Raw genomic sequence first — 144,179 nt, 5'->3', positions numbered from 1 at the left:
GGAGGAAAGTCCTGCCTGTGTTCTGACATAGCCTTGCTCCAGGAAACCCACCTATCAGAACACGGAGAGTTGTAAACTGTGTCCGGACTGGGTGGGGAAAGAGTATCATGCTGCCAAATGTAAAACAAGTCACACTGTCCTCACCACTACCATTCCCCACTGTAAAGGGGGGGGTTGCACTACTCATCCAAAAAGGCTTGCCTATAAGAATACACAAAGGGGAGCACAACCCACACGGCCATTATATTCTATTTAAGGGCATGATCTATGATCTATAATCTATGACTGCTCTATGATCCTGGGCTCTATATACAGCCCCATCTCCACCAAGCAAGCTATTTAAGACTCTAAAAAAACATTTTATTACAGCACCCACATTCGAAGGTGATTCTAGGGGAAGATCACCCTCTACCCGTACCTTGATAAGTCAGACTGCTCATTGACCAGGAACTTGACAGAAAGAGGACTCATTCAGGACTTACATGCCAACTCTTCATTAAGTGACCCCTGAAGATTGTTCCACCTGACGGACAGAAGGTGAACACATATCTTTTGTGTGCATGGTACATGTTCAAGGATAGACTACTTTATGACATCTCACAACTGCAGAGGGTAACTGATGTAGATATAAATTTCCAACCTCAGATCACAATGAGATACAGATTTGGCTTGACCTAGAGCCACATATACTCCCTCCAAGGCAATGGAGGCTCAATTTGTTCCCCTACAGATTACCACATGAAAAACAAAAAAACACACAAGACACTGTGTACATACTTGGCTGATAATGATATTTTGGTCTCTTTCCCCTAAGTGTGTTTGGCAGTCGAGGGGGGAGCATGCAGAAGGGGTGAATTAATGAGAGACTGAGCCCTGACACAGGAAAGGTTGAAACATCAAAGAGATTTAGAGCTCTGAGTGTTAGATTTAACCCCCACCTATAAGGCGACACACACCAAGGCTGGCCTACAGTGGCTGTTATACACCAAATATGATCTTGATAGGCTACTCAACACAAAATCCGAAACTACAATCTTTAGGATTACATAATGTGAAAGAGGGGAAATTGTTGGCTATGCAGTTATGGCAATCCCTGCCATTTAAGATGCCAGGTTGTTGCTGCTCAAGCACCCTATCTGCATCCTCAATAGATTCATGGACTTTTTTGAATAATTATACTTAGCTGAGTGTTCCCAAACAAAGTTGGAGGAAGAGGCCTTCATTTTACTCTTCCATCTCCCAAAATTTACTCAGAACATGCACAGTCCCTAGACCATTACATAACAGAAGACGAAATGTTAGTGGGATAGAAGAGCTCCTATGTAACAAGGCTCCAGGAATAGATGGTTACCCCTCTGAATACTACAGAATCACTAAGCTCTTAGATGTTCCACAACTGTGTCAACAATTCTTGGGAATTGACAATGGTTCACACCCTCTACAAGACGAGAACAGGGCCAGGATCACTTTCATCCTGAAGTCTGGTAAGGGCCCCGTGGATTGTGCCAGGTACAGGCAAATTTCCTGACTGAATGTTGATATGAAGATATTGTCCAAGGTATTGGCCAACAAAGCACTATTACCATCCCAGGCTTAGTCCTGCATCATTCCTCTGCATCTCACTTATGAACTCTGCTCGGTGTCCTATGGGTGTTGAAAGATGATGCAGACACAAAAAGGTAGCACTTACACTAGATGCTTAGAAAGCCTTTGATAGCGTGGAATGGCCTTACCTATTCAAGTTTCTAGAGAGATAATGGGCTACATGGGAGGTTCCTCACCAGGCTCAGGTGGCTGAATGCAAACCAAAAGGAAATGGTGTGCTGCAATGGACACACCTCCTCTATGATTCAGATTCGTATAAACATAGAGATACCCACTATCCCCAATAATACTCATTCTGGTGCTTGAACTTTTTGCCATAGCCTGCAGGGAAAACAAGTGCATAGCAGGTGTAGTGACACCCAAGGATACCTCAAAGCATACCTTTACATTGACGACATATTAGTTAGACTGTCCATTAGAATACATCGTTTCATAGTTTATTCACAATCAAGTCACCGTTTTTTATATTTTATGTCAACAGAATTAATTAGGGAAAATGTGAGGCCCTCCTCCTACCTCAGGTCACAAACATTGCTTCGAACACCCTTTAAATGGCTAGAAACAAAGTTCAAGTACCCAGGGATATACTTCACGTACTAGAGGATAACATAGACCTGAAGAACCTATGCCATAAAACAGACATATCAAGATGATCTCTGCTCCATCTCTCTATGTGGGAAAAAGTTCAAGTCCTGAAAATGCATGTGATGTCTCGCCTAAACTACATATTTGGATTACTGGCACTGCAGATCCCATCCCGTATGACTGTATGATTCAAGAGCTGACTAAAATGATTAAAGCATTCCTATGGGAGGTGCCCAAGTCACATCGGGAACTGTAATATAAAAACATACCTGCATGCTTCTGTAGAGCGTGGATGTTCTGTGTATATGTGTTAGATTTGGGGGTCTCTAGTTGGCACAAGTAGGTACTTGTGACAAATAGGGACCCTGGCCTCTAGTCAGGGTAAGGGGTACACTCCTAAAATAACCCCTGCTCACCCCCTTGGTAGCTTGACATGAGCAGACAGGCTTATCTCAGAGGCAGTGTGTAAAGCATTTGTGACCACATACAGTAACTCAGTGACAACACTACAGATGAACACCACACAGTTGTATAATAAAAATAAGAATTCTTTATATAGATTTACCACAAGACCATAAACAACAAAAATACACAATACTATACTTAAGATGGTAGTTTTAGCTTAGTTCAGTTCAGTTCTTAAGATGCAACACTTTGCGTCAATGTACCTTACGATGTGTTGCGCTTCCACAACAAGCAAAGTTGCAGCGATAGAAAGTTCCGGTGCAAAGAAATAAAGACGTGAAGATCTTCCAGATGCACCACGCTTCTCCGATGATGCGAGAAGTCTCGATTCGATGCGTCAGTTGCAGCGGCAACACCCTTGCTCAGCGATGTGACGTCAACAGCTTCAGCTGCGACCCTCCTCTCCGACGTTTGTGAGAAGCTTCCACACGATGCGAAAACTACAGCAGCGACATCCTTGTTCAGAAATGCAACAGCAGCAGCTCCGACGGCGGCACCCTTCTCCGGGGATGCAAGCCACTTTCCTCGATGTGGTGCAATACGACAGCTATAGCGGCGACACCCTTGTTCAGAAATGCGACAGCAGCAGCAGTGATGGCGACACGCTTCCTCTTCGTTGCAAGACGCTTTTCTCGATGCGGTGCAATACGACAGCCACAGCAGTGACACACTTGTTCAGAAGTGCGACACCAGCAGCAGCGACAGCGACATGCTTCCTCTTCGTTACGAGATGCTTCTCTCGATGCGCTGCAATACGACAGCTCCAGCGACGGTGACACGCTTCTTCCTCATTGAGTCGCGCTTCCAGCTCCTTGCGACACGCAGTCCCTCAGAAGGCCCAAAACAGCAGCAGGCACTTCCAAGGAACTCTGGGGAGCTGGGGGTTTAAGTCTGTTGTCCCTGAGATTTCAGCAGGAGGCAAGCTCTTTTCCAAACCCTTGGAGATCCTTCACAAGTTGAAAGTAAAACACACAAAGTTATTTCTCCTCTCTTTGGCAGTCAGGCAACCACTGCAGGCCAATCCCTTAAGCAGCACTTCAGCATAGGAATAGTCCTTCCTCAGTTTCTTCAGGTTCCTCTCCTCAGCAGAAGTTTCTTCTTGTAGTCCAAAAGTGATCTAATTTCTTGGGATCAGGGTCCCAATATTTATACCCCAAAATCCTGTGTCCCCTGAAGGCAGAGGGTCCTTTGCCCAGTCCAAACCAGTTCTGAACCATTCTGTTTACAGGACTCCTTCTTTCCTTTAACAGTGCAGGGCAGAAACATCAGACGCCCCACAGGAGGTGGAGCCAGCATTGTGGAAGGAAAGGTCAGCCTTGGAGCACTTTGTTGACATGATTCCTTCTCTTCTTTCACTGTACAGGGCAGAGACATCAGACACACCACAGGAGGTGGAGCCAGCACTGTGGGTGGCAGGCACAGTCCTATTCAGGTCCCAGGTGCAACTCCTCCCTCCCATCTAGATGCAGATCTCTCTATTCACCACTGGGCGGACTCATTCTGTCATCTGGAATCGAATCCCCCAGCCCTGCCACTCAAACTCCAGACAAGGAATACACAACCTAGCAGAAGCAGGCTTGGCTAGTTAGGCAAGAAAATACCTACTTTCTAAAAGAGGTATTTTCAAACACAGAATGTTGAAACCAACTTTACTAAAAGATGTATTTTATTATTCTGAGTCCAGGCATTCTCAACTCGAATTTCTTCCATGTTCTCTAAGTCAGTTAGGATTATAAAATGTAATAATCTAACTGCCCATTCTGGCCTATGGAGAACAGGAAGCCTTGCAATAGTGAAACACGAAAATGGATGTAATTCACTATTAGGACATGCCACACACATCAGGGCTTGTCCTACCTTATACTTACGATGCACCCTGCCCTTGGGCCTACCATAGGGGTGTCTGATATGAAGAAAAGGGAAGGTTTTAGGGACTGGCAAGTGGGTGCAATTGCCCAGTCAGCATGACAGTACCAGACTGCACACAGGCTCTGCAATGGCAGACCTTAGACACATTTTACAAGGCTGCTTCTGTGGGTGGCACAACCAGTGCTGCAAGCCCACTAGCAGCATTAGGATTACCAGCCTTGGGCACTCCTGGTGCACTGTACTAGGGTCTGACAGGTAAACCAAACCAGCCAATCATGAAATCACTAATTTATCCATTAATTTATAATAGGGAGAGCATATGCACTTTAGCACTGATCAGCTGTGGTAAAGTGCCCATCGTCAGAAAATAGCCAACAACAGGTCCGAAAAAATATAGGAGGAAGGCAAAAAGTTCAAGGATGACCCTGCAAAAAGGGCCAAGTCCAACAATATGTATATGTGTACGCTTTGTATTTGCTTAAATGGTGTTCCACGATCTGGAGCTGTAACAATGAGTGTGAGGACGCTGGGAACATTTGTTCAGTTGCTGGAGTCCTTCCCATGCATCAGCAGATCTGGGTTGTGGGTGCCTGCATCGGAATAAACCAACATAAGAAACCTTACCTTGTGGAGTCTTCAATCTTTTACATCTTGGTGACAATAGGAACGACCCTGTACTCGACACTCACATGCCTCCCTGTGCTCCATGGCGTGCTGGGTGCTTCCATGCTCCTCAGACCACTTAAGGCCGTGCTTGAAGCTTCCATCGTGCTGGCCTGATTCTGCCTGGTAGTGACTCCTTGGGGCCATTGCCCTGCGGACTCTCACTACCAAATAACAAGCATTCACTAAGTGCCTCCCTGTCCCCCACCATCACATCACACTTTCGAGGCACCTTTGGTGCAATTACATGCGAACAACGTCCAGATTTGAGCATTGTCAAGCCGGCGGCCATCGTGGTTTGGGCTTCATGTTAAGGCCCTGACCTAACCGTCTCTGCCAATGTCTGCAGCTTCTGTTACGATCCCCCCATTCCGGACCCACAGGTTGGATCCAAGCCTGCCTGCACTCGCTGTGTCAGGGATACCTACATTTTATTGTGTTTTCTCCATTGGCCTGTCATCATGGCACACCTTTCTTTGTGACTTCCCTAATTTATTTTCTACTTTCAAGCCTGCACTTTTGGTGACAGGCTAACCACTAAATTCTATGGTGACACTTGATACACACTTACAGATACATACTATTATATTAAAAAGAAGAACTTTCTGTTCCTCCTTGTTTCAACTTTAAACTTAGTTGATTACTAAGATTTATTCTTTTTACATCATGGCTACCTATCAGCAATTTGTGCAGCCTCTTGCCTTCTTACCACATCCAGGAAACCCCAGGGTTACCTGGAGGCAATGGGTGCATATCTTTGAGAGTCATCTAGTGACCATTGATGTTGTCAATTTCTCACCCGCATGCAAAGTGGCAATTCTGTATGGTTGTCTAGGTCTTGCAGCGCAGCAAGTTTTTGAAAATTTGCCATCCATTGCTCCTCCTCAAGGAATTGCTGGTGATAGTGAGCACTGGAATGCTTACAAGGAGGGCTTGGATTGCAAGGAAAAACAATATGATGAAGAGCCAAGCATAATGCTGGAGAGGCATAACTTTTTCATGAGGAGGTAGCGTGCATCTGAAAGTGTTGATGAATATATTTCGGCGTTACGAGTTTTGGCATCCGCATGTGAATTTGAGGCACACACTGACATTTACATTCAGGATCAATTTACGTTTGCTTGTTTTTCCAAGAAGATTCAGGAAAGATTCTTAGTTGCAGGAAACAACACTTATGGAAACAATTTATATTGCTAAAAGTATTAAGCGCTCTATGGTCACATCGAGGGCACTTCTTAATAAACATGCTGTGAAAGTTTCTGGGCAGGGCAGGGAACTTGTCTAGACCTGTTAGGCAACCTTTTAGGAAGGGTTATACCTGTTGTTTCAGATGTGGTGCCAGGTTACATCTTAGTAATAATCCCAGTTGCCCTGTTTTGGGCAAGACATGCATGCTTTGCAAGAAAATGGGCCACTTCCAAGGTGTGCGAAGATCTGGAAGAAAATGTACGAGATTTAACAGCATTGAGATCACTGCTGCTGTTGATGTGTGTTCTGAGCAATTGCATGATGTGTTGTTGACTGTGGAATGCAATGCTGCTTTCAATACAAAGAAGGTGAAAAGACCTTCTTGTGATGGGTTGTTAGGAAGAATTGAGGTACCAGTCATGGCTGATTCTGACTCATGGATCACAATATTATCAGAACTCCTTGATAAGTGGAATGAAACTGTCACTTTAATTCAGACGGATGTGAATCCCAAAGCATTCGGCGAGTCAGACATAGACATGTTGAGATACTTCAAGTCCAGGGCGAGATGTTTGGGAAAATCTATTCATACCAAAGTTTACATTGCTTTCAAAGGACGTGGCATAATTAGATGGCATGATCTAGTGGGCAGGGGTTTGTACCTAGTTCTGAGTTCGGATCACCACAAAATTGTGGGAAAGGTACCTGAGGGCTAAGTTGAGTTAATTCGTCATGAAGAAGATGTTCAGGTGGGTTGTGTTGGGGTTGAGGAACACTCTTCAGACATCAGGAAGGTTCTAGACCATTTTCCGAGCTTGTTTGCTGAAAAACATGGAACAATCAAGGGTTTTCAGCATCAATCCGACTTAAGTGAAATGCTCGAGCATTTGGTGCGTCCCCTTCCCTTGAGTGCAAAAGATGAACTTAAGTCCGTTCTGAAATCCTTTTGTGATGAAGGTGTGATAGCACAGTGAGAGTCCTTGGAGTGGCTTTCTCCCATCATTGTATTGAGGAAAAAGACTGGGGAGGTCATGCTCTGTGCTGATTTGCGCTCTTTGAACATCCTGGTTGAATATCACCTCTTCTCAAAATTTAAGAATTTCTTGCTAGTTTGGAGGGTGCCAAATTCTTCTCTATTATCGACTTGCATTCAGCATACCACCAAATACCCCTGATTGTTGACTCACAGGAATTCCCCTCTTTTGTTGCTCCTTTTTGAGTTTACAAATATCTCAGATTGCCTTTTGGCCTGGCCTCCAAAGCCAGTGGCTTTCAAAACTTGATGGACACTCTTTTTGGGGACATCCTGTGGATCCAGGCCTATCAGGACGACCTTTTGGTGTTTGCTTCTGATTGGGAACACACATGAAGACTCTTTCTAATGTCTTGTTTGAATTGGACAAGGCGGTTATGACTATTAGGATGGAGTACAAAGCTACTAGACTATTTGGGCCAGACTGTATCCTCAAGGGATATCAAACTTAAATTATTCTTAATTAAAGCCATTAGTGATGCTGCATGTCTCAGTGATAAAGATGCTCTTCGATCCTTCTTAAGATGAGCAGAGTGCTACACATGATTTGTGAAAAAGTTATGCTGAAACTGTTGAGCCCTTATGTGTTTTGTTGCAGAAGGGTTCAAAGTTGGTTTGGTCTGACGACCTTTCTCAGACTTTTGAAAACGTTAACTAATTGTAGAAGAGCCTGTTTTACATTCTTTTCAGGATAACTGTAAATATCTGTAAATGCTTTCTTGTTGTGGATGCAAGTCTCACTGGATTGGGAGCAATCTTGGGACAGTTTGTTGCTGGGAAGGAACAAACCATAGCTTTTGCCCCCAGGATGCTTAGATCATCTGAGACACATTATAGTACCATTGAGCACGAAGCTCAGGCTTGTGTGTACGCGATTGACAAATTCAGGACTTACATCTGGACCGGGAGTTTGAGGTCTTTAACGACCACAAACCTCTTATGCATATACTGAGTGGAACTGAGTTAGTAAAGGTATCAGCTAGGCCTGTGAGGTTGTTGTTGAAACTGCAAGAGTTTCAGTTTTCTAATAAACACCTACCTGGAAGGAAAAAATTCAGGGCAGACTGCTTGTCACGTATAGCTTTGTCTGATGAGTGTGATGCTGTTGGATGCTGTTAAGGAGTGTGCTGTATCAGAACAATCATGGTTGGCGGCTTATAACGAGGATATCAATCTCAAGCAGGTCAAGGAGTTCATTGTAAAGGGATGGCCAGAGAGTAGAAAGGTATCACTCAAAATAAGAGCTTTTTCATTTGTGGCTTCTGAGTTATCTGTTATCAATAACATGGTAAGGCATCATGTCTTGTTCATCTCTCTAGAGAGTCTTAGAGGGGATATCATCAAGTCTGGGCATCAAGGCCACTTAGGTATATCAAAAACATGTCAACGTATTAAGTTGTATGATTGATGGCCTACCTTAGAAGCTCAGCTTAAGTTTAGATAGATTCATGTGCTGAATGTCTAGTGTCTGACAAAAGGTGGAAGTCGATGGATACTCCCCTTCACCCTGCCCCTTTCCCTGACAAACCATGGCACAAGGTTGGTTTGGATTTTTAAGGTCCTTATTATATTTTGCCCCGTAACATCAGGTTCCTCATTTTGTTGATTGATTATCATCCCAAATGATTATACCATATTTTTTGTGATGCACTCAGCACCGACAATACGATTAAGCTTTTGAAGAGAGTTTTTGCTACTGAAGGTTTGCCCTCTGTGATATGACAGACCATGGCACACACTTTGGGGCATTGTACAAGGAGTTAACTTCGCCGTAGCATCAATTTTATAAAGTTACAGCAGTTTTTTAATCACCGTATTTACAAGTTACGGCTAACCGCGGTTAGCGGCAGTTTTCCAGCGGAAACATGAATTTTTAAGATCTGTTAGCGGGACTTAATGAAAATGAGATGCAAGGTAGGCATTCCAGTGCAAAACTGCCGCTAACCCCACTTTGCGATATTTACAAGGAAATCCTTGTATAGTGCAAAACCCCCAAAACTGCCTCGAACTCCAGTTACAGGCAGTGTTTTAAGAACAGAAAATAGCTGGTCTTAAAATGGTGCAAACACTTGGGGCCTCATTTCAGAAGGTTTCAGTGCTGGACAGCGCTGCAAGAAATATTGATGTGCTGCCCTGCAACAAACAGGGCAGGAATGTGGTGGTCCTAGGCTCAAAGGCCTGGAATAAATTGCATCTGTATCTCCGCCAAATTTCTGTGGAAACAGCGTTCAGGAAGAACCTCAAAACATGGATTTATGGTATATCCGACACTCTATGTTAAAGCCTGATATGATCTAACACACATAGTTTTACCTCCAGCTAACGCATCCCTGTCTTATTGTGTAAGTCTTGTCAAAGCGCATAGATGCTCCTTGGAGTGAAAGCTGCGCTATATAAGATCCATTTACATTACATTACATTACATTACATGGGCACATTCCTGCCCTCAATTATGAAAAGTGTTGCATCGCTGCGACATAACAGCGTTTCAACACTTTTCACTACTCCCTTCTTGCGACACCATGGATGCGCTGTATTCACTGTACAGTGCTCCATGTCACAATTAATGACAGATACATCTGGAATCCTGATGTATCTGTCAGCGCTAAAGTCATGCACTGCTGCAGTTGTGTCAAAAGCATGACACAACTCCCACAATGCATAGGGCCAGCCGCTCCCTGTGGCACTACGTCACCCTTACGCCTGCCATGAGGCAAGCATAAGGTACTGAAATAGTGGCACTCTACAATTGTTGCAGGGAAATCTGATGGTTTTCCACTGCACCTATCCTATGAGGCATGGTTGTGTGGCAATGCCCACCCTGCATACCTGATGGAGGTATAATGTAGCAGAGGGCTTCACTAGGTCACTCAAATGCCTAGATGTGTCACTTCGCAAATACGGCATGGTGCAAGAATCACCCTGCAGGTACGCCAAGAAAATGATTCACTGGCGGGGTGAAACAGTCAGAATGGGCTCATGAATAGGCCCCGTGCTTTTTCCCCTCCATTGGCACAAAATAACTGCTTTGTGCCAACGCAGGCACCCTTGCACTATGGTGCAAGGATGACTGTGTTGCGTAGTTGATTGATGTTGTGGCTCCATCTCATCATGAGACATCTGCAGGTGGGGCTGGACTAGGGGAGGGCAGGAGTGAAGCAGTTGGCCTTCTTGGAGTGTTGTTTGCCTGGTCTTTACTTGAGAGGTGCCAGGGTGTCAGCGGAGTTGGAGATCCATTGGTGGAGGTTGCGAGCTGCGGTGTTGGTGTCTGTAAGCGTTGGCGGAGTAGGGGTGCTGAGGGAGTTGACACAAAATTATACGGTGTTATCCAGCTGTGACGGGGGGCAATGATGGAGATGGTGTACGATGGGCATGGTAAAGGCGTGATGTAGACAATGGTGGTCGGTACAGGAGAGTCCTTTGGTGTGGCTGTAGTTGAAGTTTCTGTCGGTGGAAAAGACTGGCTCTGGTATGTGTCATGCTATGTGGGTTGGTGCGGTGACTAGCTGCTTGAGTCAGATGTTGGTGAGGTTCCCCAGGAGGAGGGTGGTGTTCTCGTCACTGGGGTTGTCCAGCTGGAACTTGAGGTCTCCAAGGAGAATTTAGTCAGTGGATGGGAGAGCCTGGGGTGTGATGAGGTCTAAAATGGCATTGGTGAATGGGGGTGATGGCCCAGGAGGCCTGTAGATGAGGGTGCCATTGAGGGTGGTGTTGGGGTTGTTCCGGATCTGGAAGTGGAGGTGTTCCATGGTCACCTTCTGGTCATTAGAGTATGTGGTCAGTCGAAGTGTGCTTTTTCAATGGCAATGCCTCCTCCTGGCAGCTCGGGTGGTCTGTGCAGGTGAATTTGTAGCCGTTGTGGATAGTGAGGTCCGATCCGGAGCAGAGATTGGTCCAGGTTTTTGTGAATGAGGCGTTTTCTGAAGAGGTGGCATTGAGGAGGTCCCAGATTTCTGTTGCCTGTTTATGGAGGGACCACACATTGAGGAGGATGAAGTTGAGCCGCTCGGCTGTGCTGTTATTCGGCTGGGCGGCAGGAAGTGCTGGTGTGGTAGAAGGTGCATTTGCAGTTTCAACAGGTGCAGGATGCAAGAGAATTCTTCAGTGTTGATGGATGGCAGGCCGTGTGGCGTCCAGGGTTGCTGGCAAGGAGGGTGCTGCGTCGTATCAGTGGAGTGTCCAAGAGGAAGTGTCCTTGGTGCTGGGCGGGGTCCTTGGGCGGGCAGATGCAGACGTTTTGGCCTTTGGTGCACCAGTGGTATGCCTGCTGCACATGGCCGCACAGCGACTGCCATTTTGTAGTATTGTGGGGGTGGAATGGACAGCTGGGAGGCAGTAAATGCGAAAATGGACACTGGAGGGGACAGGGACGCAGGGAGTGGAGTGGGGTTTGTAGATATGGTTAAAAAAAATTCTTACCTCGAGGCCAGGACAGCATCTCCATGTTCCTGCTCTTCCAAATCGGGCAGCCAGGCTCCCTCCCCTAAGACAATCTCAATGCTGCAATATGGCATTCTGAATGTTCTTGAGCACCGTGACAAGGCATTCAGCCAGGGGCTGAATGGATGGGCATGTTCTCCATGCAGGCTGTAATGCAGCCTGCATTGCGAAAAGGGATGTGCACATGACTGCTTTGGGTGGCCTGAGTGGGCTCACCAAACAGTCATTGCACACTTGAGTAGGCATACCACTCTGCCCCTGCCCTGCTCCGAGAGTAGAGCAGCCCCACCCACCCTCCAGCCCACAAAGGAAACATAGCATGAGTACATCAGAAAGTCATCATCATGTTATGTTTCCTATTCTTGCACTGCCTGAAAGTAGTGGAGCAACGCTCTTCCGCCATAGCTGATGAGCCGCCACTGTGGGCCTGACTCGACCCCCGGGCCTCCTCCACTACGTGTACCACCTTCTCCTCACCTGGACATTGACACTGTGGTGCATTCTCTCCACTGCATTCTCTCCAAATCTGTGACTCAGCCAGCAGGAGCCTTAGCCAGGATTTCACAGGAATGGGTACAGCAGTCACTGCCAAGTCCTCTGGGGAACCTCCAGATGCAGGTGATGCAACAGGGCCCCCTCAGGTGTGAAGTTGCATCGCTCCCGCCACACACGTTTGGCGCAGCTCAGGGGCCTCACCCTCCACAGAGTCCGGCCTGTGAAGCAGAAAGGCACGGCCCACCATTGGTAATCGCCTCCGTGCACCCCGGTGTAGTGGTGGCGCATGGTATGCAATGCATACCTCCCTACTTTGGTGTGCAGGAGCGCCTCTACCATTCACAGCTCCAAGGGGCACCAGGCGGTCTTCTCACATATGTCAACAACGTGTCTCCATGCGACCTGGCAGACTACACCACCAGGTAAGGGCAATCGCTGATGCCACAATGTCTACCGCCACTGCCCAGCAACTCCACAGTACCTCCACATCCTACTCCAGGTCCCAGACGCAGGCCCAGCGAGGCCTCCAGGTCCTAGGGACTGCCGTGTTTTCAAGGTTTTGGATACCATGGTGTTGCAAGAAGTGCGCAGTGATTAGAGATGTATCACTGGTTTTGCCCTGCGATTCGCCTCTTTTCATGATTGTAGCCCTGAATTTCCTCTTCCTCTGGGACTCTGGCTGGTCATCCTGGCTGTTGGGGGGCTTGGGGAGGTTAGGGGGGTTGTTGGTCTGTGCTGAACTTGGCCCTGTCTGCTCCATTCAGCATTCCTTCAGTTTCCTAGTTTTCATGTAAGGTTGACTTATATGTTATGTTATGTTATGTTATGTTATGTTATATGTTGTCTTTATAGCGCACGGCTACTCAAAAAAGAGTGTCCCGGCGCTTTTATTAAAAACCTGTAGCAGAGTAACACAACACAGTGATATAAAAGCAAATCAACAGAAACAAAAAACAGGATAAGCAGCCTAAAGGGCAAAAAGCCAAGTTTTAAGGCGCTTCCTAAAGGTAAGCAGATTAGTGGCACCACGTAAAGCCAGAGGCAAAGTATTCCACAACTGTGGCGCTAGCAGCCTGAAGGAGCGGCCTCCAATACGAGCCCTTTTTACTCGCGGGACCACCGCAAGAAACAGAGATTCAGATCTTAGGGGTCGAGCCGGATGGTAGAAGGCGAGTCTCCTTTGGAGATACTTTGCTCCCACAGCATGAAGAGCCTTGTAGGCCAGGGCCAAGGCCTTGAAAACTATCCGCTTCCGGATAGGCAGCCAATGGAGCGACTGCAGAAGGCCAGCAGCACTGGCTCGCCTATTCAGGCCATAAATGGCCCTTGCGGCTTATAGGCTATTTTTGCCTCTAGAGACAAAGAAAGTCCAGTTGGACTGACTAAAGTGATTTTTTTTTTGCCTCCTATGGGCCTTTCGTCATTTTTTGGCCACTAACGTCAGAATTTATTTCGCCATTCGCTAGTGTTAGCAGCAATTTTCCACCTGGTTACCTGAAACTATCGTCATGTAGCCACGTATAGTAAATACATCACTAACAGGGCGATATTTTTAGGTGATAGGACGCGTTAAGAAGACTGCTGCTAACTAGTGTTTGCGTTAGTTAACGGCAGTTCTTGTACATATACCCCTTTATTGATCACAAAATGTGCAAATTTGTAGAAGCCAATGGTGTCAAACCTTTCAAAGTGGCCTTGTATTCCCCATCTTTCAATGGTTTGGTTGAGAGGGCAAATAGATTAGTGAAGGAAGGGATACATGCCAGGATGTGCAAAATGTGTTGATGCCAAAGTGTGGTCATATACGATGCACAACTGGTGTGCGACCTTTTACTCTTCTGAGGGGAAGGAAAGCACACATAGATTTATGTCCTGAATGGTTGCAGAATAGACATTGATTTGAGAGGGCTGTAGTGATGGTAAACGTGTTGCTTCCCAAGTGATGTAGAAGCAGCATGCCATGAAGGTGAGGTTGGATGCTGGCAAACGTTTTAAGAATGTAGATCTTGAAATAAATGATTGGTCCTTATCAAAAATCCTAAAAAGTATGCAAAGGTTTGTTGAGGTTTTCCTCTCCAGTACAAGTGACAAAGGTGAGCAAAGGGTCAGCACTTTTTGGGAACAAGGGATGGTGGAACACAAGGTCACCTGTGTGTCTTGCTGCCTCTCAAGCAATCTTTTTGAAGAAGTTGTCAAAATGGAAGGTTGAACAGTGTGATTGGTCCTGTTGGTTGCAGGATTCATCTTCAGATGCTTCAGTTCGTGTGAGCGAGGGTGGTTCTGGAGACATCACTTATTCACAGTTCGTCACTCCGCCGCTTGGTGATGACACCCTTCCTGTGACTAAGGCATTTGTTCAAGAGGTCAATGAGTCTTAGCCAAGTGTTGGTGTAGGTTGTCGTGAAAGGAAAATGCATTGTAGGTTTTATGACTATATTTTGGAGTAGATAGTTAACCCCTTTGCTGCTTCTGACAGCCAACAGCCATCACGCGCACTACCTCTGTAGTGCTGCGAACGTCCGTTGGCCGTCGCGGCCCCGCCCACTGCGCTAAACCACCACACCGCGCTGGAATTGCCACCACGGTTAAGCAGTTAAAAATTCAGTTGTACATCTAGTTGTGTCTTACAGCTGTTTGCAGATTTTGTCTTTATGCTTATTTGCATTTAATGTTTGCAAAAGGAGAGAGAAGTTGAAATAAGAGAGCATGCTTCTGCAGTGTGTGGATTCTCTGTGTATATGTGTCTGCGTATGCTTTGTATTTGCTTAAATAGTGGCCCATGGTCTGGAGCTGGATTGATGAGTGCACACAGAGGGAACTCTGGATCGTGGGTGTCTGCATCAGAATAAACCAACATAATAAACCTTACCTTGTGGAGTCTTCATACTTTTACAGGAACCATCATGGCGCCACAGAGAGTGACAGGCTGCAGCTGCCCTACATAGAGTCATACTGGTTAGCATTTCACTGAGATACAGATTTGGCTTGACCTAGAGCCACATATACTCCCTCCAAGGCAATGGAGGCTCAATGTGTTCCCCTACAGATTACCACATGAAAAACAAAAAAACACACAAGACACTGTGTACATACTTGGCTGATAATGATATTTTGGTCTCTTTCCCCTAAGTGTGTTTGGCAGTCGAGGGGGGAGCATGCAGAAGGGGTGAATTAATGAGAAACTGAGCCCTGACACAGGAAAGGTTGAAACATCAAAGAGATTTAGAGCTCTGAGTGTTAGATTTAACCCCCACCTATAAGGCGACACACACCAAGGCTGGCCTACAGTGGCTGTTATACACCAAATATGATCTTGATAGGCTACTCAACACAAAATCCGAAACTGCAATCTTTAGGATTACATAATGTGAAAGAGGGGAAATTGTTGGCTATGCAGTTATGGCAATCCCTGCCATTTAAGATGCCAGGTTGTTGCTGCTCAAGCACCCTATCTGCATCCTCAATAGATTCATGGACTTTTTTGAATAATTATACTTAGCTGAGTGTTCCCAAACAAAGTTGGAGGAAGAGGCCTTCATTTTACTCTTCCATCTCCCAAAATTTACTCAGAACATGCACAGTCCCTAGACCATTACATAACAGAAGACAAAATGTTAGTGGGATAGAAGAGCTCCTATGTAACAAGGCTCCAGGAATAGATGGTTACCCCTCTGAATACTACAGAATCACTAAGCTCTTAGATGTTCCACAACTGTGTCAACAATTCTTGGGAATTGACAATGGTTCACACCCTCTACAAGACGAGAACAGGGCCAGGATCACTTTCATCCTGAAGTCTGGTAAGGGCCCTGTGGATTGTGCCAGGTACAGGCAAATTTCCTTACTGAATGTTGATATGAAGATATTGTCCAAGGTATTGGCCAACAAAGCACTATTACCATCCCAGGCTTAGTCCTGCATCATTCCTCTGCATCTCACTTATGAACTCTGCTCGGTGTCCTATGGGAGTTGAAAGATGATGCAGACACAAAAAGGTAGCACTTACACTAGATGCTTAGAAAGCCTTTGATAGCGTGGAATGGCCTTACCTATTCAAGGTTCTAGAGAGATAATGGGCTACATGGGAGGTTCCTCACCAGGCTCAGGTGGCTGAATGCAAACCAAAAGGAAATGGTGTGCTGCAATGGACACACCTCCTCTATGATTCAGATTCGTATAAACATAGAGATACCCACTATCCCCAATAATATTCATTCTGGTGCTTGAACTTTTTGCCATAGCCTGCAGGGAAAACAAGTGCATAGCAGGTGTAGTGACACCCAAGGATACCTCAAAGCATACCTTTACATTGACGACATATTAGTTAGACTGTCCATTAGAATACATTGTTTCATAGTTTATTCACAATTAAGTCACCGTTTTTTATATTTTATGTCAACAGAATTAATTAGGGAAAATGTGAGGCCCTCCTCCTACCTCAGGTCACAAACATTGCTTCGAACACCCTTTAAATGGCTAGAAACAAAGTTCAAGTACCCAGGGATATACTTCACGTACTAGAGGATAACATAGACCTGAAGAACCTATGCCATAAAACAGACATATCAAGATGATCTCTGCTCCATCTCTCTATGTGGGAAAAAGTTCAAGTCCTGAAAATGCATGTGATGTCTCGCCTAAACTACATATTTGGATTACTAGCACTGCAGATCCCATCCCGTATGACTGTATGATTCAAGAGCTGACTAAAATGATTAAAGCATTCCTATGGGAGGTGCCCAAGTCACATCGGGAACTGTAATATAAAAACATACCTGCATGCTTCTGTAGAGCGTGGATGTTCTGTGTATATGTGTTAGATTTGGGGGTCTCTAGTTGGCACAAGTAGGTACTTGTGACAAATAGGGACCCTGGCCTCTAGTCAGGGTAAGGGGTACACTCCTAAAATAACCCCTGCTCACCCCCTTGGTAGCTTGACATGAGCAGACAGGCTTATCTCAGAGGCAGTGTGTAAAGCATTTGTGACCACTTACAGTAACTCAGTGACAACACTACAGATGAACACCACACAGTTGTATAATAAAAATAAGAATTCTTTATATAGATTTACCACAAGACCATAAACAACAAAAATACACAATACTATACTTAAGATGGTAGTTTTAGCTTAGTTCAGTTCAGTTCTTAAGATGCAACACTTTGCGTCAATGTACCTTACGATGTGTTGCGCTTCCACAACAAGCAAAGTTGCAGCGATAGAAAGTTCCGGTGCAAAGAAATAAAGACGTGAAGATCTTCCAGATGCACCACGCTTCTCCGATGATGCGAGAAGTCTCGATTCGATGCGTCAGTTGCAGCGGCAACACCCTTGCTCAGCGATGTGACGTCAACAGCTTCAGCTGCGACCCTCCTCTCCGACGTTTGTGAGAAGCTTCCACACTATGTGAAAACTACAGCAGCGACATCCTTGTTCAGAAATGCAACAGCAGCAGCTCCGACGGCGGCACCCTTCTCCGGGGATGCAAGCCACTTTCCTCGATGTGGTGCAATACGACAGCTATAGCGGCGACACCCTTGTTCAGAAATGCGACAGCAGCAGCAGTGATGGCGACACGCTTCCTCTTCGTTGCAAGACGCTTTTCTCGATGCGGTGCAATACGACAGCCACAGCAGTAACACCCTTGTTCAGAAGTGCGACACCAGCAGCAGCGACAGCGACATGCTTCCTCTTCGTTACGAGATGCTTCTCTCGATGCGCTGCAATACGACAGCTCCAGCGACGGTGACACGCTTCTTCCTCATTGAGTCGCGCTTCCAGCTCCTTGCGACACGCAGTCCCTCAGAAGGCCCAAAACAGCAGCAGGCACTTCCAAGGAACTCTGGGGAGCTGGGGGTTTAAGTCTGTTGTCCCTGAGATTTCAGCAGGAGGCAAGCTCTTTTCCAAACCCATGGAGATCCTTCACAAGTTGAAAGTAAAACACACAAAGTTATTTCTCCTCTCTTTGGCAGTCAGGCAACCACTGCAGGCCAATCCCTTAAGCAGCACTTCAGCATAGGAATAGTCCTTCCTCAGTTTCTTCAGGTTCCTCTCCTCAGCAGAAGTTTCTTCTTGTAGTCCAAAAGTGATCTAATTTCTTGGGATCAGGGTCCCAATATTTATACCCCAAAATCCTGTGTCCCCTGAAGGCAGAGGGTCCTTTGCCCAGTCCAAACCAGTTCTGAACCATTCTGTTTACAGGACTCCTTCTTTCCTTTAACAGTGCAGGGCAGAAACATCAGACGCCCCACAGGAGGTGGAGCCAGCATTGTGGAAGGAAAGGTCAGCCTTGGAGCACTTTGTTGACATGATTCCTTCTCTTCTTTCACTGTACAGGGCAGAGACATCAGACACACCACAGGAGGTGGAGCCAGCACTGTGGGTGGCAGGCACAGTCCTATTCAGGTCCCAGGTGCAACTCCTCCCTCCCATCTAGATGCAGATCTCTCTATTCACCACTGGGCGGACTCATTCTGTCATCTGGAATCGAATCCCCCAGCCCTGCCACTCAAACTCCAGACAAGGAATACACAACCTAGCAGAGGCAGGCTTGGCTAGTTAGGCAAGAAAATACCTACTTTCTAAAAGAGTTATTTTCAAACACAGAATGTTGAAACCAACTTTACTAAAAGATGTATTTTATTATTCTGAGTCCAGGCATTCTCAACTCGAATTTCTTCCATGTTCTCTAAGTCAGTTAGGATTATAAAATGTAATAATCTAACTGCCCATTCTGGCCTATGGAGAACAGGAAGCCTTGCAATAGTGAAACACGAAAATGGATGTAATTCACTATTAGGACATGCCACACACATCAGGGCTTGTCCTACCTTATACTTACGATGCACCCTGCCCTTGGGCCTACCATAGGGGTGTCTGATATGAAGAAAAGGGAAGGTTTTAGGGACTGGCAAGTGGGTGCAATTGCCCAGTCAGCATGACAGTACCAGACTGCACACAGGCTCTGCAATGGCAGACCTTAGACACATTTTACAAGGCTGCTTCTGTGGGTGGCACAACCAGTGCTGCAAGCCCACTAGCAGCATTAGGATTACCAGCCTTGGGCACTCCTGGTGCACTGTACTAGGGTCTGACAGGTAAACCAAACCAGCCAATCATGATATCACTAATTTATCCATTAATTTATAATAGGGAGAGCATATGCACTTTAGCACTGATCAGCTGTGGTAAAGTGCCCATCGTCATAAAATAGCCAACAACAGGTCCGAAAAAATATAGGAGGAAGGCAAAAAGTTCAAGGATGACCCTGCAAAAAGGGCCAAGTCCAACAATATGTATATGTGTACGCTTTGTATTTGCTTAAATGGTGTTCCACGATCTGGAGCTGTAACAATGAGTGTGAGGACGCTGGGAACATTTGTTCAGTTGCTGGAGTCCTTCCCATGCATCAGCAGATCTGGGTTGTGGGTGCCTGCATCGGAATAAACCAACATAAGAAACCTTACCTTGTGGAGTCTTCAATCTTTTACATCTTGGTGACAATAGGAACGACCCTGTACTCGACACTCACATGCCTCCCTGTGCTCCATGGCGTGCTGGGTGCTTCCATGCTCCTCAGACCACTTAAGGCCGTGCTTGAAGCTTCCATCGTGCTGGCCTGATTCTGCCTGGTAGTGACTCCTTGGGGCCATTGCCCTGCGGACTCTCACTACCAAATAACAAGCATTCACTAAGTGCCTCCCTGTCCCCCACCATCACATCACACTTTCGAGGCACCTTTGGTGCAATTACATGCGAACAACGTCCAGATTTGAGCATTGTCAAGCCGGCGGCCATCGTGGTTTGGGCTTCATGTTAAGGCCCTGACCTAACCGTCTCTGCCAATGTCTGCAGCTTCTGTTACGATCCCCCCATTCCGGACCCACAGGTAGGATCCAAGCCTGCCTGCACTCGTTGTGTCAGGGATACCTACATTTTATTGTGTTTTCTCCATTGGCCTGTCATCATGGCACACCTTTCTTTGTGACTTCCCTAATTTATTTTCTACTTTCAAGCCTGCACTTTTGGTGACAGGCTAACCACTAAATTCTATGGTGACACTTGATACACACTTACAGATACATACTATTATATTAAAAAGAAGAACTTTCTGTTCCTCCTTGTTTCAACTTTAAACTTAGTTGATTACTAAGATTTATTCTTTTTACATCATGGCTACCTATCAGCAATTTGTGCAGCCTCTCGCCTTCTTACCACATCCAGGAAACCCCAGGGTTACCTGGAGGCAATGGGTGCATATCTTTGAGAGTCATCTAGTGACCATTGATGTTGTCAATTTCTCACCCGCATGCAAAGTGGCAATTCTGTATGGTTGTCTAGGTCTTGCAGCGCAGCAAGTTTTTGAAAATTTGCCATCCATTGCTCCTCCTCAAGGAATTGCTGGTGATAGTGAGCACTGGAATGCTTACAAGGAGGGCTTGGATTGCAAGGAAAAACAATATGATGAAGAGCCAAGCATAATGCTGGAGAGGCATAACTTTTTCATGAGGAGGTAGCGTGCATCTGAAAGTGTTGATGAATATATTTCGGCGTTACGAGTTTTGGCATCCGCATGTGAATTTGAGGCACACACTGACATTTACATTCAGGATCAATTTACGTTTGCTTGTTTTTCCAAGAAGATTCAGGAAAGATTCTTAGTTGCAGGAAACAACACTTATGGAAACAATTTATATTGCTAAAAGTATTAAGCGCTCTATGGTCACATCGAGGGCACTTCTTAATAAACATGCTGTGAAAGTTTCTGGGCAGGGCAGGGAACTTGTCTAGACCTGTTAGGCAACCTTTTAGGAAGGGTTATACCTGTTGTTTCAGATGTGGTGCCAGGTTACATCTTAGTAATAATCCCAGTTGCCCTGTGTTGGGCAAGACATGCATGCTTTGCAAGAAAATGGGCCACTTCCAAGGTGTGCGAAGATCTGGAAGAAAATGTACGAGATTTAACAGCATTGAGATCACTGCTGCTGTTGATGTGCGTTCTGAGCAATTGCATGATGTGTTGTTGACTGTGGAATGCAATGCTGCTTTCGATACAAAGAAGGTGAAAAGAACTTCTTGTGATGTGTTGTTGGGAAGAATTGAGGTACCAGTCATGGCTGATTCTGACTCATGGATCACAATATTATCAGAACTCTTGTTCCTTGATAAGTGGAATGAAACTGTCACTTTAACTCAGACGAATGTGAATCCCAAAGCATTCGGCGAGTCAGACATAGACATGTTGAGATACTTCAAGTCCAGGGCGAGATGTTTGGGAAAATCTATTCATACCAAAGTTTACATTGCTTTCAAAGGACGTGGCATAATTAGATGGCATGATCTAGTGGGCAGGGGTTTGTACCTTGTTCTGAGTTCGGATCACCACAAAATTGTGGGAAAGGTACCTGAGGGCTAAGTTGAGTTAATTCGTCACGAAGAAGATGTTCAGGTGGGTTGTGTTGGGGTTGAGGAACACTCTTCAGACATCAGGAAGGTTCTAGACCATTTTCCGAGCTTGTTTGCTGAAAAACATGGAACAATCAAGGGTTTTCAGCATCAATCCGACTTAAGTGAAATGCTCAAGCATTTGGTGCGTCCCCTTCCCTTGAGTGCAAAAGATGAACTTAAGTCCGTTCTGAAATCCTTTTGTGATGAAGGTGTGATAGCACAGTGAGAGTCCTTGGAGTGGCTTTCTCCCATCATTGTATTGAGGAAAAAGACTGGGGAGGTCATGCTCTGTGCTGATTTGCGCTCTTTGAACATCCTGGTTGAATATCACCTCTTCTCAAAATGTAAGAATTTCTTGCTAGTTTGGAGGGTGCCAAATTCTTCTCTATTATCGACTTGCGTTCAGCATACCACCAAATACCCCTGACTGTTGACTCACAGGAATTCCCCTCTTTTGTTGCTCCTTTTTGAGTTTACAAATATCTCAGATTGCCTTTTGGCCTGACCTCCAAAGCCAGTGGCTTTCAAAACTTGATGGACACTCTTTTTGGGGACGTCCTGGGGATCCAGGCCTATCAGGACGACCTTTTGGTGTTTGCTTCTGATTGGGAACACACATGAAGACTCTTTCTAATGTCTTGTTTGAATTGGACAAGGCGGTTATGACTATTAGGATGGAGTACAAAGCTACTAGACTATTTGGGCCAGACTGTATCCTCAAGGGATATCAAACTTAAATTATTCTTAATTAAAGCCATTAGTGATGCTGCATGTCTCAGTGATAAAGATGCTCTTCGATCCTTCTTAAGATGAGCAGAGTGCTACACATGATTTGTGAAAAAGTTATGCTGAAACTGTTGAGCCCTTATGTGTTTTGTTGCAGAAGGGTTCAAAGTTGGTTTGGTCTGACGACCTTTCTCAGACTTTTGAAAACGTTAACTAATTGTAGAAGAGCCTGTTTTACATTCTTTTCAGGATAACTGTAAATATCTGTAAATGCTTTCTTGTTGTGGATGCAAGTCTCACTGGATTGGGAGCAATCTTGGGACAGTTTGTTGCTGGGAAGGAACAAACCATAGCTTTTGCCCCCAGGATGCTTAGATCATCTGAGACACATTATAGTACCATTGAGCACGAAGCTCAGGCTTGTGTGTACGCGATCGACAAATTCAGGACTTACATCTGGACCGGGAGTTTGAGGTCTTTAACGACCACAAACCTCTTATGCATATACTGAGTGGAACTGAGTTAGTAAAGGTATCAGCTAGGCCTGTGAGGTTGTTGTTGAAACTGCAAGAGTTTCAGTTTTCTAATAAACACCTACCTGGAAGGAAAAAATTCAGGGCAGACTGCTTGTCACGTATAGCTTTGTCTGATGAGTGTGATGCTGTTGGATGCTGTTAAGGAGTGTGCTGTATCAGAACAATCATGGTTGGCGGCTTATAACGAGGATATCAATCTCAAGCAGGTCAAGGAGTTCATTGTAAAGGGATGGCCAGAGAGTAGAAAGGTATCACTCAAAATAAGAGCTTTTTCATTTGTGGCTTCTGAGTTATCTGTTATCAATAACATGGTAAGGCATCATGTCTTGTTCATCTCTCTAGAGAGTCTTAGAGGGGATATCATCAAGTCTGGGCATCAAGGCCACTTAGGTATATCAAAAACATGTCAACGTATTAAGTTGTATGATTGATGGCCTACCTTAGAAGCTCAGCTTAAGTTTAGATAGATTCATGTGCTGAATGTCTAGTGTCTGACAAAAGGTGGAAGTCGATGGATACTCCCCTTCACCCTGCCCCTTTCCCTGACAAACCATGGCACAAGGTTGGTTTGGATTTTTAAGGTCCTTATTATATTTTGCCCCGTAACATCAGGTTCCTCATTTTGTTGATTGATTATCATCCCAAATGATTATACCATATTTTTTGTGATGCACTCAGCACCGACAATACGATTAAGCTTTTGAAGAGAGTTTTTGCTACTGAAGGTTTGCCCTCTGTGATATGACAGACCATGGCACACACTTTGGGGCATTGTACAAGGAGTTAACTTCGCCGTCGCATCAATTTTATAAAGTTACAGCAGTTTTTTTATCACCGTATTTACAAGTTACGGCTAACCGCGGTTAGCGGCAGTTTTCCAGCGGAAACATGAATTTTTAAGATCTGGTAGCGGGACTTAATGAAAATGAGATGCAAGGTAGGCATTCCAGTGCAAAACTGCCGCTAACCCCACTTTGCGATATTTACAAGGAAATCCTTGTATAGTGCAAAACCCCCAAAACTGCCTCGAACTCCAGTTACAGGCAGTGTTTTAAGAACGGAAAATAGCTGGTCTTAAAATGGTGCAAACACTTGGGGCCTCATTTCAGAAGGTTTCAGTGCTGGACAGCGCTGCAAGAAATATTGATGTGCTGCCCTGCAACAAACAGGGCAGGAATGTGGTGGTCCTAGGCTCAAAGGCCTGGAATAAATTGCATCTGTATCTCCGCCAAATTTCTGTGGAAACAGCGTTCAGGAAGAACCTCAAAACATGGATTTATGGTATATCCGACACTCTATGTTAAAGCCTGATATGATCTAACACACATAGTTTTACCTCCAGCTAACGCAAAGCGATCCCTGTCTTATTGTGTAAGTCTTGTCAAAGCGCATAGATGCTCCTTGGAGTGAAAGCTGCGCTATATAAGATCCATTTACATTACATTACATTACATTACATGTGCACATTCCTGCCCGCAATTATGAAAAGTGTTGCATCGCTGCGACATAACAGCGTTTCAACACTTTTCACTACTCCCTTCTTGCGACACCATGGATGCGCTGTATTCACTGTACAGTGCTCCATGTCACAATTAATGACAGATACATCTGGAATCCTGATGTATCTGTCAGCGCTAAAGTCATGCACTGCTGCAGTTGTGTCAAAAGCATGACACAACTCCCACAATGCATAGGGCCAGCCGCTCCCTGTGGCACTACGTCACCCTTACGCCTGCCATGAGGCAAGCATAAGGTACTGAAATAGTGGCACTCTACAATTGTTGCAGGGAAATCTGATGGTTTTCCACTGCACCTATCCTATGAGGCATGGTTGTGTGGCAATGCCCACCCTGCATACCTGATGGAGGTATAATGTAGCAGAGGGCTTCACTAGGTCACTCAAATGCCTAGATGTGTCACTTCGCAAATACGGCATGGTGCAAGAATCACCCTGCAGGTACGCCAAGAAAATGATTCACTGGCGGGGTGAAACAGTCAGAATGGGCTCATGAATAGGCCCCGTGCTTTTTCCCCTCCATTGGCACAAAATAACTGCTTTGTGCCAACGCAGGCACCCTTGCACTATGGTGCAAGGATGACTGTGTTGCGTAGTTGATTGATGTTGTGGCTCCATCTCATCATGAGACATCTGCAGGTGGGGCTGGACTAGGGGAGGACAGGAGTGAACCAGTTGGCCTTCTTGGAGTGTTGTTTGCCTGGTCTTTACTTGAGAGGTGCCAGGGTGTCAGCGAAGTTGGAGATCCATTGGTGGAGGTTGCGAGCTGCGGTGTTGGTGTCTGTAAGCGTTGGCGGAGTAGGGGTGCTGAGGGAGTTGACACAAAATTATTCGGTGTTATCCAGCTGTGACGGGGGGCAATGATGGAGATGGTGTACGATGGGCATGGTAAAGGCGTGATGTAGACAATGGTGGTCAGTACAGGAGAGTCCTTTGGTGTGGCTGTAGTTGAAGTTTCTGTCGGTGGAAAAGACTGGCTCTGGTATGTGTCATGCTATGTGGGTTGGTGCGGTGACTAGCTGCTTGAGTCAGATGTTGGTGAGGTTCCCCAGGAGGAGGGTGGTGTTCTCGTCACTGGGGTTGTCCAGCTGGAACTTGAGGTCTCCAAGGAGAATTTAGTCAGTGGATGGGAGAGCCTGGGGTGTGATGAGGTCTAAAATGGCATTGGTGAATGGGGGTGATGGCCCAGGAGGCCTGTAGATGAGGGTGCCATTGAGGGTGGTGTTGGGGTTGTTCCGGATCTGGAAGTGGAGGTGTTCCATGGTCACCTTCTGGTCATTAGAGTATGTGGTCAGTCGAAGTGTGCTTTTTCAATGGCAATGCCTCCTCCTGGCAGCTCGGGTGGTCTGTGCAGGTGAATTTGTAGCCGTTGTGGATAGTGAGGTCCGATCCGGAGCAGAGATTGGTCCAGGTTTCTGTGAATGAGGCGTTTTCTGAAGAGGTGGCATTGAGGAGGTCCCAGATTTCTGTTGCCTGTTTATGGAGGGACCACACATTGAGGAGGATGAAGTTGAGCCGCTCGGCTGTGCTGTTATTCGGCTGGGCGGCAGGAAGTGCTGGTGTGGCAGAAGGTGCATTTGCAGTTTCAACAGGTGCAGGATGCAAGAGAATTCTTCAGTGTTGATGGATGGCAGGCCGTGTGGCGTCCAGGGTTGGTGGCAAGGAGGGTGCTGCTTCGTATCAGTGGAGTGTCCAAGAGGAAGTGTCCTTGGTGCTGGGCGGGGTCCTTGGGCGGGCAGATGCAGACGTTTTGGCCTTTGGTGCACCAGTGGTATGCCTGCTGCACATGGCCGCACAGCGACTGCCATTTTGTAGTATTGTGGGGGTGGAATGGACAGCTGGGAGGCAGTAAATGCGAAAATGGACACTGGAGGTGTGGAAAATCAATACAGTTTAGTGAACATTATCTACGCCATCTTGCCTTTCTCCGATGCCACACTTTCCGTCATGCACATCTGCCATATTTTAGCCGTCACAATCAGAATCACCCTCACGTAAGACCCCCCCACACCGGTCATTCCCACTCTCACCTGCCTTGCGCATAGGCAGCAGCCATTTTGAGCATCATGGTCTCCCGGCCCCTCGCTGATAGCCAGCGCGTCTCTCTCTCTCTCTCTCTCTCCTAACCTCGCAAACATCCCCCGCACGTTGACAACCCCCGCTCTCTCATGCCTTGGGTCATAAACCCCTCTCCAGCGCAGCTCCGCCACAGAATCCCATCCTGTTCCCAGCGCGACACCTCCCTTCATTCCTTTCATGGTCTCAGATCCTTTTGATGCAAACCCCCTTTTCCTGTGTCCCCGTTTGTCTTCCTTATTCCCAGGCCACCACCTGGCCCTGCGGATACTGTTTATTACCCCGTACAGTAGGAAGCTTCCCCTCCCCATCAAAAGACCCTCGAGCCGATCAAAGCCCCCACCCTATGAGATCCGATCAACCCCATGCATTCCGTGAATCGGCGGAATGCCCTGCTGCGCGACAATCATCACCTGTTGTGACCGGGGTGGGGAATTCAACTGTAAATGTATGTGGGAACGGGCCTGTAGGGGAGATTCCGAGGATGTTCTTTCAAAATATCAAAGTGTTGCGAGAATGTGTTACGTGCAATAAAGGTCATAAACCCTAGTATAAGAGGCCAGGCCTCAGAAATGTGGTTAGAGCACCTCGTGATGATACTTGCTGTCTGAATTGATGTGTTCTCCTCCGGAGAGAATAAAATCCTCGTTTCCTGCCTTCCAGTCTCCAGCGCCTGCTTCTTCGTTGATTAATATTGGTGGGTCATAGAGGCGACACCGCCGGGCAACATAAAAGGGTCTTTGGTTACTGGTTGTCTTTGAACCCCTTTTTACAATTGGCGTCCCAAACGTGGGGCCCATCAGCGACTCGTGGATCCAGTGGGAGAGGTCCTGACGACAGAGTGAACGACTGCAACGATCGGAAGGTACCCTGTCCGATAGACCCTCGTCTGACAGCCGATCATCCGAACTTCACTGGTTCCGAACAGACCTCTCCCGAGTGATCTGCGGTCCTGACTGGGAACCATCAGGAGTGCCACGTGGATTACGAAGAGAAGAGGACGATCGGGCGCTGGATTCGGAAGACAAGAAACTGTCCATGCGGTCCGGGTAAGGTCGTGTAAACACGACGAATTGCGAAAGTGATTGATAATTGAAAGTGATTGATAATTGATGAGAAAATACTAGTATTACTTTTTGTTAATTTATTTGGAGATTCGCTGTCTGCAAACGAAGAAACAACAGGCTCTCCCTTTATAAACAGCGAAGGATAGGTACGCATCCGTCGGAGCTATCTTTCTCCCCCACTAAACAATTGCCCCTCCCCCATTGATTAACTGTTATAGATTGTTTTCTGGAGATTCTCTGTCTGCAAACAGGGAAGATTAGGTCCCCTCTTTGCAGATAGTGAAAGGGTAGGTGACGCGGACCTTTGCGAGCCTACTTATTCTCCCCATTGACCATATTGATTTTTTATTTTTGACCTAACATTGATTGCTCAAGATTGGTTCATGAGGTATTCACTACCTGCAAACAACGTAGAATAGAAATATTCTGTCTAGTCTTTGCAAGCAGTGATAAGATAGGTAGTGCTGACTATTATCCCATTGTGATCCGTCATGCCTGTCTTCTCCCCCCTGGTTAGTAGCCTGTTTAGCCCGGACCGCTTATTAGAGATGAACCATCCGGCTCCGCTGGAAGGCACCCCTAATAAGGACATGTTCAGGAAGCATGGATTGATCGCTATAGCCTATAGTGAGCTGTGGCATAATTACACGAAAAGGGATCGAGAAAGTCAGTGGCCACTGAGAGGATCCTTCGATCTTGACAAAATAGAAACGGTAGAAATAGCCCTTCGTAGGAATGAAACAACACCTATTATGCTCGATAGTCTCGGTATGTGGCGCAAAGAAGCCACACGACGAAGGGAAAGCGACGAATTCAGAAAAGGTGAAGGGACACGGCGGACGACCCTCCAAACGTCTAGTAGGCAAAGGGAAGGGCCAGTGATGGCACAGCTCCGAGGAGTAGACATGAAAAGGGAACGGTATAAAGGGATGTGTCGACAGGACAACCCCGGGACGCGACGACCCGAAAGTAATCCCCCGACACTATGCACAGGACGAACAGATTTAAAACAAAACCAATGTGCTTTCTGTAGACGTCTCGGGCACTGGAAAGCCCAATGCCCGACTCTGCAGAGCATAGGTAAGAACGAAGGGTCGACAGAAAGAACAGGCCGGCAGAAAGGGAAAAGGCGCGAGATAAAAACCAATCAGACTAGTGCAGACGGAACAGATAGAACCACCCCGTTTGATTATGCTCGATGGCATAGGTTTCGTCAGACCAATTTTAACGACATGTTAGAGTTCTGGGACTGATTGCTCTCTGTTGCTCCCCCCCACTCTGAAAAACAAACACAATTACAGGCCAGTGTAAACAACCCCCGTTAGAGAAAGGACTCAAGGAAGCCAAAAACGTCTATTATATAACTTAGGATTTAATTACGGTAAAGAAAACACACAACCAACGGTAAATAGAATAACTAGTAGAACTCTCTCTAAAACAAACTGTACTAATAGGAGAAATACAAAACATATTATGCTCACTCCGGAAGTCCTCGAAATGTAACAGTTCGAAGGTCCCGCCCACCTGAAACACATAGCACGTGTGGGGCGGGGCCTGCCAGCAGCCATGGACCAAAAGAGATCACCGGCGAGAAGGTACCGGAGGCTCCACAAAGCAGGCAATGAAATGGTCTTCCCATACTACCCTTCCAGGGATGGCGTCCCCCGGGCCGCGAGTAGGGAGGGGGCGGATGCAAATGACCCCCTCCCTCGTATCTCCTGGTCCGGCCATCACGAATTCCTCCATCGAACGGATGCAGGGTGGGCGGGGAGGGAGAGGCGACACGGACGAGCCCTCTCCCGCCTCCGCAGGTAGGAGGCCTCCCTGCCCTGGTCCGGCGCCGATGTCCTCCAGCCGGGCGACGGCCATATACCTGCGCTGCACAGAACTTACAATGTCCGGTTGGTATATTTTCGCAGCACAGGACATACAATGTCCAACGGGCATACCTGAATAGCACCGGACGTACAATGGTCCCCCAAGAGTCGGAATCAGGGGTGTAGGGTGGTCATCATGTGCACCCCTGATTCGAAGGGACGGCGTAGGATGCGCCGGGAGAGGGAGGCGGCACGGACGAGCCTCCCTCACCTCCCCAGATGAAGGCTCCACTGCTGCACCCTGACGCCCCGAACCAAAATGTCCTGCTCCAACAGCATGATGTTCTGTCATTTTCGCCACAAGAAGTTTCTTCCACTCCTGAAAGATACGACGGAGGGCGGCTGCCGCAGGGTCTCAAAATGGCGTCTGGGCCCTCGGAAGGCGGGTCTAGGCCGCTGGAGTAACTTTGTCCGAAATTGCAACTCGGGCACTTGCCCACCTGGGCGCAAGCCCCCACCATCGACAACCATCCCCTCAACTTTGAAGATTCTACCAAAGTCCCAAGAGCCCTCAGCCCCTTCAGGCTTCCGGTGGGGAACAGCTGCATTGATCACTAATGAAATAACCGCGGCACAGCAACAAGATGGCGGTGCTCTCGTGTCTGCATCAGCTTCCGTCTGAACCACCCAGGAACATTATGGGCTAACGAACTCGAGTAAGTTCCGGCTGAACATCAACATGACCCGGTAAGAAAGACTCTACCCCCCTCCCTCTCTTGATTGACGGCCCACACCACCAGCCCCTCTGTTAGCACAGTTTTTTTTGAACTGCCGAAAGGGACCCTGGTCCAACCGCCAATCGTCGGAGACATTTTCTGCCCCTGATGCTACTTCCGGACTAAACCGGCCTCGCCCAAAATGGCGCCGGTATCAATAGGAACTAACGGAAGCCTCGTGGTGTTCCTTAGCTAATGAAACGTTTTTAGTTACTTGCAAATAATTAATTAGGCCTTTTTAACATGTTCTTGTGCCGCAAAATAACCCCCCTACTGTATGTGCTTCCATCGTCGACATGTCCGGCCAAAAATATGATTGCACTCTCACATTTTACGTACTGAACGATTATGCAAATAAAGGTTTTCCAAACTATGAATAGGCATCACATAATTTTGTAAATGTGGGAATTGGTGGGAGGGTTTTCTCTGTGCGCAACCGTTCTGCTCTTTTTTTAAGGTTATCTGAAAAATGGTTGTTCGGCCTGGATTGATGATCGAATCAAAGGTATGATACGCTGCCTCCAAAATATGCGACTGAGTTCAGGAACTAACGTATGAAGAAGGACCTCGACTTCTGAGAATGGGTAAAGTATAGCGGTGTGATTGATAGAATGTTATAAAGGTATGGTGGTCGAAGGTACTAAGGGACAGGATTGACCGAAGAACTGATATGCCTTAGAACATCACAGCTTTGGGAATGATTTAAGGATCCCGATGGCCAGATACATCTACAAAACCAGGTACCTCGCGATAGGCACCTCTGATTCCTTTTTTAGCGTTTCCCTACACACGATCCATAATGCCACCTTCGAACCCCCCCATGAACCACCTATCACACTGCCCGCCCCCTTGACTTCAGAAACCAAGACCCTAGGGATTATATCCCGAGGAGATAAGTACGAGTATGTGGTAAGTAAAGGACTTTCGTGCCCGTACATTTGATGTGCTCGAATGTTGTTCCCCCTCCCTTCTCCTCCTTTTTTTCCTCTGCAGGTTACATTGGAGTCCCGATTAGGGTATCGTAAGGGATCTGGAGCCGCGTCACGTCCGATGCATGAAAACGGACTAACGCTGCAAGACGACACAAAAAGACGCCCTACCCAATACGCGACCTTTTTTGTACCTGACCTAATGCTCTTCCGTCTCAAAACTGCATGCTTTCTACATCCTAACACAGACCCGAAACGACTAACGTTGGGTAACGCACTGAATAGCCCAAACAATACACGGTCATTCTCCATGTCACACGTGTACTGTTTGGCCTATTGTTACTCTCTCTCTCTCTCTCTCTCTTTCTCTCTCTCTCTCTCTCTCTCTTTCACCCCTCCACACTTTCCCTCTTCCTAGCGACCGGCACCTAATTGGCGAACCTGGTGCACCTCCTGATTGGCCCCAAATACCACAAGTATTTGCACAAATTCGTCCTAAATAAAATTGTATCGATACCACGTTACTACCTCTCCTTTTCTGCTAAATATGGATGAAAATTAAATTGGCCAAGAGGAAAGGGACAGGTAAGACGACTAAGGTTCCCTAAATTTGACCCCCAGTCAGGGAGCTATTTGTCAGTGGCTTCTATGATAAAAATGTGTCTGTGGTAATGCGACCTTCCCCATTCCAAATTGTCTCCATACCCCAAGCAGTAAGAAATAATCGAGACACCCCCGTCTTCCCAAATTGCCCCCAGTTTGGTATCAGCTGCCCTGAACGAGAATCTGAAAAACGCCCCTTGCTCCAATTCGCTGTGTTCCTGGTTATTTTCCATAAGATCCCACCCACCCCAAAGATTAAGTTTAATAATTATCGCAAACCCCCCCCCGAGTTTTTTTGTAGTGACCAGGTTGCGAGAATCTATATAGAAAGTTAGAAAGATGTGTGCAAAGTTAAAATTAGATCGAAAACTGAAAGAACTTGTTGCAGTAAACCTTGTTGAAAATAGGATGTTTAGCTAAAAGATAGGACGCATTTATGTAATGGAGAGTCGTTTAGCCTATGTTCATCCCTCAGAAGGATGCCTATCAGACTATGGTGAATAGCACGTTGCATTTTTCCGTAAGATACAAAGCCCTGAAGACCGGCCTAGCCTTGCAAGACTCGTACTAGGGAAATGGGTCTCTACCAGAAGAACTGACATCTACTGTAATAGACGAATGCAATGAATGGGTACCAGACCTCGTACCACGACAAATGAATGTAATAACCAACAAAACGCCAAAGAATTAGCCACAAAGGGAAGTTGTAGAAAATCCAGCAAACCCATCATCAATTGTTTATACGTTGGCTGCAAATCTCAATGTAGCGGATGTTTACCCCAGTTGCTTGGTGTTGGGAGAGAAATAGGTTTACGTAATTACCTTCTTCTGCAAAATCTCTAAAGACTGTCTTTTCAAACTCATTCAAGGGTACCACTGTCGGAGGAGAAAAGAGACCGGATGTGGGAGCACGCGGCCTGACTGCAGATCGTGGAACCTCAGCAACGGAGGCCAAGGCGAGAACACAGCAGTAAAGAGTCGCAGGATGTTTCAGACAAAGCTAAGGAAAGGGCTGACCTGAAGCCCCTGCCCTATGATCGACGTGTGCCAAAAAGTCCCCGCTCTCTGAACCTGGTTATGGACCCGCCTGTCTCAAATTCTCCGTCCCCCTGATCTGTTCCCGACTTGGCCCTGCTCCATCCCCTCCTCCTCCGACCCACCATAAGGACTGTTCACACACACACCTCTCCACCTGAACTTCCAAGTTCCTCCAAAATCCTACTGAGCTATCCGGAGAAGGGTATTCTCTGCGTCAAAAGGGAGGGAGCTCCGACTAAGTAGACCACGAACTATGTTAATCTCAGAACGGTGACCTAGAACTCCACCAAGGGTCGCCCCTAAAGAGAAGATGAACGAAGTATGTGGTTCTACCCGCTGCTGAACGCCTCGATGATGATGGAAGCAACAGGAAATACCCACCACAGAGACTCAAGAAACAAACAGACCCCACAAACTCAAAGACAATCGCACTTTTCATCACAATCCTTCCTCTGCCTCCTAATAACTATGCTCTGGGGCACGGAAGAAAATGCACCTGCTCCAAAACCGTAACGCATTTCTCCTATGAGGTCTGGCGAAACAAAACAAAATGTACCCCTGCCCGCAGACCTCCAACGGCTCAATCCACATGAACATTCCTGTTGACAGAACGAATTGTAATCCGGGTGCTTAACAGTGCCAACAGAAGACGACAAAGACACTGTGAACTCTGATTTTTATTTTTATTATATCTCATTTCTCTCCCAACCACCATTGGACTGACTATGCTCTCGCCGAGTACAAAAAGGACTTACTTATATGATAACTTACCAGTTCCTATTCCAAATGACTATAAGTATCAATGATCTGTACCCAACGCCCTCGCTACATAATCCTAGTCTGATATTGCATTACGATGACTTTTTCTGCAACCAACTTAACGATGAACCCACCTACTAGATGATGTGATGGTTATAATGTGATGTTTATGTACAGTTCATTTGCCTAAGTCCCCTCTCCCTTATTTATGACCGCTGCAATAGGTATAGATAGGAAATGGGCCAGCAAGATGTCTTGGAAATGTTAAAGGGAGGACTGTGGAAAATCAATACAGTTTAGTGAACATTATCTACGCCATCTTGCCTTTCTCCGATGCCACACTTTCCGTCATGCACATCTGCCATATTTTAGCCGTCACGATCAGAATCACCCTCACGTAAGACCCCCCCACACCGGTCATTCCCACTCTCACCTGCCTTGCGCATAGGCAGCAGCCATTTTGAGCATCATGGTCTCCCGGCCCCTCGCTGATAGCCAGCGCGTCTCTCTCTCTCTCTCTCCTAACCTCGCAAACATCCCCCGCACGTTGACAACCCCCGCTCTCTCATGCCTTGGGTCATAAACCCCTCTCCAGCGCAGCTCCGCCACAGAATCCCATCCTGTTCCCAGCGCGACACCTCCCTTCATTCCTTTCATGGTCTCAGATCCTTTTGATGCAAACCCCCTTTTCCTGTGTCCCCGTTTGTCTTCCTTATTCCCAGGCCACCACCTGGCCCTGCGGATACTGTTTATTACCCCGTACAGTAGGAAGCTTCCCCTCCCCATCAAAAGACCCTCGAGCCGATCAAAGCCCCCACCCTATGAGATCCGATCAACCCCATGCATTCCGTGAATCGGCGGAATGCCCTACTGCGCGACAATCATCACCTGTTGTGACCGGGGTGGGGAATTCAACTGTAAATGTATGTGGGAACGGGCCTGTAGGGGAGATTCCGAGGATGTTCTTTCAAAATATCAAAGTGTTGCGAGAATGTGTTACGTGCAATAAAGGTCATAAACCCTAGTATAAGAGGCCAGGCCTCAGAAATGTGGTTAGAGCACCTCGTGATGATACTTGCTGTCTGAATTGATGTGTTCTCCTCCGGAGAGAATAAAATCCTCGTTTCCTGCCTTCCAGTCTCCAGCGCCTGCTTCTTCGTTGATTAATATTGGTGGGTCATAGAGGCGACACCGCCGGGCAACATAAAAGGGTCTTTGGTTACTGGTTGTCTTTGAACCCCTTTTTACAGAGGGGACAGGGACGCAGGGAGTGGAGTGGGGTTTGTAGATATGGTAAAAAAAAATTCTTACCTCGAGGCCAGGACAGCATCTCCATGTTCCTGCTCTTCCAAATCGGGCAGCCAGGCTCCCTCCCCTAAGACAATCACAATGCTGCAATATGGCATTCTGAATGTTCTTGAGCACCGTGACAAGGCATTCAGCCAGGGGCTGAATGGATGGGCATGTTCTCCATGCAGGCTGTAATGCAGCCTGCATTGCGAAAAGGGATGTGCACATGACTGCTTTGGGTGGCCTGAGTGGGCTCACCAAACAGTCATTGCACACTTGAGTAGGCATACCACTCTGCCCCTGCCCTGCTCCGAGAGTAGAGCAGCCCCACCCACCCTCCAGCCCACAAAGGAAACATAGCATGAGTACATCAGAAAGTCATCATCATGTTATGTTTCCTATTCTTGCACTGCCTGAAAGTAGTGGAGCAACGCTCTTCCACCATAGCTGATGAGCCGCCAATGTGGGCCTGACTCGACCCCCGGGCCTCCTCCACTACGTGTACCACCTTCTCCTCACCTGGACATTGACACTGTGGTGCATTCTCTCCACTGCATTCTCTCCAAATCTGTGACTCAGCCAGCAGGAGCCTTAGCCAGGATTTCACAAGAATGGGTACAGCAGTCACTGCCAAGTCCTCTGGGGAACCTCCAGATGCAGGTGATGCAACAGGGCCCCCTCAGGTGTGAAGTTGCATCGCTCCCGCCACACACGTTTGGCGCAGCTCAGGGGCCTCACCCTCCACAGAGTCCGGCCTGTGAAGCAGAAAGGCACGGCCCACCATTGGTAATCGCCTCCGTGCACCCCGGTGTAGTGGTGGCGCATGGTATGCAATGCATACCTCCCTACTTTGGTGTGCAGGAGCGCCTCTACCATTCACAGCTCCAAGGGGCACCAGGCGGTCTTCTCACATATGTCAACAACGTGTCTCCATGCGACCTGGCAGACTACACCACCAGGTAAGGGCAATCGCTGATGCCACAATGTCTACCGCCACTGCCCAGCAACTCCACAGTACCTCCACATCCTACTCCAGGTCCCAGACGCAGGCCCAGCGAGGCCTCCAGGTCCCAGGGACTGCCGTGTTTTCAAGGTTTTGGATACCATGGTGTTGCAAGAAGTGCGCAGTGATTAGAGATGTATCACTGGTTTTGCCCTGCGATTCGCCTCTTTTCATGATTGTAGCCCTGAATTTCCTCTTCCTCTGGGACTCTGGCTGGTCATCCTGGCTGTTGGGGGGCTTGGGGAGGTTAGGGGGGTTGTTGGTCTGTGCTGAACTTGGCCCTGTCTGCTCCATTCAGCATTCCTTCAGTTTCCTAGTTTTCATGTAAGGTTGACTTATATGTTATGTTATGTTATGTTATGTTATGTTATGTTATGTTATATGTTGTCTTTTATAGCGCACGGCTACTCAAAAAGAGTGTCCCGGCGCTTTTATTAAAAACCTGTAGCAGAGTAACACAACACAGTGATATAAAAGCAAATCAACAGAAACAAAAAACAGGATAAGCAGCCTAAAGGGCAAAAAGCCAAGTTTTAAGGCGCTTCCTAAAGGTAAGCAGATTAGTGGCACCACGTAAAGGCAGAGGCAAAGTATTCCACAACTGTGGCGCTAGCAGCCTAAAGGAGCGGCCTCCAATACGAGCCCTTTTTACTCGCGGGACCACCGCAAGAAACAGAGATTCAGATCTTAGGGGTCGAGCCGGATGGTAGAAGGCGAGTCTCCTTTGGAGATACTTTGCTCCCACAGCATGAAGAGCCTTGTAGGCCAGGGCCAAGGCCTTGAAAACTATCCGCTTCCGGATAGGCAGCCAATGGAGCGACTGCAGAAGGCCAGCAGCACTTGCTCGCCTATTCAGGCCATAAATGGCCCTTGCGGCTTATAGGCTATTTTTGCCTCCAGAGGCAAAGAAAGTCCAGTTGGACTGACTAAAGTGATTTTTTTTTTGCCTCCTATGGGCCTTTCGTCATTTTTTGGCCACTAACGTCAGAATTTATTTCGCCATTCGCTAGTGTTAGCAGCAATTTTCAACGTGGTTACCTGAAACTATCGCCATGTAGCCACGTATAGTAAATACATCACTAACAGGGCGATATTTTTAGGTGATAGGACGCGTTAAGAAGACTGCTGCTAACTAGTGTTTGCGTTAGTTAACGGCAGTTCTTGTACATATACCCCTTTATTCATCACAAAATGTGCAAATTTGTAGAAGCCAATGGTGTCAAACCTTTCAAAGTGGCCTTGTATTCCCCATCTTTCAATGGTTTGGTTGAGAGGGCAAATAGATTAGTGAAGGAAGGGATACAGACAGCTCTGTCTTCATGCCAGGATGCGCAAAATGTGTTGATGCCAAAGTGTAGTCATATACGATGCACAACTGGTGTGCGACCTTTTACTCTTCTGAGGGGAAGGAAAGCACACATAGATTTATGTCCTGAATGGTTGCAGAATAGACATTGATTTGAGAGGGCTGTAGTGATGGTAAACGTGTTGCTTCCCAAGTGATGTAGAAGCAGCATGCCATGAAGGTGAGGTTGGATGCTGGCAAACGTTTTAAGAATGTAGATCTTGAAATAAATGATTGAGTCCTTATCAAAAATCCTAAAAAGTATGCAAAGGTTTGTTGAGGTTTTCCTCTCCAGTACAAGTGACAAAGGTGAGCAAAGGGTCAGCACTTTTTGGGAACAAGGGATGGTGGAACACAAGGTCACTTGTGTGTCTTGCTGCCTCTCAAGCAATCTTTTTGAAGAAGTTGTCAAAATGGAAGGTTGAACAGTGGGATTGGTCCTGTTGGTTGCAGGATTCATCTTCAGATGCTTCAGTTCGTGTGAGCGAGGGTGGTTCTGGAGACATCACTTATTGACAGTTCGTCACTCCGCCGCTTGGTGATGACACCCTTCCTGTGACTAAGGCATTTGTTCAAGAGGTCAATGAGTCTTAGCCAAGTGTTGGTGTAGGTTGTCGTCAAAGGAAAATGCATTGTAGGTTTTATGACTATATTTTGGAGTAGATAGTTAACCCCTTTGCTGCTTCTGACAGCCAACAGCCATCACGCGCACTACCTCCGTAGTGCTGCGAACGTCCGTTGGCCGTCGCGGCCCCGCCCACTGCGCTAAACCACCACACCGCGCTGGAATTGCCACCACGGTTAAGCAGTTAAAAATTCAGTTGTACATCTAGTTGTGTCTTACAGCTGTTTGCAGATTTTGTCTTTATGCTTATTTGCATTTAATGTTTGCAAAAGGAGAGAGAAGTTGAAATAAGAGAGCATGCTTCTGCAGTGTGTGGATTCTCTGTGTATATGTGTCTGCGTATGCTTTGTATTTGCTTAAATAGTGGCCCATGGTCTGGAGCTGGATTGATGAGTGCACACAGAGGGAACTCTGGGTCGTGGGTGTCTGCATCAGAATAAACCAACATAATAAACCTTACCTTGTGGAGTCTTCATACTTTTACAGGAACCATCATGGCGCCACAGAGAGTGACAGGCTGCAGCTGCCCTACATAGAGTCATACTGGTTAGCATTTCAGCTTGCCCAAAGCCGCTACATGATAACTTAGACACCCAATGTTGGTGAACTTTGGGAGGTCCTCCTGAAATTGACTGATCTCCTGTAAGTGCTATGAACAGCAACACCAGAAAGCTAGTTTCCTTTAATCCGACAATTCAAACAATGATGTACGCTTGCCACAAAGCACACACTATACATGGAAAAGGCAGCAGGTTACACAAGAAAGCTCCCCAATAACATAACGCTTACTTGGAACTTGGGGACATGGAACCCTCGGGAAACAACTTAGATCAAGGGTCCTTAAAACTGTAGATTATTTAGTGGTGACTGATTAGCAAAAGTAACTTAAAAAGTAATCCAAGAAGTAACAAGTATTGTAATCTACAAAGTAACTGAAAAGTAATTCTGATTATTGACTTACCTGTAATTCAACCAACTGCATTTGAACCTTCATTCAACTGTAATTAATTGCATAAGTAGTGCAAAGTATTATTTCGCTTACCTGCCCCAGGCTTGGCTTGGTTCTAGAAATAAAATAACTAAATAATATTTTTTAAACACTCAAATTGGTCTGAGTTCAGTCTTTGAGTGTTTGACATTTCTTGCCCGACAAATGCTTAACACTTCCCTCTGATAAAGCCTTACTGCTCACCCACACTACCACAAATAGAGAGTAAGGTGCTATCTACTTTTAGCTCTGACTACCTTTGGGGTTCAACTGGACTCTGTGCACACTATACCTCATTTTGAAAAAGTATATACAGAGCCAGCTTCCTACAACAGCTGGCAATTTACTTGTTTGGTTTGGTCAGGCTGACCAGAATAAACCTGTAGAAAGGGCTGAGGTTCGAGGGGAGGTGGTGATATGTGTTCTATGACTTTACATTTTAAGTGTAGTGGGAAAACACAAGAACTGAGGTGAAACTTTTCCATTTAATATGACCTGACTGTTAAACGTACCTTGACTGAAATTAATAAAGAATTGATAATAAAAAAGAGAGCAGTAATATACATTCTAACAGAGGTAAATCTAACATACATAGATGGCACCTTGGTAAAGTACAGCAAGTGGATTTAACGTAGCTATGTTGTAGCATGGCTGCAGTTATCTAAGCAGCAGTAATTCTTTGGGTGTAAATCTCACTAACAGAGAATGGACCACATCACCTAGGGACTGGTGTACTTAACATCACCACAAACCTGAAGATCAGACCCTAAGTCGGAGTCTGCAAGTAAATAAAGCTCACATAGTTTTCCCACACAAAATGACTATGAGATATCTATCTTTCTCTCTGAAGTAATGGAGACTAAAATAGAAATTACAACTGCAGAAATAATTCTGGGGCTAGATAACGAGAACCATCCGGATAACATAAAGGGTTTTTTGTTTGTTTCTATGGCAGTGTTTCAAATTTGCCTAACATCTGGGTGGTTAGATAAGGTTCCACCATCCTTTCAACAGTGGCGGGCTCAACTACTCTCGACTTATAGTCTGGAGAAAGCAATTTATGGCAGGAAAGGTTTAAAAAAAAAAAGAGGGGTTTAAAAATGTGGTACCCATTAACTCATTGGATGGATGGTCTATGATAGACGGCTTAAACGGTTTATCTAATGTATTACTGTGATTATTAATTGTCTTGTTTATCTGGTCCCAAATAATTACTCGCTATGTTCAGTTTAAGAAGGGAAGGGGAAGAAAAAGGGGGGGGGGAATAATATATATATATATATGTTACATGTTCAAAATATGCGTATATCGGACTATGTATATATTTATAAAACCATTTGCCTGTATTGGAGGGGGGGGGGCGGTGGGGGGATAAAATGTTAAAATCTCAATAAAGAACTGTTTAAAAAAAAAAATTACTATGTTTATTTGAGAGAATAGGGAGTTTATTTATGAGAGCCCTGCGCCACTTTTGCATCACATAAAGTGGTACATGTGTGGTGCAGGGCTCTCATAAAGATTTATGAAGCCACACAAAGCCACTGTGCATGTCTTAGAGTGGCCTCATAAATCATGAGTAAGGTGACGCTGCCCAAATTGCTGTGTCACCTTAATTTGCACCCGGGAGACATTGCAGTGAGTTTTCCCACACAACACCCATGTAGTTTGACTACAAAGTGATGTAAACCAAGGGAAGCATCAAATCTGTACGCCTCCCTATGCGAGTCTTAACAAGGAGAAATATGTTAATTTCTCCTTGTTTATTCCCCTTTCCATTCTGCAGCACAAATAGAAAGAGGAAAACATCTTTCAGTATGATATTTTTTGTACAGGAAGGTGGCCCTTCCTGCACAAAAACAATCTGGCATGCATTGGAGACACCCTTGCACTATCGTGCAAGGGTGCCTGTATTGGTGCTAGGTTGCAAAAACTGCGCCAGCACAGGCAGAAAGGGCATGGAATGCGCCGTATTTCTTAAACACGGTACATTCCTGCCCTTCACTTTGGCGAAGGGCAGAGCAGTAAGGTATCTCGCACTAGCCAAAATGCCATAAATGAGGACCTTGGTGTGCAGTTTTTTCGCAAATTAACTTTAAAACTTTTTCTCGCTTCTTTGAAATAGCTTACATGATGGCTTTTTTTTCTCTGGAAACAATTTAAAATGTAAGCAAGTTTTGCAATTTTACTAATGTTATTGTTTAAACCGAAATAATTAGGACGCTAGGAATAGCAATTATATTATATGTGAAAATTATCTGAAGTTCGCAAGCGAAAATCTTTGCAACTTTTCACATTTCAGGCCCTAAGTGCCACGCAGAGCTTTTCAGGGGTATTAAGCCATTGCAATAAATCAGGTATTGTGTGCGCCAGAATAATCCCAGGTTTAGGATCAAGCAGTGTGTTTCATTCCATAGAAATGGTACCTTGCAACGCAGACACTTTCTATCTCATCCAAATTCAGTCTTGCATGTTCTTACCACTTAGGCATATGATGTGGAAATTGTTTGATAATAAGACTGCATTTTTAATTAAAACGTTTAGGATTATACACTATTCTGAATAAAACACATATTTTCATATGTTTTCTTAACTGTTTGAAGTGTATATTTATTCAGGCTCCCCTAATCCCACCATCTGTCTCCTGATGAAATAGCTATACATTAATCCTTCTGATTTTTTTTAATTTTAAATTCAGATAACTAGTCAGTAGTACCTTAAATGATCAACAGATGTCAGTCTAGGACTAGTGTTGTATTACCAATTCACTAGAGTGAGAATGTTTTGTACTGCACGATCTTTACCTATTGCTTTCGAATGCTTCAGTTGCCTTTCTTTTGAGTTTAAAGTAATTTATTTTGGTAACAAAAGCATATAAAATATACTTTTCCTAAGAATAAAAAGTATAACTATGTAAATATTATTTTTGATGAACAGAATAGCCGTAACATTCTTCAAAATCTATTTGTTGACGGTGACTCTCCTGAAAAACTTCACTTAGTTCGCACCTGCCTTCTGTAGATAAACATCCGTTTACTTCCATTTTGTTTGCTAGCTCTCTCAGAATACATATATTTTTCTGATAAAAATGATTGCAAGCACAGTCTACATTGAACGATCTATCTATCTATCTATCTATCTATCTATCTATCTATCTATCTATCTATCTATCTATCTATCTATCTATCTATCTATCTATCTATCTATCTATCTATCTATCTATCTATCTATCTATCTATCTAATCTATCTGTCTATCTATCTCTCTGTCTGTCTGTCTGTCTGTCATCAAACGGGCTTTGACTCAAGACATTAGAGTGTTGGCTCATTCACCCATTAACAGTCTCCTATGACGAAGGTCTATGAGAAGGAAAAGGAACAAAAAATACATAAATTAACAGAATTATACAAGCTATATTTGCTTCTTATTTCTGCTCGTTCATAACCTGGGTTAGCAAAAAGCAGTGTCAGATGCACATGAAGAGTTTTAAACCCCTCATTCAATAGAAAGTAGTACATTGACAGATTATTACTTCCAGCAATAAAATGGCAATGAACTAGCGGCTCTACTGCAGTGGCGTCACTAGGGTTGGTGTCATCCGGTGCGGGTAACTCATGGTGTCACCCCCTCACAACTTACCGCATGGACCTTCTCCACTCCGAGTCCGCCAGTGGACACAGATGGGGAAATATAAGAACTAATATAAATCAGAAAAATTGGTCACTCAAGAAGATGCTTAAATATTAGCATCAAATACCCTGCCATTTATAAGGGGAAATGAAGTATTATTGGCAGGCCCCATACTGTGGTTGTCAATTTCTTTTCCCAAACTTCTCATTTTGAGGTTCACTTTACCTTATAGAAACACAGACTTTATAATTCCAATGGTTTGTATATTCTGAAGCATCTCTTCAAGCACATCACACACTGATAAGCCCACCCAACTACGACTTACAACTTTCGACCAACAGTGCAACACTTTTTTGAGACATCTATTTTTTCTCTTTCCTAACCCTATTCAGTCCAAAGTTCATGCTCCTAAACATTTCCAAATTACGTTAAGCGTCACAGTGGAGCTCAAAGTGGAGAAAATGTATTGTGCACCAATTTAGGTACTTTTGCAAATTTGGAAATAGAGCAAACAGGATTTACACCAGGAGAAAATATATTGTCCGTTACTTGTTTGTATATTATGAAAATTAAGCGAACACAATGTTATACACTTTCTAATATGACAGAATGCTCTAAAATGAAGGAAAAATCTGTTTTATACTATTTTAATTAATTCACTTTTTCTAAATTTAATCAGCAAAATAAACCGCGAAATCTATTGGGTAGCTCCTTTTTAACATATCTTTTTAATAAAGCAGGATTTTTTGCCTAAAACTCTTCTGCAGCAAGAAATGAATTGAAAGGAAAATATGCATTCTATTTATTTTGTAATAAAAAAATGGATTCCTTCATTTCACCTTTTGCAAAACTGTTTATGCTGTAATGGCTGGAGCGAAATATATTTGTTACATTGCCCATCCTGCTTGAGACAAAAATGAAGCCAAAATGGATTCATGCCTTGATTATAAGTTCAACGTATCATAGGTTCAGATTCACTTTTGAGAGTCTTAAAATGTGAATTTACACGTGCAAATCAGTTTACTAACACATAGTAGTACACCGGATGGTGTACTACTCCGTGGAAGTAAATCCACCCAGAGAGGTGGCAGTGGATGTTCCAGGACAGGATTGCCTTGCCGAATCGGTGATCACCTACATATCTATGAGTCTGTAACTAACTGCATCTCTGGAAGGCGGAGGCCTGTTACCATCCTGGATATGATGTGAGTTGTACTACTTTCAAAGGCGGCACCAACGTTTTGTCGAGGGATAGCATGGGGAAGAATAGCTTATGGTGGGGGGGTTTTGCTTGCTGAAGTGATCTAAGAGGCACAACATGTGCACTACTGCAAAATTTGAAGGGGAGACGACGGACGGCGCGGGAGACGACGGACGGCGCTCGTGATATCAAAGAAGGAAGGTGACAACCATTAATTCTTATTCTCGCATCGCACCGTCGCACTGCCAAATCTCCTCCCACAGACATGGTGCTGGCACGCGACCGCCGCAACATGTCAGAGGAGCACAGCGCAGCGCGGGGGCTGTCCCAGGGCCGTCATTGGTAGCGCTAAAGATTGACGCCCTGGAACCCACAAACTGGGTACGCCGTCGCCACGCATCCGCATCGCACCACCACCACCATCACATTACATCACCACTATCGGTGGTGCGTGCGTGGCGACGTGCTGCACTCACTGCACTGACTGGCTGCAGTATTTTAATTTGTAAGCAGGTGCAGCCTGCAGGTGCGCACCCGCCGCACCGTGCGCTTGCGGCTTGCACTATAAATAAAAGCAGCACCGTCTGGCAGCAGAGCATAGGTGAGGCTGAGGCTCACTGTGCAGTGCAGTGCAGAGTGAGCCAGCCAGCCAGCGTAACCAGATTGGTGTCACCCAATGATGGGGTGACACCCGGTGCGGTCCGCACTGCCCGCACCCCCCTAATGACGTCACTGCTCTACTGAAAGCCAGAGCTTGAGAGGAAGTCAAGATCTGATAGATCAGTAGCAGTAATATTGGAAAGCCTGCCAGAGAAAAAGAATGTACACACGCTTGCTGCAAAAGTTTGTGAGGGAAATATCCCTAATTGACTACCTGCCTCAAAGAAACTGTAAGAGACTAGACTCAGTGGTGGTCCTCCACATGGCGCCCATGTCTCCATTGCAGATATTACACAGGCCTACGATCTGCCTTGGGATGGTTGAGATGGATTCTGACCTAGAAAAGTCTACGTCCTAATTTACCTGCAGAAAACAAACTTTTGAGGCATTCAGTGAGGTCTAGGGAGCCTATCTCCAGGGTTTGGTTCACACTGGACAAGACAGAGATTAGTGATGGGAAAGGCACTCCTTAATTCGCTCACTTTACTCACAATGACTTTTCAACAAAATTATCTATGCGTGCTGGCAGAAGGAGATGGATAGTCCAAACTCCATCAAGTAATTACAAAGAACAAAGACATCAAGCAGAACAGCTTGCCCTCTGCGCACTGTTGCAATTCCAAAAAGTGGAATAAATGAAATTATTCTATTTTGTTTGAATGCTAGACACTTTAAATCCAAAAACACTATACAAGTTGTGCGTGTTTGATTTTACTCTTTACTGACATGTCTCTCAAATCAACTCATGGCATTATTTATATGTACAAATTCTCATTGAAACACAAAAATTATAAATTACAAACAACACATTTGCAAATACATCAACAATGGGATACTTTTCATATGTTCCCTGCCCAATGCATTTCGGGCCTCGCAGCCCTTCGTCAGGGGCAATGCCTAAAAAAACAAAACAAACAAAAATTGCCTTTACTTTAGTGCAATCGGTTCTTTAAATATGCAAAGTACACCGCAAGTCACTGTATGCATTTCATTAAATCTGCTCATGTGCAGGTTAATTACTGATCCTATAAACCTGTCAACAGTATTTTCTGATCATACTCACATGGAGACTAAAGGTATGTACTGGAAAGAAGACCGAGAAATGTAGGTGTTTTGATTGTGGACGCTTCCCTCCAATTCTAAAATGTAAAAACGGCGCATTTTAGCAACATGTTACAGCTTTAGTTGAAAAGTAACTCGCAACTACATAGAAAGTTCCTCTTCACTTACTCGAAAACGCACAAAATAGTAATCCCAACTTCAACGTGACAAACGACCACTGATCCCACAAGACTTGTGTTCTCCCACTGGACCCGGAAGATCTGCTCTGAACAAATAGAAGGAACATGGGGAAACGTGCCATTAACCTCCGTGACTCTACCCACAACGAAGGGCGGGCTACATGATATAAAGGGTTTTCAATATAACCCGTACAATGATAACCGTGCCTAAATAAACACACCTCTTTTCAATGCCGCTGCTAGCTTAAACATTACACCTGGTCCCTCGCTAGTGACTTCAGGCTTTCACGCAGTCCGCTGAAAATAAAAGGAAAACTCGTTCAAATGCGGGCGTAACACCAAACGACACCTCCACCCGCTGGCCTCGTAATTGGAAATAACTACCTGTGTTCTCCTAGTTATCGCTTCTAGATTCTCCCGTCTGTGGTTGATCTCCCGCGGTGATCCCGGCACTCGGACAAACAACAATCCTACTCCGCGTCTCTTAAACGCCTACTGCCATGACGTGGTCATCACGCGCATAGGTGGAAACTAAAAACGGACTGGAAAGACTAAGTGATCCTAAATGAAAACCTCCATGGGCGCCATCTTAACATGTGAAATCAGTACTGAATGCGATTACGAGTGTGAATAATACTGTAAGTTGTGTGTGCAGGTTTACAAAAGATATAAACAAATGAACAATACAAATTGATAACATATAGCAATCGGCCTCATAGCGAACTGTTCTGTGCAGTATCACAGAAAGCAGCTAAAGTCCACTCGATCATTGATCCCTTTGGGATCTTGTGTCTGCAGCCTCTTAATCCAGTAGATTTCTCTTTGTAACAGAGTTCTTGTTAGACTTTTCCCGGGCGTGGGGGTCACCATTTCTAAAATCTGGAATTTTAGTTGGGCAATGGTATGTCTATTTTGATCCCAATGCGCTGCGAGGCTGCTTTTTGCATTCTTATTTCGAATAGTACTCTTGTGCTCCGAAATTCTTATTTTTGCTTTTCTCTCTGTCTTCCCTACGTACAAAAGACCGCAAGGACATTTGATGGCATATATAATATTCATGGAATTGCAATCCGCATTTACCCTAAGGGGAATAGTTTCACCCGTATGTGGGTGTTTTACTGAATCTGTAACCATCACATTGTTGCAATGAATACAGTTCTGACATTTTCTCATCCCTTTGTAGATGGTAGAAGTCCTTTTGGTGTTTGATTTTAGTAATTGTTTAATGTTGCAAGACCTTTTATAAGCAAAAATGGGTTTGTGTGTAAATAATTCCTTGAAATCAGTCTCATTACTTAGTAGATCCCAATGAGAATTTATGCTTTTCTTGATTTCATGCGAGCAAGTTGAGTATTTTGACACAAAAACCTGGCGCAATGGTTGTTCTTTTGTTTTTTTGGTTAATAGATCTTCCCTTGGTAATTTATCAACCTTGTCCTTCGCAGTCTGTAAAACATTTGCAGGGTACTTTTTAGATGTGTATTTGCTACAAATGGTGTCAAGATTTGTATGTAGAGTCTCATCCAGGGAGCAAATCCTTTTTGCCCTTAGCATCAGGGAAAACGGTAAATTGTTAATGAGGTTCTTAGAATGAAAACTGTTATATGCTAAAGCCGTGTTTTTATCAGTGGCCTTATGATAAACCTCTGTCTCCAAAGTGCCTTCCCCCAATTTCACCAGTACATCAAGATAAGGGATTGCCTTGTCGTCAATGGTATGTGTGAATTGTATATTCTCATCACACATGTTCAACTCAGCTATTTTTCGTTCAAGCAACCTTGTTGAATTCTGCCAAATCAAAAAAATGTCGTCTATATAGCGACAATAGAGAACGACGTTGTCGGTCCAATCTTTATCATTCATTAGGAATTGAGCTTCAAATCTTGCCATATAGGTATTCGCATAGGCAGGGGCCCCAGAAAAGCCCATCGAGGTTCCTTTGTTTTGTAAGTAAAATGTGTTGTTCCACAGAAAATAGCTATGGTGAAGGCTAAAGTGAAGAAGTTCTAACAAGAATACTTGGCTCACGGGTAAGTTCTCTTGTTGCAACAAAGCCCATTCCACCGCCTCTATTCCCTTGGAGTGTGGGATAGAGGTGTAGAGGGCCTTGACATCCAAAGTACATAAGCACATTCCTGGTTTGATTACAGTTTTGGATAGTTTTTGCAAGAAATGAGTGGTATCTTTGGTATATGAATACCATGCCTGTACAAAAGGTTGAAGGAATCGATCAATAAACTGCCCCAGAGGTTCGAAAATGGTGCCACACCCAGTGACAATGGGACGAAATGGTGGGTTCAAAAGATTTTTATGGACTTTAGGTAGCATGTAAAGTCCTGGTTGTTTGGGAAAAGGAACTGTAAGAAACTGTCTAGTTTTTGTATTGATCCATTTCATTTCCTCTGCTGTTTCCAAGATTTTATCTAGTGTCACTTTCAGTTCTCTTATGGGATCTTTATCCAACATCAAGTAGGTGTTCACATCAGATACATGTTCCTGAACTTTGGCATCATAGAATGTCTTATCCATTACTACTATGGCGCCGCCTTTGTCGGCTTGCTGAATATGAATTTTGGAGTTCTCTGACAATTCCTTAAGAGTGGCCCTCTCATGTTTTGATAGATTCCAATGACACTTTTTATTCGTTTGAATGTTCTTCAAGTCTTTCAGGACCAAGTTTTCAAAAGCATCCAGGATCTTATGTGATATCGGTGCTTGAAACGTGGATTTAGGTCTAAATTCCAAAAATTCCGGTGGTTCTGACACAATCTCTTGACTAGGAAGGTTCGCAAAAAAATGTCTCAAACGCAAGTTTCTCATAAACCTGAAGAAATCGATTTCAATTTCCAATGGATTGGTCTGATAGGTAGGAACAAAATTAAGTCCTTTGTTGAGCACGTTAGTCTGTTGTGCTGACAAGTCATATGTAGAGATGTTGATTACTAAGTTGGTCGATTGCTCCTCAGATTGGGTTTTGTTACCTCCTTTGCCTCTCCTGGTTTTCCTTTGGTTTTTCCCGGTGGTTGGGTTGTCTCCGCGTCCTGGGCGGAAAAAGACGTCTTGGAAGAAACTGCTCCTTGACTTTCTGGGGCAGCTGGTGCACTTGATGTTGTTGTTACAATTATGGGAGGTGCCCTATTCGTGTTGGTATCTCCTTCTGTGGCTACACTTTCTTGAGATGAGGTATTCGGTGTGCGTTTTACAAATGTTCTCCTCTGTGCGTACACCTCCGCCCAAGTGTACACCTCATTCAACTTATAATCAAGTGTATCTCTTTTATATTTCCTAAGTTTGCCTTCCTGGATCTCTTTGGAATGCTTATCCATTCTTGCATTCATTTCCTCCAGAAATTTAGACCAATCTTGCTCATCCATTCTAGTTTTTAGGTCTGATTCAATTACTTCAATTTCATCTGTAATTTCCTTGATTACTACAGCAAGTTCTTCCAGTAATAAAAGTATCAAATCCAAGGAACACTTATTTAACACAGCATACCAGCGGTCCATAAAATCTTTTTTCATGTGAAAGCGAAAAAGCATGGGTTTAATGGGCATTCTGAGGCCTCTCGGTATCCTTTTAGCACGATGATACTGCACAAGAGTGGACGCGTGGAGGCGCTGATTTAGTTGTCTCTTTGTCAAAAATTCCAATTGTTTCAATTGCTGTGACAAGCTACTCCCTTGCACATTAAAGGACCTAACGTCATGGATCAATGAATATATTTCCGAAGCTTGTTCATTGGTATATGCCAAAATATTAGCACGGTTGTCCGTCAAACTGGTTATGGCATCAAACGACATTCTTAAATTATGATGGGTGCTCAATCCCTGTGGACAGGGTACAAAACAGAGATTAGTGATGGGAAAGGCACTCCTTAATTCGCTCACTTTACTCACAATGACTTTTCAACAAAATTATCTATGCGTGCTGGCAGAAGGAGATGGATAGTCCAAACTCCATCAAGTAATTACAAAGAACAAAGACATCAAGCAGAACAGCTTGCCCTCTGCGCACTGTTGCAATTCCAAAAAGTGGAATAAATGAAATTATTCTATTTTGTTTGAATGCTAGACACTTTAAATCCAAAAACACTATACAAGTTGTGCGTGTTTGATTTTACTCTTTACTGACATGTCTCTCAAATCAACTCATGGCATTATTTATATGTACAAATTCTCATTGAAACACAAAAATTATAAATTACAAACAACACATTTGCAAATACATCAACAATGGGATACTTTTCATATGTTCCCTGCCCAATGCATTTCGGGCCTCGCAGCCCTTCGTCAGGGGCAATGCCTAAAAAAACAAAACAAACAAAAATTGCCTTTACTTTAGTGCAATCGGTTCTTTAAATATGCAAAGTACACCGCAAGTCACTGTATGCATTTCATTAAATCTGCTCATGTGCAGGTTAATTACTGATCCTATAAACCTGTCAACAGTATTTTCTGATCATACTCACATGGAGACTAAAGGTATGAGTTGGAAAGAAGACCGAGAAATGTAGGTGTTTTGATTGTGGACGCTTCCCTCCAATTCTAAAATGTAAAAACGGCGCATTTTAGCAACATGTTACAGCTTTAGTTGAAAAGTAACTCGCAACTACATAGAAAGTTCCTCTTCACTTACTCGAAAACGCACAAAATAGTAATCCCAACTTCAACGTGACAAACGACCACTGATCCCACAAGACTTGTGTTCTCCCACTGGACCCGGAAGATCTGCTCTGAACAAATAGAAGGAACATGGGGAAACGTGCCATTAACCTCCGTGACTCTACCCACAACGAAGGGCGGGCTACATGATATAAAGGGTTTTCAATATAACCCGTACAATGATAACCGTGCCTAAATAAACACACCTCTTTTCAATGCCGCAGCTAGCTTAAACATTACACCTGGTCCCTCGCTAGTGACTTCAGGCTTTCACGCAGTCCGCTGAAAATAAAAGGAAAACTAGTTCAAATGCGGGCGTAACACCAAACGACACCTCCACCCGCTGGCCTCGTAATTGGAAATAACTACCTGTGTTCTCCTAGTTATCGCTTCTAGATTCTCCCGTCTGTGGTTGATCTCCCGCGGTGATCCCGGCACTCGGACAAACAACAATCCTACTCCGCGTCTCTTAAACGCCTACTGCCATGACGTGGTCATCACGCGCATAGGTGGAAACTAAAAACGGACTGGAAAGACTAAGTGATCCTAAATGAAAACCTCCATGGGCGCCATCTTAACATGTGAAATCAGTACTGAATGCGATTACGAGTGTGAATAATACTGTAAGTTGTGTGTGCAGGTTTACAAAAGATATAAACAAATGAACAATACAAATTGATAACATATAGCAATCGGCCTCATAGCGAACTGTTCTGTGCAGTATCACAGAAAGCAGCTAAAGTCCACTCGATCATTGATCCCTTTGGGATCTTGTGTCTGCAGCCTCTTAATCCAGTAGATTTCTCTTTGTAACAGAGTTCTTGTTAGACTTTTCCCGGGCGTGGGGGTCACCATTTCTAAAATCTGGAATTTTAGTTGGGCAATGGTATGTCTATTTTGATCCCAATGCGCTGCGAGGCTGCTTTTTGCATTCTTATTTCGAATAGTACTCTTGTGCTCCGAAATTCTTATTTTTGCTTTTCTCTCTGTCTTCCCTACGTACAAAAGACCGCAAGGACATTTGATGGCATATATAATATTCATGGAATTGCAATCCGCATTTACCCTAAGGGGAATAGTTTCACCCGTATGTGGGTGTTTTACTGAATCTGTAACCATCACATTGTTGCAATGAATACAGTTCTGACATTTTCTCATCCCTTTGTAGATGGTAGAAGTCCTTTTGGTGTTTGATTTTAGTAATTGTTTAATGTTGCAAGACCTTTTATAAGCAAAAATGGGTTTGTGTGTAAATAATTCCTTGAAATCAGTCTCATTACTTAGTAGATCCCAATGAGAATTTATGCTTTTCTTGATTTCATGCGAGCAAGTTGAGTATTTTGACACAAAAACCTGGCGCAATGGTTGTTCTTTTGTTTTTTTGGTTAATAGATCTTCCCTTGGTAATTTATCAACCTTGTCCTTCGCAGTCTGTAAAACATTTGCAGGGTACTTTTTAGATGTGTATTTGCTACAAATGGTGTCAAGATTTGTATGTAGAGTCTCATCCAGGGAGCAAATCCTTTTTGCCCTTAGCATCAGGGAAAACGGTAAATTGTTAATGAGGTTCTTAGAATGAAAACTGTTATATGCTAAAGCCGTGTTTTTATCAGTGGCCTTATGATAAACCTCTGTCTCCAAAGTGCCTTCCCCCAATTTCACCAGTACATCAAGATAAGGGATTGCCTTGTCGTCAATGGTATGTGTGAATTGTATATTCTCATCACACATGTTCAACTCAGCTATTTTTCGTTCAAGCAACCTTGTTGAATTCTGCCAAATCAAAAAAATGTCGTCTATATAGCGACAATAGAGAACGACGTTGTCGGTCCAATCTTTATCATTCATTAGGAATTGAGCTTCAAATCTTGCCATATAGGTATTCGCATAGGCAGGGGCCCCAGAAAAGCCCATCGAGGTTCCTTTGTTTTGTAAGTAAAATGTGTTGTTCCACAGAAAATAGCTATGGTGAAGGCTAAAGTGAAGAAGTTCTAACAAGAATACTTGGCTCACGGGTAAGTTCTCTTGTTGCAACAAAGCCCATTCCACCGCCTCTATTCCCTTGGAGTGTGGGATAGAGGTGTAGAGGGCCTTGACATCCAAAGTACATAAGCACATTCCTGGTTTGATTACAGTTTTGGATAGTTTTTGCAAGAAATGAGTGGTATCTTTGGTATATGAATACCATGCCTGTACAAAAGGTTGAAGGAATCGATCAATAAACTGCCCCAGAGGTTCGAAAATGGTGCCACACCCAGTGACAATGGGACGAAATGGTGGGTTCAAAAGATTTTTATGGACTTTAGGTAGCATGTAAAGTCCTGGTTGTTTGGGAAAAGGAACTGTAAGAAACTGTCTAGTTTTTGTATTGATCCATTTCATTTCCTCTGCTGTTTCCAAGATTTTATCTAGTGTCACTTTCAGTTCTCTTATGGGATCTTTATCCAACATCAAGTAGGTGTTCACATCAGATACATGTTCCTGAACTTTGGCATCATAGAATGTCTTATCCATTACTACTATGGCGCCGCCTTTGTCGGCTTGCTGAATATGAATTTTGGAGTTCTCTGACAATTCCTTAAGAGTGGCCCTCTCATGTTTTGATAGATTCCAATGACACTTTTTATTCGTTTGAATGTTCTTCAAGTCTTTCAGGACCAAGTTTTCAAAAGCATCCAGGATCTTATGTGATATCGGTGCTTGAAACGTGGATTTAGGTCTAAATTCCAAAAATTCCGGTGGTTCTGACACAATCTCTTGACTAGGAAGGTTCGCAAAAAAATGTCTCAAACGCAAGTTTCTCATAAACCTGAAGAAATCGATTTCAATTTCCAATGGATTGGTCTGATAGGTAGGAACAAAATTAAGTCCTTTGTTGAGCACTTTAGTCTGTTGTGCTGACAAGTCATATGTAGAGATGTTGATTACTAAGTTGGTCGATTGCTCCTCAGATTGGGTTTTGTTACCTCCTTTGCCTCTCCTGGTTTTCCTTTGGTTTTTCCCGGTGGTTGGGTTGTCTCCGCGTCCTGGGCGGAAAAAGACGTCTTGGAAGAAACTGCTCCTTGACTTTCTGGGGCAGCTGGTGCACTTGATGTTGTTGTTACAATTATGGGAGGTGCCCTATTCGTGTTGGTATCTCCTTCTGTGGCTACACTTTCTTGAGATGAGGTATTCGGTGTGCGTTTTACAAATGTTCTCCTCTGTGCGTACACCTCCGCCCAAGTGTACACCTCATTCAACTTATAATCAAGTGTATCTCTCTTATATTTCCTAAGTTTGCCTTCCTGGATCTCTTTGGAATGCTTATCCATTCTTGCATTCATTTCCTCCAGAAATTTAGACCAATCTTGCTCATCCATTCTAGTTTTTAGGTCTGATTCAATTACTTCAATTTCATCTGTAATTTCCTTGATTACTACAGCAAGTTCTTCCAGTAATAAAAGTATCAAATCCAAGGAACACTTATTTAACACAGCATACCAGCGGTCCATAAAATCTTTTTTCATGTGAAAGCGAAAAAGCATGGGTTTAATGGGCATTCTGAGGCCTCTCGGTATCCTTTTAGCACGATGATACTGCACAAGAGTGGACGCGTGGAGGCGCTGATTTAGTTGTCTCTTTGTCAAAAATTCCAATTGTTTCAATTGCTGTGACAAGCTACTCCCTTGCACATTAAAGGACCTAACGTCATGGATCAATGAATATATTTCCGAAGCTTGTTCATTGGTATATGCCAAAATATTAGCACGGTTGTCCGTCAAACTGGTTATGGCATCAAACGACATTCTTAAATTATGATGGGTGCTCAATCCCTGTGGACAGGGTACAAAACAGAGATTAGTGATGGGAAAGGCACTCCTTAATTCGCTCACTTTACTCACAATGACTTTTCAACAAAATTATCTATGCGTGCTGGCAGAAGGAGATGGATAGTCCAAACTCCATCAAGTAATTACAAAGAACAAAGACATCAAGCAGAACAGCTTGCCCTCTGCGCACTGTTGCAATTCCAAAAAGTGGAATAAATGAAATTATTCTATTTTGTTTGAATGCTAGACACTTTAAATCCAAAAACACTATACAAGTTGTGCGTGTTTGATTTTACTCTTTACTGACATGTCTCTCAAATCAACTCATGGCATTATTTATATGTACAAATTCTCATTGAAACACAAAAATTATAAATTACAAACAACACATTTGCAAATACATCAACAATGGGATACTTTTCATATGTTCCCTGCCCAATGCATTTCGGGCCTCGCAGCCCTTCGTCAGGGGCAATGCCTAAAAAAACAAAACAAACAAAAATTGCCTTTACTTTAGTGCAATCGGTTCTTTAAATATGCAAAGTACACCGCAAGTCACTGTATGCATTTCATTAAATCTGCTCATGTGCAGGTTAATTACTGATCCTATAAACCTGTCAACAGTATTTTCTGATCATACTCACATGGAGACTAAAGGTATGAGTTGGAAAGAAGACCGAGAAATGTAGGTGTTTTGATTGTGGACGCTTCCCTCCAATTCTAAAATGTAAAAACGGCGCATTTTAGCAACATGTTACAGCTTTAGTTGAAAAGTAACTCGCAACTACATAGAAAGTTCCTCTTCACTTACTCGAAAACGCACAAAATAGTAATCCCAACTTCAACGTGACAAACGACCACTGATCCCACAAGACTTGTGTTCTCCCACTGGACCCGGAAGATCTGCTCTGAACAAATAGAAGGAACATGGGGAAACGTGCCATTAACCTCCGTGACTCTACCCACAACGAAGGGCGGGCTACATGATATAAAGGGTTTTCAATATAACCCGTACAATGATAACCGTGCCTAAATAAACACACCTCTTTTCAATGCCGCTGCTAGCTTAAACATTACACCTGGTCCCTCGCTAGTGACTTCAGGCTTTCACGCAGTCCGCTGAAAATAAAAGGAAAACTAGTTCAAATGCGGGCGTAACACCAAACGACACCTCCACCCGCTGGCCTCGTAATTGGAAATAACTACCTGTGTTCTCCTAGTTATCGCTTCTAGATTCTCCCGTCTGTGGTTGATCTCCCGCGGTGATCCCGGCACTCGGACAAACAACAATCCTACTCCGCGTCTCTTAAACGCCTACTGCCATGACGTGGTCATCACGCGCATAGGTGGAAACTAAAAACGGACTGGAAAGACTAAGTGATCCTAAATGAAAACCTCCATGGGCGCCATCTTAACATGTGAAATCAGTACTGAATGCGATTACGAGTGTGAATAATACTGTAAGTTGTGTGTGCAGGTTTACAAAAGATATAAACAAATGAACAATACAAATTGATAACATATAGCAATCGGCCTCATAGCGAACTGTTCTGTGCAGTATCACAGAAAGCAGCTAAAGTCCACTCGATCATTGATCCCTTTGGGATCTTGTGTCTGCAGCCTCTTAATCCAGTAGATTTCTCTTTGTAACAGAGTTCTTGTTAGACTTTTCCCGGGCGTGGGGGTCACCATTTCTAAAATCTGGAATTTTAGTTGGGCAATGGTATGTCTATTTTGATCCCAATGCGCTGCGAGGCTGCTTTTTGCATTCTTATTTCGAATAGTACTCTTGTGCTCCGAAATTCTTATTTTTGCTTTTCTCTCTGTCTTCCCTACGTACAAAAGACCGCAAGGACATTTGATGGCATATATAATATTCATGGAATTGCAATCCGCATTTACCCTAAGGGGAATAGTTTCACCCGTATGTGGGTGTTTTACTGAATCTGTAACCATCACATTGTTGCAATGAATACAGTTCTGACATTTTCTCATCCCTTTGTAGATGGTAGAAGTCCTTTTGGTGTTTGATTTTAGTAATTGTTTAATGTTGCAAGACCTTTTATAAGCAAAAATGGGTTTGTGTGTAAATAATTCCTTGAAATCAGTCTCATTACTTAGTAGATCCCAATGAGAATTTATGCTTTTCTTGATTTCATGCGAGCAAGTTGAGTATTTTGACACAAAAACCTGGCGCAATGGTTGTTCTTTTGTTTTTTTGGTTAATAGATCTTCCCTTGGTAATTTATCAACCTTGTCCTTCGCAGTCTGTAAAACATTTGCAGGGTACTTTTTAGATGTGTATTTGCTACAAATGGTGTCAAGATTTGTATGTAGAGTCTCATCCAGGGAGCAAATCCTTTTTGCCCTTAGCATCAGGGAAAACGGTAAATTGTTAATGAGGTTCTTAGAATGAAAACTGTTATATGCTAAAGCCGTGTTTTTATCAGTGGCCTTATGATAAACCTCTGTCTCCAAAGTGCCTTCCCCCAATTTCACCAGTACATCAAGATAAGGGATTGCCTTGTCGTCAATGGTATGTGTGAATTGTATATTCTCATCACACATGTTCAACTCAGCTATTTTTCGTTCAAGCAACCTTGTTGAATTCTGCCAAATCAAAAAAATGTCGTCTATATAGCGACAATAGAGAACGACGTTGTCGGTCCAATCTTTATCATTCATTAGGAATTGAGCTTCAAATCTTGCCATATAGGTATTCGCATAGGCAGGGGCCCCAGAAAAGCCCATCGAGGTTCCTTTGTTTTGTAAGTAAAATGTGTTGTTCCACAGAAAATAGCTATGGTGAAGGCTAAAGTGAAGAAGTTCTAACAAGTATACTTGGCTCACGGGTAAGTTCTCTTGTTGCAACAAAGCCCATTCCACCGCCTCTATTCCCTTGGAGTGTGGGATAGAGGTGTAGAGGGCCTACTGGATTAAGAGGCTGCAGACACAAGATCCCAAAGGGATCAATGATCGAGTGGACTTTAGCTGCTTTCTGTGATACTGCACAGAACAGTTCGCTATGAGGCCGATTGCTATATGTTATCAATTTGTATTGTTCATTTGTCTATATCTTTTGTAAACCTGCACACACAACTTACAGTATTATTCACACTCGTAATCGCATTCAGTACTGATTTCACATGTTAAGATGGCGCCCATGGAGGTTTTCATTTAGGATCACTTAGTCTTTACAGTCCGTTTTTAGTTTCCACCTATGCGCGTGATGACCACGTCATGGCAGTAGGCGTTTAAGAGACGCGGAGTAGGATTGTTGTTTGTCCGAGTGCCGGGATCACCGCGGGAGATCAACCACAGACGGGAGAATCTAGAAGCGATAACTAGGAGAACACAGGTAGTTATTTCCAATTACGAGGCCAGCGGGTGGAGGTGTCGTTTGGTGTTACGCCCGCATTTGAACTAGTTTTCCTTTTATTTTCAGCGGACTGCGTGAAAGCCTGAAGTCACTAGCGAGGGACCAGGTGTAATGTTTAAGCTAGCAGCGGCATTGAAAAGAGGTGTGTTTATTTAGGCACGGTTATCATTGTACGGGTTATATTGAAAACCCTTTATATCATGTAGCCCGCCCTTCGTTGTGGGTAGAGTCACGGAGGTTAATGGCACGTTTCCCCATGTTCCTTCTATTTGTTCAGAGCAGATCTTCCGGGTCCAGTGGGAGAACACAAGTCTTGTGGGATCAGTGGTCGTTTGTCACGTTGAAGTTGGGATTACTATTTTGTGCGTTTTCGAGTAAGTGAAGAGGAACTTTCTATGTAGTTGCGAGTTACTTTTCAACTAAAGCTGTAACATGTTGCTAAAATGCGCCGTTTTTACATTTTAGAATTGGAGGGAAGCGTCCACAATCAAAACACCTACATTTCTCGGTCTTCTTTCCAACTCATACCTTTAGTCTCCATGTGAGTATGATCAGAAAATACTGTTGACAGGTTTATAGGATCAGTAATTAACCTGCACATGAGCAGATTTAATGAAATGCATACAGTGACTTGCGGTGTACTTTGCATATTTAAAGAACCGATTGCACTAAAGTAAAGGCAATTTTTGTTTGTTTTGTTTTTTTAGGCATTGCCCCTGACGAAGGGCTGCGAGGCCCGAAATGCATTGGGCAGGGAACATATGAAAAGTATCCCATTGTTGATGTATTTGCAAATGTGTTGTTTGTAATTTATAATTTTTGTGTTTCAATGAGAATTTGTACATATAAATAATGCCATGAGTTGATTTGAGAGACATGTCAGTAAAGAGTAAAATCAAACACGCACAACTTGTATAGTGTTTTTGGATTTAAAGTGTCTAGCATTCAAACAAAATAGAATAATTTCATTTATTCCACTTTTTGGAATTGCAACAGTGCGCAGAGGGCAAGCTGTTCTGCTTGATGTCTTTGTTCTTTGTAATTACTTGATGGAGTTTGGACTATCCATCTCCTTCTGCCAGCACGCATAGATAATTTTGTTGAAAAGTCATTGTGAGTAAAGTGAGCGAATTAAGGAGTGCCTTTCCCATCACTAATCTCTGTTTTGTACCCTGTCCACAGGGATTGAGCACCCATCATAATTTAAGAATGTCGTTTGATGCCATAACCAGTTTGACGGACAACCGTGCTAATATTTTGGCATATACCAATGAACAAGCTTCGGAAATATATTCATTGATCCATGACGTTAGGTCCTTTAATGTGCAAGGGAGTAGCTTGTCACAGCAATTGAAACAATTGGAATTTTTGACAAAGAGACAACTAAATCAGCGCCTCCACGTGTCCACTCTTGTGCAGTATCATCGTGCTAAAAGGATACCGAGAGGCCTCAGAATGCCCATTAAACCCATGCTTTTTCGCTTTCACATGAAAAAAGATTTTATGGACCGCTGGTATGCTGTGTTAAATAAGTGTTCCTTGGATTTGATACTTTTATTACTGGAAGAACTTGCTGTAGTAATCAAGGAAATTACAGATGAAATTGAAGTAATTGAATCAGACCTAAAAACTAGAATGGATGAGCAAGATTGGTCTAAATTTCTGGAGGAAATGAATGCAAGAATGGATAAGCATTCCAAAGAGATCCAGGAAGGCAAACTTAGGAAATATAAGAGAGATACACTTGATTATAAGTTGAATGAGGTGTACACTTGGGCGGAGGTGTACGCACAGAGGAGAACATTTGTAAAACGCACACCGAATACCTCATCTCAAGAAAGTGTAGCCACAGAAGGAGATACCAACACGAATAGGGCACCTCCCATAATTGTAACAACAACATCAAGTGCACCAGCTGCCCCAGAAAGTCAAGGAGCAGTTTCTTCCAAGACGTCTTTTTCCGCCCAGGACGCGGAGACAACCCAACCACCGGGAAAAACCAAAGGAAAACCAGGAGAGGCAAAGGAGGTAACAAAACCCAATCTGAGGAGCAATCGACCAACTTAGTAATCAACATCTCTACATATGACTTGTCAGCACAACAGACTAAAGTGCTCAACAAAGGACTTAATTTTGTTCCTACCTATCAGACCAATCCATTGGAAATTGAAATCGATTTCTTCAGGTTTATGAGAAACTTGCGTTTGAGACATTTTTTTGCGAACCTTCCTAGTCAAGAGATTGTGTCAGAACCACCGGAATTTGTGGAATTTAGACCTAAATCCACGTTTCAAGCACCAATATCACATAAGATCCTGGATGCTTTTGAAAACTTGGTCCTGAAAGACTTGAAGAACATTCAAACGAATAAAAAGTGTCATTGGAATCTATCAAAACATGAGAGGGCCACTCTTAAGGAATTGTCAGAGAACTCCAAAATTCATATTCAGCAAGCCGACAAAGGCGGCGCCATAGTAGTAATGGATAAGACATTCTATGATGCCAAAGTTCAGGAACATGTATCTGATGTGAACACCTACTTGATGTTGGATAAAGATCCCATAAGAGAACTGAAAGTGACACTAGATAAAATCTTGGAAACAGCAGAGGAAATGAAATGGATCAATACAAAAACTAGACAGTTTCTTACAGTTCCTTTTCCCAAACAACCAGGACTTTACATGCTACCTAAAGTCCATAAAAATCATTTGAACCCACCATTTCGTCCCATTGTCACTGGGTGTGGCACCATTTTCGAACCTCTGGGGCAGTTTATTGATCGATTCCTTCAACCTTTTGTACAGGCATGGTATTCATATACCAAAGATACCACTCATTTCTTGCAAAAACTATCCAAAACTGTAATCAAACCAGGAATGTGCTTATGTACTTTGGATGTCAAGGCCCTCTACACCTCTATCCCACACTCCAAGGGAATAGAGGCGGTGGAATGGGCTTTGTTGCAACAAGAGAACTTACCCGTGAGCCAAGTATTCTTGTTAGAACTTCTTCACTTTAGCCTTCACCATAGCTATTTTCTGTGGAACAACACATTTTACTTACAAAACAAAGGAACCTCGATGGGCTTTTCTGGGGCCCCTGCCTATGCGAATACCTATATGGCAAGATTTGAAGCTCAATTCCTAATGAATGATAAAGATTGGACCGACAACGTCGTTCTCTATTGTCGCTATATAGACGACATTTTTTTGATTTGGCAGAATTCAACAAGGTTGCTTGAACGAAAAATAGCTGAGTTGAACATGTGTGATGAGAATATACAATTCACACATACCATTGACGACAAGGCAATCCCTAATCTTGATGTACTGGTGAAATTGGGGGAAGGCACTTTGGAGACAGAGGTTTATCATAAGGCCACTGATAAAAACACAGCTTTAGCATATAACAGTTTTCATTCTAAGAACCTCATTAACAATTTACCGTTTTCCCTGATGCTAAGGGCAAAAAGGATTTGCTCCCTGGATGAGACTCTACATACAAATCTTGACACCATTTGTAGCAAATACACATCTAAAAAGTACCCTGCAAATGTTTTACAGACTGCGAAGGACAAGGTTGATAAATTACCAAGGGAAGATCTATTAACCAAAAAAACAAAAGAACAACCATTGCGCCAGGTTTTTGTGTCAAAATACTCAACTTGCTCGCATGAAATCAAGAAAAGCATAAATTCTCATTGGGATCTACTAAGTAATGAGACTGATTTCAAGGAATTATTTACACACAAACCCATTTTTGCTTATAAAAGGTCTTGCAACATTAAACAATTACTAAAATCAAACACCAAAAGGACTTCTACCATCTACAAAGGGATGAGAAAATGTCAGAACTGTATTCATTGCAACAATGTGATGGTTACAGATTCAGTAAAACACCCACATACGGGTGAAACTATTCCCCTTAGGGTAAATGCGGATTGCAATTCCATGAATATTATATATGCCATCAAATGTCCTTGCGGTCTTTTGTATGTAGGGAAGACAGAGAGAAAAGCAAAAATAAGAATTTCGGAGCACAAGAGTACTATTCGAAATAAGAATGCAAAAAGCAGCCTCGCAGCGCATTGGGATCAAAATAGACATACCATTGCCCAACTAAAATTCCAGATTTTAGAAATGGTGACCCCCACGCCCGGGAAAAGTCTAACAAGAACTCTGTTACAAAGAGAAATCTACTGGATTAAGAGGCTGCAGACACAAGATCCCAAAGGGATCAATGATCGAGTGGACTTTAGCTGCTTTCTGTGATACTGCACAGAACAGTTCGCTATGAGGCCGATTGCTATATGTTATCAATTTGTATTGTTCATTTGTTTATATCTTTTGTAAACCTGCACACACAACTTACAGTATTATTCACACTCGTAATCGCATTCAGTACTGATTTCACATGTTAAGATGGCGCCCATGGAGGTTTTCATTTAGGATCACTTAGTCTTTCCAGTCCGTTTTTAGTTTCCACCTATGCGCGTGATGACCACGTCATGGCAGTAGGCGTTTAAGAGACGCGGAGTAGGATTGTTGTTTGTCCGAGTGCCGGGATCACCGCGGGAGATCAACCACAGACGGGAGAATCTAGAAGCGATAACTAGGAGAACACAGGTAGTTATTTCCAATTACGAGGCCAGCGGGTGGAGGTGTCGTTTGGTGTTACGCCCGCATTTGAACTAGTTTTCCTTTTATTTTCAGCGGACTGCGTGAAAGCCTGAAGTCACTAGCGAGGGACCAGGTGTAATGTTTAAGCTAGCAGCGGCATTGAAAAGAGGTGTGTTTATTTAGGCACGGTTATCATTGTACGGGTTATATTGAAAACCCTTTATATCATGTAGCCCGCCCTTCGTTGTGGGTAGAGTCACGGAGGTTAATGGCACGTTTCCCCATGTTCCTTCTATTTGTTCAGAGCAGATCTTCCGGGTCCAGTGGGAGAACACAAGTCTTGTGGGATCAGTGGTCGTTTGTCACGTTGAAGTTGGGATTACTATTTTGTGCGTTTTCGAGTAAGTGAAGAGGAACTTTCTATGTAGTTGCGAGTTACTTTTCAACTAAAGCTGTAACATGTTGCTAAAATGCGCCGTTTTTACATTTTAGAATTGGAGGGAAGCGTCCACAATCAAAACACCTACATTTCTCGGTCTTCTTTCCAACTCATACCTTTAGTCTCCATGTGAGTATGATCAGAAAATACTGTTGACAGGTTTATAGGATCAGTAATTAACCTGCACATGAGCAGATTTAATGAAATGCATACAGTGACTTGCGGTGTACTTTGCATATTTAAAGAACCGATTGCACTAAAGTAAAGGCAATTTTTGTTTGTTTTGTTTTTTTAGGCATTGCCCCTGACGAAGGGCTGCGAGGCCCGAAATGCATTGGGCAGGGAACATATGAAAAGTATCCCATTGTTGATGTATTTGCAAATGTGTTGTTTGTAATTTATAATTTTTGTGTTTCAATGAGAATTTGTACATATAAATAATGCCATGAGTTGATTTGAGAGACATGTCAGTAAAGAGTAAAATCAAACACGCACAACTTGTATAGTGTTTTTGGATTTAAAGTGTCTAGCATTCAAACAAAATAGAATAATTTCATTTATTCCACTTTTTGGAATTGCAACAGTGCGCAGAGGGCAAGCTGTTCTGCTTGATGTCTTTGTTCACACTGGACAAGAGCCTGGTGAAGAATGATCTTGCCTTCATAGTTAGGTCATAAATTCTGCCCTGTGAAGCACTTTCAAGCCTAGAATTTCAGGGGCTTATTTATGAGCCACTGCATCACTTTTGCACCTCCATTGCGTCACTTTTTGTGACGCAGCAGCAGTGTTAAAAAACGCGCCACGTTGCGCCCTACACAGTAGCACATCTAAGCAGATGCAGCACTTTGTAAAGCCCTGTGCTACATTATACATGTGTCAGGTATAATCAGGGCCGGACTGGGAACCAAAACCGGCCCTAGCAAGGTGCTCGGCCAGCCCCCCCTCCCCTTCCCCCCACCCGGGGAATTAGGGGTGTGACCGCGCTCTTTGCCAGTGCCGGTTTTCAGCTGATTTTGTAACAGGGCCGATTTTCGGCCCTGCAACAAAAATGGCCCCCAGGGGCCCAAAACCGGCCCCCACCCATGCGGCCCACCGGGGGATTGCCCGGTGCCCGCAACGGCCAGTAAAGGCCTTAGTATAATGTATGCAGGGTGGGCAGTCCCTCGCAAAAAGCCTCGTAGAAGTGGCGCAGTGAAATCTATGAGATTTCACTGCACCACTTCTAGGACGCTACAGCGTCAATATCTTATGCCTGCCTCACAGCAGGTGTAATACTGACGCTGTCCCTTTCACCTGGGGCTTTCCCCATGTGAAAGGACACATTTCTGTTTTCAGACACACCCCAACAATGTGTCACGTTTGTGCTGACAAATTTGTCAGTAATACTGACGTATCTGTCATTCCTTGCAACATTATGCGTCCTACAGTAAATATGACGCATCCATCATGTTGCAAAAAGGGCACAGTGAAAACTGTTGCATTACTGTTTTCATGCAGTGATGTGTCAGTTTTCATAAATGAGGCCCTCAGGGTTTATTTTTGGTCTATCAAAAGCACTTTTCTTAACCGGTACTGAACACAACTCAGTGAGACCTATGAACAAAAGCATTTTGGAGTACATAAAGTAGTACTCCCATATTACTCTTATATGCATTTTTTACATATCTTTGTGAATTAGCCAAAAACATCTATGGGAATAAATTGGGACTGTTTGTGAGGTATTCATACACACTGAACTCACATAGAAAAGACTCTTTGCATTTTTACCGAAAGGGAGTTTGTGGTACATAAAAGAGTAGTTGTGTAATACTACTTCCCTTACTCCTAAATGATTCAGTGACTAGGCCTCCATTTCGTCCAAAAATATTCTGTTTTCCTAGGAGCCCGTTCCAAGCTGTTGTGTGACGTCAGAGGGATTAGCCTACAATCCCCAGCCTGCTAAGTGGCTCGTATTCCACCAACGTTGCCCTCAACGCACCAGGAGGAGCATAAAGATCGGCCAGGGCTACCGCAGTGCGGAACGCGCCCGGGTGCAGCCTGGTCCAAGGGCGGGCCCATCTGCGTCTGTCATAGCCAGGAGGAGGCTGTGCCCGCAGTTTGCATTATATAGAGCATCCATTGAATCTTTTGTGGCATTACCCTATTTGTTGGGCATCTGCGCGCATCTATACACTGTGTTGTACCGCTTTGGTACAAGTTCCAAAAGTTCTATCGCTGTGAGAAACTCTCCCTGTCATCCTCCCGCCCTAGCTACCAGTGGCGGCTCACCGAGGGAGTGCTGCGGGGCGGTGAGGCGGGAGAGGGGCGGGGTTGGGTGGTATTAGAGATGGTGATGCAGCCCGCGCAAGTTAAATTGTTTTATTTATTTAATTACTTACTGTTCGATTTTGGGGGTCTCTAGTTGACACAGGTAGGCACTTGTGACAAATAGGGACCCTTGCAACTAGTCAGGATAAGGGGATTACACTCCTAAAATAACCCCTGCTCACCCCCTTGGTAGCTTGGCACGAGCAGACAGGCTTATTTCAGAGGCAGTGTGTTAAGCATTTGTAAACACATACAGTAACCAAGTGACAACACTACAAATGGACACCACACAGGTTTCATATAAAAAATAAGTATGCTTTATATAGAGTAACCACAAGACCATAAACGCCAAAAATACACATTACTGTTACTTTAAGATGGTAGATTTAAGCTTAGTTTAGTTCAGTTCTGAGATGCAACACTCTGCGTTAATGTACCTTAGGTTGCGTTGCGCTTCCACGACAAGCAATGTCGCAGCGAGGGAAATGCAGCAAAGTTCAGGTGCAAAGAAATAAACACGTGAAGGTCTTCCAGATGTGGCACGCTTCTCGGGAATGCGAGAAGTTCTCAGTTCGATGCGTGGACTGCAGCGGCGACACCCTTGTTCCACGATGCGACGGCAGCAGCTCCAGCGGCGACCCTCTTCTCCCATGATGCGTGAAGCTTCCGCTCGATGCGACAACTACATCGGCGACATCCAAGATGCGACGGCAGCAGCTCCGATGGCAGGGCGCTTCTCGGGGATTTCGAGGTGCAGTGCGACAGTTCCAGCGGCGACACCCTCCTTCGGAGTTGTGACGGCAGGCCCAGCGACAGCGAAACGCTCCGACCTCGTTGCGAGATTCTTCTCCTGATGCGGTGCAGTGCAACAGCTACAGCGGCGACACCTTCCTTCGGAGTTGCGACGGCAGCAGCAGCGACGGCAACACGCTTCCTCTTCATTGCGGCACGCTTCTCCCCGATGCGGTGCAGTGCGACAGTTCCAGCAGCGACACCCTCCTTCGGAGTTGCAACGGCAGGCCCAGCGACGGTGACACGCTTCTTCTCGCTGAGTCGTGCTTGCAGCTCCTTGCGCCATGCAGTCCCTCAGAAGGCCCAAAACAGCAGCAGGCACTTCCAAAGAACTCTGGGGAGCTGGGGGTTGAAGTCTGTTGTCCCTGAGACTTCAGCAGGAGGCAAGCTCTTTTCTAAGCCCTTGGAGATCCTTCACAAGGAAGTTGAAAGCAAAGTACACAGAGTTCCTTTCTCCTTCCTTTGGCAGTAAGGCAACCACTGCAGGCCAATCCCCCAAGCAGCACTTCAGCTTGGGAATAGTCTCTACTCAGTTTTTCAGGTTCCTCTCCTCAGTAAAGGTTTCTTATTGTAGTCCAAAAGTGATCTAATTTCATGGGATCAGGGTCACAATATTTACACCCCAAAATCCTTTGTTCTCTGAGGGGAGAGGGGCCTTTGGCCAGTCCAAACCAGTTCCTGAGCACTCTGTTTACCAGACATCTCCTTTCCTTTCACATTGCTGGGCAGAAACATCAGACGCCCCACAGGAGGTGGAGCCAGCATTGTGGAAGGCAAGTACAGTCCTGGAGCACTTTGTTGACAGGACTCCTTCTCTTCTTTCAGTGTGCAGGGCAGGGACATCAATTGCACAACAGGGGGTGGAGCCAGCACTGTGGGGGCTGTCACAGTCCTATTCAGGTCCCAGGTGCAACTCCTCCCTACCATCTAGATGCAGATCTCTCTATTCACCACTGGGCTGACTCATTCTGTCTCCTGGAATCCCCGAGCCCTGTCACTCAAGCTCCAGACAAGGAATACACAACCTAGCAGAGGCAGGCTTTGGATAGTTAGACAAGAAAATACCTACTTTCTAAAAGTGGTATTTTCAAACACAGAATATTAAAATTAACTTCACTAAAAGATGTATTTTATTATTCTGAGTTCAGGCATAGTAAACTCGAATTTCCACCATGTTCTCTGAGTCTGGTAGGATTATGAAATGTAATAATCTAACAGCCCATTCTGGCGTATGGAGAACAGGTAGCCCTGCAATAGTGAAAAACGAAAATGGCTGTAATTCACTATTAGGACATGCCATCAGGGCTTGTCCTGCCTTATACTTACAATGCACCCTGCCCTAGGGCCTACCATAGGCGTGACTGATATGAATAAAAGGGAAGGTTTAGGGACTGGTAAGTGGGTGCACTTGGACAGTCAGCATGACAGTACCAGACTGCACGCAGGCTCTGCAATGGCAGACCTTAGACATATTTTACAAGACTGCTTCTGTGGGTGGCACAACCAATGCTGCAAGACCACTAGCAGCACTTGGATTTACATGCCCTGGGCATACTCAGTGCACTGTACTAGGGTCTGACAAGTAAACCAAATATGGATATGGATTCAAAGAGTCAAGTCAAGTCAAGTCAAGTCAAATAATTTATATAGCGCGCTACATACCCAGAGGGTCTCAAGGCGCTTGGGAAGGGTGGGGAATTACTTGTCGAATATCCAAGTTTTAAGTTGCTTTCTGAATGCTAGGTGGTTCTGAGTGAGGCGAAGGTGAGTGGGAAGTGAGTTCCAGGTTTTGGCTGCCAGGTAGGAAAAGGATCGTCCTCCCATGGTGGTTTTGTTGATGCGAGGTACAACAGCCAGGGCTTGGTTGGAGGAGCGTAGCTGGCGGGAGGGGGTGTAGAAGGAAAGTCGTGTGTTGAGGCATTCGGGTCCAAGTTCGTAAAGTGCTTTGTGTGCGTGGGTTAGGAGGCGGAATGTTATCCTCTTATTGACGGGGAGCCAGTGGAGGTTTTTCAGGTGGTTAGAGATGTGGTCTTTATGCGGGATGTCTAGTATGAGTCTGGCTGATGCGTTCTGGATGCGTTGAAGTTTTTTCTGAAGTTTTGCGGTGGTACCGGCGTATAGGGTGTTACCATAGTCCAGGCGGCTCGTGACCAGTGCGTGGGTGACCGTTTTTCTAGTTTTGGTGGGGATCCAGCGAAATGTTTTTTTGAGCATGCGAAGAATGTTGAAGCAAGATGATGAAACGGCGTTGACTTGTCTGTTCATCGAGAGTGAGGAGTCTAGGATGACGCCCAGGTTCCGTGCGTGGTCCGTCGGGATGGGCGCTTTTCCAAGGGCCTCTGGCCACCAGGAGTCATCCCAGGCTGAGGGGGAGTTTCAGACGGCTGTGCTTCATCCACTCGGCTACTTCTTTCATTCCTTCATGTAGGTTGGTTTTGGCGGTGTTCGGGTCTTTGGTGAGTGAGAGGATCAGTTGAGTGTCATCAGCGTAGGAGATGATGTTGAGGTTGTGTTGGCGTGCGATGGTCGCGAGGGGGCTCATGTATACGTTGAAGAGGGTGGGGCTGAGTGAAGATCCTTGTGGTACGCCGCAAATGACTTCAGTGGCCTCTGACTTGAATGGTGGAAGGCGGACTCTCTGAGTTCTTCCGGTGAGGAACGAGGTGATCCATTCCAGAGCTTTTCCTTGGATTCCGATGTTTCTGAGGCGTTGTAACAGGGTGCTATGGCAGACTGTGTCGAAGGATGCGGAGAGGTCAAGGAGGATGAGGGCGACTGTGTCTCCATTGTCCAGTAGAGTTCGAATGTCGTCTGTTGCTGCGATGAGTGCGGTCTCAGTGCTGTGTTTTGCTCGGAAGCCGGACTGTGAGGAGTCGAGGGATTTGTTGGTTTCCAGGAAGGCGGCGAGTTGGTTGTTGACAGCTTTCTCGTTGACTTTGGCCGGGAATGGAAGAAGCGAGATGGGGCGGTAGTTTTTGAGTTCAGTGGGGTCAGCTGTGGGTTTTTTCAGAAGGGCGCTGAGTTCGGCGTGTTTTCAGCTTTCCGGGAAGGTGGCGGAGTTGAGGGAGCAGTTGATGACAACTCGGAGGTGTGGTGCTATGATGGAGTCTGCTTTGTTGAAGATGTGGTGAGGGCATGGGTCTGTTGGGGATCCTGAGTGGATGGAGTTCATCAGGCGGATGGTGTCCTCAGTGGAGGGTGGAGGCGTCGTATGTAATGTGGGAGGGGTGGGTGGGACAGGGGCCAGGGGGTCTGGCGCTGGGCGCGGGCTTGGCGCGGACGGGCGTAGACTGGCTTACCTTTGGCGCACCTTCGGCGCGCATGGGGCGCGACCGCTGCGCGTGGACGCTGCGCGACAATGCATCTGACATATATGGATATAGGATGGGGAGGGGCGAGGGAGGAGCAGCTGGGAGGCGGGTGCGTGGTGGAGGGGGCGGGCTCCGGGCAAAACAACAACAACACAGATAATGGCGGCTAAAACGCGAGTGCAGACCGGGTAGGGGGAAATTGATTATGTTATTATCAATAAATAGATCAACGATGCGGCAATGCGGGCTAAGCAACACAGGCAATCTGATTGAATGAGCAAATGCAGGCACAGTCGAGCTAACAAGCAGGCACACCAAAATAATGATATAATGCTAATGCACACAATAAAATAATGCTACAGGCACGTTCAAGCGCTAAATGAGGTCAGCAGCGCAATGCACACGATACCAGGCAGATTTAGGCAGGAGTCAGCAAGGGCAGAAGGGAGCGACCACTTCTAACGAAGTCAGGGCGGTCACAGCGCTTCGGTGGTCAGGGGAAGCCTTGCCTCTTAGTGGGAGGGATGAGCAGCTGGGAGGCGGGTGCGTGGTGGAGGGGGCGGGCTCCGGGCAAAACAACAACAACACAGATAATGGCGGCTAAAACGCGAGTGCAGACCGGGTAGGGGGAAATTGATTATGTTATTATCAATAAATAGACCAACGATGCGGCAATGCGGGCTAAGCAACACAGGCAATCTGATTGAATGAGCAAATGCAGGCACAGTCGAGCTAACAAGCAGGCACGCCAAAATAATGATATAATGCTAATGCACACAATAAAATAATGCTACAGGCACGTTCAAGCGCTAAATGAGGTCAGCAGCGCAATGCACACGATACCAGGCAGATTTAGGCAGTAGTCAGCAAGGGCAGAAGGGAGCGACCACTTCTAACGAAGTCAGGGCGGACACAGCGCTTCGGTGGTCAGGGGAAGCCTTGCCTCTTAGTGGGAGGGAGGAGCAGCTGGGAGGCGGGTTTGTGGTGGAGGGGGCGGGCTCCGGGCAAAACAACAACAACACAGATAATGGCGGCTAAAACGCGAGTGCAGACCGGGTATGTTATTATCAATAAATAGACCAACGATGCGGCAATGCGGGCTAAGCAACACAGGCAATCTGATTGAATGAGCAAATGCAGGCACAGTCGAGCTAACAAGCAGGCACGCCAAAATAATGATATAATGCTAATGCACACAATAAAATAATGCTACAGGCACGTTCAAGCGCTAAATGAGGTCAGCAGCGCAATGCACACGATACCAGGCAGATTTAGGCAGGAGTCAGCAAGGGCAGAAGGGAGCGACCACTTCTAACGAAGTCAGGGCGGTCACAGCGCTTCGGTGGTCAGGGGAAGCCTTGCCTCTTAGTGGGAGGGATGAGCAGCTGGGAGGCGGGTGCGTGGTGGAGGGGGCGGGCTCCGGGCAAAACAACAACAACACAGATAATGGCGGCTAAAACGCGAGTGCAGACCGGGTAGGGGGAAATTGATTATGTTATTATCAATAAATAGACCAACGATGCGGCAATGCGGGCTAAGCAACACAGGCAATCTGATTGAATGAGCAAATGCAGGCACAGTCGAGCTAACAAGCAGGCACGCCAAAATAATGATATAATGCTAATGCACACAATAAAATAATGCTACAGGCACGTTCAAGCGCTAAATGAGGTCAGCAGCGCAATGCACACGATACCAGGCAGATTTAGGCAGTAGTCAGCAAGGGCAGAAGGGAGCGACCACTTCTAACGAAGTCAGGGCGGACACAGCGCTTCGGTGGTCAGGGGAAGCCTTGCCTCTTAGTGGGAGGGAGGAGCAGCTGGGAGGCGGGTACGTGGTGGAGGGGGCGGGCTCCGGGCAAAACAACAACAACACAGATAATGGCGGCTAAAACGCGAGTGCAGACCGGGTATGTTATTATCAATAAATAGACCAACGATGCGGCAATGCGGACTAAGCAACACAGGCAATCTGATTGAATGAGCAAATGCAGGCACAGTCGAGCTAACAAGCAGGCACGCCAAAATAATGATATAATGCTAATGCACACAATAAAATAATGCTACAGGCACGTTCAAGCGCTAAATGAGGTCAGCAGCGCAATGCACACGATACCAGGCAGATTTAGGCAGGAGTCAGCAAGGGCAGAAGGGAGCGACCACTTCTAACGAAGTCAGGGCGGTCACAGCGCTTCGGTGGTCAGGGGAACCCTTGCCTCTTAGTGGGAGGGAGGAGCAGCTGGGAGGCGGGTGCATGGTGGAGGGGGCGGGCACCGGGCAAAACAACAACAACACAGATAATGGCAGCTAAAACGCGAGTGCAGACCGGGTAGGGGGAAATTGATTATGTTATTATCAATAAATAGACCAACGATGCAGCAATGCGGGCTAAGCAACACAGGCAATCTGATTGAATGAGCAAATGCAGGCACAGTCGAGCTAACAAGCAGGCACGCCAAAATAATGATATAATGCTAATGCACACAATAAAATAATGCTACAGGCACGTTCAAGCGCTAAATGAGGTCAGCAGCGCAATGCACACGATACCAGGCAGATTTAGGCAGGAGTCAGCAAGGGCAGAAGGGAGCGACCACTTCAAACGAAGTCAGGGCTTTTACTACTTAAACATAAGTAGAAGGTCCAGCTACAGCGTGCCCTAAAGGTTAGGTTAATACAAAAGTGCTGTGCTGTTCCTGGTAAGAGAGGGAAGGAAGAACCAATACAATGTATGATGCGGAAGATGTTGTTAGGGTAAAGAGGAATTAACCCTGGGAATCCATTTTGTTGGATTTAGTGCCCTCACACACCCTTTCATGTGTCAAGCCTGGAGATGTATGGCTCACTGGTTAGAGGAGGCAGACCCTGAAGCAGAGGTCAGACCCGGGACCAGGGTTCAATTCCCTGGCTTTCACCTTGGGGATGCCCAGTACGGGTTATCTCACAGTGAAAAAGCTAGGACGGGTTCCCAAAGCAAGCGCCTAGATGCCTCACGGTGATTCGAGCGCTATAAAAAAGAAGACAAAACATAACAAAGAAGGCATGCTTCATCATTTGGGCCTGCTCCTCGTTGGGTCGGCGGTGCAATACCCAACGGGCAACACCTCAAAGAGGGGCTCTTTGGCAGAGATCTTTTTCCAACAGCCGTTTGGATGAAGTGCGGGTGTGGGGCCAGAATAGATTAGTAGACGTTGACAGGTGATTTAAAATAAATCTAGGGGTACCGGGAATGATTAAATCAGGTGGTCCACTGCTTTAATTAAAAACGTGTTTCTAGAGGAGAGGGCTGGAATACTATGCTTCCAGAGATCCTCCAGATTGTGTTACTGTCCGGTCAACATGTTTCTCGCTGGCGTATTTTCAACAAGCGCTTCAGGACCAAAGGGACTAGCTAGTATCTAAAAAGGGGAAACTGTCTACTCTAATTCCCTAATGTATAGTGTGTGTTCAATAGTGTGGGTACAAAACACCAACAACTTGGGATGAAGGGAATTGGGAGGGAATTTATCCCTATATTACCCTTCTTCTATTGAATACCTGTGTTACGCTGTGTTTACCTGTTAAGGAAAGAGGAAAAGCAAATCACAACAGGGTATGTAAAAAACGCATCAATGACTGTATATCTTGTGTAGGTTGCATGCCAGTGTATTATTCCACTAGCGTGTATCGACACCATAACAGTTGTGTACATGCACTCTCATATGTGAGACATTCAGTGAGAGTGATGTGGAAGGAATATTAAAACATTTATACAAAGAACATTAAAATACCTAATTGGTATGGGTTGCAGCAACATATCCAAACTCACCTAAAAAGTATAATGGTCAGATAACAACAGTATCCAGCGGGTAAAGCTTCAGGTTAGATCTCCCACCGCAAGGCTATGTATAGGGAGGAATCTAGGTTAACTAGTAATCAGCAGTCACTTGTGTGTCAGTATTCCGATGTGTGTGTAGATCACACTGTCTGTGCAGTTGTTCTAAAGAGCCTGAACACCTCGTGTCAAAACAGGATATGGCATACATTCATAGGGCCCTCGTGATGAGTAGTGGCTGTGGCATTAATTAGAGTGAATTTCTGCCAGGGTTCTGATATAAATGTACGTGTGGCATTAACAGTTACCATCCCTCGGAGAACCCGTTACCAATAGATACTGACAATGGGGTTCCTAGGCGGACCGGAGCTGGTCTAGGGCCAGGGTAAAGGTATACATTTACACATGTTATCGACAGATTGCAGCCCTCGGGAATTCACCTGTTGCCGTGTTTACTGACATAAGGGTTCCGGGGAGAACCGAAGCATGGTTTTGGGCTATTAGACAACCCTGTGCCGATGAGAACGTAATATAATGCGGAGGGGCAGAATTGTTAGGGCTTAAAGGAACTCAATATAGGAGTTATTACGCTGCCCCAAAAGAGTGAAGCCGCCATAAAATTTAAGGTTTAACAAAACATATTTAATATCGGGTACCCTGCTTTGTCGGAGTTGGCGGGTCTGCTAATTTGGACATTAGCCGATAGTATAGGCTGTTGCATAGCTTACGTTTACGGACTTACTTGGGAGTGCCTGAGCTGCGTTGCTAGCGCCTACCCCTCGCCGCTGGATCTGGGTGGAGGCAGAAGTCGGGGGTGGGGCCGATTATAAAGGTTAGAGCGTGATTCGCGCTTGTTGTCTAAACTGTGCATTCACATGATTGTGGTGTTATTATGGCGGCCATATTATAGTGTCTAGCCTCAAGTGTGGTATCACGTTAAACAGCGGTTATTAAAAGGGGTTTAATGGGAGGGATAACCAAATGTTGGGTCGATAAACTATGCTGGTATAAAGAGACCTCGACATAGGTGTTGTAGAGGTTGGAGCGGGAATCACGCTCTGTGTGGAATCTAGGTAGTCAAGTGGTTGCTGTGTGACTATGGCGGCCATATTGCAGTGTCTAGCCTGAAGTTTAGGAAACACATGTTTTGGTAGAGAACATGGTAATAGGGGGTGTTATCTGTGTTCTACTAGCGCCGGGAAACCTCCTCGTGAGGTAGCTGTTCGCGCTGTATAAAATCCAGTATTATTATTATTATTATTATTATAAGACCTCCAGCGGAATATTGGGTCGTCAACCTATATTGGTTCAAAGAGACCTAGACAAAAGTGACCCCACCTCTAATTTCAAGATGTTAAAAGTGGTAATACAATATGTGTCTATGGCATACTCTGAGTTACAATACTGTTTCAATCAGTGATACCAGGTAAAAAATGGGTCCCGGGGTAGAGTGGTGAAGATATTCATAGAGGGGACCTGATAGGCCAATGTGTCGGTCACCTCATGGCCAATTAGGTAAGTGCAAAGTAGGCCGTAGGGAAAGAAACCTGAGTGGCATAGGGGTTTTTAGACATGTGCCTATGTAAAGTTTTTTCTTAAATGTTGTTGTCTTACTGGTCGGAATTGCTCAGAGGCTGCTCCAGGGGATGTCTTCATTCAGGCCACGACTGTCCGATGACAATCTATGTATCCATCGCTGTTCTTTGTAAAACAGACTCTGTTTGGATATCTTGTGGTTTGCTTCAAGTATCAGCCACTGGAGGGAGTCTGGGGTATGGTTCGTTTCTAGAAAATGCCTACACACTTTGGTGTTATTTTTCTTGCATTTAAACAATTGGAGCCTCACCTATATGTATACACATCCACATAAAAAACCAACAAGAGTAGGGACCCCTCCTTATCGGTGTCCCCAGGGATTTGTCAATGACATAGATCCAATGGTTAGGATGTGTGGAGATACTAAAAATCACACAGGACCATTCAACTTCATCCACCAGAAAAGTGTGAAAGATAGAGAGAGTACCTCACGGTAGCACCACCCGAGGGGGTTCCCGGTTAGTAATTGCCGGTATACCCACTTCTCATCATTGGCCACTCTCTCTATGTGAAAAGACAAAAGTGCACTAAAGAAAGATAATAGTGCAGACGTGAGAACAGTGATGTGAAAAAACACAAATAGTGACAAACGTCTCACCACTGACACATAATTTGAAATGTACAGAGCAGATGTATAGACCCCTAACCAGACACACAAATAATATGTAAAAGTGTGGTGGGGTTGAGCTTGCTTTACCGTTTTATTCTGATGCAGCAGAACCCCACTTCTTAAAAATGGTAAATATGTACCATAATTCTTTCCAATCTCAAGCCGACATGTTTCATCGCTGCAATTTTAGCGATTTCATCAGGGCAATGAGGGGTAAAAAAATTCTCAGTCTTTTCATGAAGTCATGGACCTGTGTGAAAGAGAAAAAAGACGCAAAAGTGCGTCGTTCAAACCCCTACATATGGGGCATCACTGAGGCAGCTTGGTAATGACACGCAAATTTCAGATAATTTTACCTTGAGGGTGCTACGTTAGCACATACCAGCACCACTCAGAAAAGGGGGGGCACCGTATTTAGGCGTCCACGTGTCCCAACATGTGACCGACTCTAATCACAGCCACCTGTACATAGAGGGAGACAAAGACCGACCAAATTCACATTACTGTCTCCATAGATGCAGGTAGCTGTCGCGTTCTAACCCGTGTGGGTTCAGCCGCTCTGGTCTCAAAGCATGACCCCTCGGTCTATCGCCCACTACAGGGGTAAAAACATACATGTGCCAGCGAGGGGTGTTAGAGGAGAGCTCACGCTTAACGCTCTATCAACAAGTGGAATTTCAATTATGCGAACATGGTCGCTGCATCACATGTATCAAGTTAGTTTACTCTACACGCTACGGAAATGACACCATTCACCATGCCACTAGCGGTCAGCCCCCCCAGCCTCCTTACTGTCGCCGAGTCCCTCCGGCGCTTCCGACGATCCACGCATCCATTCAGTGCCGGGATGTGGAAGTAGCCGGTGGCGGGACGCGACTCCGCCCCCCACGTCAACGTGAGGGGGCGGCCATCTTGGATTGGTTCCAAAGTGAACTTACACTGCACCAGCGTTGGTAGACTACAGCGAGATTCGTAGCCCAAGAATGCTACCGGGGTGATACCCTTTACACAAATGCCTGGATAGGAATTTAATAAATTATATATTTTATAAGTCAACCCCTTCTAGACTTATTTAGAGACAGACTGTAGGGCAGCTAAAATTTCTAGATTTGTTATGAAATAGATAACTGCTTAATGATGCAACTATGTGGTGACCAGATGCTTCATAGGTGCCTGATGTTTCGCCTGATATTTATACCAAGTCCGCCTAGGTGATATAAGATAGAGCAATAAGCCTCCGCAAGGCAGGCAATTGTGGGTACTAGCACATCGACTGTAGTGATTCAAGGGTGGTGCCTAGTCAAGATGCATGTGTAAAGGCGGTGGGGGAGGCGGGGGCAATTACATTAAGGTACTCCCTCTAGTACTGTGGTGTTAGTTTTAGCAGTGAGGACAAAGGAGAGGATGCGAGAACAGAGCCCTGTTAACGCCTGCTGACCTTATTCCATTCAATATTTTCATTAAGTCCCTCAAGGTCAGCCTTCTCCAGAAAAATCCATTTTGCCTCTTTCCTTGCTAGAATACTTTCCAGGTTGTGACTGTCGCCCACCACCTTCTCCAGAACAGTCCATCTCAGATTTTTGGGGTCATGTCCAGTGACACTGAAATGTTGTACCAAGCGGGTTGTTAACTTCTTCGCTCTTATAGTGCTAAGATGCTCCTGTATTCTTATTTTGACCTTGCGAGTGGTAAGACCGATATAGTAAAGGCCACAACTGCACATGAGTCTGTAAATAACATGTGTCGTGTTGCAGTTGCTAAACCTGTTAAGGAACCAGGTTTTGCCCCCCCGCAAAATTACACTTTTTGTTGGTGTGGTGAGCCCACAAACTGAGCAACTGCCGCATGGATAATGTCCGGAAGGAACAGTACTCGTTTTGGCCATGTTAGGGTTACGGGTGTGTACCAATTTATCTCGCAGGTTGGAGGCTCTTTTAAATGCAAAGCGTGGAGTTGGCATTTTATGGTCCCTTGTATCAAGAATCGACCAATGTTTCTTTATTATCTGCCTTATTTTGGTCGAGAGGGGGTCAAAAGTGGTGACTACAGGAAGGCATGATTGCTTCTCTTTGCTATTACGCTCCGACAAACCATCACGTGGGGTATTCAAGGCCCTCTTCTGTGCATGTTTAATCACTCTGGTGGGATATTCCCGTTGTTTCAGTTTAGTGACCAACTCAGAGGACTGTTCCACAAAAGTCTCTGTGGACGAGCAGTTCCGCCTGTACCTCAAAAACTGACCCACCGGGAGATTGTCCCGGAGGGATCTTGGATGAAAAGAGTGGTAGTGGAGGAGGGAGTTCCTATCCGTACTTTTGTGGTGCACACTCGTGACCAATTGTGAGTCGGACACTGTGATGTCAACATCAAGGTAAACCACCGAGCTGTTACTGATGGTCCAGGTGAAGCGTAGACTTTCATCTACCTGGTTCAGCCATTGTAAGAAGGTATTGAGCCGGTCCTCTGTACCTGTCCAGATACAGAGGACGTCGTCAATATAACGTCTCCACAGAGAGATATTCCCTCTATATGGATTCGTCTCATGGAGGATCACATTCTTCTCAACCTGGCCCACATAAATGCAGGCCAGGCTGGGAGCAAATGTAGCCCCCATTGACGTGCCGGAGGTCTGTAGGTATAGTTGTCCCTGGTACTCAAAAAATTTTTTTGTAAGTGCCAGTTCGACACACTGCATGACGAATGTTTGTGGTGTGTCATAGAACCACTCCATTTCCCCCAGGGCCCGCGCTGCTGCCACCAGCGTGGCATCCTGGGGGATACTGGTATACAGTGACTCGATGTCAATTGTAACCAATAGTTGGTTAACAGGGTCAAAAGATGTTTCCTTCAGGATATTAAGAATGTCCGTGGTGTCTTGTACATATGACTCCTGGGTTACCACCGCTTCCCTGAGGAAGAAGTCAGCGAACTGAGATAAAGGTTCCAAAATGGATTGGATCCCAGAAACAATGGGACGCCCAGGAGGCGGACGTTGGGGCTTATGAATTTTAGGCAAGATGTAAAATGCCGGCACCCTAGGATTACTGTTGATGATAAAGTCCGCCTCCTTAGCTGAGATCCACTTTTTAGACACTGCATCTGACACCATACTCTTGATGGTGTTGGCAAGGTCTGGCGTGGGATCACGCATCAAAGGCTGATAATTCGTACGGACCCCCAGAAGCTTTAAGACCTCTGTTTCGTAGTCACTGGTGTTGAGTATGACTACGGCACCGCCTTTGTCGGCTGGCTTAATGGTAATAGCCACATTTCTTTGTAGAGTACCAATTGCTTGCCATTCCTCCTTGGTCAAATTGTGACCAGAGGAACGTCCAGAGATCTCTTCCAACGATTCAATATCTTGAATGACACGTTGTTCAAATACGGCCACTTCTGGTCCTAGGAGTGACAGGGGGGGCAGAAGTTGGAGGGTCTGCGCAAGTTGGTATCAAAAAGAGAGAGGGGTGTGTGTTCTTTCTCGGCAAAGAATTTGTGTAACTTTATCTTCCTCATCATCTCAGAGATTTCTGTTCTACATAAAAAAGGGTCGTGTTTCGGCGTAGGTACAAATCCTAACCCCTTATTGAGAACACTCTGTTCAATGGGAGTCACTTCATAAGAGGATAAATTAACTACGATGTTGTTAGTAGTGGGCAACGATGGTTCACTCCCCTCCCCTAGTTGCGAAATGAACTGGTTCTGCTCCGTGTGACGCGGGGTGAAAATGTTTGCCATGTTTGTTGTGTTCTCCCTCTGCCTTGTCCCTGTGGTTGTCCCCTGCCCCCTCGCCCCCCTCTCTGAGGCTGGCCTAAAAAAGATCTCAGTAATGCTCCTAGGTCCTCGTCCGATCTACTCTCCGGGGCAAAATTGACCCTGTTATTTGTTGGTGCTCCTTGACGTGTTGGGCCCTCCTCGTCCTCACTGCTTGTATTATCAAAGCGCCAATTATTTGGCGTGCGTCTGTTATTGCCCCTCTGGCCGCCTCTCTGATGGAATTGCCCCCGCCTCTGAAAGGGTTGTGCCCTAGCTTGCTCGGCTGGTTTATCGTAATACTCGTCCTCAATATATGGAAAAGCCCATGTATGGGTGTGTCGTTCAAGGTTCTTTTTCAGGCCTTTAATTTTTTGGTTGACCAAATATGTTCTATATTCAGTCAAATCTCCTTGAATACGGGCCAACTGATCCTTAGCGTTGGTGAGAGCCTGGTTGGTGTTAAGACTCTCTTCCAAGTCCAAGATCTCTTTGAGCAATGCCTCACTCAGGCGTTTCGCCGTGTTGATTATCAGAATCAACCAATCCCGGGTGCACTTATTTGCGATGTAACTCCAGTCCACCCGGAATTGTTTGTCTTCCAAGAAGATTTTGAGCTCTAAGCGGACTATTAGGCTGGGGGGAGATGCGCCTGCCCGGAGGTACTCAGTCATAAGCGCACCATGCAGGGCCACCCGGATCTGGCGCTTTTTTAACGCACTTAGTTTTTCCCACTCTTCCCTTGCTGTACCCTCTGTGCCAAGGGGTGCATCCGGTAATAATGAGGGGCCTGCCAAAATGAGTGCGATCTGTTCATCAGAAAAAGCTAGGCAATTCATCCCTGAATCACTGAGACTGGGCTAGGGGGGGATTGCCAAGGTGCTCAAAGCAAGGTAATGAGAAAAAAGAAAGAAACAAGAAAAAACTTGCGTGTCAATAAACAATGCTGCAACCGTGAAACAGACGGAAAGAAATGTTATTTCTTTCCGAGCTAGATAAGAAGCCCTCACGGCTGGGCCGCCGTACTTAAACAGAACAATCACTTGGGGGTATAGGGGGAAGGGAATAGGTAAGGCAGCCCCCCACTCATACAGTATTTAAACAATTGGAGCCTCACCTATATGTATACACATCCACATAAAAAACCAACAAGAGTAGGGACCCCTCCTTATTAGTGTCCCCAGGGATTTGTCAATGACATAGATCCAATGGTTAGGATGTGTGGAGATACTAAAAATCACACAGGACCACTCAACTTCATCCACCAGAAAAGTGTGAAAGATAGAGAGAGTACCTCACGGTAGCACCACCCGAGGGGGTTCCTGGTTAGTAATTGCCGGTATACCCACTTCTCATCATTGGCCACTCTCTCTATGTGAAAAGACAAAAGTGCACCTAAGAAAGATAATAGTGCAGACGTGAGAACAGTGATGTGAAAAAACACAAATAGTGACAAACGTCTCACCACTGACACATAATTTGAAATGTACAGAGCAGATGTATAGACCCCTAACCAGACACACAAATAATATGTAAAAGTGTGGTGGGGTTGTGCTTGCTTTACCGTTTTATTCTGATGCAGCAGAACCCCACTTCTTAAAAATGGTAAATATGTACCATAATTCTTTCCAATCTCAAGCCGACATGTTTCATCGCTGCAATTTTAGCGATTTCATCAGGGCAATGAGGGGTAAAAAAATTCTCAGTCTTTTCATGAAGTCATGGACCTGTGTGAAAGAGAAAAAAGACGCAAAAGTGCGTCGTTCAAACCCCTACATATTGGGCATCACTGAGGCAGCTTGGTAATGACACGCAAATTTCAGATAATTTTACCTTGAGGGTGCTACGTTAGCACATACCAGCACCACTCAGAAAAGGGGGGGCACCGTATTTAGGCGTCCACGTGTCCCAACATGTGACCGACTCTAATCACAGCCACCTGTACATAGAGGGAGACAAAGACCGACCAAATTCACATTACTGTCTCCATAGATGCAGGTAGCTGTCGCGTTCTAACCCGTGTGGGTTCAGCCGCTCTGGTCTCAAAGCATGACCCCTCGGTCTATCGCCCACTACAGGGGTAAAAACATACATGTGCCAGCGAGGGGTGTTAGAGGAGAGCTCACGCTTAACGCTCTATCAACAAGTGGAATTTCAATTATGCGAACATGGTCGCTGCATCACATGTATCAAGTTAGTTTACTCTACACGCTACGGAAATGACACCATTCACCATGCCACCATTGCACCTAAAGTTACTTCGGTTTTCCGAAATTCTTGTTTTCATGTTTCGGGTCGTCATGCCGATGTAATAAAGATTACATGGGCATATGATCAGGTAAATACAGTTTGAACTGTTACAATTAGTGTGACCTCTCATCTCCCACTCAAATGAGTATGTCAGGGTAATGCTTTTGTATTTTTTAGTGAAGGGGCATGCTGCGCACCCCCTACAGGGATAATGGCCTCTCTCAGCTGGTAGATTCCACAGCGTGGTTTGTCGGGTTGTTTGGATTGCCTCCTTGGGTCTAGTGTGTACCAAGATATTTTTTATATTTTTAGACCTTTTAAAAGCAAATCTCGGTTGGTCCAAAGTGAGTGTCCCTGTGTTAAGTATAGACCAATGGCGTCTCACGATTTTTCTCACTTCCTTCGATGCCGGTGTGAAGGCTGTCACACAGGTCATGGGCTGATTAGCCAGGGGTTCTCTTTCTTTTGGTTCTAAAAGGCCCTCTCTGTTGTTGTTCTGGGCCCTTTTCCTACACTTCTTGATTTCTCTAGTAGGGTAACCTCTCTCTCTTAGGTTCCTTGGGAGGATGGATGACTCAGTCTTATAGTTAGCCATTGTGCTGCAATTACGTCGTATCCTGAGGAATTGCCCAAAAGGTAGATTGGTGCGTAAGGCAATTGGATGGTGGCTAGTGTAGTGTAACAGACTATTACGGTCTGTACTCTTTTTGAACAAAGTGGTACCGAGGGATCCCCCTTCGATACTTATTTTGAGATCCAAGAATGTTATGTCTCTGTTGGAAGCCGTAATAGTGAACTTGAAGTATGGGTTTAAGTTATTAATCCACACGAAGAACTCCGTGTACGATTCTTCATTGCCTGCCCAAAAAATCAAGATGTCGTCTATGTATCGTTTCCATTGTTTTACATTGTCGTGATAGGGATTTGTCATTGGTGATATATGGTTCTCTTCGTAGTCTGCCATGTACAGACAGGCTACACTAGGGGCTACCGTGCTCCCCATACATGTACCTTGTGTTTGATGATAGTACCTGCCTTTAAACTCGAAGTAGTTCTCGGTAAGGACCTTTTCTGCACACTCCATAATGAATGTGATCGGTGTTTGTGATACCCACGGGGTCTTGTTAAGTACTTCCTCAAAAACTCCTAGGGAGGCCCTTTGGGGGATGTTCGTGTGGAGGGTTATGAGGGAGTCAAGGGTTATGAGGAAGTCAATTGATGGGGCCTCTTCATAGTCCTGCAACAGGCATAACAAATCTGTTGTGTCCTGAATATAGGATGGAATTTGTTTTACCAAGGGCTGAAGAAAGTGGTCGCAGAATTGTGATAGAGGTTCTAGCACCGAGTCAATCCTGGAAACAATAGGTCGTCCAGGGACTGGTGTAACACCTTTGTGAATCTTCAGCAACGTATAAAAATACAGGACCCTAGGATTCTTTTTACCATGAAATCTGCCTCCTTTTTACTTAGCCAACAGTGGAATTCAGCTGATTCCACCATACTGGTGATGGACACAGTGAGGCGTTCAGTGGGGTTTTGTGCGATGGCCATATAGTATCGGGTGTCGTCTCATTGTCTTTGACACTCTATGTCATAGTCTTTGGTGTTCATTAATACCGTCGCGCCCCCCTTGTCCGCCTGTTTGATGGTCAGAGAGGGGTCATTAGCCAGTATATCTAGAATATCCCTTTCATCCTTGGACATGTTGCTGACAGAGGAAGTACCAGTTAGGTTGTTAACATCCTTTAGAAAAGCCTGTTCGAATGTGAGGACCTCACTGGGTACCATGACGCTATGTGGGGTAAAAGTAGATGGATTGTGTAGCCTGGAGATCCAAGAATGCTATGTCTCTGTTGGAAGCCATAATAGTGAACTTCAAGTATGGGTTTAAGTTATTAATCCACACGAAGAACTCCGTGTACGATTCTTCATTGCCTGCCCAAAAAATCAAGATGTCGTCTATGTATCGTTTCCATAGTTTTACATTGTCGTGATAGGGATTTGTCATTGGTGATATATGGTTCTCTTCGTAGTCGGCCATGTACAGACAGGCTACACTAGGGGCTACACTAGGGTCATTAGCCAGTATATCCAGAATATCCCTTTCATCCTTGGACATGTTGCTGAAAGAGGAAGTACCATTTAGCTTGTTAACATCCTTTAGAACAGCCTGTTCGAATGTGAGGACCTCACTGGGTACCATGCCGCTATGTGGGGTAAAAGTAGATGGATTGTGTAGCCCGGAGTCATCACATGCTTCCTGCGGCTTCCCATCAAAGAAGGCGTGCAGTGTGATTTTTCTGAAAAATTTCTGTAATTCCACAGTTTGTTGGAAATTATCAGTTTTTGGTGTCGGGACAAATCCAAGTCCTTTTGTAAAACCCGCTCTTGTTCAGGGGTTAGTTGGTGTGAGAAAAGGTTAACCACAAGGCTTATTTCTTGCTTGTTTTGCTCCGAGTGTCCATTCCTTGGGGTGTTGTGTCTTCCCACTGGACTCGTTTGTCTGTTGCACTTCCTCTCTTTCACCCTCGCCCTCTGCCCCAACCTCTGTCTAAAAAAAGGCCGGTTTCCCTGAGGAGCAAATTGGGGAAGGTATTGTGGGCCGAACTGGGGCATTGCTTGAGGAAACGGGGGATATTGCCAAAGTGGGTGTCCCTGTTATGGCATTTGTGGGTGAGGCAATGGATATTGTCCTCGTCTACCTCCTCTTACGCCTCTGCGTTGGCGTGGTTGCCACTCCTCCCCACTGGAATTACTGTCGCCATTGGACCCTCTTCTTGAGGAGTTGTTACTAGAATCGGAGAGGTAGCCTGTTCCTGATGGGGTGTAGTCCGCTTTCAGGTATGGGTATACTTTTTCTTTAGTATCAAAAAAGAGGAGTCTTGGGCTATTACTGCTCTTATCAGAGCAGAAGGTCCATACGCGACAGGCCCAAATAACACTAAATGCAAAGTAGGTCGCGATGTTCCTATGGATAGAGGAAAGTGTTGGTACAGACTGTAGTGCAGGTGGATTAGAACAGGGTAGCCTGGTGGTCACCCTGGGAATCCATTTTGTTGGATTTAATGCCCTCACATACCCTTTCAGGTGTCATGCTTCATCATTTGGGCCTGCTCCTCGTTGGGTCGGTGGTGCAATACCCAACGGGCAACACCTCAAAGAGGGGCTCTTTGGCGGAGATCTTTTTCCAACTGCCGTATAGGTGAAGTGCGGGTGTGGGGCCAGGATTCAAGGTAGACGTAGTTGGGTGAAATAAAATAAAGCTAGTGGTACCAGAGACACTTTATTCAGGAGGGCCACTGCTTTAATTTAAAACCAATTTCCTAGAGGAGGGTAGTGGAAAGTGATGTTTCCTACTCTCTTCTGGAGTGTGCTAGAGTCCGGTCGACATGTTTCTCGCTACTCTAAAATTTACTGAGCGATTCTTCAGGACCAAGGGGACTGATTTCTAAGTGTAAATGTAACTGTCTACACTATTGTCACAAGGTATGGTGTGTGTAAGTTAGTGTGACTACCATCCTAGTGAGTGGAAAAAGAGGGGAACTATATTACCCTTCTTCACGTTGCGATTGTTAATACCTATTGGGGGCAAAAAAAGAAGGGATGAAGAAACATATCGCCAACAAGTTGAGTTACTTTGCATTACAGTCTGTGGCACTTGTGTATATCGCATGCTGTGATTCATGCGTGACAGTATAGTTGCACAAGTGTGTGCCTTCAACAGTGACAACTCAGTGGAAGTGACATGTGAAGGTAGATAAAACCAGAAGTTTGTGTTCAAAATAAAATAAAATACCAATTCGGTATTAGTTGCACGCAATTATTAGGACTCACCTAAAGTTAAAAACAATCAAGCAACAACAGTATCCAGCGGGTAAAGCTTCAGGAGATCTTCCACCACAATGCTATTTATAGGAGGAAAGGTCTCAGTAATGTTTTGTGCAGGTCATATTATCCTGATGATATTGACAAACTCAGAACAATAGAGTACATGAATATACACAGGCATATTATACAGTAGTACTACAAGATGAATGTTTATTGCTAGCATGTTTTACTTAAGAGTAATGTATTCAGAACTTTGAGTTTTTTTCAGGGGTGTTGTAGTGTGTCAGGCTGGTGGTGAATGGTAACTGACTTCATTAGATAGAATAATAATATCAGTTTTGTCTCTGTGGATGTCTAAAAGGAAGCACCCCAACACATATGTGAGCCATAATGATGTCTAGCGTGTGTTTCTTTGTTGACATTTCAAAACACTGTGTAAACCGGAGGGGTTTCCCTCCGGGTGCTTTTTAAGTGAGGCAGTCTGTTAATGGTCGGGTTCAGTGACCGGGTTTCAAAAAACAGAACCCGTTAAACTTTATAGATACAATTCTGATATGTAGTACTATTTTTGAAGGGTCACGCGTTTAAATGTGGAAAACAGTAAACTTTAGGTGAGTCCTAATAATTGCGTGCAACTAATACCGAATTGGTATTTTATTTTATTTTGAACACAAACTTCTGGTTTTATCTACCTTCACATGTCACTTCCACTGAGTTGTCACTGTTGAAGGCACACACTTGTGCAACTATACTGTCACGCATGAATCACAGCATGCGATATACACAAGTGCCACAGACTGTAATGCAAAGTAACTCAACTTGTTGGCGATATGTTTCTTCATCCCTTCTTTTTTTGCCCCCAATAGGTATTAACAATCGCAACGTGAAGAAGGGTAATATAGTTCCCCTCTTTTTCCACTCACTAGGATGGTAGTCACACTAACTTACACACACCATACCTTGTGACAATAGTGTAGACAGTTACATTTACACTTAGAAATCAGTCCCCTTGGTCCTGAAGAATCGCTCAGTAAATTTTAGAGTAGCGAGAAACATGTCGACCGGACTCTAGCACACTCCAGAAGAGAGTAGGAAACATCACTTTCCACTACCCTCCTCTAGGAAATTGGTTTTAAATTAAAGCAGTGGCCCTCCTGAATAAAGTGTCTCTGGTACCACTAGCTTTATTTTATTTCACCCAACTACGTCTACCTTGAATCCTGGCCCCACACCCGCACTTCACCTATACGGCAGTTGGAAAAAGATCTCCGCCAAAGAGCCCCTCTTTGAGGTGTTGCCCGTTGGGTATTGCACCACCGACCCAACGAGGAGCAGGCCCAAATGATGAAGCATAACACCTGAAAGGGTGTGTGAGGGCATTAAATCCAACAAAATGGATTCCCAGGGTGACCACCAGGCTACCCTGTTCTAATCCACCTGCACTACAGTCTGTACCAACACTTTCCTCTATCCATAGGAACATCGCGACCTATTATACTTTTTCTTTGTCAAAACGTTGAATATCCTTTTGCAATTTTGTCACTTTTCTGCTTTATAAGGTATTCCTTATGTTCACTTATATCTTTGTTGATCTCAGCTAATTTGGTTTTAAAACCGGGGTTGGGGACAGCGTTCTTAAGAGTTGCCTCCAATGCCTGGATCCGTTCCAGTAAAGCATCAGCGAGACGTTTGGAGGTGTTAACAATCAAGATCAATAGGTCGTGTGTACACTTCCAAGATATCTGGGGCCATCCTCCCAGAAAATTCTTGGGAAGTTTTTAACAATCAAACCGTTCTGGGCTATTTTGGCCTTAAAATATTCCGCCATTAATGCACCCTGTAGGCTGACCCTTATCCATTCTGTTTTTAAGTTTGAAAGGCTTTGCCAGTCAGCTGTGTTACTACCTGTCACGTTATCATTATCCAAAGTTAAAATAGAGGGAGTTCTGAGGATAGCTGCTGCATCATCCTCCCCAAAACTGAGCGCCGGCAACAACGACATCACTCCCTCCCAAGACCTCTGCGACTCTCTAGCCTCGTTTTTCCACAGCAAGATAGCAGACATACACAACAGCTTCGGCGACCAGTCCACTCCCCCCACCACTGAACCGAAGCCTCCCACCAACATCCTCCGCGCCTGGACCCTGATCAGCACTGAAGACACTATTCGCTTGATGAACTCCATCCACTCCGGATCTCCAACCGACCCATGCCCCTATCACATCTTCAACAAGGCCAACTCCGTCATCGCACCCCAACTCCGGGACATCATCAACTGCTCCTTCGACACTGCTACCTTCCCGGAAAGCTGGAAACATGCCGAACTCAGCGCCCTCCTGAAGACACCTACAGCAGACCCCACCGAACTTAAGAACTACCACCCCATCTCGCTCCTCCCGTTCCCCGCCAAAGTCATAGAGAAGACCGTCAACAGTCAGCTCGCCGCCTTCCTTGAATCAAACAATTCCCTCGACCCTTCACAGTCCGGCTTCCGAGCCAACCACAGCACGAGACCGCCCTCATCGCAGCCACAGACGACATCCGGACTCTGCTCGACAACGGAGAAACAGCGGCCCTCATCCTCCTGGACCTCTCCTCAGCGTTCGACACGGTCTGCCACCGCACCCTTGTAGAACGCCTCAGGGACGTCGGGATACAGGATAAAGCATTGGCTTGGATCATCTCGTTCCTCACCGGAAAAACCCAGAGAGTCCGCCTCCCCCCTTTCAGATCAGAGGCCACCGAAGTCATATGCGGCGTTCCACAAGGATGATCGCTCAGCCCCACCCTCTTCAACGACTACATGAGCCCCCTCGCATCCATCGCACGCCAACACAACCTCAACATTAACTCCTACGCAGACGACACCCAGCTGATGCTCTCCCTCACCAAAGACCCAACCACCACCAAAACCAACCTACACGAAGGGATGAAAGACGTAGCCGAATGGATGAAGAATAGCCGCCTAAAACTGAACTCAGAAAAGATGGAAGTCCTCACCCTAGGCTCATCCCCCTCTGCCTGGGACGACTCATGGTGGCCCACGGCCCTAGGCAGCGCACCCAAGCCAACGGACCATGCTCGCAACTTGGGATTCATCCTAGACTCCTCCCTCTCGATGACCAGACAAGTCAACGCCGTCTCTTCATCATGTTTTAACATCCTACGCATGCTCCGAAAGATCTTCCGATGGATCCCCACCGAAACAAGGAAGACAGTCAACCAAGCACTTGTCACCAGCCGTCTGGACTACGAAACACCCTTTTGCCGGAACCACAACCAAATTGCAGAAAAGACTTCAACGTATTCAGAACGCCTCTGCTAGACTCATCCTAGACATACCCCATCACAACCATATATCCGGTCACCTGAGAGACCTGCACTGGCTCCCCGTCAACAAAAGAATCACGTTCCATCTCCTCACCCACGCACACAAGGCACTCCACGACCTAGGTCCCAAATACCTCAACACTCGCCTGACCTTCTACACCCCCACCCGCCATCTTCGTTCGTCCAACCAAGCCCTCGCCACGATTCCACGCATCCGAAGAGCCACCATGGGAGGAAGATCCTTCTCTTACCTGGGAACCAAGACCTGGAACTCCCTCCCCACCCACCTCCCTCACACACAGATCCACCTCTCCTTCAGAAAGCAACTCAAAACCTGGCTGTTCGATCAGTAGCAAACTCATCTCCCTTAAGCGCCTTGAGACCCTCTGGGTGAGTAGCGCGCTATACAAATGTTTGACTTGACTTGACTTGACAGTGGGGGGATGACAAAAATGTGGAAATCCAAACCCAATCGGGGTGGAGAAGGAACAACTCCTTATGGACTGAGGTATAGAGGATGGGGGACAGAACAAATCTTAAACCTTAAATTTTATGGCGGCTTCACTCTTTTGGGGCAGCGTAACAACTCCTATATTGAGTTCCTTTAAGCCCTAACAATTCTGCCCCTCCGCATTATATTACGTTCTCATCGGCACGGGGTTGTTTAATAGCCCAAAACCATGCTTTGGTTCTCCCCGGAACCCTTATGTCAGTAAACACGGCAACAGGTGAATTCCCGAGGGCTGCAATCTGTTGATAACATGTGTAGATGTATACCTTTAACCTGGCCCTACGCCAGCTCCGGTCCGCCTACGAACCCCATGGTCACTTTGACAGTATCTATTGGTAACAAGTTCTCCGAGGGATGTTAACTGTTGATGCCACACGTACATTTATATCAGAACCCTGGCAGAAATTCACTCTAATTTATGCCACAGCCACTACTCATCACGAGGGCCCTATGAATATATGCCATATCCTGTTTTGACACGAGGTGTTCAGGCTCTTTAGAACAACTGCACAGACAGTGTGATCTACACACACATCGGAATACTGACACACAAGTGACTGCTGATTACTAGTTAACCTAGATTCCTCCCTATACATAGCCTTGTGGTGGAAGATCTAACCTGAAGCTTTACCCGCTGGATACTGTTGTTATATGACCATTATACTTTTTAGGTGAGTTTGGATATGTTGCTGCAACCCATACCAATTAGGTATTTTAATGTTCTTTGTATAAATGTTTTAATATTCCTTCCACATCACTCTCACTGAATGTCTCACATATGAGAGTGCATGTACACAACTGTTATGGAGTCGATACACGCTAGTGGAATATGACACTGGCATGCAACCTACACAAGATATACGGTCATTGATGCGTTTTTAACATACCCTGTTGCGATTTGCTTTTCCTCTTTCCTTAACAGGTAATGACAGCTTAACACAGGTATTCAATAGAAGACGGGTAATATAGGGATAAATTCCCTCCCAATTCCCTTCATCCCAAGTTGTTGGTGTTTTGTACCCACACTATTGTACACACACTATACATTAGGGAATTAGAGTAGACAGTTTCCCCTTTTTAGATACTAGCTAATAGTCCCATTGGTCCTGAAGAATCGCTTGTTTAAAATACGCCTGCGAGGATCTCTGGAAGCATAATATTCCAGCCCTCTCCTCTAGAAACCTTTTTTAATTAAAGCAGCGGACCACCTGAATAAATCATTCCCGGTACCCCTAGCTTTATTTTAAATCACCTGTCAACGTCTACTAATCTATTCTGGCCCCACACCCGCACTTCATCCATACGCCTGTTGGAAAAAGATCTCGGCCAAAGAGCCCCTCTTTGAGGTGTTGCCCGTTGGGTATTGCACCGCCGACCCAACGAGGAGCAGCCCCAAATGATGAAGCATGACACCTGAAAGGGTGTGTGAGGGCACTAAATCCAACAAAATGGATTCCCAGGGTTAATGCCTCTTTAACCTAACAACATCTTCCGCATTATACATTGTATTGGTTTCTTCCTTCCCTCTCTTACCAGGAACAGCACGGCACTTTTGCATTAAAGTAAACCAAATAGTCAATCATGGAATCACCAATTAATACATTAATTTACAATAGGGAGAGCATATGTACTTTAGCACTGATCAGCAGTGGTAAACTGCCCAGAGTCATAAAACCAACAAAAACAGGTCAGACAAAATACAGGAGGAAGGCAAAAAGTTCAGGGATGACCCTGCAGAAAGGGCCAACCCCAACACTTACCTTACTCCTGTCCGTCGTATGTCGGACTCTACTACCCCCCTACCCTTCCCCTCCCCGCCTCGCCCCACCCTGCAGCACTCCCTCGGCGAGCTGCCACTGCTAGCTACCCACCTAAGAACTTGTTTTTTACATGATGGGAAAACGCTCTGGCCAACTATCATCCGCCCGCCCCGCTGCCACCCTGGATAATAACTGGAGAGGGTGGTTAACATTGTTTCTTCCGAAATTGAACTGATAGAGCGCAGACTGTCCCTGGGGAATGAGAGCAGATATACCACTCTCGCACCTGGAAAGACAGTGGGAGCATCAGATAACTTAGCACCTAACACAACATCTTGCGACCCGCGCACCAGAAAGTTAGTTTTAATGATGTCCTACCCCTTAGCAAAGGTATTTCTAATGACTGTGTGTCCACCTCACCTAGGACATCGCCACCTATGGGCACTTCAATAGCTGCAGCCATAGTCTCTGCTGCTGCAATTTCCAAGCTAAAAAGAACTGGTGGGAAACAGGTCAGCTCCAGGAGAAAACAGCCCCCACGCAACAGCTCCTTCCGCAGCTGCTTGTCATCATGGATGTAGTCCTCCATAACAACTGGAGTTAGTAACCAGGATAGGGGGTCGAGTAGCAACTACACTAATTCCATCTACACCCAAATGGTAGCAGGCCCGACAGCATTAGAAACTAGGGAGGTTTTTATTAACTCGGTCTGTTCACGGATTGTTGATATATTCGACCTGAAATTTAAAGCTCTATGGGAGCGACTAGATTGTTTGGACACTGCAGTAAATAAGCTTTCATTGCGGGAGGGGAGAGCCTCAATCAACATCACACCTGGTCGGGTACCTACTCCCTTCCCACCAAGCGCCCCAACTAAAGCCAACCCACCCACTGCAACTGCATGCCCGGCTGTTAAGCCAATCCCTCTGCAACACTTGTAACATCTGCACCCAACTAAGGGAATATTTTCTCCAGAAGACTAACACAGCGCCAACATCCACCCTTCGCGACCATGCTCGCCCTGCCCTGTTTGGGTCTTCAACACCAGCGCCACTCACCTCCATGCTTGCACTTATTAACAGCCCAATCGGTGAGTGAGCAAGCCTGAGAACACCTTGTAGCACCATCCCTGACCCTTCGATTGGAATTCACCACAGGACGAACAAACATGTGTTGGGACTACCGCCTGCAGCATGCCCCTGCATCTTGGTATTGACAGGGGTGCCACCTCTCAAGAGGGATCAGAGGGAAACTTGGGATCAATTATGCAACAAATGTGTTGACTAATTGGCCAAAAAGAAGAAGTTCAGGGCTTCAAATATGCAAGAGATCATTATGGTACGAAGAGGGGGCTGGGTGAGCGACTCACCCAAGAACATTGAGGGGGATTGTATTGTCATCAACTTCCGCAGACCATCCATGGTCAAGTCGCTGTTGAGCTATCAGGAGATCACAACCCACAACTCGCCAATCATCTGGTCATCTGGTCATTACCATTGGGTTATTTTTATAAACCAACCCCCAGTAGCCTTTAAAACAAACCTGCTTCCCTAGCCACACAAACCAAATTTTCGGCCCTGCCGGACATGGACTCTCAGGATTGACCATCCCTAATGGAGATCACACATCGATATATGTTTTAAAATCACCTGAACCATCAGAGCCACAGGACCATGCTGCCACACAAACTCCTGAGGCCTCCACAAACACCGATCTAAACATACTCAACCGGAATGTCGCTGCCTTACAATCAAAAATAGACTTAGTAGACTGGCTGAAACTAGTTAATCTGGGTGAATATTGCCGCCGGGGGTAGTTTAAAGGTTTTACACACCTAGAGCAACACATTTCAAGCACTGTTATACAAAAGGGGGGTCTCTATGTATATACTTAGTTTTTTATAATAATGATTTTCATAACCCACCCTATATAAATGTCTCCAACCTATTTGTTTTCGTCACCACTCTAGAGAATAACAATGGTTTGGACACAAAAGCCGTCATCTGTTTGGGTGGTGATTTTAATGCTAAACTCCCTAATGAAGACATTGTAGCTCTAAGGTCAGGGAGCAGAGGACAAACGTATTATAGGGACATGGAACGTAAGGAATACCTGCAAAATCGATCTTTAAGTAATGTCATGGATATAACTCCTGTAACCAATGACAACAACCCACCCAAGCCAACATTTAAAAGGAGGGGTTGCGCAAGCACTATAGATTATAATTGTTATCTCTCCTGCCCTCGAAGACCTTCTTGTGAAAGCGGCAGTTGTTCCCATTAACCATGGTGATCCTAACCCGATCCAAGCTGTGTTTAAATTGATCCTGAGGCCGGCACCTAAATCAGAATGCCGCACTAGGGATTTCGCACCCTCAAGCGACAACCTACGACTAGTATGGTCAGGAGTTATCAATGCAAGCCTGTTCCATACGGTAGTCAGGGACAATCCGTAACTTTTAAACTCATGTTTGTCCGAGCAAGAACACAATCCTGAGGTGATTAGCGCATTCACCAAACTTTGTGAGTTCGTAAAGTCTGAGCTGTCAAAGCCTCCCGCCACCTTGCAGCAAGGCCCTAGATGGTTCAATGGTGAGTGCTCAGCAATTAATAGACAACTACGAAAGTCCCTATCAACCAACACAAAATACCCCCTTCAAATTAAGACACTTAGACAGAAGTATAAGCTGGCCTTCTTGGGAAGGAGGAAGTACTATCAGATCAATGGGCTGCCCTTGCTCATACTGCCACACTAAGGAATGGAAAAACATTTTGGGCTGCTATTAAGGACATTAGACCCATGGGGCTACCACTAACACCAATCAGCTGCAATATCACTAGCGAGGCCTAGGAAGCTCATTTCTTGAAAATCTACACTGCCACCTCCCAAGAGGAAGACCCTCTAGGCCTTGAATTCCTATAGGGATTTCAATATCCCTATCCGAAATCGAGGAAGCCATACATCAGAGCCCAGGTTATAAGGCCCCTGGTCCCGATGGGTTACCAATCAAACTCATTAAATATAAGCCCAAATTCGGGTCCCCTCTGCTTCTCAATGTTTTTAACAACCCCATTGCCTGGCACCTGGTCAACCACTACCATCGTCTGAATTTTTAAAAAGGGTGACCGCTCCCAGCCCAGTTGCTATAGACTAATCTCCCTGATCGACAACACCCTTAAAAATCTTAGGGAGGGTCTTTTACAACAAGATCAAAACTTGGTCTGAAGACAATTTTATTTTAGTACCTTGTCAAATGGGTTACAGGAACAGTGTAGGCATGATCAAGCAATGCCTTAACCTTAATAATAGGGGCATCCATTTACCCTCTGACTGCTGCCTGCAGCTTTCCCCCGGCTCGGCTCTCACGAGGAGGCCTCCTGCGGCAACGCTTCAACTCACCTGCTTGGGCACCAGCTTTCTGACCCCGTGGCTTTCACACTGCATCCAGCTGCGCCAGGTCTCGTTTCTGCCTGTGAGCCTCCTCATCTGCATTCGCCTTCCGTTTGGGGGTCCGGTGGGCCTCTTGTGAATTTCTGCTATGGCCTTGCCTGGTCTGGTCGGTGGCTATCGTCCTGGGTGCTGGGCCTGCGCTGACCGGTGTGGACCCTATCCAGGGGTCCACTCCTGGCCCTATCTTGTCAATTTTCTGTGCTCCCACCCCGCACCCCCTGTGCTGCCCCGGGGCCCCTGAGACAGCTGGCCTTGTGGGATTGGCCAGACCGGATCAGCTCTGCTCTTCTTCAACTGGATTTGTGGTGTTGCTGGTGCTGGCGCCTGGTGACCTTGACTGCCCCCTGGGTCCCCTGGCTGCGATCCTGAGTACTCTGCGCCTTGTATCCCATCTTGGGCCCAGACGCCTCTTCTGTTGCCTACCGGCTCAGCTGTGCTCGGTCGCGCCATGGGAAAGTCGGATCCCAAGCAGCCCAAAGTTGCCATTGACCTGCGCAGGTCCTCCCGCCAGGATGGCGCGGCCCTGAGACGACGGACTCTGGTGGCGTTCCGGAGTTTTCCCCGGGCCGAGATGACGATCTCAAGGTGATTATGCTGGAGGTGAAGTCAGCAGTTACCGGCATTGCTTCTCAACTAGAGCAGCTCTCGGCTCGCCTCGACACGGTTAAAGCCAGGGTGGACTCGCACGACAATCGACTTCTTCACGTCGAAACCAGAGTCTCGGATGCTGAGGACGCTGCCACCCAGGACAGACAGAAGTTACTCCAGATGGACAAAATCATGGCTATCATCATGGAGAAGAACAGGGACCTGGAGGCGCGCTACCGTCGGAGCAACCTCCGCCTGACTGTACTTCCGGTATCCACAAATATCTCTAAGATGGAGGACTACATGGAGGACCTCCTCAGAGAGCTGTTTGGCGACGTACTCTCTTCCTTGTTCGTGGTGGAGCGCCCTCGTCCTGGCATGCCACCGCGCCGCATCAGTGCTAAAATATTGAATTTCCGCGACCATGACGCCATCCTCCGGGAGGCCAGGAACAGGGGCACTATCACCACCAGGGCAACACTCTTTCTTTCTAGCCTGACTACACCGTGTCGGCGCAGGTTGCCAGAAGAGAATTCCTACCAGCCAAGAAAATCCTCCAGAAGCACGAGGTATCTTACTCCCTAGCTTATCCGGCAAAATTGAGAGTTCGCCTTGGCACCAAACGCTGATTTTCCCGGACCCAAGGGAAGCTCTCGTCTTTGCTAAGCACCTGGACACAGAATCCAGACTCTCACCTGCCGGATCTTCACGCAAGGCCACCAACCAGCTGAGTGACACTGACTGATGGGCTTTGCAGGCTACATTATGTTCTCTATGTTCGTTATTGCTCTTTGCTCCTCCTCTGCTGACCGGAGTCTGGCCTCGCATTTCCCCATCTCTTTTTCATTTCTGCTGCTCCTGGGACCGCTCCCTTTTGTTGCATTGTGTATAATGTACTCTTGGATGGTATGTCGTTGCCATGCGCTGCCCTTTTTGCTCTTTGGTGCCCCTCCCCCACAGGTAGACTTCACCTTTGCCTATTCTTGTGGTGCCTGGGCAGTGTGGACTTACTGCTAGCTCTTCGCTTGCTAAAAGGTTGCTGTCCTTCTCGAGCTTGGCCACCCTGCTTTACCGCGGGGTGTTCGCCAAGTCCTGCCATTTCCCACCAAGGATGATTCCCAACTCATTGGTTCTGCTACCCTGTCCAAGTTTTTGGGTCCCCGGGGTCTGATGGGGGGGGTTTCTCAACCTGATTGAGGGGTTGGAGTGGGCGTGGGGGAGGGACAGGTTTTTTTTCTGTTGTTCTATTCTGTGCGGACCTTGGAGTGCGAATTGTGGTGGGTGGGTGGGTGGTTTTGTTCTTTTGCCGCCTTTGTGGCTCCATTGCATTATTCTTTCACTGATGCTCTGTGTTCCTGCACGCTCTGACGCTCCTGGCACGCCATGATAGGGGGGTTTTCTAATTGGTGGGGGGCGGGTTGGTTGTGTTATTCTCTTGATAGTACTGAGGCTTTGTCGCGCAGCTTTCTTATTGATGCTCTGTGTTACCGGATGTGCTAATGCTCCTGCTATGCCAGGATTAACATTATTTCTCCCTTTGCTCTTCGGTGAATGCACTTTTGCGGGTGGGTCTGGGGTTGGGGTTGTTTCCTGGTGGGATGGTCGACCTGTCTAACTGTCTCTATGTTGCCTCTGATTAGCTGTGAATGCTCCATGATATATGTCATGTTGCGCTTGTAATTCTGTCTGGCTTGGAGGGCTCTCAAATGTTGCCCGGCGCCCGATCGCCGTGGAGATGGCTTGACCCCCTTCACCTGTCTGCGACATCACACTGGCTCTCCTGTTCCGGCCCTAGTCCTCTCCTCCACAGGTGCGAGTCCCTGGCCTGTTTTTTTATAGAGCTACAGACTGTCTTGCTCCCTTCATTGGATCGGCAGTCTGCTCTGCGCTCCCTGCCTGCGTGGCCTGGTTACTCTCCCTGCTGTGCTCCCCTAGCGGCGCCTCCTTCTCTACGTCCCCTCATGGCTAATTTAAAGTGTTGGACATGGAATGTCGGAGGCCTGAATGACTATCGTAAGACCCGCCTAACCTTTGCTCATTTACAGCGCCACTGTGTGGATGTTTGTCTATTGCAGGAAACGCATTTGCTTCCCAGCTCGGTTTCCAGGCTCCAGGCGCGCTACTGGGGAGAAACCCACTCTTCAACGTACTCCTCCTACGCCTGAGGGGTCTCCATTCTGCTACGCCGCAGCCTTCCTTGGCAGACCTCTAAAGCCTGCATAGACCCTGTGGGTAGATATGTGATCTTACATGGCCTCCTGCTAGCGCAACCGGTTACCATCGCCGTGGTTTATGGCCCGAACTCTGATGACCCCGACTTTTTCCACAACATCTGGCACTTGATTTCCTCTTGCGGTCCTGCCGCTGTTATCTGGGGTGGGGATTTCAATGTCACCCTCTCCGCGGCGCTGGACAGGTTGGGCGTCTCTCAGGCTAGCCCGCGGGCAGCCTCCTCGCCGATAATGCGCTCTCGGATGCCAGGGAGGGTACTTGCATCACGGGGGCACGGGCTGCTGGTTGAGGATGGACTTCTGGGTCGCCTCGCCAGACGTACTGTCCTGGACGGTTGATGCCACTCATATGGCCCGCACCCTTTCCGATCACGCGCCGGTCCAGCTTATCCTTCGGCCTCCTGGTTCTCAGCAATGACCTTTCTCCTGGCGTCTTTCCCCGAATGCCCTCAAGGACGCCTTTTTCTGTGCCGAAATTCAGTCTTCTATCACTTCCTTTTTTGAGCTCAATGTGGAATCAGTCGACTCTACCTCTACCCTCTGGGAGAGCTTTAAAGTGTTTATTCGCGGTGAATGCATTTCCAAGCAATCGGGCGTTCTCAGGTCTATTCGTTCTGCGCTTGCTCGCCAGGAGGGTGAGATCCGTGACTTGGATGTTGCTCAGCTGCTCAGTCCCAGCCCTGAAACGCTCGCGCACTTGCGTCGAAAACACACCAAATTCTCGGACGAGGCAGGTTGTGAGCTGTCTTTTTTGGGCAGAGAGGGCCGTGCCCACCGCTTCGGGGAGGGAGATCATCCTGGGCGCACTCTCGCCAACCTTTTGCGGCCCCCGCGAGTGGCTACGTATATTACCGCCCTCAGCGACTGTGGCCTGGATCACACCACGTCCTCGGAGGAACTCATGACCCGGTTTGCTAAGTTTTATTCCACCCTCTACTCCGCGGGCTCTTCCCCCTCCTCGGCGGATTTTGACCAATACTTTGAATCCAAAGCCTTGGTCTGGCTGGCGGACTTCCATCGAAAGTTTCTCGATGAGCCCTTCTCGGGGGAGGAGATCCTGGCAGCAATTAGCAGCCTCCCGAGCGACTAGGCACCGGGGCTGGATGGTCTGCCCGCTGCCTTTTATAAAGCGTTCGCCGCTCTCTTGGTCCCACATCTCGCTGCAATGTCAAATGAATCCTTCGACACTGGGGTGTTCCCTCCGTCTCTTCGCGAGGCCTCGCTGACCCTTCTTCTCAAGCCCGATAATCCTGCGGGTCGCTGAGACTCCTACCGCCTCCTCTCCCTCATCAACATTGACAACAAGATCTTTGCTAAATTGATTGCCTCCTGTCTTCTATTTCTGATGCCCACCATTGCTCTGCCCGATCATAATCTTCGCATCATCTTTTCTGTACTGCACCAAATTAACCCTGATATTCCGGCTGTAGCGGCATTGCTCGACGCCATGAAAGCGTTCGACACCCTGGAATGGCCCTTTCTTTTTTTACGCCTATCCCAAATGGGATTCAGTCCCCATTGTCTGCAGGACATTCGTTTGCTCTACACTGCTCCAACGGCTCGACTTCGGGTAAATGGACTGATATTGGATCCCACCACCATCTTGCGCGGTACCAGGAAGGGGTGCCCGTTGTCGCCCAAGCTTTTCGCCATCGCAATGGAATCCCTGGCTGCCCGACTGCGACAGCACCATACCCACAAGGGTATCGGTTTTTCATCTCCTTTTGGTCTCCATGTATGCAAACGATGTTACTCTTTATGTTCGGCGCTCTCAAGACAATCTGAGTCCCTTGGTGCGGGAGGTGATCCGGTTCGGTGGCCTATCGGGCGTCCAGATTAATTGGAACAAATCAGTGCTTTTCCCCCTGACTGACGCCACTCACCCATTTACACCAGATTACCCTTTTGAATGGGCGGCTGGCCCCACACGCTATCTGGGGATTTGGTTGAGCAGGGACAAGTGGCTCTGGCGCTCCAATTTTGTCCGGGCGGTGGACTGGCTTGAGTCTAAGGTCCCCCAGTGGAGCCGGCTCCCACTCTCCCTGGCGGGCCGAGTAGCCATAGCCAAGATGGTGGTACTCCCCAAATTCCTTTACCTCTTTTCTAACATGCCTGTTCCTCACACTTCCTATTTCTTTCGCCGTCTTCGGTCGGTGATTGTGTCGCTGATCTGGGCCGGGCCACAACCCAGGATTGCTTACGATGTTCTCACTTTGCCTATGTCGGCCGGCGGGCTGGGCGCTCCGGATTGTAAACTGTAGGCTCTTTGCGCGCCTGGTAGTTTCCTCCATTTTTGATTGCATCCTACCCCTTACCAGCCCCACGTGGCAGAGGAACTTGATGTCACCTCCCCCTGGCCTCTATCCACGGCACTTTTCGCACCTGCGGTTCGTCCCCGGGCGGAGACAAACACCGTTGAGACGCTGCGCTGGGCATGGCTATACCTTTGCCGCCTATCAGGTTACAACCCCTATCGTCGACCACCCGGCTTTTCCGCCCTTGCAGTCGTCCAGCATATCTCGCCACGCGGCATCTCGTGGACTAAAGACCATTGCGGATCTGTATCCGCATGATTCCTTTTCCACCCTGCCTGAGTCCCCCTCCATCAATCGCGCGCCACCTGTCGGAATCTGCACCCAACCTTCCCGAGTCCGCCGCCCACTTTCCCGGCACTGGACTTTGTATATACTTCGGAGTCCCCGCGCAAGCTTGTCACCAGATTATATGCCTTCACGCTGGAAGCCTCCCCCGTCTCATCAACCCGGGCGAGGGATGCGTGGAGCGCAGACCTCGGTATGGACATCTTTGACACCGACTGACGTAGTGCTGCAATCAGACGACTAAGCTCTCCCCGAATTACCGGTTCCGCTTCATTCCCTTCAAGTTCTCACATAGGTTCTGCGCAATCCGGCGTTTCTTGACCGCTTGGGACTGAATCCGGAGGACTCCTGCAGGTGATGCTCGGCCCCAGCTGCTGACTTCGCTCACTTGTTTTGGCTCTGCCAGAGGGTGCAGAGGTTTTGGATGGAGGTCTGCTCTACGATTTCTGAAATCTCTGGCGCCGCTATAGGCCCATACCCCCTCCTATGTCTTCTCGGGTTTGTCAAGCCGTGCCCGGACGCTTCCCGTTGGCTCATTGCTATGCTCCTGCTGCTGGCGAGGCGCAGGGTTGCAATGTGCTAGGGCCGCCGGCCCGCCCCTGCTATTGCTGACTGGCTTGCAGATGCGTCCCGTTGTCAAACGCTCCTTTCCGAATTTTGGGATCTGATGCCCGCTAAATCGCGTCCTGTTGACATTTGGGGTCTCCTAGTCGCCTATATCCTCTCCCGATCCTCCTCAAGTGGTGCTGTATCCCCTGCGCTCCCCGCCGGCCTTGGGGCCGCGGCGGCGGACAATAGCTGATCTCCCCATTTGTTCCAGTTCCATCCATGCCTGCGCTTTCCCCTCGCGGCTATCACTCCTGAGTTCCCTGCCGGCCCCTGGCCCGTGGCGGCTGCCGGTGCTGGCAGCTGCTTGACCTCTGCCCTCTCCCTCTCTGGTCATAGCTACACCTATGATTCTGGTGCTCCCACAAGGCTTCTGGTCACGCCCAATCGAGCGGACAATTCGTTGGCATAGCGCCACCTCATCATTCCCTGAGCGAAATGCCGGCTGCCTCTTCACCACCCACTGTTTTGTACATGGCTGTTTTGGGGAATGTTATCACACCCTGCGTGGTGACATGTTTTGGAGCTCATGACTTATCAAGTACTGTTGTATTGCATCTTTTTTTTCTGAAAAATTGCAAATAAAGGTTAAAAAAAAAAAGGATGACGGGGCAAGTCTTAGCTATTTTAAAAAATGTTAAACTTTAGTGTATTCCTACTGCTACTTATAGTGCGTAAGATTGGGGCATCTTTAGGAGCTGTATTATCCAGCTTGAGGAAAACACAGTGAATTGAATCTTCATTACATCAAAGATTGCATACAGGCACACCCAGCCCTATTGTAGCTAGCTATTTGGAAAAATCAAGCGTAAACCCTTACACAGGAGATCGTAGGAGTTTGCCTTAAATGTGAAAAGGGAATGGACATCCCATGGCTAGCAGAGGTGTGCTCAAGCCTGAGCAGGGTTAACTATGAACATATTTTCACTAATCCAAATGAAGCCAACATTGTTAGCAAAAGAGACGTATGCACAACACTTTATCCGCGCTATAGCATGATAAGAGCTTTGTATATAAACAGCAAAGGACTGCATCAGCGAATAGAATGTGGGCTTGACAAGCACACTGTCTATAGTATTGGTGTCATCATGAGCTGAACAATATTCCACCCAATCCTAAAGTCAGGAAAAATGTTTTGAAACATTTGCCAACATTGCTCGTGTTGCTGAGTGTCACTGTGGCATAGTAATGGATCTAGCATTCACATCCCAGCTTCTTTTAATTCAGTGCTTTACCCTTGTTCAGGGTTATTAGCATTTGCATATTGTCCTCAAACTTGAGCTCTTAGGTCAGCAATAAGAAGTTATTTGACATTACATGTTTGGATGTTCACCTGGTAGATTTACTGGTTGACTCAGAAATCCTTCCAATAATATATAATGATGATGCTCAAATATATAATCATAATGGAAGAATGGAATGATTATATGCATATGGATGTCTTAAAAAATAGTGCTTTGTTTTGGGAGATTATAAACCGACAATTTGTTTCAGGCTCTATGATTAGCCCAATTAAGTCTTCTATACACACTTTCACAACATATACGGCATCCCCATAGAATTAGCAACCCATTCTGTTCCTGAATATTCTTGAGGTAATTACACCTTGGTTTTTACTGAAGGAGAAGTAACCAAGGCTATTTTATTATTGTCAAATAATAAAGCTCCTGAACCAGATGTTTTCCCAGTGGATTTATGTAAGACAAATCTCCCTATGTGGTCCAAACTTTAAACACACATATTTAAAGCAGCATGTACGACCAGTCTACCAACATCCTGGCCAGTGTCATCCCAGTCTTCAAGAAATGTGTCAGATCTGACCCTCATTGCTACAGGCCAATATCTCTCATCGACTCGCCAGTCAAGGTGCTAGGAAGAATCGTACTTGCTAATATGCCTGAGTGGTTAGAACTCAACAACAACAATAACCTAGGTTCCTGTGTCACTTAGCCTCCAATTATTTGAGGGAGAAAAAAAAACACAATATTTTCCGTTGGTGGTTGGGTTATTTATTTACCCAAATTTTCAATTCATTAGTATATAGTAAAAAGGGGGCAACTGATCTCCACAGATTTGCACACATAATTTACCAACAAACATTTACAAATACATACACTACTTAATACATACAACGGTATTTTACAAACAAATAGATTCACAGATTTTTACACACAATGTTCACAATTACTATCAACAATCCAATGTGGAACACAAAAAAAAATGCTCTTCGCAAGACAAATCAATTGCACTGCAAGTCTGCGTAAATATTCACAATATTCTCATATCTTGTTTACATCTTATTCATTCTCCAAGATATTATTGCTGTCATTAAACGTATTCCTAATAAAACTCAGCGGTATTCTCGCTGTGCCGACGCGTTTCGAGATACACAGTTGCCTTAGTGTGCTCTCATCAGGGCATCTTACTTATCCACAATTGAGTGTATCTATAAGTACAAGAAATGAACTTGTCTGCAATATTTACATGATTTAAACTGCTTATACCAATGGTTGTATGGAACTACCTACCTGAGTGGTTAGAACAGCATAATGTACTTTCCAACTTAAAATATTGCTTTAGATCAGGAAAGGGCACCATAGACTAGTGCCTTAATTTACAAATGATAAATATACTTGAGCTAAAAGAGGGTTAACGCAGTCCCTTTTCAGACATCTTTCACTCTCATCTAAATCCAGTCTTGCATGTTCTTACAACTTTGGCATACAATGTGGCAATTGTTTGATAATAAGACGCCATTTTTAATTTGAAAACGTTTAGGGTTATAAATTATTCTTATTAAAACACATTTTTTCGTATGTTTTCTTAACTGTTTGAGTGTATAATTTATTCATGCTCTCTTCATCCCTTCATCTGGCTTCTGATGAAATAGCTGTGCTTTAATCCTTCTGATTTTTTTTTTTTTTTTTAATTCATATAACTAGTCAGTACTACCTTAAATGATCAGTAGATGTCAGTCTAGGTCAAGTGTTTTATTACAAATTCACTAGAGTAAAAATGTTTTGTACGGCACGATCTTTACCTGTTATATTCGAATGCCTCAGTTGCCTTTCTTTTCAGTTTAAATTAATTTATTTTGGTAGCAAGAGCATATACAATATACTTTTCCTAAAAATAAAAAGCATAACCATGTAAATATTATTTACGATGAACTGAATAGCCGTACGATTCTTCAAAATCTATTTGTTGACAGTGACTCTCCTGAACATGATGAGGCCAGATTACACACGGATAAGTTACTTACCTGTAATCCTGGTTCTGTTCCAGGGGTATACTCATCAAAGTCATAAGCACTGAATAGTCCCGCCCACGTGCGGAGACCCCTGAGCAATAGCCAATAATATGCATATATCTATCTATATATATGTATACATAAATACCCATATATATATATATAATATGCACTGACACTGATGAAAGCAAAGGCTGAAATGTGTCTGTTACCAATTTTTTGCAATAAATCACAGTTAATTTAACCTAACGGGAGTGCTGGTTCGGTCATTTTTGTGACAGTGGAGCTGAATATATATATATATATATATATATATATATATATATATATATATATATATATATATATATATATATATATATATATATATATACTAGCAGCCCGCCCCAGCGTTGCCCGGGGCAGAAGGGGGCTGGGGGCAGCATTTGTTGCCCGGGGCAGAAGGGGGCTGGGTGCAGCATTTGAGGCTTTGAAAAATGTCGAATTTAACTGAAAAATCTGCTCTTGCAGAATGTGGGGGAGCACTACGGCAAGCAGCAGCTTAATATAACGCTGGCGCCCGATTTTTCAGTTAAATTCGACATTTTCAAAGCCTCAAATGCTGCACCCAGCCCCCTTCTGCCCCGGGCAACAAATGCTGCCCCCAGCCACCTTCTGCCTCGGGCAACGCTGGGGCGGGCTGCTAGTACCTAATCATTCTGCCATATTCAGGATCAATAGTTAGTATTTTTTTTTTATAAAATCATTTGCCATTTCAACTTGTTTTCCCCGCCTCAATTATTTCAAGCACGAAATACTTATTTGATTCGTCAGAACCTGGGCTGTAGAAAGCTCAGTGGTTTAATATGCCTTAGATGTTTGTTCGTCACAGAGCTTGAATCACACTGGACGACCCAGCCTTTCATCCTTCGGAGGAAGATAACATGAGTACGAAATGGGTTATAACGCCTGTTATCTTTTTTTCAACAGGAGGCACTTCCATTTTACGTGTGCTCAACAAAATGCTCAACATATAAACATAGGTGATTGCAATAATTATTTTAGAAAGCACTACGAAGCAGTAGCAGGTACTATTTGTGCGCACACCAGTGTAAGCAGTGCTTTTCAGTGGCTTGCAGTGACCCGTGCGGCTCAGGTCTTTGAACTGCACTGCAGAGATTTAAAGAGAGGCACGTGACATAATGAGGCACAGAGGTGAGGCAAAAAAGCCTGTGATATTCTTTAGTGAGGCCCAAAGGGCCATAACTCAAGGGAAGCAAGCAGCAGCCTCTCAATGACCATGGGAACTCCAGGGCTTTATTCTGAGCCTGTATAACCCAAATATAATATGCCAAGATCTTTAAATATGTTCGACCTCTGTGTGTTACAGAGGCTGTGACATCATCTCTGTAGTTATGGTTGAGTCATGCTTAATATTAAATTCATTTTTAAATGTTCCTTATAAATTGTGCTGATTTATAAATAAAGTAGCTGCCCGCCCCAGCGTTGCCCGGGGCTGAGGGCAGCATTTGAGGCTGTGACACTGCTGGAGCGTTAGTCCCCCGCCCCGGCCCCCTCCCGCCTCCCGCCTCCCGCCTCGCCTGAGGTGCACTTGGATACGGACAGCAGCGTGACCGTCATTGAAGGTATGCAGGCTTACATTTCGCCCGCCTCCCGCCTTACCTGAGCAGCCGCTCCTCCCTGCTTCACCGCCGCTCCATGTCCGCCGCTCCCCCTCGTCATCACGCACGTTGCGGCCAGCGCAACGTTGCTGCCGGCATTACTTTTAGGGGACTACTTTTTTTTTAAAGTTAAATTTTTAAATTTACGTTTATTTTTTACTTTTCATCGCCTATGTCCTTCTACACACCCTGACATTTAAAACAATGTATTGGGTGTGTAGATTGGTGCTGTGGTTCCCGAGTTTACCTGGCTCAAAGGTGAGAGTTCTCTCTTTATAATAGTAGTATAGATATATATATATATATATATATATATATATATATATATATATATATATATATATATATATATATATATATATATATATATATATATATATATACATATGCAGCCTGAAAACATATTACTAGGCTCAAAACTGCCACCATTGCATTGTAAATCTTTTACATTTGAAAAATATAAGTCATAATATACATATGATATATATATATAAAGGAAACTGCACTGAGTTTGCTTTGAAACACACAACTTTTATTTTTAAAGGTAAAAAAGACAAGATCATAGAGGCAGATTAGCCTAGAAAGACTGCATAGAAAACAATTGGAAAACTGGCACTGTGCCTTTAAGACCTCCAGTAACCACCATGCTCACAACATGCACCACAGGTGACAGTTAGGTGAGATTTTTTGGACGGAGTATAACAGTGTAATCACAGTATGGGTAACAGGTACATATATATGGCCATGGTATTCGTCCAGGGAGGAGGGAGGGTTGCTTATGACTTTGATGAGTATACCCCTGGAAGAGAAGGAAGAGAACCAGGATTACAGGTAAGTAATTTATCCTTCTCTTCCAGCGGATACTCATCAATTGTCATAAGCACTGAATAGAGTAGCAAACCCATCCCCGTACCCTGCGGACGAATACCAGCATATCAAAACCATTTACCAACATATATTACCCAAACAAATTTCTCAAGGATGCTTGACTGAACTGAGCATCCGCTTGAGTGTCAGAATCAAGGCAGTAATGTCGTGCAAAAGTATGGATAGAATGCCATGTGGCTGCTTTACAAATTTCTTGAATAGGTACATTCCTAAGGATCGCTATCCTAACAGCTTTGCCTCTTGTAAAATGCGCTGTTGGCTTGCCCGGGAGCTGCTTATGTGCCAGTTGATAAGATAACATGATACATGACATTATACATCTAGAAATTGACCTTTTAGAGGCAGGGAAACCAGTGTTTATCAGACCATAATTGACAAACATTATACAGCTGTGCTCTCGCAACTACAATAAAGTGTTACACAATTGAGTACAATGAGCAAGTATCAATAATGAAATAGAAGCAGATTCTTTGGTGTGTTTCTTGTCCCAGCAGGGTGAAGATTTATTGTGTCCAGACTTGAGGAAAATCACAATATGCCGACACGTGTTTCGTCGTGTGCCGTTGAGTCAACACGACTCTTCAGGGCTTTAGACTCAACTCCTGGGTGTGGGTTGAGAATAGTCTGGAAATATGGTGATGTTTCACGTGGGTGAATTCGAGAGAGAATTCAAAAATGTTGATTGGTAGTGGTGGAGTATCCAGTGGAGTTATAAGCAAGAACGCGTTATATCCGCTCTGTTTAACTCTTTTGGGCGTATTAGAGACTTCAGGGTTAAAGCGCTGAATAGCGGTGTGTTTCAGGTATTAACCGGGAGGGGATCCATCAATTAGGAAACATCAGAAAACGGGTTCGTTTTCTCGATTGGCGGTATGCCGTAGTTTGGAATCCCTCCTCCGTGGGTTCCCGGTGGCCGTCTGTGACCGTAAGGTGACCACCTTAGGAAGGAACCTCGGGTGAGTACGTAACACCACTCGTGAAAAACGAGATAAGGCTCTGCAGAGCATAAGGCTTGTATCTCGCTTACCTTGCGGGCAGATGTGATTGCCACTAGAAAAGCAGTCTTCCACGAAAGATGCTGAAGGGAAGCTTTGTGAATGGGTTCAAATGGGGGACCCATTAGTTTAGAGAGGACCATATTAAGCTCCCATGAAGGAGATGGAGACTTAACAGGAGGATAGACCTTTTTTAGACCCTCCAGGAAATCTTTAACAACTTGCATTTGAAAGAAAGAAGCCTCAGTGGGAGACTTTCTATATGCTGTTATCGCTGCCAGGTGAACCTACCTTTATGGAGGAGTATTGCAAACCTGCGTTGCCCAAATACAGCAGGTATGGTAACAGTACCTGTTCCTGACCTCGAATAGGGTCATGACCTTCAGCAGTACACCACATGTAAAAACGCTTCCACTTAGAAGCGTAAGACTTCCTCATTGAAGGTCTCCTAGCCTCCTTCAATATCTGCATGCAGTCTTGAGAGAGACCTAAATGACCATATTGGATGAACTCAGGAGCTATGCTGCTAACCTCAGGGAAAGCAGGTTGGGATGGAACACCTTGCTGCCCGCCCTGTTCAGCAGATCCAGATGACACAGCAACCTCCTGTGCGGTACTTTGGACAGATAAAGAAGGTCTGGGTACCACCACTGGCGAAGCCACTCTGGAGCAACCAGGATCATCTCTGTCTTGGAATTGTACTGTTTCCTGATCACCATGGGAATGAGGGGAATTGGTGGAAAGGCGTAGAGTAATGTCTCTGACCAGTCTGCCAACAGAGCATTTCCCTTGGATACCTGGAGGCGAAGATGCAGCATTTAGCATTTTCTGCATCCGCAAAGAGATCGATGTCTGGTGTTTCCCAGCTGTGGAAGATGTCTTGCGCCACTTCTTGTTTTAGAACCCAGTCGTGTGCTTCTGTGAAGTGCCTAATTAGGCCGTCTGCTTGGACGTTGAGGATGCCTGGTAAGTGAATTGCAGAGATTTTCATGTTTCGTGCAAGAAGCCTCTTCCAAATCGGCTGTGGTTCAAGCTATAGAGGTCTGGATCTGGTGCCCCCCTGCTTGTTCAGATAGTACATCATTGTTGTATTGTCCATCTGAACAAGAAGAGTAGTCGATTTGATGGAAGGACAAAACGCCTTGAGGGCCAGATGTGCTGCTCTGAGTTCCAGCATGTTTATGTGGTATAGTTGCTCTTTCTCTGACCACATTCCCTGGATCTGTAGTGGTCCCATATGAGCGCCCAATCCCTGAAGGGACGCGTCCGTCACCAGAGCATGTTTGGTTAGCTCCTGTTGAAAGGGGACTCCTACGATGAGATGAGTCTGTCACATCCGCCATCTGATGGAGAGCCGGACAGACAGAGGTAGAGTTAAAGTGCCCTCCCAGCGATTGGAGATTTGGGACCACTGATCCTCTAGAGTCAGCTGTCGAGGTCTCATGTGAAGTCTGGCATTTGGAACTAGAAAAAAGCAGGAGGCTATTGAACCCAGCAGAGATGAGATCTGCCTAGCCGTGGGCTGAGGTATCTTCAGGAGAGTTCGACACTTGTGGAGAATGAATGATAGTCTCTCCTCCGAAGGATACACTCTTGCGTTTACTGTGTCCAAAGTTGCGCCCAGGTGGTATACCTTCTGGGTTCAATTGAGGATGGATGTTGTCGAATTTACGTGTAGATAAGCCGATGTAGTTGTTGAATTCAGTACGTGAGGTGCTGCTGTAGAAGAGTTGAAGATGCAATCTTGAGAAGCCAGTCGTCTAGGTAGGGGTAGACGAAAATTATCTTCATTTATTTATTTATTTGCATACTTATAACGCGCTGGGAATCGACTCCCTGAGGAGTATCTCCGCGCCTTTAGCAGCATCTGAGACCAGAGCAGGCTCTATCTTAAGGTTAAGTAATGCCTAAACGGAACTAGTAGTTGAACAGAAAAGTTTATAATTTTTTCCTAAAAGGAAAATGTTCCTTACAGACTCTAATGTCGTAAGGAAGATCGTCCCAGAGCTTAGGTCCTGCTACGGACAGAGCCCTTCCTCCTTGTCTGGTCTTCCAGAACCTAGGGACACATAACAACTCTTGATCACCAGATCTCAGAGTTCTCGAGGGGATGTAAGGAACAAATTTTTTAGTTAGATAGTCAGGACCTTTACCAGTGAGGCATTTATGGATGATGCAGCACGTTTTAAACAACACCCTCTGTTTCACAGTAAGCCAATGCAGTTGATTCAGCAATGGTTTTGAGGGTGTACGTGCTGGGGCATTCAAAACCAAGCGTGCTGCCGTGTTCTGCACACCTTGGAGTTTGTTAATGATGCCCTCATTGGCGGCTAACAGCAAACCATTACAATAGTCCAGTCTGCTCAACACAAGCGACAGAACTAGAGTTTTCCTGGTAGAATCAGGTAACAGGGGGAAGACCCTTCGGAGAAGGCCAATAACATGGAAACAGGAGTCTACCACTTGATTAGTATGATGTTTAAGGGCGAGCTCCTGATCCAGTTTGACTCCTAGATCTTTCACCACCCCTTTGGGCACAGGGACTGGGCCTAGGTCTTGAGGCCACCAGTCAGGAGTCCACAATCGTTTGGCTTCTCCAAAAAGCATCACCTCAGTTTTTGAGACGTTACACTGAAGGAAGTTTGCTGCCATCCAATGAGCCACCTCTTTCATCCCATGGGCAAAGGAGTTACGCACCTCAGGAGTCATGATTTTGAAGGGGAAGAGGAGTTGAGTATCGTCTGCATACGATACAGGGATAAACCCGTGGGATCTCATGATGTTAGCTAGGGGTGCCACATAGATGTTAAAAAGCGTTGGGCTCAAGCAGGAGCCCTGCGGCACCCCCTTAGAGATCTCCACCTCCTCTGACTGGTATGGGCCCAGTATGACTCTCTGAGTGCGCTTGGTGAAAAAGCTCCTTAGCCAGGCCAGCGCCTTGCCTCCCAGACCGATGTTAATGAGTCTGGAGGTCATGATATCATGTGACACAGTGTCAAACGCCGCTGACAGATCTAAAAGCACCAGGATAACGGAATAACCCTTATCCTGTAGCATATGGAGATCATCAGCGACGGACAGCAAGGCGGTCTCAGTGCTGTGCCTGGGCCTGAACCCCGATTGAGAAGGATCAAGTCCCCCCGCACTTTCTACATATTTAGATAAGTGCCGATTTACAAATTTCTCAGTAAGCTTCCCTAGAAAAGGGAGGAGGGAGATGGGTCTCAGGTTTGTCAGATCGGTCCAGGGAATGGAATTATTCTTACGCAGAGGTCTGACCAAAGCCTGCTTCCAGCCTTGGGGAACTTCCCCAGTGCTCAGAGAAAGGTTGAGTAATTGCTGAATTCCTGCACCCAGCTCATCACTGAGAAGAGCCATAACTCGTGCTGGAATGATATCTGAAGGACACCCACTCTTTGTTTGGGTGATAAGGGTGATTATCTCCTCCAAAGATATTGGCGGGAAGACTTCAAGCTTACTGGTCGTGTTTCCTACTGAGCTAAAATGCGACTGGACCATGCTATCAACGGGACTCATATTGTTCGAGGTGGATTTAGTGGCTAAGATCTTCGTATAAATGCCATCTATTTTTCTGACAAAGAACTGAGAGATGTTATTACAAAGTTCCTGAGACTCAATCCCATCCGTTTCGCAGACCGAGGGTTTTATAAAGGTTTGCAGGATCTGGTAGAGTACTTTGGGATTTTTACCGGCTGCTGACAATTGGGCTGCAATATGATGTTTCCTCGCTGCCCGAATAGCTTTATGGTAAACTTTTAATGAGGTCCGATGAATTTCTTTGTCCTCTGCCTTACGAGTAGCCCTCCAGCGTTTTTCTGACTTCCTAGCAGTTAGCTTTAACTGTCTAAGATCGTCTGTAAACCAGACTTCTTGTTTAGGGGCAGGCCGTGGTTTATATTTCCTCAAGGCAGCAACCTGGTTAATGGTCAATGCTAGAGCTTCATTGAATTTGACTAATGCAGAGGAAACGTCCCCGCATTCATCCCAATTGGGCTCTGTGTATTTCCTCCTCTGTGTATTTCATCCTCAAGAAAGCAGCTACTACTGCCACGCACTTTGAGAATGTGCAAGAACCCAACTTCAGACCGAAGGACAGGGCAGTGAACTGTAAGTGGTCTGACTGGATGCAAAACCTTAAAAACTTCTGATGCTCTGGAGAGATTGGGATGTGGAAATAGGCATCTTGAAGATCAATGGAACACATCCAGTCCCCTTGATGTAGATGCCGGATTATTTAATGTAATGCCAGCATTCAGAACCTCTCTCTCAGAATGAACTTGTTGAGAAGCCTGAGATCTTGTATAGGCCTGAACTCCTTGTTTGGACCTTTCTTTGGGACCAAAAAATATCTGGAGTAGACCCCCTACCGACATTGATGCCATGGGACCTCTTCAATGGCCTCTTTAGGAGTAGAGCGGACACCTCTTCTCTCAGAAGATTTATGCAATGCTTGACAGTCTTTTGAGGAGGAATAGAAGGTGGAGGGGACTTGAACATGATGGAATACCCATTCCTCACGATAATTAGCACCCACTTGTCTAGTGTGATTCTGGTCCACTCTTTCATGTAGAAATGGACACTTCCTCCCACCGGAGTGGGTAACGGAATTAGGGGAAGCACGCACTCACTGCTTCTGTTGTTGCTTGGCAGCATGTGTGGACTGTCTGGAGTTCCCTCCTCGTCCTCTACCAGGACAATGCTGGTAGGATTGTGATCTTCCTTGATTTTGCTGGGAGGACCACTGAGGGGTTAGAACCCTCTGCTGGTATTGTCATTGATCGTAAGGGCGGTAGCGTTGCTTGAAGTCCTTTCTCTTCTCAAGCCCAACTGCCTTCACCGTATCCAGTTCGGTCTTCATCCTGGACATTTCGTCATCAGCATGAGAGCCAAAGAGCGATGTGCCATTGAAGGGGAGATTGAGAATACGATGTTGCACCTCTGGCTTCAAACGCATCAATCTCTGCCAGGCAGAGTGACGGGCACAAATGCCATGTGCATAACCATGGGCAGCGAGGTCAGAGGCATCAGCCGCTGCACTGATGACTTGATTGGCCAACAAACCACCTTCATGCAAGATTGTCTTCTTTTGGTTGCTTCTCAGTGAAGTTTGAAAGAGAGTCCCACAAAGAACGGTCATACCGGCCCAGTAAGGCTGAGGCGCTGGCTACCTTCATGTAAGCGGCTGAGGTAGTGCACATTCTCTTGCCGACAGAATCCATGGCCATACTGTCTCTGTCTGGGGGTACCGCAGATGATGCTGTCCTCGTCTGATTCTTCCGTGCTGCTGAAATAATAACAGAGTCCTGTGGAGGGTCAGCCCTCAGAAAGAGGGGGTCATTCTCAGGAGCCTTATACTTTTTAGTGATCCGAGATGGGGCCGCCCCCATCGATGCTGGAGTAAGGAATTTTTGCAGAGCAGGCTCTAGCAGGCCAGGCACTAGGGGAAGCAATGTTCTAGAGGAAGACCTTTGGTGTAGTGTTTCAAAGATGACTGATGTCTCAGTGGTGGAAACAGGCATTTCAATCTGAAGCTTCACAGCCCCTCGACAGAGACGCTCATTGAAGGTCAGGATATCATCAATGGGCGATATTCTACTCGGAGGAGAGGAAGAAAAAGTAGGAGAATAATCAGGCTTGGAGTCTGAAGACCACAAAGAATATCTATGGCTCCGTCTTCTAGGAGAGCGGTGTCGAGATCTGGATGCCTGACTCCTAGGAGAACGTGATGAGCACCTTCTTAAAGATGGGGACCTTTGTAGATTGGCATGTCGCTCATGTCTTTCAGATGAGTGTACTGACTGAATTATAGGCAATCTGGACCTTGTAGAGGAATATGGCAGTCTTGTAATCCTGTGGATCTTCCACTCTCTTATGTCCCCTGGCCATCTCGGGGAGATATTAGTTGGAGGGGCTGGAGACGGTACTGGTGAGGGCTCAGGAGTGACTTGAACTACCTGAAGTCCTGGGGAGGAAGAGGCACTCCATGCTGTCACCACCTGGGCGTCCTGCGTCGAATGGTGTCTCGATGTCGCCCTAGGTCTCTTTGCAGGAGGGGACCCGTGATTTGAGTGCGACCTCCTTGACGTCGACCTAGTACGTGATCTTCTTCTAGACACAGAGGGCGTTTTTCGAGATCTCGCATCGATCTCCTCGACGGTGACTTCCTCAACGTCGACCTCCTCGGCGTGGGATGCGTCAACATCATATGTCTCGACGTCGAATGCCTGTGTCTCACCGGCGTCGAAGCCCTCGGTGTTCGGCTCGATGTCAATGCAATTGGACCTCTCGATATTGGCGGTGATCTCGACACCGCCACGGTCCCTCTCAGTGGCAGGCTTCGACGTTGATGTGTCGACGTCGAGCCCTGGCCTCTTGACGTCGTAGGCGAGCCAGACTTGGACCGCGTACGCGTTGGTGTTGACTTCGTCTTATGGGTCTTCTCACCTGAAGTCAGATGTTTCGATGGCGAAGGACGTCTCTACGTCGATTACGACGCCGACTTGGAGCACAAAGGTATTTTGGATGTCGATGTGTCCCTTGACGGCATATGAGACCAATGTCTCCTTTTCTCACCTTTTTCTTTGCGCGCCAACCTTGGTTGAGAGGAGGGCTTCCTTGAGGGATGTTCTCGCAAACTTGCTGTTTCTTTTCCTCTCTCCTGAATGGAGTGCAGCTTAATCTTCTCCATTTCCCTATGGGTTCTTTTTGAAAACTTGCTGCAGTGGTAACACTGGTCTGGCTTGTGAGATGAAGGTAGACAAGCAATACTGACCAAATCAGGGTCTGACTTAGCCATCTTTTTTCCACAGGCCGGGCATTTATTAAATAAGGCCAGCATTTTGAGAGGAAAAAATAGCCAAAAGTCATGAAAAATAGTAGTATTAGCAAGCTAAGTACTAGAGACGCGAGTGAAACTAAAAAAGTTCACTTTAAACCAGAAAAAAGTGATAAAAATCACTAACTGGCGAGCTCAATGCTCCAGGATCCTCACAGAAGGAGCCGTAAAAGATAACTGACCTAACTGTCACCTGTGGTGCATGATGGGAGCCTGGGGGTTCCTGGAGGTCTTAAAGGCACGGCGCCAATTTTCCAATTGTTTGTTATGCAGCCTTTCGAGGCTAATCTGCCTCGATTATCTTGCCTTTTTTACCTTTGAAAATAAACATTGTATATATATATATATATATATATATATATATATATATATTAACCAATCTGGTGGCCCAAGACGACTAGTGTTGCGTGAACAGCGTCAACCGCCAGCGCTGAAAATATTAACCAAAGAACCTCTACTCCCCATCAGGAAAAAGAGCACGCACTCGAGGGCTATTCAGGTAAAGGCTTCTTTATTAAATTATGCCTCCTCCGACCCAGCAAAGAGAGACGCGTTTCGCCTGTCACAGCAGGCTTTCTCAATCTAATGAGAGCCATTTTAGTGGTGGCCTTTATACTCAAACATAGTCATAGACATAAAAGAGTTCATTGTTAACTAATGTTAGTCAATCAATTAAAATGTGGTGACCACTTAACTAAAAATACATTTCATTTCAGATATGTACAATGTGGCTATTTACATCGTAAAATGATAACGCTCATTGTCACAAACAGTTTGTCAGTTTGCTTTAAAATCAACAAATACCACTATAGTACAACAAGTTAAATGTAAATGAGCACCAACATAATAAAAAAACACTTTCATGTTGCTGTAAAACAACTGAAAATCGAGGCCGTATTTTAAACCATCGCGCTGGTCACATAGTTACATAAAATACTGAATATGCATCGCGCTGCAGTAAATGCAAAACAGGGGAGACATGCTGACATAATATCACTCCTTTCTACCACGGGCCTGCACCAGGTGAAGCTGCTTGTGAAATCACGTTGGGCTCCTAGAACAGTCTCAGGCATAATGTAAATGCAAAGCACGAACGGGGTTACATTTCCACTGCATAACACGGAACATGACCTCCAAAATAAAGGTCAAATAGCAGGTCCGCCTAACAGGGGCGTAACACAGGCCCCCGCAGCCCAAGCAGCGCGGGGGGGCCCCGCTCTCCAGGGGCCCCCCTCACTCCCAGCAGAGGAAGACTGCTGCAAACAAGGCAGCAGCAAGCCTACATTAACAGTGCGCACACGCACGCCATGTAAGTTACGGTGACAGCCTTTAAACGTTTAAATTACAGGGCGTAATAACACAGGCTCCAGCAGGGGGCCCCCACGTTCCAGGGGCCCCCTCAGGCCCCCACGCTCCAACCCCCCTCACTCCGGCAGAACCAGGCCTTTAAACTGTGCGCGCGCACACCAGGACGGTGACGTGACGGCTTCTCCGTCTCTATTTTCACGGGGGGGGATCCACGCTCCAGGGACCCCCTCACTAGTCTCAGCAGAGGGCAGAGGCAAGCAGCAAGCCTATAATCAGTGAGCACACACCACTGGACGGTATGACGTGCAGCTATTTTAAAAATTAATTATGGTGCAGTGCGCTGTGCCAGAGCCTTTTTTCCTTAATGAAATATTATGTGCGCACTGCGCGGTAGCTTGCTTGTTGCTGTCTTAGTAATGGTCCGTGGGCGTGGCGGCGCGCAGTTTTGTATGATGAGTCTGCGCGCCGCGGTGCCGCGGTCTTCAGGGTGGGGACAGGGCTGGCTGGTGACAAATGCGTGCCGTGCAATCTTGTCATGCGCATTGTAAAGTGTGCGTGACTTTAGTACAACAAACTTAACCGTTGTACCGTACTAGAAGAAGAACAAAGGGCCCCTGCCTGGCCCTGCCCTGGTCCTGGTAGCTAGCCTCGCCCAGGCCCCACCCAGTGTCTCCCTGCTGTCTTCTGTTCTGCTGCCCACATCCCAGCCCGCCCGGCTCTCCTTCAAAGCTGCAGGCCAGCTCAGGCCTAAGGAGGTGAGGAGCGTGAGCTTGAGCGATGAGTATGTGTGTCATGTGTCGTGTGTTGTCCGGCTGCTGCTTAGGTCGAACAGACTCTCGGAGGATGAAATGATTATTTGAAGCCTGCGGCTGCCGGCTATGCATTCTCAGGGCGGCGCGGCATTGGTGGTACAAGAGAGGCGGGAACGGTTAATGAAATAATATCCCTTAGCACACCAGTGCTTCCAAGCTGAGTACCGGCACTTCTCCTCTATCAAACAGAGTACCGGTACACATGAGCGTAGCTGTGTATGTGCCCCCATGGAGGATGGCAATCAGAAAGCCAACACTTAAAATAAATTATTGCCCAAGTCATTGGCTCCATCATTAGGCGTTTGAGCAATACACTCTTGGCAGTCATAGAAAGACTTACATTACCAATCTACACCTCTGTATATTTTTAGGAACTAAAACGACCTATGGTAGGGAATTGCACTTCACATTTGGAGAGGTGGGCAGAGAATGAATGCCCCGCGGCATGTGAGCAACGTTATTGTGAGTTCCCTATTTATTTCTTGACTGAACCTGCTTGTGAGCAGACACGGATCGCCTTTTCATCTGCTGGGTCAAGAAAAAACATTTTCACATAGAATTGTAATTTACAGCACCCTTACGTTTGCTTATTGCTTTAAATCAATGCACATGCCAAAGCTTGTAATTAATGAAAACGTGTTTACCTTGGCATTCATTTATTTTAATATACAGTTTGTACATGGTCACACAACAGACTCGTCTCCAGTGGATAAAAATTCAAGAGTCCTAACAAACACGAAGGTCAAATATGTAAGCTGGATAGCTTAGTTTTTATAGACATTTGTAATCAGACGTCTGCAATGTTGAACTATTTTCTAGATTGGCCTGATTCAGGAGCAAGTTAATACCACTCATCTATTTTTAGCAACATCTTAGCCCAACATGAAGATTGTAATCCCAGTGGTAACTCTTACAAGGTCAGGTGGACATGCTAAATTCTATACATACACTTGGTGGCCCAAAGGGATAGAGCTTCCTTCAGCATGTTCCCCAAGGGTTGAGGTAGAAGGGATCTTGTTCTTCAGCTGCCACATATCCATGTCGGATGCTAGCATGGCATGTGTTGGACACCAATTCATGATTTTAATTTTCAATCAAATGGTTTTCTGAGGTTTCAAGTTTTGATAAAATCACAGTGCTGCCATGCCCTACACATGAAGGATAAAAATCTCCTTTAAACACTGGACTGCTGCTTCAGCCTTACAGCTCTAGTCTAGCACTGTGGCTGGCTGACATAAATGAGTAATGCTACAAATATGGTACCCAGGGTTAGATTGAGGAGTTGGGCACTAGACTGGTGCGTGCCCTTTTTTTGGCCGCATGTTGGCCGTTTACCGTCTTTCTACATTATTCAGCTGTGGCAAGCTGGCCAAAAGAGTCTGAACTGTCGCAGGGGGAAGAAGAGGGCCTCTGCTCCGTTTCTACCCAAATGGAATCCACCCCTGCCCGCCTGCTGGGACATTGAGTCAATGATGGGCAGGGATGAGCCTAAGCTACCACCTTGGTGGCGAGATGAGGAGGGAGGAGGTCAACTGAACTTCCTATCGGAGGCTAGTTTTGTCGTTTACCTGCTCTCTACCCTGCTGGAATTAGCACATGCTCAGGACCCAGTAGAGTTCACTGTCTGCCAATGCAAGCTCTATGGCCTTGGGGCCTAATACCGAGGGTAGAGAAGGGAGAATGGTGGTGGGTGAGTGAAGGTAGAGAGTGAGGGGGAAGGAGCAGAGAGTTTAAAGTAGGAAAAGATAGAGAGGCAGAAGGGGTAAACGCAGATAGAGATAGGGAAGAGATCCAGACGGCTATGAAAAGCAGAAGAGAGGTGCGAAGAGGGCAAATTAGAAATAGAAAAAATGATGAGAGAGAGTGATCGGATACAATTGGGGTAACGAGAGTGGGACAGAATTAGCTACAAACGGGAGAGCGGTGAGTGTGGGAGGGATCTCATGCTTAGAGATGTGAAGACAGATAGAGAGTGTATGTTTGTCTGTGATCTGTGAGAGACAAACAAAACCAGGTAGGAAGAGAATCAGAAGGTATTGGAAAATAAATGTGTGAAATGTTTTTTGTGTGTGTGCACACTCCTGAATATATAAGGATTGCACCAAATACAAGAAAGTAGGAAGATTATAATGATTATGATATGAAGGAGCTGCAAATATTACAAAACAAAGAAACATGAACATTTGTTGTTTGACCATCATTTTGTGTAACAAGCACATTTTGTTTATATGTATACATTTCTCACATGTTTTGTTCTGCCCTGCAATCAGTGTAAGTGCCCGAGTCTCTCCAATCCTAGAAATCGATAATTAGCTTGAAAGTGCTAATAGTGCTGTTGATGGCTTGGCTCATTCAGGGTTTTAGGTTTAGCTGTTAATCTGGGCAAATGAAAAGTTTGAGACCACTATCCAGGGCAACGCAAGGTCAAAATGAAAACTCAATAGAAGTGTTTTGTGTCATCTTGTCTCACTCGCCTCTAGCCACGCCCCTAGCTGAATTTAATGGGTACCTGCACTTATTTGCCCCATTTAAAACGCTGCTTAGCACTGTCTGGCAGGGCTGGATGTCGATGGGGGAGGGGGGGGGGGGGAGAACGAGTACCGGTAGTACTGCTGAGCGGGAGCCTGAAAGCAGTAGAGTTGGTGGACCTGGGAGAGGACAGTAAAGCTTTAATGTTCCCTCAAGTGCCAAAGAGATGAGAGGCCCCCAGCGCGAGGGTGCGAGTGTGGTTAGGAAACAGGGTGGGACCCAGATAGCTGAGGGCTGGTGCTGTCAGCTGCAATGGGTTGTGATTAGTGGAGACAGCATTAGACCTGCAGCGGCATCGGGAGACACCCTCGCCATTAGGGAGCAGCCTTATATTACGTTGGGTCAGGGTGCCAGAAGGTAATGCTATTGTTTGATTAAACTCTTTACAATTGTATAAAAAAATAACACTGGTGAGCATAAGACAGATAAAAACCCATTATACATAAAACCAATAACATAATTCAATAGAGATTTAAAAATACGTTGCAGAACCTCTTTAAGTTTAGGGGATAATTGAGATGATAAGCCAGGAGAGCAGGGAATGTTGCAGGCAAGGTGATACCATGATAGGAGGAGCAGAGAGCGAGAGGGGGGTGGCGAGAGAGAGAGGGGGGTGAGAGAGAGTGAAGGGGGGGAGATAGAGAGAGAGAATAGACCTGGTGATTTCTGGGACATATGTAGGGTAATGCTGTGGACGAATATGAAAGATACAGTATCTGTACAACCAGGGTAGCCACAACGAGTGCAGGTAGGTGGGAATAGGAGAGCATAGGCAAGGCATGACTAGAGAATGCAAGCAGCACAAACCATGAGCCTGAGGCAGGACGACATCTGAAAGCCTAGGCATGCTGTGACCGAAAAAAGAGGCACCCCCCACCCTCTGCCTTTTCCTTAAATTTGAAATTTATATTTACTGCTGTAGAAGTGAGAATGCTTTTCATGAAAAGGAATATAAAGTAGGGTTGCCAAAGAAAAATGCCAGCCATATGTTGTTTAAAGACACTGAAAGACCTCGTCTTGACACTAAATAGGGTTATAGATAAAAGTGTATGTATTCATTTGTAATGTGACTTTTCTGTCTTTGTTCCCTTTAATTATCAGACATAGATCATTCAGGCAGCCCTAGAACACAATTAAAAGTATTTTCTATTTATATTTGTTGTTCGAAGTATGCACAGATAAGTGCTGAAAATACAGCTTTAGGTGACTGCTTATTTTTGTCCTGTATGGGGCATCAAAATAATGAGCTGGCAACCCTAATCATAAGACTGGCGGTTGTTGCAGGATCAGCACATTATTTCCTTCACCCTCTATCCCTATTAGTGCCAGAATACCACTAGTTTAACTTGTACCTGAAACCTTACACTGCTGTCAATAACATGCTGAGTTACTTCAAGTGTCCAGGAATGCACCCTTCATTCAGACAACTCACTCCTCATTCTCACCCTTAATTTTCACGCTCACCCTGCACACACAGCAATCACAATGCACTCACACTGACCACCATGCACTTGCACCATTCACCCGCTCACCCTGCACTCAGTCATTACTCTGCACTCGCAATGCACTTGCGCTGTTAACCCTGTACCTCACCCCTTAGTCACACAAGCACACTACTTACCCTGCACTCATGTCACACTTCACTCACCTGTCCCCCTCACTGCTCAATCTGTAATTTCACTCAAATAAGCCCATTACTAACCATGCATTCTTTCGTCCAACTCTGCACTTACATATGGTCCCCTCACTCACCCTACAGTCACTCCTATTACCCTACTCTCACACTATTGCATCACTCACCGTGTACTCTTTAATATATGCCTACTCAGGACCATTAACTTTAAACACTAGGCATAGTATTTTCAGAATGGACGACTCCATGCAGTAATCACCAAGGTGGGATTATGAACAAAATATATACCATAAAGGGAACTGGAGAGATGAAAAACAAAATAGTGTGCACATCTCTCACCTCTTAAGCCATTGCTAAGCCCTGCATCCTATTGCACAATAAGCTACATGCACCCCAGTCAGTGGTAATCATGCGTTACATGGAATGGGAACACTTCTAACATAGCACCAAATTCAAAACAAATACAACTCCCTTCCAACCACACACCCTATGCATATAGTAGCTTGCTACTCATGCAGGCAAGCGCTTCAGAGCTCCACATAGGGGTAGTAGGACCTATATTAATATAACAATACAATACATTCAAGGTCTCTCCATCCCCTGTCTTCTTGGCTCTGTCCTTTAGCTCCTGCCTCCTTGGAGCCATCCATTCAGTTAATGCCTTCTTGCATCTGCTTTCAACTCCTGCATTCTTCGCTCTCACAGTCTATTTCTCTTGACTTTCGCAGGATACTGAGTTAAAGCTTGTGTACTTCTCATGTATATTGTCAGTCGAGTTTTTATGGAATTGCAGGTGTGGGTTTCTCTTTCAAAGTTTCAAGGTATTGTCAATTCCATATCAGATCCTTCATAGTTGCTCTTTGTTCTTCAGCCATAGGCAGTTCCTGAGACAATAGGATCGCTCCTTGGCATTCTTCTGATTGCTTCCTCAGTTAAATAATCTCACTTTTGACAGTATTGTTGCAAATGGCATAGCGTGTATGTTGAGAGTGTTTCCCACTTTCTCACTAGAACTTACAGAAAGACAATATAGAGGCATTTCATTTAAATGTTGGAGGATTCAAATCAAAATATGCTAGATTTCTGAGTGGTAGGGCAAAGTGGTAAATGGTGGGCCGCGCCACCGGGGGCGGGGGGCCCCCTCCATGTGCTTTGCAGGGGGGCCCCCTCAGGTTTCGTTACGCCACTGCCGCCTAAGTGTGTTTCAGGCCCATAGTTAATTCAAATGTTGTGTCCGGCAACTCCTTACAGGACTACTGCTCCCACAGTGCATCGGTAATTTTACATTTAAACACCAAAATCCACGCAATGGAGAGCGATTCAAGGCTGGAAATGTGGACAAGCTCAATTCCGTTGTGACATGGTGTGACACAGAATGTTGATTTATTTCCCCATTTGGCAGCACAAGCCTGACATTGCTGAGTTCGAGCCTGAACTCCCCGGGGAGTATATAACTATGCATATTATCTATACATATGGGTATATATATATATATACAACGCAACAGAACGTATGATAATCTGGTGGCCAAACTACAACAAAACAACCAGATTGTCATCCGTAACTCAGATAAAGGAGGTAATGTGGTACTTTGGGACAGAAATCAATATATGACTGCGGCTATGCTACAATTGAATGACCGCAAATGCTACAGAATCAGCAGTGCCTCAGCAGTCAAAGAAACGTCAAACTCATTCTTTTTGAAGCTCTTAGCCTGGAAAAGCGCTGGTCTGATTACTAAGGATGAACACCTGTACATGAAGAATGACTATCCCACCATTCCCAACATTTACATTATTCCTAAAGTACACAAGGACTCTCTGCACCCCCCCGGAAGGCCCATCATTTCCGGTAGGAACAGTTTGTTGGAACACACTTCAAAGTATATTGACTTTTTTTTGCAAGACTGTGTAACTGGGTTGGCTTCTTATCTTAGAGACACCAGTGATTTTCTGGATAAAATTAAGGATTTTGTTTGGGATTCTGGGTTCCTTTTACTTACCTTAGATGTTTCATCTCTCTATACCTGCATTGATCACAAGGATGGTATAAGAGCTTTGAATTACTTTCTCACCAAGAACAGACCCGCTTGCCCTGAGCATAACAACATGCTGTTAGATATGGTGACTTTCTGCTTACATCATAATCTGTTCACCTTTAACCAAACTTTTTACCAACAGGTGAGGGGGGTGGCTATGGGGGCCAGCTTCTCCCCCAGTTATGCCTGCATTTTCGTGGGCTGGTGGGAGGAGCTGGTCCTAAAAGGGACTCTAGGTGAATGGTTTCAGAAACATGTTAAAATGTACTATAGGTATATTGATGACCTTATTTTTGTCTGGGATGGTACTAGGGAAGAGGCCCAGGAGTGGGTTAACCTCTTGAATGTCAATGATATCAATCTGAACTTTACCTGTACCATGAGCCACACCAGCATTCATTTCCTAGACATAGAACTGTACATCACCAACAGTACATTGGAAACAAAGCTCTACAGAAAGGAAACTGCTGGCAATTCCATCTTACATTACACCAGTTTCCATCCGAAACACCTTATTCGCAGCATCCCCTATGGGGAAATGTTGAGAATAAAAAGGATCTGCAGTAATCCCACTGACTTACTAATGGCTCAAAATGAATGCAAAGAGCGATTCCTTGCTAGAGGATATCCCATGCATATCATTCAAACAGCCATTAATAAAACAACGGAACTAGACAGAAATCTTCTACTTGTTCCCCGATCTACCAGAAATCCCCTAACTCCTGAATCCATTGAACCAGCAGAATCTAACACTGTTAGACTTATCGTGCCATACAGTACCCAAAAGGGCGCGATAAACAAAATCATCTATCAGAACTGGGCACTTATACGCTCTGACCCAGTAATAGGCCACAAAATGCCAGCCAAACCCAGCATTACCTATAAGAGAGCTACTTCTCTTTACAACAGCCTTGTATCTAGCTGTCCAGAAGTCATCCCGTCCAAAGACTGGCTGAAATCCTCACGGGGGTTCACTAAATGTCATTCATGCAAAGCCTGTACTTACGGTATCAACAAAACCAGTTACCGTACAGCCTTCAGTAACAAGGAAATCAAAATTTCCAAATCCCTCCATTGTAAAACCGAGTACGCCATCTACATCTTGGAATGTACTTGTCCCTTACGGTACGTGGGAAGTACCAAATTACCAGCTAATGTAAGGATACTACAACACATCAGGGCCATCACCAACTCTGACCCCACCTACCCAGTGGCGAGACATTTTCGAGAGGTCCACAATAACAACTTGAGGGACCTCAAATACTATGTCATCGACACGATTCCCAAAACGAAACAGGGAGGTGATCGGGAACGCAAAATGCGTATGTTGGAAACCAGGTATATCCTGAACTTCAACAGTAAGAGCCCTGGAGGGTTAAATAATACTGAAGATTTACATACCTGTTTATGAACATTCTTTCATCTCTATAGCCCCCTGCTGAATGATCTTTTCTGTTTCTCCCAGTACATTTTGATAACCCACCCTCTGTGTCCTTTTCCTTCCCGTTCTCATTGTAACCCATGTGTTATCAATCGGTCGCCTTCAATTGGATTATTGTGTCAGATGATATGTCAACACACCACCTTTCCAATATGATTAACTGACGACTAGCCCGACATAGCTGTACTTTGCTTCTCACCCAATCCTGCATATTCAGGATTGCTTTTTAATATAATTTAGTATTCACTCTTTTTATTTTTGGCACTCAATAGCACTTTATTCATATCCTTCACGAAAATCCAACTGTGTTCATAAATTTTGTGTCAAGTGACATACAGGAGGGTACTTTACAAATCGCTTAGCATTTATGCTACTATTAAGATGTGACCGACAATCCCTAATCGCCGGTGTGTAAATATATGAAATGTATATATATATATATTTTTTTATCACATTTATTTTTGTATAGAAAAATGATATTCCCCTTTTCCCGGATATACTTATATCACTCATTGCAATTTATCAAATTTTCCCTTGAATCTCTATGGGGTGCAATGGAGAATGTATTCATGCTATAAGTATTCATACTGTCAGTCATGCATTTATGTTACGGAAATTTCCTTATTTCTTGTTAATTGTAAATTGCAATGCTTAGGTCACTACATGTATTTATCTTTGACCAATTCCCTCCAATCAGTTGGAACCAAGTATTACTTTATTAGTTTTACTTTACACGAAGCACAGTCTTTCTTCTAAGGTTAAAAGTATGCTGCATTTCACCTTTTTTTATGTTTATCACCTTCACTATCACGTGCTTAGGGTGCTAGCTGTTTTAATGGTCCAGTGAATGTTTGAACGTTGTCATGTGATCAAGCCACTCCGGTGGTGAAACGCGTTATGGCGGACTATTGAGAAAATAAACGCTACTGCTTGCACTTACTCTGGGCTCGTGTCTGCTTCTTGGGTGCTTGCTGGAAACTTCTTGTTGCACCTGATCCTTTCAAGCGGCTTCTGAGATATATATATATATATATATATATATATATATATATATATATATATATATAAAGCCTGAAAACATATTACTAGGCTAAAAAAAATAAAAAAAATATATATATATATATATATATATATATATATATATATATATTTATATATATATATATATATATATCCCAACATGCCTGTGTATGGAGGAGCATCACAACAGGATACTCTTTGCCACAATAAGCTTGGAGGGGTTGAAGCGGGTAACACAACAGCAATGCCTCACATATTTAAAGTTCAGCCTGACGCGTTTCGTGGTCACTCCACTTTCTCAAAGGCTATCGAACTGAAGAGGCAGCAGAACAGCAATTGATAAGCACCACTCAAATGTCAGACCCCGCCTCCATGGGCATGGCCACTCCAGTGGCACGCTGGTCTTTGTAGTGCTCCGTATTTCTCCAGTGAGCAGCTGTGCAAACACCCCCATAATGTCCAAAAAATAAAACTACAGTGGGCCGTGGGACATTGCTCGAGTCCGCGATGAGAGCCCCGGTGCTGTAAAGCACTCCAGCGACAACGTCAAACAACGCCGCCGCAATTTAAACAGGTACCTATTGCAGCAGGATAAGAGAGCAGCGGGGACTATAGTTGGAAATTCACCACCCACTGGGGTTTTATTGTTTATAAATAGCCGGGCAAAGTCACGTCTCTCACTGAAGCAAGTAAGCGTACTACGAGGACCATCGGGCCTCATTGAGGACTCGCCCACTGGGGGGGTGGTTGGACAGCATTTAGTGGTGCCTTGAAACCACAGTGATCTTGCTCAGCGTCCAGTGTCTTTGAAAAAATGTGCTAACACGAAACGCGTCGACTAGCTGGACTTAACAACGTGAAAACCAACCTTATGTTCCTTAACGCTCCCTGCAACAATAAATATGTGGCTACTCCTTACGTGTTTGGTGGCTCTCTTCACTTAGCAGGCAACCTTGTTGGATGTTTCGGCGGCATGCCTGGGCCGCGATGAGAGCCCCGGTGCTGTAAAGCACTCCAGCGACTACGTCAAACGACGCCGCCGCAATGGAAACAGGTACCTATTGCGGCAGGATAAGAGAGCAGCGGGACTATAGTTGGAAATTCACCACCCACTGGGGTTTTATTGTTTATAAATAGCCGGGCAAAGTCACGTCTCTCACTGAAGCAAGTAAGCGTACTACGAGGACCATCGGGCCTCATTGAGGACTCGCCCACTGGGGGGGTGGTTGGACAGCATTTAGTGGTGCCTTGAAACCGCAGTGATCTTGCTCAGCGTCCAGTGTCTTTGAAAAAATGTGCTAACACGAAACGCGTCGACTAGCTGGACTTAACAATGTGAAAACCAACCTTATGTTCCTTAACGCTCCCTGCAACAATAAATATGTGGCTACTCCTTACGTGTTTGGTGGCTCTCTTCACTTAGCAGGCAACCTTGTTGGATGTTTCGGCGGCATGCCTGGGCCGCGATGAGAGCCCCGGTGCTGTAAAGCACTCCAGCGACTACGTCAAACGACGCCGCCGCAATGGAAACAGGTACCTATTGCGGCAGGATAAGAGAGCAGCGGGACTATAGTTGGAAATTCACTACCCACTGGGGTTTTATTGTTTATAAATAGCGGGGCAAAGTCACGACTCTCACTGAAGCAAGTAAGCGTACTACGAGGACCATCGGGCCTCATTGAGGACACGCCCACTGGGGGGGTGGTTGGACAGCATTTAGTGGTGCCTTGAAACCGCAGTGATCTTGCTCAGCGTCCAGTGTCTTTGAAAAAATGTGCTAACACGAAATGCGTCGACTAGCTGGACTTAACAATGTGAAAACCAACCTGATGTTCCTTAACGATCCCTGCAACAATAAATGTGTGGCTACTCCTTACGTGATTGGTGGCTCTCTTCACTTAGCAGGCAACCTTGTTGGATATATATATATGTGTATATATATATATATATATACATATATATATATATATATATATATATATATATATATTTTCACTGACCATGTCATGAGTGATGTAATATGTGACGTCATCAGCAGTGCATTGCAGGCTCGCAAGTTATAGTGAGTCCAACTAACTATAACGTGGGAATTATGGTTTTATGTCAGTAAAATTTCCAGCTAACTATAACTGGTGTGAAACTTATGTTTTTTTCAGTGAATTTAATAGGTTTTTTAAATGCTAATTCCTAACTATAACTGGTGTGAAACCTATGGTTTTTTCAGTGAATTTCATAGGTTTTTTAAATGCTAATTCCTAACTATATATAGGGCCTCAAACCTATGTTTTTTTCAGTGAATTTCAAAGGTTTTTTAAATTGTAATTCCTTACTATAACTGGTGTGAAACCTTTGTTTTTTTCAGTGAATTTCAAAGGTTTTTTAATAGCAAATTTCTATAGCTATGAAATGTAATATTTTTTATAATGAATCCTATAATGTATATTTATGTAATACTATTTTTTTCATGTATAGTGTTCATGGATTTTTAATTTTTTTCTCCCCCTTGAGCGCTCCCGGTGCGCGTCCCGGTGAGCGCGCCGGAAAGCGCAGTCTTGCGGCGCGCCCCAGGGCGCGTACCGGTGAGCGTCCCGTTAGCGCTTTTGCTGCGAGCGAAAACATCATCGTGACGTATCGCGTAGCCGCGTCCGCGTGATACGCACGGCGTAAACGCACCCAGAAGCACTCAAGCGCATACGATCGCGCAACGTAAGCATCCGACGCACTTACGCGACGCGCCCCTGGGCGCGCCAGGGGGCGCGTAGCGTAAGCGCGTCGGGTCATGTGACCTAAAAATAACACTTTTTATTGGTGCAGGACAGTTTTGGTTTCCAAATGATGAAAGCCCTGGTCATGTGACCTGAAATTAACACTTTTCATTGGTTCAGGACAGTTTTTTTTTCCTAATGATGAAAGCCCCCACCTTTTTTCCTCATTCTCACTTTGTACTTTGAGTGAAGAAGACCTGTTGAAAGACCTCTCTGTACTTTTTTTGGACTGAAAAATGGCTTCAGTAGCAGCAGCAGGAGCATCTCAGCCACCACCACCACCACCAAGAGGACCACCACAACACCACAGTGGTGGAGATGAAGAAGAGGAGGAGGAGGAGGAGGAGGGGAGGAGGACATTCCTGCCAGAAGACAATACCCCATATAGGTCAAATCAGCACATTGTATGGGAATTTTTTTCCATCCCAAGTGGCCTCAAAAGGTGAATGCGCCAAAGGTGACTTACCTAATCTGTAAATGGAACTTTCAAGAGGGAACCCTAACAAAAAATACTAATTTGGCAATAACACCATGATTCGCCACATGCAGCGCAGGCATCCCAACAACTATGCTGCGGCAGAGGTCCGAGAACTGGCCACAAACCCTACCCAATCTTCACCCAGCACCTCCAAAAGAAAGCAACCCACTCCATCGGGACCAGAGACAAGGGAGATGGTCCCAAACATACAACCCCAGTTTGGGGAATGCAATATCAGTTGTATTTTTTGTGGTAAGACCATCACCTATGGTTAGCAAAGCATAAAGCTCATCAACCGTGCTTTTTGACAACCACAATTGCCCCAAAAAACAATAATTTTTTCCTGATTTGTTTTTTGCTCCAGTTGAGCCGTTTACAATTCCCTGTTTTTTGTTTCTCCCGAATAAAAATAACAAAAAAAATATAAAATTGTTCATAAAAGCCAAAAAAAGAACAAAATGTTCAAAAAAACATTAAAAAAATATAAAATAACAAAAATAAGAAAAAAACAGTTCTTTTTAGAATTACCTCTAATTTATAAAAAAAGGCTACATATTTTAAAAACTCTTTCATTCTTTTTTCCCCATGGTACTCTCCCCAGTTCGCTCCCCGGTGCGCGTACCGGTCGCTCCCCCGCGCAAATTTTTTTTGCCCCACGGAGCCCTTTTATGGCCCTCACATCAAACCTAGGGGGTCGGGGGGGGTCTACTGTGCCCCCTTTTGATCATTTCCCCCTTTTTTTTGCCACCTCTTGTGTCTCGATCCTACCGAGACACAAGATGGCGGCCGCTCCGGACTGTTTGGAATGTTGACAGACACCCGAGAGCCAATCAGGTTTCCGCGCGCGAACTCGCGTAGCGCGCTGGTTCGCGCCCCGGTGCGCGTACCGGAGCGTGCTTATAGATTTATAAATTTTTTTGGAACCTAAATTACTCAAAATCCACTGGAGCACATATCTTGAGACATTGCAAAGACACATCGGGCTACCAGTCCCTACAATTTTGCCAAGTTTGGTGGAAATCCATTCAGCCGTTCGGGCTAAAAGTGAGGTCGACCGCCCTATGGAAATTAACATGGGGAAAACACGTTTTGGGACCCCCCTTTTATCTCGGCCCCGCTTGACGAATCCCCCCCAAACTTTCAGGGAAGGACCGGAGCGCCGTGAGGCAAATTTGAGGAGATTTTCAGGCAGATTCCTCAACCGGCACCAAAGTTACACCCAATAGAATGTTGCGATTTCCCTATTCAAAATAATCCTATATATATATATATATATCCACAACTCCTCCACAGAAAGAGACGAGGCCACAATAGGGGAATCATTGGAGTCAGCTTTATTCAGGTAATGCACATCATGGCAAATGCATTTTGGCGTCTATTTGCCTTCTTCAGCGCCAAGGGGGTTGTTAGGATGCAGGCGCTAATTGCGGATTTAAATACCCCGCCCCATCCTAAGTGCTTGTGAGTCACTCCGCCCCCCAGGTGAGTTCCATATGCATATGCCTCCCGTTGGACGCCCAGTTCATGGCGCCTACAGGTCCCAGAATGCAAGATTCTTGCTGGCAGGCATTGTGGGGTGGAGGTGGAATAGAGCTGTGATGTTAACAAACCCCCAAAGTCAGTGTGTTACCCTGTTGTGGCCTCTTCTCTTTCTGTGGAGGAGTTGTGGATAATTATTTAGCGCGCCACTGGTGAGGCCCCCACAGCATCAAGCTGGCCTTGGATTCACCGGCCTCTGCCTCAGCGGAACTTTTGTTGCATCCAGGATACTGGAACTTCCAAGGCCCACCTTCAAGACCGGGAGGATATGGAGCGGTGAGGCGGTCATTGACTGCGCGATGGGCGATACGGATTTCCAACCTTGCCCCAGCTGTAAAGATCCCTGAGACTTGGAGGTTGCTGCGGTTTGGGGACTCGAGGAAGTGGAATTCGAGGGACACACTGACTTTGGGGGTTTGTTAACAGGGGTATTTAAACCCGCAATTAGCGCCTGCACCCTAACAACCCCCTTGGCACTGAAGAAAACAAATGGATGCAGAAATGCATTCGCCATGATGTGCATTACCTGAATAAAGCTGACTCCAATGGTTCCCCTGTTGTGGCCTCTTCTCTTTCTGTGGAGGATTTGTGGATAATTATTCAGCGCGATCACCAGTGCCGCGCTAAAGAGGTCCCGCAGCATCAAGCTGGCCTTGGATTCACTTAGGATGGGGCGGGTATTTAAATCCGCAATTAGCTCCTGCATCCTAAAAACCCCCATGGCACTGAAGAAGGCAAATGGACGCCGAAATGCATTTGCCATGATGTGCATTACCTGAATAAAGCTGACTCCAATGGTTCCCCTGTTGTAGCCTCTTCTCTTTCTGTGGAGGAGTTGTGGATAATTATTCAGCGCGATCATATATGTAGATATATGCATATTATTGGCTAGTGCTCCGTGGTCCCCGCACATGGGCGGGACTAATCAGTGCTTATGACTATTGATGAGTATCCCCTGGTAGAGAATCTAGATTGACTTGGGAACCCCTGACCGATGGTCTTTATTGTCTGCTAAGAAAGTGTGGAGGGGAGAAAAGACAATTACAAATAATACATTTCGCTTCCCCACGCGACTAAAGGACTAGAATCTCTTAATTACATTTTTGCAAAGTTATTATAAGGCCAAAAATAGCAGAACATAAACACACCACAATATAAGAGTGTAAAGATACATGAATACTAATACAGAGCCAAGCCCACAAATATAGACGCTGTGTCCAAATCTCTTTTCATTTGTATTTCAGGACTTAAAAGAATAGTCTGTCCCTACTCTACTTCTAGAGTGACATCCCTACCTAGCTTCCCAGTTGAATTCCCTCAAAATGTGTCAGTACAAGGAAGTACACTCATGTTAAATGGATCAAGTGGCTTAAAGCAACAGAGCTCATTCTAAGATGCTCCCTTTCCTCAGTCCAAAGCAGAAGTCCTTCCAAACTGTCCCTGTGCCTAATACAAAAAGACAAAGTTACACTCCTAACAGGTCACATGGTAAGTTATTCCATGAACACCTCCTTTGAGTAAGTTTCCCCAAACTTCTATTAATTCGAGCTCTCTCCGACGACCTTGGTTTCCTGGTTTCACCAGGCACGAAAGGTGTCCTCCCTTCTATCTGTTCAAGTTCTACAAAGACATTCATCTCCTCCCCATGTATCTTCTTAAATCTAAAATAACGGGGCCGAATTCCTGCTCCTGCAGTAGGTGCAAAAGGAAACTTTCTACACACACATAAAGTCTGATTAACTTATAACTTGACAGCAAACAAGGAGAAACAAAATTTAAGAAAAACTCAAATTAGGCCTACAAGATCGGCTGACCTAAGAACGTTCTTTAATGCACACCCGTTACACAAGTCTCTATACGAATCATTTATAAACAGTGGATACATTTATATTGCATAACATTCGTAATGCACATGCATGGTTACATGATTTCTCTAAACACATGAGAAATCCTAATCGTTCCTGTATATAACATTACAAATGTCATTCTACTGTCTTAATATGGCAATGTAAGCTGCATTCTAATAACACGAGCTACTGCAGAAAAACAGAATATATGCGAGTGCAGTTCGTCCATGAGTATAATGCACCTGTATACACTTTTAAGAGCGCTTAGTGCACTATCAGCCCCCCTCTGATGACTAGTGTCATCAAACACTGCACTTTTCCCTTGCTATGTTCTCCTCACAGAAAAGACTGGCCAAAACAGAAGTTGTAGCCTGCCTTCCCTGCCTAAACTTCTCCAGATTCTTGAGGTTCTGACAGTGACTGTCCTGCAGTCTTTACATTTGCCTTTCCCTTCTCCTAAGAGAACTCTCAGCCTGTCTTGTCTTGTGCCACTTATAAGCTCTAAAGGCACCCAACAATACAAAGATACAGACCATGCTAATTATAATAGGTTTCAGGATGTAACCAACCATTCCCTGTCCCAGACTTCCGAACCAACTTCCAACCTTTCCAAATCTTTGGCCAATTTGATCCCAAATCCCTTCGGTAGCTAAATCATGTATGTCCTGATGTAGCTCAGTGATGTTAATTATGTATTGTTTTAGATCCTTGCTATTGTCAGGGATATAGGTGCAACACTGTTGGACCCTCAATAATCTACATACTCCGCCTTCTTTTGCCAATAATACATCTAATGCAAAACGGTTCTGAAGCACCATGGCCCTTATAGACACCATCTCTCCGTCGACAAGTAGCAAAGCTTGAGCCGTATTCACTTACAGTTTATCCACCAAGATTGACAACCTTATAATCTTTACATCATTCAGAATCACTCTCAAACTTGATATCATTGTGCCAAGCACATCACCAAAAATGTATCCCGTACTCGTGCCACTTCTCTCTCGATGCGGTTGTTTCCCTTCCAATAGCCACAAGCCTTCCACGTGGAATATCTCAGGGAATACCACATCCAAATAACACATTCCATATCAATTTGGTGGCAATTGAACATGAGGATTTCTTTCACATACAAAATACACACTGGGCACTATGGTCAGATTATCCAATAGCGCCTTCTTTATTTCTTCTTCAATCAAGGAAATGTGCTCACATTCACTCTCTCCCATACATTTTTGTCATAATATGTCTGTAGTTGTCTAATGCAAAGTTTCCCTTTTTGTTGCGGATCTAGACCTATTGGACCAGAGCTTCCCTTTACCTTATAATCTAACTCCTCTTGGGTTCATTCGATTACCTCATGTTTAGGATCAGGCCTAAATAATGTCTGTCTATGCCTATTATCTATCTGATCTACAAATGTATTTTCTATGTCAGATAATATACATGTCAAATTGTGACGGTGGGCATATGCAAGTATCCAAATTTACTGTAGTCACAAAATATTTTGACATTCTTTCTTCTTGTTAATAATAATCATATTTGTTCAGATATTTAAGAACTGGGGCCTGAGGGAGCAATACGTCATATTTGGAGAAGTGGTACTCAAAATGTGTTTTACCATCAAACATACTCAGCAACACACTACAGGTGATGCCATATGTCAGGGGTGGGTGGTGATATCTAATGCCTTCCTCCACTGACGCTTGCAACTGCATGCACACATAGTAATCGTTCGCATCCATGGTGTCCACATACTCATACAATAACCTTGCTTATGCATTTAATGTAAAATCACCTTTGGATAGGTCTACATGTAATAAGTCCATGCACAGTGGGTTATGATCGCTTTCCATTCTTTTTACTACGGACATATCAACCAGTTTACTCCAAACCCTGGTATCTACCAGAAAGTAGTCAATTCTACTGGATCCCCGGCCATTGTCAAACGTGTTGTTTCCAACACGATCAGAGGTTGTGCGACCATTTGCGGCTCTAAGGCCTCTGGCTAAACAGAGGGTCTTCACTTGAATGGCCACCGTACTCCATCTTTTAACCTCAGCAATCTCTAGCTGAGATATTCCCCATTTACTGTCCTCTTCCTCGGCTAGAAATTTATCCTCTTGACCTAGTGGTTCAAAAGTAGTATTTATATCCACCCAACGATAATAAATTGTTCTAGGGGCAATGATTCTAGCTCATGTTCGAGGACCGTTATTACATCTGAGGTCTTTCCCCCTCTTACCCCTCTAGCATATATATTAAAAAGGGCTACATCTTCACCATTGTTCCATCTAATATTAACTGATAGTATATCCCCGGTAGGAAGGGATCTTTGCATGATTGTACAGTTCAGTGATTGGCGTATCCAAATCAGCATACCTCCTGAAGGCCGGCCTTTACCATTTATCACTGCAGGGATAAAAAAGTTGAGGTACCCCACCCAATATACAGGGCTTGGTGACCATGTTTCTTGGAATAATATAATATCGTGCAAGTCAATGAAAGCACACCATTCAGGAGATGTTACTTTATTCGCTATCCCAGCGAGGTCCCAAGAAATAAAGGTCAACGATGGTTTAACTATGGTGGGACTGCAAAAATAGGAGTCTAGAGGGAAAGACAAACCGAACTAGGACGCCCTCCACTCTGAAAGCTAATAAACAACAACAGTCCTAGTTCTCATGGCAATATTCATTTGCTGCATTGTAAACATCTATGGTCAACATTCGTAATCCAAGGGATCTCTCTATTCTTAAGAGAATCCTAAGATGATTCAATCTATTGCCTCTTTAAAACAACAACCTCTCTGATTGAAACAAACAGGACAGCACAAACAAAAAATGTGTGAAAAGCGAGATGGCACCTCACGGGCGCACCACCAATGGGACCCCTGGTTGGTACTCACCAGGATGGCCCTGTTCTCATCATCATAACTATGGTGGGCCCTGATTGGCCAGATCTTAAGAGATTGCTTATGTTTGTATTCTGCTGTGTGGTTTTTGTTACTGAAGTTTTTGAAGGGCTGACAAGGGCATCATCTAGGCGAAAATCAGGTGGTGGATCACTGCCATTACACCGGGCTAAACTACTATGCCCTTCCAAGTTAACTAGCCTCCCCTCTCTTTTATTGCTATTGGGAGCTAACATGCGATTGTCTGCATGGGTCAGGGCTAATAAGCCCTCCTTGTTAACGCTACCACTATCTGTTTTCACAAGGTGGGAGTATCCTATCATATTATATTGATATGCAAGTCAATCGCACTCGTTTAGGTTTGATAATGCAGTGAATCTGTTTTCTAGGTTTATACCCCAGTCACAACTTTGTGCACCCCAACCCCCGCCCCCGCCCCCACCCCCACCCCTTCTATTAGCCACTATAGTCCATTTGGTCCTCAAAACACTGAGTTTAGCAATAAAACCTCTTCTACTGTAGAAGAAGTCAAGTGTGAGGGGGATAATTTCTGCTATTCTACGTTGAGGGGGCAGAAGATTAGGTAAGATTTCAGGTAGCACTTCCGGTCCTTTAAAGTTAAGTACCACGCAGTCGCCTTCAAATCTTTTGGGGCTACTGCCTATCCATTTCACTCTTCTGGCAGTTAATAATTCATCTGAGAGTTTTTGTTTGCCCCAATGGGAGATATGCATATTATTAGTCAGCCAGTATAGGGCTTTGCTTAAGAGTGATTGGGGAGACTCTGTCTGGCCAAACTTCAAGGTTGGTACGTTAGCTAGGACCAGGATCAGTGGGGATGCTTCTACAATTAGTTCCATTGGGCCTGGTTCCATAAGAGGATCTTCCCTGGCCCCGTTACTTATCAACAGATCTGCTGAGTGGTGGATATTCGTTGCTAAGCGTGGGGTGGGGATAAGTGGATGAGTCAGGACCAAAGGATCCCTACTTTCTCCAATTCCACCCTCCCTATGTTTTGTTTGCTCAATTTTTTCCACCACCTTGTTTAGTTGTTCCCCCATGTTTTTATTTGTGTTCAACAGGAGACCCTCAAGCTTGTTAACTTTGTCAGTAAGATGATCAATCTTAGATAACAGTGGCTTGATTATACCCCTCATTTTTTGATCAAACATTCCAATGAGTTTCTTAATATTGGCCTCATCCCATAACATTCTACCCTCATCCTCTACCCCTACATCCTCTGTACTATTTTTCCTAGGTGGAGTTGCTGGTCTATTCTTGCTAGAGCGTAGCCCGCCACGCCTAGGTTGACCCTTTGTGGTCCCTCTGGTCACCCTAGGCGTAGGAACAGGCACAGGATTAGAGGGGCTATCTTCCACTATTTCTAGGTCCAGGTCTGCGGCATCATGAACAACCTCATCTACTTTGCTCAATGTAGCTGGTGAGGATGCATTATCAGTGGGGCTCTCAGTGCTAATCTGAGAAAGCACCACTGCATCACTGGTGTTTTCTAGTTCCTGTAAGTTAACTCGGGGTAGTTCGGTTGAGATGTTGCTAGGTGTTGGGCTCAACCCCAGGGAGGACCTTCTATCATTGTTTATCTTGGCGACCACTTGGAATAGATAGTTATCCTTAGTGTTTGTAGGAGCAGTACCTTGTTTTTGCTTAGACATACCACTAACAATACTAAACAATCACAGTGACCCAAGATATATAACAAACCTATTACTCAGCAGCCACTGCTATCAAAATCTTTAAGACCTCCCCTTATAACCTTCAGTAAGTGCTAAGATGCCTCGTGGTTATCACAAAGAATTGTAATCGCTCACGGAAATTTATGAACAGCGTTCCTGGCCCAGTCCAGTCTCTGCCAGTCGCTGACTGTCGCAGACTGTCCCGCCCTTGTCCCGGGCTTCTCCCGGTCGCTCCCGCGCAGTGGGACTTGTCAGGACAATTTTTAGATCTATGGGTAAAGGGGAGGGGCAGGCGGGGAGAGCAGCCCAGGTGCTGTTGATCCGGGCGGCCGGCGCTTCTGGGAAAGGTAGTCCCTGGCCGGCGCTCGCACTCTGCTCGCAGCCCTGCTTGACCCTCAGTAAACCTCCCGAGCAGCAGGCAAAAGTCTGAGGCAATCAGCTGGCAGCAAAAGGGAAGCGGGACTCGCGCAGCGGGTTTCGCGAGAAGTAGGTGGGATTCACAGTGCCACACAGCCCAGCGTGCACCAATAGTCCCCAGCAAAGCGACCACAGCAAGAATATCAGACAAAGTTCTACTCACGTCCTCCCAGAACTGCTGAATCTTAGGGCATGATAAAAACATATGGAGATCGTCCGCCTTCAGTATCCCGCACTTCGGACAGGCCACGTCTCCTCCTTTACCAAATTTAGAAGCCTTAATGGGGTCCAATATTCCCTATGAAGTGTAAACAAATGGTTCCTCTTTAAATAGACAGGTTTAACTATTGACAAGCATAGACACAGATACTTGCCATAGGTTCTCCAGGGTAGAATCCGGCAAGCACTTCCCCTATAATTCTGAAGGCAGCGTGAACTCCCCATCTTCCTGATCCATCATCATCCAGTACCAGGAGGATACTTCTTTTTTCGTGTGTAGAACTGATATTAACCTATCATTCTCTACCCCCCAATCAACATGCTGGACACAGCTCTGTATTTGTAGAAACTTGAATATTGACATTGCATTGGCCGTCCTGTCTCTATACGTTTCTCATGATATCAAATGGCCATCCTGCATCAGATTTTCCCATCTGATCCAGGACCTGCTTCTCTCAATGGTTCAGCCAGTTTATCTCTAGCCCAATCTGGAGAACCCAGAGAGTCCCAAATTGGAGCTAAATTTGCAAGATATTGCAATTTGAGAGATCTCCTGATACTGTACCAAGTCTTAAGCATACCCCTCAGGACTTTTAGTCTAACTTTTTTAAACATTTGGGGTCAGCATACTTATACAGGAATCCACAGTCCCCACCTTTCACTCCTTCAACATCTCAACAAATAATCTGCCTATATCTGAACACCCCAGCCTGTCTAACAACATTTTCCCATTTTTTAAAATGAAAGCCCAAGCGTAAAATTGTAAATCAGGTAACGCAAGCCCGCCTTTCTCTTTTCTTCTTCTCAGCTTTGTCCATCCTATACAGGGACCTTTAGAGGCCCATAACAAACTGGAGATATGACCCTGCACCTTTCCCAACCACTCCTTCTTAAATGGAAGCGGAATAGAATCAAAGAGAAAAGTACATTTTGGTAAGATAGGCATTTTTATCAAATTCGCCCCCCCCCCCCCCAATATTGTTGATGGGAGATGTGCCAACTCCCCATCAAATTACATGCCTCCTTATTGGTTTTCTCAAAATGTACCTTAGCCAACTCTGAAATGTCTTGGGTTACCATGATACCTAAGAACCTCATTTCTTTTTTTTACTGCTACCCCTCTCTCCTCCAAATTCCAAGCCATTGTCTCTGTCTTCCCACTGATATTTTTATAATCTGATATATTTCCAGATTCTGATGTTATTTTCATCAGCAGGCTCATAGACTCCTGTAAGTTTATTGTATAGATCAGGATTTCATCAGCTAGTTCTTTTCCTAGTTCTTAAACTTAAAAGAAGGTAGGATTTCAGGGTTGATTCTGATTTTTCTAAGCTAAGAGCTCAATGTATAGGTCAAAGAGTAGTGGCGATAAGAGTTCTAATGTTGCTCTGTGTAAGGAAAGGAGATGTGTTATACCTGGTGATCAGCCAGTGTGACTGTGGTTGTGGACTGTTTGTGTGTGGGCATGCTGTGAAATATTGGTGAATGAGAGAAGCAAATGGAGGATGGGCTGAGCAGCATTAAGGCTGCTTCTGGTAGGGCTCTAGATGATAACATCTATCTTAAATAAACCAGGCATCTTTTATTCAGAACACTCAAGTTTGCATAGCCATAGTAGTTCTGATCCCAGGACATCAGAGGAACATGGACTCAGCCCCTTTTTACATGGCCCCTGTGTAGCACTCCCCTCCCCAGAATTGTGTGTGATACTAATGAACTCACTATAACAGGTAATCAATACCAATCAATGCACAGGGCATAATTGCAACTCAAATAACAGACATTATGAGGTCGATTATGATTCAGGAAAAACCGCTCCGAATACCGTTCGGAGCGTTTTTCCCGTACGAATCGTACCCTGCAACGTCCCCCGTATGTACGATGAAGTACGATTCGTACCAGGAGCTGGACTCTGTACGAATCGTACAGAGACCGTACGAATCAAATCCCCGTACGAATCTCCCTCAGAACCCGCTGTACGCGACATCTGTACGGTTCGCGGCTGGTTATTCCGATCCAGCAAGTACAATTCATGTTGGGTACACACTGTACGACCCTTTTTCTACGGGAGCTGAAAACAGCTGTTAAAGCAGAGTTTGCCCCGAAACAGGTACAGAATGCCCCCCCCCGGGTATGGTGCGTACACCCCATGATCGCAGGGGTACGGTGCTTACACCCCATGATCGCAGGGGTACGCACCGTACCCCGCTATCATGGGGTGTATGCACCGTATGGTGTGTATGTGATTGTGTGCTTTTTCGTACGAATCACCCTTACCTGACGTGAACCATACGAATCGCGTCCTCATAGCCGGGTCCGGATCGTACTCGTCGGGTCGTACGGCAAACTTACGATTCGTACGGAAAGGGCTCCGGATACGAATCGTACGGGCGTTTTTTTTCCAGGATCGGAATCGACACCTACATGTCTCGATGTTGTGGCATTATGATTAGCTGATTAATGTTATTAGGCCTAGATTGTAGACATGAACTACCGTAGTTTGAATGCAGTGAAAGTGTGGCACAGGGATAAGGAAACAGATTTAGCATCTGTGTCCGCATCAGGTGGGTGAAATTAGTGTATGTGTGCTAAAATAGACCCTTTTAACTATGCCCGACAGTTAATCGCGCGACCTCTTAATTGTTCGCAATCCTCTTTGGCGGGCTCCCTGCCTTTACTTACAGAGTGGGAATTTATAGCTGTCAACCTGCACCCTATGTTTAGTAATAGTTGACCCTCTGTGCAAACCCATCGTATTAACAACACGTTTTCTAGAAAAAATGTTCAACTAACCTTTGCAATCTGTCAGAGGGCGATCTAGAGCAACGTTGGTTAGAGTCACTTCTCAGGCAGGATTAGAATGTTGATGCTCCCTCGTTTGCTAGGGCTTCATCGATGTTTCAGTTTGATTTGGACGGACTGGGTACGTGATTCCTGGATACTAGTTTGTCAATAGAAGAAAAACAAACCTCTGATTTTGTTTGACTCTTTTGGAGGGGAGGCTTAATTCAGTAGCTCAATATATTCCCATGCGTAAATGAATCTGAGCTATTTAGCCAACCTGGTCCTCGGATCTGCAACTCATGCAGCACATAATTAGAATGGTTGAGCAGCGTTGGTGCTACCCACGGGCACAGTGAAAGGGTTTAGTTCATTATATATATATCCACACAACAGGAGTAATGTAGCCTTCACATCAGCAAAATTCCTTCCTGCGATATCAAAGGTGGCCTTTCCCTGCTACCGGGGCAGTACTAGGAACCAAAAGCAAACTTGTCAAAAATAGCCACACCTGGGGCCAGATGTAGGAGCCCTGATACCGGTCGGTAACGGTCGAATTCGGCCGTTACCGACCGGTATTAGGGTTTCCAGATGTAGGGGGCCTATATTTTACCGATTCTGTAAAGTTACCGAATCTGTAAATTTACAGAATCGGTAAAATACCGAATCGGTATATTTACCGATTCGGAAAAACCACATGTAGGTGGCACTCCTAAGAGTGCCACAGGCCCTTAAAAATCGGAATTTTACCACCCAATCCTATTGGGTGGTAACATACTGAATTCAGGTGTGCATGCACATCTGTGCATGCACACCTGTGCAATGTGACACACAGACATGCCCTTAGGGCAAGTCAGGGCATGTGTGCCACATTGCACACAAGTCCAGAATTGGGGTGCTAGAGGGTGTCAAAGTGACACCCCCTGCACCCTTTCAGGATTCGGTATTTACTGATTCTGTAAATACCGAATCTGTATTTCACATTGATTCCTATGGGCTTCAAGGCCCATAGGAATCAATGGGAAATACAGAATCGGTATTTACAGGTTCGGTAAACTCTGACTCTTACAGATTCGGTAATTTTTTACCTACATCTGCCTCCTTCCAATTTACCGACTTTTAAATACCGAATCGGTATGACTCGGTATTTAAAAGTCGGTAAATCGGATTTACCTTCATCTGGCCCCAAGTGAGAAGTGAGCAGCACCTCGAGTGAGCCCGACCGCTCCAAGGGGAGTTTGGTGGTCGGTCGATGGGCGGGGGTACTGTGAGAAGCTGGCCTGGCATATGATGTACACTAATGTAAGTGGGCACCTTGCACCAGTCCAGCCAACACTTATGGTGATTTAAGAGGTATTAGACAACATTAGAAAGCGCTCTAAGTGGATGCTGTGGAGAGCAGTCTAATCTTTTAGTATAGATTATATGAAAAAAACACAAAACATTTATACAAATATGTATTTATTATGTATTTATTATATAATACTCTCTAGTAGGTTCCAATATCTCCAACACGGAGATAAACACTATGCACACAATACTTTAGCAACGAAACACAGTAAATAGCACAAAATACACAGTGGACCCCAGGGGGGACCAAACCATATATTAAGAAAGTTGTATAAGAACCATGACTTGGATCAAGACAGGGTTGAGAGTGCGTAGAAGTGCTAGGACCAGAAGGAACCACCCAAGGAGAGTAGATAGGGACCCCATGGAGAGCATGTGCAGTGTGGAAACAAGATTGCATGCTCTGTACAACTCTATGTGCAATTCACTGTTGGATATTTAAAGATTAAGGACCCTTCCCAGTTGACCCTGGTGAAACCCCATGGAAGATAGAAGGTTAGAGAGCCACCCCACCCATAGAAACCCTAGTACTCACGTTACCTGCACCAGGAAAGCCGGGTGCATACTTGTGAAGTGGTGTTGAAAACCGCCATCGAACCCAATGGAGGAATTCAGGAAAGTGCCAATGTGCGAGAAGGAAGAAGTGTCTGGTGGAATTCGTGGATGGATTCTTGATGAGAGGTACCTGCAAGCAGAGTGGACAAATCCTTTGTCACTCAGGAGTGACCAGGAGACATGGAAGACTAATGCCCTCCGATGTCAGGTGTTGCAGGATGGATGATGAGGACCTTTACTCTGCAGCTGTGAGGACCAGGCGATGCGGAGGAGGAACAGGAGCTGTGCACAAGCTTTCCCACTGTGGTAAATAGTAATTTACCGTCGGAATTTCTATGCGGTAAAGTTCAATAAAAATAACTCAATCGAAAATAAAGAGACAAAATCCGTGGCATCTGAGTTTCAAAATGGGTTTTATTCCATAAAATGGAATGGTTCGAACCAGGATATCATGTTCCTTTCACCATCAGGAAGGGATAGAGCATACTTTATTGACAGAGTACAACTTATATAGTTAATGCACATAATGGTGAGGAATACAGAGGGCGTAACAGCTGAGAGAAACGAGATAAGAACACATGTGCGTAACAATACGTAATCAGAAGGCGTGCACTAGGGCGTACACAGAGGTGTGTGCTAGAAACGTCACATGAAAGTGTCACAAGTGGGTGGATACGTAGCGGAATCTTGCATTGTCAGCAGAAATCTGTAGCAAGGATGCGCGCGCAGCAGCATGACGTGTGACTGACGTGAGGCTGGAGGGTGCATGGGACTTTGACATTTAGCACTAGAGGAAAGAGACAGAAGTCTGGCATGTCAGATCAACTCGTTCCTAAATCATATCTGATATCTTGTGTTTGGGGAACTACATTATCTAGAAGGAAAGGTCTCTCGGGCAGAGGCTACTCTATACTGACTATTAATGCGTGCATATGTGGCTACGTGTCTGCGTGAAATGCGAGGGGTCATGGGCCTACCATGGTAACAGGAGCAATGAATTACTTGCATGGAGACAGAGAGGCCGGGCCCTTTGCTCTGCAGCCGGGGAAATGTTTATCTATTCTGCTAGACTGGAATGTGTTTTCGAGGAGCTGAACTCTGCTATACTGATAACTTGAAGGCAAAATACTGTCTTTGGCAGGCAAGCAGGCCGAGCCGGGCACCGCTCGACGCGCAGGGAGTAGGACAGAGGTCAGGGAGGTATCCCACGTTGCAGCTTTCAGGAGACAAAATGCAAGAAAGGGCTCGGTGGCAGAAATCAGGGCCTAGCTCTGCAAGACTAGGAAAAACGTGAAAGTGTACCATGGAAAGACGTTGGCAAGGCATACTTAGTAACCGAATTATCGATCCATTCATGGTGGATCTGAAAGAGGACATGTTAACGTTGGACGCAAATGTATTTGCGTCTTCATAGCAGGTCGAGGAGGGAAGTTACATGCACTTTAAGCTCGTACATGGAGACGGTGGGGTCACGTTAGGGGACACAATTGGCTATAAAAATTTATATTACCTCATTCCCTCCTTGTCCCCTACGGACCCTTCATGATATATCAATCCTCATTAGTCCATCTACTTGTTCATATAACATCATTTGCTCTTCCTTTTTCAGACGGGATTTAGAACGTGGACTTGGATGAGGAAAACAGGATGTGGAGCACAAGCCGCAAATCGCCGGCCCACATTGTAGACATAGGCAACAACTGAATACTATGAGAAGGGCTATTCCGAGGAAGGATAGGACTTTCCATCCCCAGGCTGACAACACACTCCAGAACCAACCGGACCAAGTCCAGGTACCTGGATTCTGGTGTATCTGACTTGCAATCTTATGGAGACGTGTAATTGCTTTATATACTGACGGTGCATTATTTGGAATGAAAACACAGCAGCTCGATCCGAGGACTTTACAGGCCCCGCCCCTATCGGCCAGGATGACGTCAAGGACGAGATGATTTTGAAGAACGACAAGTCTCATAGCAGACTGTTCCTCGGTCAGGTTACCTAGGGCGGAAGTAGTTTCATTCACTACTGCTTCGAGGGTTCTGGTTAAGTGACGTATAGATTTACTATTAAAGACAGCACCTAAATAGGGAAAGAAACCTTTATTGAAATCTGTGTATCGTTCCCATGCCGTTTCAGTATAGTCGACAAGCGGAAGATCTCTTTTGGGTCTATGAACTAGATGGGAGTTTCTATGATAATCAGGTGGAGCTAGAAAAACAGGTGGCAGAAGGAATGCAATGTAACATGTCCCATCCCAATCTAGTGGCAAACGTATATAGGCTGTATGACCACAAATGAAATAGGAATGGCGGGTAGCTTTGAATGTAGACTTGCCTTTATCACTGAATTCGATCACAGTAGTACATCTACTATGACCTAGAGGTACTGAACCATTCTTTCTGACACATAATTCGCCTTTGATGGGTAATACTGACATAGAGGGTAAGTCTGGGCCTATATCAGACTGAACATTTAGAATCATGAGGTTGAGTGTATAATTACCTAATCCATATACTTCATTTTCTAGATCGGTCCCTGTCCTTTGTGGGAGACCCTCCTTGTTAGGGTAACATGCTTTATGTAGAACTGTGTTCAGATTTCCCCATACCCAACTGCCCTTGTAGACTATGGACGCAGAGTCTAAAGAATTTATTAAACTAAACCAGGCACCACAGGAACCATTATGTGTGAACTGATATGGAAAGAGGGGCAAGACTCCCTTGTATTTCTGATAGGGAGGAAGTCGGCCACATATCCAACAATTGGTAGCATTGCTGGTCTGATGAGAATGATGTAACATACTGATAAAGGTATTGTTGCGCAGCGCAAGTCGGTAAGACAACTCATGCGGGGGCAGTTCACTGAAGGTATGCTCGACAGTGCTGTTTGAAAAGAAATGTGCATGTATGGAAAGAGGGAAATACATGTGGAGCAGAATACTTGCAGCAATAATCGTAAGACTCAGAAAAAACAAAATCAATAATGTCACAATACAGTGACTACGAAGAGATTTACAATATTCTCGTTTCTTGAGCTGTTTCTGTCTATCTCTCTCTCTATTGGGGTCTAACGGGTACATGTCAGAAACTGTCTAACCGATTCACTTAGGGGAGGACTTAAACAATTAAACTGTCTGACTTGCTAGACCTCAGCTTTAATTTATACTCTTGTTGAGGAGTTTTCTCTACCAGGGGAAGATTAGAGTCACTGAAATCTGGGCAGTCCTTAGAGGGGGAGGAAGAGTCAGTCTCTGGCGGTGATCCGTAAAGTTTTTTAACATGACTCATGTGGACCCATCCTTTGCGGCCCTCCAACTTCACTGCCGTCCTCGTGGTCAAT

The sequence above is a fragment of the Lissotriton vulgaris genome, chromosome 8 (assembly GCF_964263255.1).
Source record: "Lissotriton vulgaris chromosome 8, aLisVul1.2, whole genome shotgun sequence".
NCBI lineage: Eukaryota > Metazoa > Chordata > Amphibia > Caudata > Salamandridae > Lissotriton > Lissotriton vulgaris.
The sequence above is the reverse complement of the archived record's forward strand: the minus strand, read 5'-3'. Positions refer to the sequence as shown.